At 43.3% G+C, this 121,896-nt stretch overlaps 7 protein-coding genes across 14 annotated transcripts; 2 read left to right on the top strand and 5 right to left on the bottom strand.

Moving 5' to 3' along the window:
- Nucleotides 1-4,905: 4,905 nt before the first annotated feature.
- Nucleotides 4,906-8,230, top strand: si:ch211-57i17.5 (usherin). The gene is made up of 6 exons (XM_056428694.1): nt 4,906-5,117; nt 6,092-6,231; nt 6,308-6,412; nt 6,695-6,766; nt 7,049-7,216; nt 7,454-8,230. Exons 2-6 carry the CDS (start codon nt 6,175-6,177, stop codon nt 7,541-7,543), a joined length of 492 nt encoding a protein of 163 aa, XP_056284669.1. The 5' UTR covers nt 4,906-5,117; nt 6,092-6,174; the 3' UTR covers nt 7,544-8,230.
- Nucleotides 8,231-8,614: 384 nt separating this feature from the next.
- On the bottom strand, nt 8,615-21,801 carry LOC130202772 (fasciculation and elongation protein zeta-2-like). Of its 6 annotated transcripts, XM_056428517.1 has the most exons (11): nt 21,408-21,799; nt 17,646-17,754; nt 17,257-17,373; nt 16,149-16,290; nt 14,491-14,615; nt 13,640-13,789; nt 13,357-13,437; nt 11,913-11,988; nt 11,682-11,747; nt 11,355-11,382; nt 8,615-10,829 (listed from the first exon to the last, which is right to left on the bottom strand). In XM_056428517.1, exons 1-10 carry the CDS (start codon nt 21,707-21,709, stop codon nt 11,372-11,374), a joined length of 1,179 nt encoding a protein of 392 aa, XP_056284492.1. In that variant the 5' UTR covers nt 21,710-21,799; the 3' UTR covers nt 8,615-10,829; nt 11,355-11,371. The 6 variants fall into 6 exon arrangements, with proteins under 6 accessions (XP_056284492.1, XP_056284491.1, XP_056284490.1 ...); XM_056428516.1 differs by lacking the exon at nt 11,355-11,382 and having other exon boundaries at nt 21,408-21,798; XM_056428515.1 differs by lacking the exons at nt 8,615-10,829; nt 11,355-11,382 and adding an exon at nt 11,456-11,544.
- A 3,691-nt stretch (nt 21,802-25,492) lies between these two features.
- On the bottom strand, nt 25,493-44,128 carry wdr26b (WD repeat domain 26b). Its single transcript, XM_056428009.1, has 14 exons — nt 43,383-44,128; nt 41,163-41,262; nt 39,635-39,691; nt 34,333-34,469; nt 33,128-33,225; nt 32,827-32,983; nt 32,582-32,720; nt 31,406-31,546; nt 30,580-30,699; nt 29,753-29,898; nt 29,570-29,648; nt 29,303-29,432; nt 28,148-28,342; nt 25,493-28,020 (listed from the first exon to the last, which is right to left on the bottom strand). Exons 1-14 carry the CDS (start codon nt 43,688-43,690, stop codon nt 27,995-27,997), a joined length of 1,833 nt encoding a protein of 610 aa, XP_056283984.1. The 5' UTR covers nt 43,691-44,128; the 3' UTR covers nt 25,493-27,994.
- Nucleotides 44,129-44,934: 806 nt separating this feature from the next.
- Nucleotides 44,935-56,430, bottom strand: LOC130202530 (adenylate cyclase type 3-like). The gene is made up of 20 exons (XM_056428143.1): nt 55,750-56,430; nt 54,608-54,757; nt 53,555-53,691; nt 53,323-53,434; nt 51,662-51,789; nt 51,030-51,188; nt 50,792-50,951; nt 50,203-50,304; nt 49,920-49,996; nt 49,646-49,807; nt 49,406-49,493; nt 48,742-48,858; nt 47,870-48,141; nt 47,640-47,721; nt 47,324-47,482; nt 46,341-46,487; nt 46,119-46,235; nt 45,880-46,006; nt 45,664-45,788; nt 44,935-45,517 (listed from the first exon to the last, which is right to left on the bottom strand). Exons 1-20 carry the CDS (start codon nt 56,428-56,430, stop codon nt 45,338-45,340), a joined length of 3,282 nt encoding a protein of 1,093 aa, XP_056284118.1. The 3' UTR covers nt 44,935-45,337.
- Nucleotides 56,431-57,242: 812 nt separating this feature from the next.
- On the bottom strand, nt 57,243-59,926 carry LOC130202625 (uncharacterized). Its single transcript, XM_056428314.1, has 2 exons — nt 59,856-59,926; nt 57,243-58,863 (listed from the first exon to the last, which is right to left on the bottom strand). Exons 1-2 carry the CDS (start codon nt 59,872-59,874, stop codon nt 57,479-57,481), a joined length of 1,404 nt encoding a protein of 467 aa, XP_056284289.1. The 5' UTR covers nt 59,875-59,926; the 3' UTR covers nt 57,243-57,478.
- Nucleotides 59,927-61,145: 1,219 nt separating this feature from the next.
- Nucleotides 61,146-68,831, top strand: LOC130202419 (alpha-N-acetylgalactosaminidase-like). The gene is made up of 9 exons (XM_056427949.1): nt 61,146-61,383; nt 62,704-62,859; nt 63,513-63,653; nt 65,177-65,388; nt 65,472-65,566; nt 65,698-65,859; nt 65,993-66,190; nt 66,299-66,439; nt 68,024-68,831. Exons 2-9 carry the CDS (start codon nt 62,705-62,707, stop codon nt 68,225-68,227), a joined length of 1,308 nt encoding a protein of 435 aa, XP_056283924.1. The 5' UTR covers nt 61,146-61,383; nt 62,704; the 3' UTR covers nt 68,228-68,831.
- A 22,025-nt stretch (nt 68,832-90,856) lies between these two features.
- Nucleotides 90,857-104,761, bottom strand: vegfab (vascular endothelial growth factor Ab). 3 transcript variants are annotated; one of them, XM_056427957.1, is made up of 8 exons: nt 104,071-104,761; nt 102,260-102,302; nt 101,155-101,351; nt 100,152-100,228; nt 97,934-97,966; nt 95,410-95,484; nt 93,667-93,810; nt 90,857-92,485 (listed from the first exon to the last, which is right to left on the bottom strand). In XM_056427957.1, exons 1-8 carry the CDS (start codon nt 104,122-104,124, stop codon nt 92,464-92,466), a joined length of 645 nt encoding a protein of 214 aa, XP_056283932.1. In that variant the 5' UTR covers nt 104,125-104,761; the 3' UTR covers nt 90,857-92,463. The 3 variants fall into 3 exon arrangements, with proteins under 3 accessions (XP_056283932.1, XP_056283933.1, XP_056283934.1); XM_056427958.1 differs by lacking the exon at nt 95,410-95,484 and having other exon boundaries at nt 104,071-104,760; XM_056427959.1 differs by lacking the exons at nt 90,857-92,485; nt 93,667-93,810 and having other exon boundaries at nt 94,233-95,484.
- Nucleotides 104,762-121,896: the final 17,135 nt, after the last annotated feature.

Here is a 121,896-nt window from a genome sequence, read left to right as displayed (position 1 = left end):
ACATTTAATCATATAATAGTTTGACTCTTAAGGCATCCGACTGTTTTACTTTTTTGATGGACGTACTTTATAATACATTTTTGAAAACAATGCTATGACTTCGTGAAGACATTTTTGACGATGACTTTCAATATATTTTTGTTTACTATGAAAATGACTCTTATATGATGTATTATGACTACTTCTGACATACTATAATATTTAAGACTTTTTTTATTAAGTAATAAAAAAAGTCTTAAATATCATAGTATACTATGATTTTATCCCCGACATACTTTATGTACTATATGTACATACTATACTATACTGTATGATTAATTCTTTTAGCATACTTTTTAATCACTTAAAAATCTGGTTAACATTTTTACAGACAATGCTATGACTTTGTGAAGACATTTTTTTACGAAGACTATTTCAATATTATTATTTTTTTACTTTGAAAATGACTCTTATATGATGTATTATGACTTCTTCTGACATACTATAATATTTAAGACTTTTTTTATTACTTACCATACTATGGTTTTTTTCCGACATACTATAGTATGATTAATTTTTTTAGCATACTTTTTAATCACTTAAAAATCTGGTATACATTTTTACAGACAATGCTATGACTTTGTGAAGAAATTTTTTCCGATGACTATTTCAATATTATTATTTTTTACTATGAAAATGACTCTTATATGATGTATTAATACTTCTTCTGACATACTATAATATTTAAGACATTTTTATTACGGTTTTTTTCCAACATACTATAGTATGATTAATTTTTTTTGCATACTTTTTAATGACTTTAAAAAAATAGTATGGCTGTTTTCTTTACAATGCAATGCTTTGGTCGCCATATTGTACAATTTCTGTGACTCCTTGGTATCATCATAACAGTCTTTTGAGAGTTGAGTTGAATGACATCATACTGCAGGACATAACAAGAGCAGTAATAAGGAGGCGGGGCCACTCGGTCATCGGCGTACATCACATGGTTAATGAGACTTTCCTCCATCATACATCTTTTTAGCGAGGTCATCCATACGACGATTGAAAAGAGCAGGTGACCGTATCCCACCTTGTCGCACCCCATTGGTCACTCAGAGGGGAGCAGAGATGTGACCTTTATTTTATGACGTTTTTTGATTTGGTATACGTTGACTTTTTTTCAACATACTATACAATTTGGACATTTTTAATTTTGAGATATAAACAATGACTGATGCTGAAACGTTTGTCATATCTTCTCCATGACATTTGTTATGACCTATACCAAACTAGGACTTTTTTTTCTGACACAAGTCCGCCTACAGGTCAGACTGGAGATTGACCAGCTTGTAAATTAATGCAGAAGAAACCCCCTAGTGGTCAGCGCTCCAAGTACAGTGGAGATGTTTGTGAATTTCCAGAAGAATCCATCCTCACCTCCTCCTCCTCTTCCTCCTCTTCCTCCTCCTCCACCAACTGGTCCACTGTTGCCACGGTTAAGGACAGACTGTGTCGGTAAAGGTGATTGGCTGCAATTCCTCCGCGACCCATATGTCAGATTGTGGTGGACCCCTCTCCCCCTGGACATCTCCAGGACAACCAAGTTCACATCACTCTGAAAACTGTACACTTTAAATATAGACACTGTGTAACATACATAGTTTAATGTAATATTATATAATTGTTTGTCGTTTTAAAAAACTTTTTTAGGATATGCTACAATTTTTTATAACATACTATCCTTTAACTTGACTTTTATGGTACAGTGACCTATATATATATTATTTTTTTTACATTCGACATACTAAACTTTAATTTATTCATGTAATTTTTTTACATATACTGGAACTTTTTTCACATTTTGCGACACACTGACTTTTCCCAAGATATTTTTTTACATTCTCTACCATGACTTTTGACTATGAACCTTTAAGAAATAAAATGCTAAGATTTATTTCCATGACGCTATTTTAAATACTATACTATGATATTTAAAACTACTAATTTCTACATGCATGGACAAGCAATGGCTTTTTCAATATAGCATAGATCTACTTTTTTCATACTTTTCAACATTTTCTCAATACAAAACAATTACGACATGTAAATTGCTTCACATAGTCCCTTTAAAATGCTGCAGCTGCTCCCATAAAATGAAGTGTTGCAATAAAATGTCGCGCGCCGGTATTTCTCAGAGCTCCGTTTTAGGCCCACTCGACTCAATCTGAAAATGTAATTGGAAAAAAATATAGTGCTGATGAGCAACGCTGCGCCTTTGTCAGGCTGCTGATTGAACACGCGTGTATTCTGTAGGATTACATGCTTTCTGATCGACTTTACGGTCACGCTTAGTCACGATTGGTTTCCGTGATGTGATATTGTTCGTGTAAACAAGGCGCGAAGAATAAAAACGGCTGAATAGATAGCGAGACGAATCAGAATCCAAGTGAATTTGCCCTTTATTCCCACCTCATCTGTCAGAAGAAGTTTAATAATCTCTATTATTATTTTTTCGCGGTCAAAACTCCAGCGGTGCGCCGAGGGATTTCCGAGCAGCCTGGAGATGTTTCACCACATCAGCCGTCAGTAAGTGAGTTAGTGGTCTTGAGTGATATATCCGTGTATGTCCCTCTCCTTAAATGAGTTAGTGCGTGTCTCGCGGCCGTGTCGCCCAGACACCTCGGTGATGGATGAGGCCCCCGAGGAGATGGGCTGTAAAAAAGGCTGATTCTGGCACTCAAGGGTGAGATCACTTCCTCAATAAAAAAGCATTGTTCCGAATCATCGCGGCAAGGTATGAATGCTGATTAGGGTATTAGACTGAGGAGAGCTCTTCTGTAAAATAAAATAAATCAAATGAGCAGTTAGTTAATGTGCCCCCCCCCCCTCTCTCTTCCACAGAGTGGTTATGTCTGGCTGGAGCTGCATGGCTACAGATTTAAAGAAAGTCTTAAATGATCACTTTGTTTTGGCAAAATTATGGTTTGGCGACATTGAGTTGAGACCATGAGATGACCGAATGAATGATGAATAAAACACAAGTTACAACAGGCCTCGACGAGCACACACACTCTTTTTAAAGGATCGGTCTTCTTTTTTTTTTTAAACATGCGATGATTCAGATTATTCTGATTTCCCGTCTCACTCGTGTGTTTTTGTTTCTGATTAACAGCGTACGTCATTCAGAGTGAACAACCCCCCCCCCCCCTCGCCACTGGACCTTTATCGTAAAACTGAAATCAAATCTAAATAGGAGTTAGACGTTACGCCTGGCGACTTCAACCTCGTCTCCACTGAGAGTACTTCCTCCAACATCCCAGAATTCCAATTAATAATCTCTCCTCCAGACGCCATTTAAGACCTTCATAAATTTGCTTCTTTGCTTATTGAGCCACGACCCCCCCCCCCCCCCCAGACTACCCGGTGCCACAGCTACATTATTATGCACAGTGCAGATCAAACATCCAAACGGAGTGAATAATGCACGTCAAATAAAACATCCAATGTAAATACGATGCGCAGCACGACGTAGACGAGGAGAAGAAGAGAAGAAGAACACAACTCATCCCTCCCAGGGCCCGGTTTAAAGTTTGATGTCCACGCAGGCCGGGACAGACTGTTACTGAAGCTGCTGCCTGTCGCTCTCCATCATTCCCCCTCTGCAGATGGACGACACCAACATGCTCGGTTAGAGGTCACTCGAGGACGACGCAGAGGGGAAAAGGGACTTTCCAGCACGCGGGGGGGCCTGAAGCCTGAAGCTGAAGCCTGAAGCTGAAGCATGAAGCTGAAGCGTGCTGCATTGTCCTGCTGGGGAGGACGTGGGGTTGATTTCTGAGAGCAACTGTAATAAGGTCTGGGACGGAGGGTAAGAGGCACTGCAGCTCATCGAGTTGCTCCTCTGCTGCTGCTGCGTGTTTCACGCTGGACACACAGCAGCTGCTGCTTCTCAGCGCCATCGTGTGGCTGCACGGCGCATTGCAAGGAACACCAACTGTTTGTGGTTTGAAGGTCAACATTATCTTTTTTTACAAGGTCAAATCTCATCCTGCACGGTTTTGGATAGTCACGTTAAACACAAATATGTAACTTTAAAAAAAGGCAGAAAGCAAAAATAAATAGAATTGGACATTCATGTAAACACTGACCATAAGTGACTCTTAAAGCAATTTCTGCAGGCATCCCATTAAAAAACATGATTTAAAAAAATTTATATATATATATATTGATAATATGATTTTTGACTTTTATATTTATATATATATATAATTTATATTTAACATTACTTGTATTATTGGTCTAATGTGGTATGTGATCTTGACACACTGTGGGACTAATACAGGAATATCTAATCTCATCTAATGATTACACTGGAGAAACATTACATGTTTTATCCATCTGATCATGACTTCAGATATCTGGCGCTGTGCAAATAAAATGTCCAACAGCACACACAACACATTAACTAAGACGATTAATACAGCTGCAAAATCATTGAGAAACATGAATATCCTTCTCTTAATAATATACTCTCATCAGACTCTCATTTCAACACATAATCTAAGGGCTGGAGTGAGTAACACACACCAGATCACACGCCTGGGAGTGTGTCATGTCCCATTATATTCTTTATTACATGACTTAATGCCATGTTTTGAGTGGACATAATCACATATGAGGCTTATAGGGCCATAAGAAAGTACAAACAGGGCACCTGAGGACCAAGGGGGTGGGGGGTGATATGGCTCCCGTGCCTCTTCAGGTAAACTGAAACCTGACGCCTGGCCGTTACCATGGCGCTGCTGGAAGAAAGAAAAAAGAGAAAAAGGTTGATGGGAGTTTTTGGAGCGCAAGAGGAACACACACACATGTGTGTGTGTGGGTGTGTGTGCGTGTGTGGATTATTCCAGTTCCGACCTTTTGCGCTCTAGGAAACATTCAGGAGACATGGGGACATTTTTTCTCCTCGTCCGTAAAAGTACCACGGAGTAAAATATTGATGGGGCGACAGGTGTGATCCTTAAAACACCCGGCAGGTCCTTTTTTTAAAAAAAACCCTTTTTCTGATCGATGCATCACACAGCGAGGGGCTGCCAGCACCCCCGCCGCAGGCCGAACCACGGACCTCAGTACTGGTGAGTCTCGGTAGGCCTCCCAGAGTCCAACACCGACACTTTGAAAACAAGCAGGTCTAAAGCGACCGCGTAGCCTCTGGCATCGTTTCCTGGAACCTCCTCAAAAAGGAGCAGCAGTGTTCCTAGATTCACTTTAACAGCGTGCGGTGTGCCAATTCTTCTAACGACATATTCAAGAGTCTAGACAAGAGGAATTTATTAAAAGTGTGTGACGAGGGAGCGTGGTGCTCGGCTAGGAACTAGGCCACGAGAACAAGTGAGTCTCCAGTTACAGATTATCTCTTTCACATCACGTGTGATCGTCTTTCTGTCTCACTGCGTTGACTTGTGATGTATTAAAAACACAACAGAGGTCATGATATTACTTATGACAATATACAGATTATTTTACTTATTTCTACATGTGTTGGTTGACAAAACTTTAGCTAGGGATCATTCTTCTGGAGGATATACGAGTGTAGAATCTAGAAAAAGAGTGTTGCTTATGTCATTTAAAATAAATAAATGACAGGAAACAACTCATTTATAACTGGATGGTTGTGTACATACTACAAGTTAAATACAATCAGAATGTTTCTAGTATCAAAGTACACCTAAAGTACTAACAATAAGAGTGCTCATACTGCACAGTAATATGTATTATAATAGTGTCTTATATTTATAGATATAAGCACATTTTAATGACTTTATATACTGCTGGTAGTTTATAGTTTAATTTACAATAATACATTTATTGGTGGATTATCTTTTTAATAATTTGTAAAATAGAAATGTAGAAATATAAAAAAGAATTAATTCATAAAAACCTCAAGATTATTATTACAATTATATTATTTTAAGTACAAGATTTATTAAATAAATATATATTTTATTTATTCATTTTTAGGGAGGTTATTTCGGTTGTCGTGAATGTCACTGAATAAAATGATAATTAATCACAAACCTCAGACATTAAACGCTGGCCTTCCCTCCAGATTCACCGAGCCTCCCTCCTCCTGCAGGAGGTGGAGGTCAGGGAGGTCAGCCGGTGGTCCGGGAGCTGTGGTTCATCGTGTTGATGGCGGCCATCGGCCTGCTGCTGCTCGCCATCGTGTTAGGCGTCACGCTCCATAAGGTGAGAGACACTTATTTTATACATGATGCGGCGTGACCTCTACAGCAAAAGGTCAGAATCCATCTTCCCCCTCCAGGCCCTGAACAAATCCCCCTTCACCAGGGAGAGACCCCCGCTGGTGGCCCCGCCCACCACCAAGAGGAGCCACATGGCCATCTACCCAACCAGCAACTCTCTTTTGGTGAGAGGGTGTCGGTTCACCCAAAACACTGTTCACTTCATCAAGAGACACACACACACACACAGTGGGGGGGGGGGGGGGGCTGTTTATACTTGAGCATCATTTCAGAGAGAAAACACAATAATTAGATTTTGTGGAGGAAGTTATTAATCAAAGATTAATTTCATTTGAACAAACTAATTTGTTTCTAAAACATAATTAATGTCCTGGGAACAAATATTATGACAATTTATTCTCTCACACAATATAATGACATCATTTACTCTCACACACTCCTTTCAGTTTGAAACGGTGCCCGACACGACGGGCTTCTCCAACAGCGTGACGCTGAAGGGGTTCACCATGAAGATGGAGGTAACACACACACACACACACAGCGTCACACACACAGTCACACACACAGTCACAGACAGTGTCACACACACAGTGTCAGTGTCACACACACACACACACAATACCTCTCACACACAGTGCCACACACAGTCTCTCTCTCACTCCCAGTGTCACACACACACACACACACACAGTCACTCTCTCTCACACACAAAGTCTCTCTCTCTGTGTCACACACACACACACACACACAGTCTCTCTCTCTCAGTGTCACACCCCCCCCCCCCCTCTGCTCCTCGCCAGGAGGTGCTGGGGGCTAAAGGTGAGCCCGTTGACAAGCTGCCTCCACAAGAGCTGGAGATCCTGAGCGTGAACTCTCTGCGGCGCAGCGTCAGCCAGATGATGGACGGGAAGTCGATGACGGGAGACGAAGCGTGGGACCCCAACATCTCCGGCCACGACAGCGGGATGGTGAGCGATGTTCAGACCCCCCCCCCCCCCGTCACACAGCAGTGACATCACAGATCACCTGGTGTTCCCTCCCTGGTGTTGTGCACCACACACAAATACACACACACACACACACACACACACACACACACACACACACACACACACACACACACACACACACACACACACACACACACACACACACACACACACACACACTCCCGGCTTAACAAGCTCCGTCCTTCTCCCGTTCAGTTCATGGACGACGAGGAATTCGTCGACACCGTCAAAGGGTTCAGCACGGTGAGGAAGGAGCACACCATGTTCACCGACACCAACCTGTGACCCCGAGGACGACCTTTGAACCCGACGGGGGCGCCGGGCCACGCCCTCGCACGAAGCCCCGACGCTTTACGTCTGACAGCCGAGGGGAGCGTTTCTTCTCACTCACGATGAAGAAGAAAAAGAAAAAGAAGAAGCAGCACATCTGGTGAAAAGATCACTGGAGTAACCATGGCGACTGGGAGGAGCTATAAGTGGAAATGTTACTGCTCTGACATTAAAAACACATCTGGTCCAGATACATTGAGAGTGAAGAGGAGGACGAAGAATACAGACTCTGCAGCTGTACGGTCATGTAGAAGAACATATTTAACTTTTTTTTATTTTTCTCTAGAGTACCTTTTTCCTGGTAATTTTAATAATTTTTTAGAATTTTTAAGGAGGCGTAATTCTAATTGTTTGAATTTATTTTGTAACCACCAGCTCTACATGACAGAAAACGTTTGTTATCTTATATTTTAGTCCGTTGCTGAGCAACTTTTTGCATAAAAAATGGATTAATCGCAATATTGATATGAAAACAGTAGAAATAATATACATGAAACACATTTTGATATTAATATTCAGTATCTACAGATGTAATACGTCCCTCTCAGATCCGGCCATGTTGAGAGCTGTGAGAAGCAATGGAAACGCTCCCATCCCGTGTGAAGCATAATGTCGGTTCAGATTCATGAGAAATAAAGTAAAGAAAAACGAATATGAATGTCTCTTTTCAGGGTTTTTTCAGTTATGCAAGACTTTTAACTGGTTATTATATTATGTTTAAAAAACAAATAAAGATCACATCATATTTGTCAATGTCACTGCTGTAAAAATAATGAGTCTGCACATTTGTTTCTTTTAGACAAACTGCTGGATAAAGTATTCCATCGTTCTTCAAAAGAATATCTTTTGTTAAATCATAAACATTGAAAAAATGTCATCTGAAATCGTCACAAAACTTAAAAACGCAAACCGTAGGTAATGAAAAGTTTGTGTTTGAGAGATACGTCGTTATTTTAAAAAGGACAATATGGACACGTAGCCTCAAATAAAATTGTAAGAATAATATATGTTTCACAAAAGTCATCGAATTCTTCACATATTCATTTATTTGAAATGAGTTGCAATGCATTGTGGGCATTAAAACACGTGTACCATTACAGTCCATAATATGGTTACAAAACATTTACATAATAAATTAATATACTGCAGGACCACATGAGAGAAACATAAAACCTCCAAACTGGGGAATTATATTGCATTTAAAAACAAAACGAGTCGTTTTAATGTACAAAATCTTCAAGCATTTACAAAGGCAGCCTCTTTTTTTGTCTTCTTCGGTTGCTCGTTTCGTTGTACATATATAAATATAAATCTCTAAATTGCAGTTACACTGGTATGTCTGATAACTGGAGACCAGATGAGCGGTTCTGGCTCGGTATGGGATCCACGACTGCCATTTCAGATATAAAACTAAAAAGGACCTTCTTAGCTTTTTGTAAAACGAGGATCAACTGAGGGATGATTTCTGTTTTTCACTGCCACACGCCTCCTGACATCGTCGCAGCCGGTGATCTTCAACGTCGGCCCGTGACGTGGTGCCGCGCCACCCGAGGTGTTCGGGAGACTTTGCGCGAGATGCGTTAAACAGATAGACGGAGATATTTGGACTTTTAGTGTCGAGCCCCAAAAGAAACACCCCGACCTCCGATTCCCCTAATAACTCACATCGATTGTGTCTTCTCATTTGATTCTCACATCTTTTAAACTCCACTGCCCCTGTGTTCCTAACAAAGGCTTTTGGATGTAATGTGTACCCCCCCCCCCCCTTAAGGTTGAAAGGATCATGCTCGTGACGACTAATAAAGGTGAATAGACAGATGAAGGACAACAATCCTTCATGTTGACACATTTAGGCAGCGCTAGCTGAAGCCTCATCGAACACTAATCTAGTGAGACGCAGTCTGAAGTACGTCCACCACATAATCCACGACTAGAGCACAGACGCACTAAAGTGCTGCTACAACATTTCCACAAAAGTTAAAGGGCTCACAGAGAAAACCCACAACTTAGAACAGAAGCTTAACTCAACATTTATTAAACCTAACATTATCCTAACAACAATATTTATCTTAACGACGCGACCGGGTCGCTCATTTTCTACCGATGTAAAAAAAAAAAAAAAGTGTCACGAGGTCTCGTGTAATGACGACTCGTGGGCGGCGATAAAGTTGTCGGGGGTGTACAGGTACACAGGCAACCAAATGTGTTCTCTGCATTTAACCCATCCTTAGTTATTGAGGAGCAGTGGGCTGCAGTGATGCGCCCGGGGAGCAACTGGGGGTTCAGTGCCTTGCTCATGGACACTTTGACTTGCAACGAATGGGGAGAGCGGGGATCGAACCGACGACCTTGGGGTTGCAGGACGACCCCCTTTCCCCACTGAGCTGTGTGGTCACAAAAAGATGACGACCGGCGAGTAATCTCACTAAAAACAATTATTTCTCCCAAAAAAATGCTTTACACGTTTGTTCATCCAGCTATTATTTTAAGTTTGTGTTTTTATTTTTTCAAAAAGTTAAAAGTCCAGTGCAAATTTTTGATCGTATACAAAATATTTCATTTTAAACATTCGACTCGCAGCCCAAACTGAGCGTGAACCCAAACCAACGTGCAGAAAGACGGGTTCGCCCTACGAATTTGGATTTTATAATTTTTTTTAAATACACAGGGAAGAAAACAAACCCAGGATTCATGCTCGAGACCAGACAACCACTCCAGAGATTGAGGATTTGTTTCCCCGTCAGGCATGAAATACACGATGCAAATGCATCCGATTTACAAAACGGCATTTCCCTCGCACCGGCCTGCTGATGAAGCTCGTGGAATTAAAATACACCCGACTCCTTCTCCGTTCGAGAGCCACTGACTAATCAGTGACACGCTCAGACTAATACCGATTACTGGCATTCATACGCAGGTCGTCATGCAGTCAGGGTGTAACGGGTTGTGGCACGCGGGCATTAAAAAGATAAAACATCACATGTGAAAAGAACCATCAAGACTAAGGGGTTATATCTAGAGTTAAAATGGTAGGGAAAACAAACGGAGGGAGAGGAGAACGAAAAAGAAATGCCACGAGGAAAGAAAGTCGTCGTAGTCCAAAAGAAAGGAAAAACAAAACAAAAAAAAGATTTAGATTGTGAATCCATTTCCTGGGTTCTTCCCGATTACCAGAACCCTCTTCTGATGGTCCAATGAGTGGTTCTGGCAGCAGGAAGGCTCGCCTACGTCGGGCAAAGCACTGTGGAGACAAGAACAGAAGCGCCCATGACCAAAGCTGCTCTGATGACACGAAGGAGAGCCGAGAATGATGGAAGAGCAAGTACCACGGGGGAGAGGGAGAGAGAGAGAGAGAGAGAGCGAGAGAGCGAGAGCGAGAGCGAGAGAGAGCGAGAGAGAGCGAGAGAGAGCATAAAGGTGAGAAAGCAGACACGAGTACAGCTGCTACTACGAGCTTGCAGTGAAAAGGGGAACCGTGAGGATGAGTGTGTTGGTGTGTGTGTGTGTGTGTGTATTGCGATGAGTGTGTTGGTGTGTGTGTGTAGTGCGATGAGTGTGTTGGTGTGTGTGTTGGTGTGTGTGTAGTGCAGCCACAAGCAGCGCACAGCACGACACGAGAGGCACGACAGCGAAGAGCGAGTGAGGGAAGGCTGCCTGGGGGGGGGGAGATGGTGAATCTACAAAGACGCAGTGAGAAGGAGAGACGGGGCTCTGAATGGAGGCTGGAGGTGAAGAATCTGTGTTCATGTGTCAGTGCCTCACAAACCTCCGTTTCCACTGCTCTCAAACCAGAGCTGCCCGAGGACAAAGCAGCACAGACCAAAGACAAGGAGGGGACAGGTCAACCGTGACGGGCGGCGGGGCAAAGCATCCCCCGCCACCCGTCATTCATGTTTGTGTCGAGAGCGACTTTTCTCTGTCGGATCCCGTTTATTTTGCTCCTATCGTCGGCTTCCCTGGAAATGGAGAATGTCGGACTTCCTCTTTCAAAGTCCGACTGTCAGGTGGACCCGGCAGAACACGCCTCTAAATACGCGGTCTACTCCGCTCTCTGCGATCACACACCAAGCGGCTGAAGCCGACAGACGCTTACCTTTGAGAATGTAGTCTGTGAGCAGGGCGGGGACCTTCTCACTGTCGTCCCTCATGGCGCGGAGGACTGGCGAGGAGAGAGGAGCGCGTGGATTTAAAAACAGACGTGCATTGAAAAAAAAAAGAAAGAAAGAAAATTGCTTTAAAAGTTTGAGCGCAAACAAGACGACCGTGTCCAATTGGGTCCTCAGTGTGTGTGTGTGTGTGTGTGCGTGTGTGTGGCCCCACTCACTCTTTGTGAGGATCTGGAGGTCATCTAACACTGGAGAGCCAGTTTTCTTCTCGTAAGGGATGACTGTGGTGAGGTACTGAAAATAAAGATCATGTAAGACACAAGGAAATAAGAGTTATAATAAGTAGAATATGTCTCTTCGCTAAGCCCCTCCCCTCGAAGACAGACCGGCCAATCGCAGCGGCCAGCTCCGCTCCACAGACTCATGCACTACCCTCACATCGTCAGGCCGGTTTGTGGCTGTTGTGTAATAACAATAGTCGTTACGCTGGGAGCTTGTTTCCAGTGCGATTGGCACGAGCACTTCTCGAGTAAACCGAACGCTTCCGCTTTTTAATGATCGTCACAGTAAATAAAGCTTTACAGGAACAGGGTTGTGCCTTCACTTTATTGTCTTTGGTCTCGATGGCTGGCTTTACATTAGATTTCATTTAGCCGACGCTTTTATCCAAAGCGACTTGCAACCGTACACCGTAGACTCAGCTACAGGGAGACATTCAGGGTCAAGTGTCTCGCTCAAGGACACTTCCACGAGGGCGGGGATCGGACCGCCGATCCTCTGAATGAAAGACGGACCCGCTAACCACTGACCGGCAGTCGCCAGCTGACGTGGTGGTTCACTTCTACTCTTATTACAGTGAACAGGGTTCTTACACATTTTGACCAATGGATTTCCAGGACTTTAAACCAAATTTCCATGACCAAACTGAAATCTCGGTATAAACATGAAAACTGTAGAAAATGTTGCGTATTGAGAGCTATCGCCGGCTTATATTTTGAGCGTCTTTCTTTAAAAAAATTTTGATTTATTTTAAACTCGGCGTAAATGAACACGTGATTTTAACAAATTTTCATGACTTTTCCAAAACTTTTATGATTTAAGTTTTTTCCATGACTTTTCCAGGCCTGGAAATTACCTTTTTAAAATTCCATGAGTTTTCCAGGTTTTCCATGACCGTACGAACACTAAGTAAAAGTCCATCTGGAATTGCCACATACATTTCCATTGCATTGTGATACTTCTAAAATCTTAAAACAAAAAACTTCCGTAGGTAAAAAGGTGATCAAATGTGAAAGTTGACATATGGACATACGATGCCGGTAGTTGGTTTGGTTAAGACTTAACAGAGCAAATGTTTACCGATGCCAGCAAAAGAAAGCAACGATTATGCAAAGAAAACAAAGGAAGAACAAGATGGGGTTAACAGTAAAAAGCTGCAAAATATAAGAGGCGGTCAATTAAAAGTGAAGGACAGAAATCAAACACGAGAAAAAAAGAGAAAGTAAATGATTGAACGTGTGACACCAAGCGGCAGCAGTAGCTGTGGAGAAGGAGACATGCCAGTGGTGAAAAAAGAAAAACACACACAAGAAAAGGACAGAAAATAACTGCAAAAAAGGAGGAAAAAAAGAACACGTGATCGGAAAGAAAGAGCAGGGGCACCTGTTTGTCCCCTCCTGTGCTGCCAAAAGTTTGACGGAGGCCATGTTGAATGACATTGGAGAGTCCCTCCAGAGTGAGGAGCTACAAGGAGTGAGAGGAAGGAAAGGGTGAGAGGGGGGGGAGGGAGTAAAGAGATTTCTATATTAAGAGAAAGGTGGAAAAGAAGTGTGAAAGCAGCTCTCCCACGCACACGCCGTGCACCGAGCGTATTCTCTGGAGGACTGCGTGGCTCGTATGACTTGGGGGCCGATGTTTCCTCGCCCCGCGCCGCCTCCCGACTCACCGTGCCCGGGACGTGCGTGCTGGTCGTCCGGTGGCCGTTGGGCCTGGTGGTCGTCGCGCTTCGGATTTTCTTCTTCTTGCGCAGCAGCTCGCGGTGCTCCTTCTGCCGGTTCTGCACGTCGATCAGCAGCGAGATGAAGCTGTTCTTCACCTGTTTGGTTGAGACGCGACTCCTTGACTTCCGCAGGTTTAAAAAGGATCAAACTGACATCTACTTTTGAATTCCTCCCAAAAGAAAACTATTTTTAATCTCCCGCTATAAATACGCCGTGACATTGAAGCTAATGACATTTTAGAGCTGCCGGCGGTTCGGTGGCAGCCGGCTAGAGAACCGTGAGCCGCGCATCTTCCTCAAATTATTCTTTCCAACCACACGTATACTAGATAATATTACTTAGGAGTTATCACTGATGGTGACTCTAAAATCAGGGTTCTTACACATTTTGACCAATGGATTTCCAGGACTTTTCCATGACTTTAAACCAAATGTCCATGACCAAACTGAAATCTCGGTATAAACATGAACAATTTAGAACATTTTGCGTATCGAGAACGGACGCCGGCTTATATTTTGAGCGTCTTTCTTTAAAAAAACATATTAACTTTTTTAAACTCCGCATAAATGAACATGTGATGATAACAAATTTCCATGACTTTTCCAAAACTTTTATGATTTACGTTTTTTCCAGGACTTTTCCCAAGCTTAGAAATTACCATTTTAAAATTCCATGACTTTTCCAGGTTTTCCATGACCGTACGAACCCTGAAAAATGTGACCATGTTTGGACTACTGTTTCTTTGCTTTTCCCAAGTTGCTGATGCAGTTGAAGGAGAAAAAAAAAATTAAAGTACCTCCTTTTCATAGTCCAGTTCATCCCGCAGGGCCAGAGCCTGGATCAGCTCTTCACTGTAGCGGATGGCCGTCTCCACTTCCTCCAGAGTCTTGGTCAGCTCAGACACCGACAGCTGACGCAGCCCTGAGGGCGGCGAGCGGAGAGATGAGGAAACGGCATGCGAGAGAACAGTAGATTTAACGAGTGTTCGTTACGAGACGTTGGCGGTTGTACATTAGAATGTTGAATAATCATTCACTTCTAAGTGGCTTCCAATATAACTTTGGTTAAATGTCACATGGTCAACAAACAACCTTGTAAAAACGAAAGATAAAGATTATTTTGAAGCGACAGAGTTGCGTTAACCGTTCATGGCTAACCGTTAGCGCCCAGGACCAATCGTGCACAGAACTTGGTACGGAAAGTTAAGATGTTCAGGGCGACCGACTCTCGCATCGTCTGGGGAGGACACTGACCGCACATGATACGTTACATGTTATATATCAAATGAAACCGTCAGTAAAGAAGTCTTTATTTCATCAAACAGTTTCCGTAGTGTAAACTTCCCACAGCTCCGGTTAATTGATTATTCTAAATTGCTTATCCTGACAGGATAAGCAATGAAAGATAACGGATCGATAAGTTTCCGGAGCAAATTTTACTGAAAAGTTACGGACTACGACCAAATACAAGTTGAAGTATTTTCCATGAACATTAGCGTTAACTTCTTCATGGCCGCGAGAGAAGTGGAGAGAGAGAAGGACGAATCGAATGATGCTGTAAACTTTCTTTTGGTGCAGGTAAATACATCTTAGAGCAAGTACGCGCTGAAAATAAGACTGTAATGATAAATAAAGACATTACAGTGAGGTACATAGTAAAAAGGTTTAAAAGACAAACATGAAAAGTAGAAGTAATGTGAATTTAACAAAATATATCTCAGTGTAAATACACTTAATGACAATCATTACCTTCGCATTGAAAGGGAGGTTATGTTTTGATCACCGTGTATTTATTTATATTTGTATGCGTGTTACTCGCATAACTCAAAAAGTATTAAACCGAATCGCATGAAATTTGGTGGGATTATTGGTTATTATCCGGGGACCATTTGATTAGATTTTGGGATCGATTGGGTCAAAGGTCAAGGTCATGAAAAGGTCAAAATCTTCTTTTTACCATAGCGCGGTCAATTTGTATCCAATTGGCATGCAACTAATGCCAAAATGTTCATAATTCAATGCCCAATCTTGTGATATGCGAAGGTATGCGCTCTACCGAGTGCCCATTCTAGTTAATGTCTTCTTTGATAAAAAACAGACTAGTTATTTATCAATATATGCAGATATCAGAAACTAAAGGCAATCCGGGTGCAACTTCTTAGTCTGACCCAGCGTGACACGACAAATTGTGCTCGAGCCAAATCTATGCGGTTGATGATGTAACGCGGAGGAAAACCGGAATTGCTGTCCGTTTGGATCTGTGACACATTACGTAAGAATGGTCGTGCGCATGCGTGTGGCCGTTTCTTCATGCAGTAGACGGTGCGACTCATTGCACTTCGAGTGATTTCGAAACCTGTCAAATGGCCGTAGAGTGTTGATAAAAGGCACCGTTGTCTCATATTAAAAGCTTTATCCTCTTCTCGTAGAGGTTTATAACGGCGCTGGTACTCACGGTCCTCGTAGCTGGTGTGGGAGCCGGAGCGTTTCAGGGCGTGGAGGTCCTGAGACAGCATGGACAGGTCGGACTGGGAGGGACTCGCATCGGCCTCCGGGTCTGGAGACTCCTGCATCATCTCCTCGAGCTCCTCAATCACCTAAACACACACACACACACACATATATATGTTCACACACTCGCGGTACCGCATTCGATTGTTTAAGTAAGGGTGTACGCGGATATGCAACACTGTTTTCTGTGGTAGTTTTATGGACATAGAAGAATAAAAGTTGATAATTAACAGCCGTCATTAAGGCTGTTGCAGGCCAGGAGTTCTCCTCTTTTACAGAGGTCATTTTCAGAGTGATGGAGGATGGTATGAGGCTGTGTCACACAGTAATATGTTCCTCTTCACGGACCTTTGAGCTAAAGCAAGTGCAGTCTACCATTAGAACCGTAACATAACATAACAGCCCTTTCCGATGGCAGTGTTATTTGTTTTGCTACAGGAAAATGTTACAATTATTTTCTTGTTTTTTTGGTGTTTTCTTTCGACTAGAAAACTGTTTTTCAGGTTTTCCGGGACGCTCGGGGTCCCTGTTGATGTTCGACACATGAAGAGCAGCGGGGACGGATAACGTCAAACCGAGAGTGGCCCTCCAGAACAAGAGTCTGTCGTGAGTCGTTTCATTCTTAGATGTTTAGAGATGAAACCGTTTGGACGGTCACGAGCAAACAGCGAGCAATAAATTCATTGTTCCCGGCTATTTTGAGTTCTCTTTGTTCACTCCGTTTGTAGTTTCTCGCTGTGGAAACGCTTTTAGATCTTCAGTAAATCTAAAAATGTTTTATAAAAGCTTCCCATGAACAAACATCCCAATCAGAATTTGACATTTTCGCATGTGTGTGTGTGTGTGTGTGTGAAGCAAAACATAACTGAACATGCTCTCAACATCATGACAAGCTAAAAAAAAAACACACATCAGAACTTCAGGAATATTTTTTTGAAGAAGCGCAGCTGAGGAATGGAAAGAAGGCGAGAGCGAGAAAGAGAAAGAGGGAGAGGGAGAGGAAGAAAGACATGCAGCAAAGCCGAGGCTAGTTTGCGTGTCAGAAGGCGGACCTGTTCGGCCGTGTAGAGCGGCTCGTCGCTGATGCTGGAGACGATGATGGAGTGCATGTCCATCTGCTCCCTCAGCTCCTCGTCGTCGGACAGATCCAGAGACTGGTTGTCCGACTTCTGTCCGTTGGGGAAGGAGAAGGGGGGGGGGGATGTGGGGGGATTTGAGAGGGAGACGGAAAGAGAGAGAAAGAGATACAAAAAATTGGATGAGACAACAAGCAGGTGGTGAAGCAGATTGATGGCAGAGGATCAACCAGCTTAACACGTGTGTAGCACCTCTTCTCCTACGAGGTTCAGAGGATGCCTGGAAATGTAGCCGATGCGTTTACAGCGGGATACTTGAGGACTCTGTGTGTGTGTGTGTGTGTGTGTGTGTGTGTCCGTTGTACCTCATACTCAATGATGTTGAGGGTGGGCAGGTGGAGGGAGCGAGTGTGCGACGTCTTCCAGTCCACCGGCATCACGTTGCCATAGTTATCCGTCAGAGCGTTCCACACCCTGGAGGAAAGCAAGAGGGGTTCTGGGCTTTAGTTTGGGCGGGAAAATTACAGAACGACACGAGAAACGGGAGAATGTTGTGAGCAAAGGAACAGAAGACGAGCGACGAGTTTATCCACGCGCAGTCGATGAGACGAGACCCGCTCCCTCCTCTTTTTTCACTGTGACACAGCGTTACTTGGCAGTGTCATGTTCTCGGCTCCCTCCCTCCCTTCCTTCCTCCTTCCACCCTCACCGTCTTCCTGCCGCGGCGTCCACAGCAGCCGCCTGAGCACCAGCGACGACTCCATCGCGTGGCATTTCCCCAAAATGTGTGCCGAGGGCATTAGTCATTTCCAAGTTTCCGGATCACATCGGACGATTTAGAGACGCGTCACCGTCGCCCTGACGGACTGTCGAGCGCTCGCGACGCCACGCCGCGTTACCGCCGCCGAGCAGACGGCGGCCCGCTACATAACATCAAGCACGGCGTTCAACGTGAAGTCCATCTTTCAATCACGTCGAAGGGCGGTTACAAAATGCGTGCACGTCGATCCAATGAGAAAGAAATGTCGCTCAATTAACTGTTGGTTAGTGGTTCATGCCAATTTCATGAATCCGGATTTATTGATTTGAACTTCATTGAAAAGGTTACTGCAACGGATATAAACAGGAAATGAAACCGCCCCCGTCCCACGGTGCCATGAGGAGACAAAACAACCGTCGCATCGTGCAGGTTTTAAATCACCTCGACAGAACATCGACTCTGTGGAGGATATTAAAGTCAAGTGCGCACGCAAGTCCCCGTGTTTTTATTCTGGGACCCGATAGCTGCGAGCAGAGCGAGGATGATGCTGCGAACCCACGTGTCAGAGAGGCTCTGCATCTCACACACACACACACACTTACATAACTTGCATGTTTCCCCTTAGAGTGCACATGCACAGCGTTTTGTCTTTTATCTTGAACTCACAGAATCTGCATGCGCGACGTTGCCTTAACCCTCCTGTTACCTTCACATTTACTAACATATTTTACCCTCCGGGTCAATTTGACCCCAGCAATTAAAACCTCCAGAAAATTATTAGAATTAATATTGCTTCCCAAGTTTGAGTGTGAGGTACTTTATGTTTGTTTGTTGACTACCTAAATAGCCCATTAAATATATAAAAAAGTTGATATTTCTTCTATGTTTTACAGTGAAAAACAGCCTGGGGTCAAATTGACCCCAAAGAACACCGACGTTAAACATTGAATGGGGTCAAATTGAAAGGTAACAGGAGGGTTAACACAACTCGATTGCTCCGTTCTGACGCACGCCCTCCTCGTCATCCCCGTTGTTCGTCTCATCCGTGGTCTTTCTGGAGAACTTATTAAGCGCCTATGCACGTCCTGCCCGAGTGCAGTCATCCAGAGAAGACTCCCACTGAGCTCGGCACCGCTCGTTGGGCTTTCTACCGACCGCTGTCCAGTTATTCGATTTCCTCCGTTTCTTTATCGTCGACAACCAGAGACGCTTCTCTTCCATCCTTCCTACGTGCCCTTCCTAAGCTCTCCACTTTTTTTATTTATGACTGTCAGATATGTCAGCGGCAAAGTTGCAGTTGAGTTCCACAAATCCACGTCTGAGGTCGTTTGATTCCAGACGGAGATCTGTGCAAAACCCGTTGGACGGGCATCTGATATTTTTATATTCGTTGACGAGTTCAAATGATCCCACAGCTGCAACGACCATTTGACAGAAAGAAGAGCGGCGACTATTTTTGACAACGGATAATTTGTTGAATCCCCAAAGTGCACTTCTAGTTCCAGTTCGCAGCGTTCTTGTTCAGATGTGACAGTTTTGAAAATGTCACCGTGGAAATTAGGAAAGATATATTGCACATTTTAGGGTGCAATTAATCAAGAAAATAAATCAGCATACTATATATATATATACATACACATTATATATATACACACATATATATACATATATATGTATATACATATATACAAACATATATGTATATATAGATATACATATATGTATATACACATATATATTTATACATATATATATATATAAAAAGTTTACAACAATAAACAACACATATATAGAAGCAGCAAATCCTTCTATCAGGAACTATCTGTAAATGTTTGGCATTGCTGCAGATAAATGACTGAATTGATTAATTGACTATCAAAATATTAACTTTAAACTAATACATGCATAGATAAATGTTGCTGCTCTGTAACCGACCCTAAATATAGGTAATGCATCGCAGCCCTTAAACGTTGCATATTTCAATCGTATGATATTTTAATCAACTTCTGCCATCAATATGTTTTCATCCCAGTTAATGTTACGGTTACGTAAACAACGCTCTCCATCTCAAATAGATGGTGGTCTCCATCTGACCTCGGTGATGGAATCACAAACTCAGTATTCAAATCCTAATTGGGTCAGATACAAAATTCAAACAAAAGAAACACGCGCATACATGACTAACTTCCCTTTTTATATACATAGACCACATTGAGTGATTAGATCTCACAGTTTGACAAAGCTGCAATGTGCAGAAGAAGGCAGGAGGCAGGAGGAGGGTGCTGTATGCAGCCCACACAGCCCTGCAGTCACAGTGACGTCCAGACTCTGTGTGGGCTCGCTGTGTCTGCTGCCGGGGAGCAATAACATGCTGTCATGTAAGAGTGTCGTTTGGACATTAGAGGGTCTACTGAGGCCCCCAGACTGAGACGATGAGCGCTGTTAAGGGTGAGAGAATAGATGCCGACAGTGTGCCCTTTCATACATAATGCAACGTGGCATATTAACTTATGTAATTGTGTGAAACATGACACCGTGTCTGTTTGCAGTCAGAAGGAACAGCTTCCACGTTATGGATCAGGGGTTTAATAACTAACGTAAACATATCCTGACAGCAAGCACTGGTAACGTGGCAGGAACCTCCAAACTCTTCCCCACACACACACACACACAGAGACAGACACACACACACACACACACACACACACACACACACACACACAGAGACAGACACACACACACACACACACAGAGGCAGACACACACACACAGAGGCAGACACACAAAGACAGACACACACACACAGAGACAGAGACACACACACATACACACACAGAGACAGAGAGACACACACACACAGAGACAGACACACACACACACAGAGAGACACACACACACACAGAGACAGACACACACACACAGAGACAGACACACACACACACACACACACAGAGAGACACACACACACACACACACAGAGACAGACACACACACACACACACACACACACACACACACACACACACACACACAGAGACAGACACACAGAGACACACACGCTAATACTTTGTACTTGGTATTTGTGAGACTATAATGTATTTATACGTATCGGGGTCTGAATGAAAAACTTACATTCAAGCGGTAAAGTTCACCGAGTAATGAAGAAAGGTGTCACACGCACTTTGTAATAATAAGACGGAACGTGCACGAGCTCACCGACAAACTTTGGACAGCACTGATTGCAGCTAAACTAACAGCCCCCCCACCCAGCTGTGTAACATCAACGTTAGCTTAGCTAACGTCGGCTAAGAGATTAAAAAGTTAGCGTAAATAGAAAAATTCGCGGGGAAAAAAAACTCGCACTCACTCGTCGTCCTTCAAGTAGTTGTCCTCCGTGATGGGTTTAACGGGCGCGATGTTTTCCGTCGCCGTGTTGTAGTTTCGGAAACACACCGTCAGCTTCTCGTCGAAGTCTTGGACGAGGTCCTCCATCGATTTGAAGCTGCAGATCTCACCGGAGAAACTGTTGTCCAGGTCGGAGAAATCGTCGAGGCCCGACGACGGTTCGCCCACGTTTGAGTTCAACTGGTCCAGCTGGTCGGTCGACGCCGGCTGGAACTCGTTAAAGTCCTGCCAGTCCTCGTCGAAGTGGGCTAACGGCGCCGCCATGACTGCCGTTGGAGCTCGGTTGACAGCCCGGTTAGACCCCGTCGACGGTGCTCTGTTCTCGGCTTCGAGACACTGGACGAGACCGTGGAGAGCGAGAGAGCGCGAGCGAAAGGGGGGAGTGGGCGGTCCGATGTGACGTCAGTGTGGAGGCCCCGCCCCTTCAGATGGAGCAAAACAAACCCAGCTGGATTCCGATATGGTTTCCTGTGCCGTTTATTATTCGACATATCGCTAAAGAAGAGACTGCGCTCTAGTTATATTTATATATACTTTTAGGGAAACAGACACTATTTATTGCATCTATACCCGCAGTAGGCACAAACTCACCGCTTTCCTGAGTGTCCCATTAAAAATATATGTTTTGCACCACTCAGATGGGATAAACTGCTGCAGGATTTTAAAGATGGATTCCCTTTTGTGAATGTGTGTGTGGGGGGGGGCTGATTTTCAGATGTGGAAAGTAAGTAAATACATTTAATCAAGCACTGTATGCTACATTAATAAAAAATAATATCATTAGAAAAGCATCCATCCATTATCAATATTATCTCATTAGGGGTCGGGGGGGCTGGGGGCGATCCCAGCTGACATAGACATAGGGCGGGGGGGGAGGGGGACACCAGCAGGCCCAGTCCCATGAGGGTACATAAGAGACATACAACCATTCACTTCACATTCACACCTATGGGCAATTTAGAGATCAATTAACTGCTGTCATGTGGACTGTGGAGGGGAGCCGGGAGGACCGGAACACGCTGCCTGCCACGGGGCATGCAAAACCACACACACAGGACCGGACCCTCGACCGATGAAAGCACGCCCCCTCTTGCTGTGAGGCGACAGTGCTAGCCACTACACCACCGTGCAGAAAAGCAATAGTATACATTTTAAAGTAGTATACGATGTATTTTCAGAAACCATGCTGTTATGCATAATGAGTATGTCATAATAAATGCAGAATTTTTCTTTCTAACTGAGCCTTCATTAAGTTTTATCTGCCATTTCTCAGTCCCATGTTTATCATTTTGGTGAATCGTGCGACAGACCACATTTCTATGGGAAAAAATGTGGTTTTCGACATCTATTTGCATGTACACTACCGTTCAAAAGTTTGGGGTCACTTAGAAATGTCTTTATTTTTCAAAGAAAAGCACTGTTTTTTCAATAAAGATAACATTAATCAAAAATACACTCTCTACATTGTTAATGTGGTAAATGACTATTCTAGGTGGAAACGTCTGGTTTCTAATGAAATATCTCCATAGGTGTATAGAGGCCCATTTCCATCAACTATCACTCCAGTGTTCTAATGGTACATTGTGTTTGCTAATCGCCTTAGAAGACTAATGTCTGATTAGAAAACCCTTGTGCAATTATGTTAGCACAGCTGAAAACAGTTATGCTGGTGATATAAGCTATACAACTGGCCTTCCTTTGAGCTTGAAGTTTGAAGAACAAAATTAATACTTCAAATATTAATCATTATTTCTAACCGTGTCAATGTCTTGACTATATTTTCTATTCAATTTTCAATTAATTTGATAAATAAAAGTGAGTTTTCATGGAAGACACGAAATTGTCTGGATGACCCCAAACTTTTGAACGGTAGTGTAACTACCATTTTATTCTTACATTTCACTGCTTTTGTGAAGCCAAGACCTTTGGTTAACTAATGTCAAGCCCCAAAAACAGTTTGTTCACTTGAGTAAAGTTATGTTTTCATGAGAGATATGAAGAATTTAGGGCCACATTATCTCTCTACACTTGTGCCTGAGGACAATTGTCCCTCATTATATAGATAGATGAGATTGTTCTGCAATTTTTATGTGACACACATGGCTATGTGTCATATGCAAGTGCCTTTAAAAGGTGAATTTAAGAAATGGTGTAAACTCCAGAACATGACCCCAGAGCGGTCCACTATTGATTATTGGCCTCCAAATACCTTCAACACTTTGATCTTAATGAGGTTAAGATCTTTAAGCCTTTATCCCATATTGTTTTGTTCAAGTTTCATTTATTGCTGGGTCCGTGTTCTTTTTAAAATCCTTTCACAATTTGATTTTTATATTTTACTTTAATGTTGTTGTTTTACTCAGACTTAGCAATTGACCACCAGGAAGCATAAGGAGTCTGCAGTCCTGCAGTGGTCTTTATTGAATAAATAATACATGACATACACACACAAAATGTTTAATATAACCACTATATATGAAATAATCCTGTACATTAAAAAATAAATCTCATTGTGAAATATTATTTCATTATGTATTTTATTACAATGACAGTTTACTGCAGGTCATTTTCTATTCAGTCCAGGAGTTTAAATTCCAAAAGATCAATGTTTCAAGTTCTTTTAAACTTCATAACAATATTTTATTTTTCATCACAAAGCCAATATAAGACAAAAAGTTCAGAACCAGGTGTGCTGTCTACAGAGCAATGTTAAGAAATGCATTGGATTATTTCACAATTCCATGGTTGTATTATATATTGGTCTGTATCAAGTCACATGATTATTTACTTCATATTTAATATTGAAAATCTTGGTTCTCCAAAGATATTCTCTCATTGTGTCAGCACCCATGCCCTGGACCCGCTTAAATGGCACATTTTCTACAGAAATATATGGCCAACAATAAGATTTACTCAAAAATAATGCCACTTTATTGCCAATTGTTCTCATTATTCCTAATGGCATCAAAGATAACCTTTTACCAGATGGTCTGGTGCATGAAATTGCATTATAAACAACTAAATACAAAGCAGTTTTGGCAGATATTTAATCCACTAGAGACCCTTTGCCACATGCTTTGCCCAAAGCAATGATTATGGGCCAACCTGGGTCCATCTTTGCATTGAAAGGGTGGGAGAGATGGGCTTTGAAAACATTCTCTGGGCCTTCGCAACATATTGTCCCATCAAACTCCCATTGGCCTTTTTTTATTTCATCTTTTTTTAAACCCTGAATGCTTTATTGAAAATATGCATACATGACACTTTTTCCTACACAACAATACAAAACAGTACAATCACTTTTGTAAATAACACATTGAACGCAAAGCCACACGTCAATCCCCCCCCCCTTCCCCATCCTAGCATATATCCCAAGGAATTTAGAGATGCTACAGTAAGCCCTTAGCATCCCACACCCCCACATCACCTCAGAGAGAAATAAGACACATTCTAATCAAAAACAACTCCCTTGGTAAACTGAAGACAAAAAGAAGAGCAGACACAAGGTTGCATACAGACAGCATGAGCGATGGGATTAACTGAAACTCTTGTTGGGGTTTTAATGTGTGCGATTCGCCTCGTCTTCTGACATGTTGGGTGTGGAAGAGGAAGTCCATTCTGCAGTCCAGGAGTTGAGATACAGGTTTTTAATAATCAGACCCGACACACACACACACACACACAACTCTAGTGTGTCTCAAGTGATTTGGCTTCAATAAGGGTCGGATCAATCAACAATGTCACACCAAGAGAGAGCTTTCGGTCAATTACACAGACATGCGATGAAGTAGATTTTCACATGAAGGAAACTCTTTGAAAGGCGACGGCTGTATAGGTTCAAACCTGATTTGATTGTAGGTAACACACTTCCTAGAAACTCTTCCCACTCCAATTGGCATGGGTGTGCATATTCATTTGTAATAGTAGTTGTGGATTGAACAAAATCTAACTGAATATACAAAGAAACAAAGAAAACATATATAAAATAATGATAACAGGGGTGGGGGGGGGTGGTATAAAGACTACAAAATAAATGAGGACTCCAAATGTCTGGTTATATTTTAATATGATCATACAGGGATAGAGGTCAACCAAAAAATGATATAATGTGAACAAAAAAATTGAAGTAACAAAAAAGTTCAATAAAAACAGACAGAAAAGCACTGATTTTAAACATGTTTTTACTGTATATCAGTCTGTAGCAAATAGTCATTACATACCCTGAAAAAGGGAGGAAGAAAGCTTTGAATGGCGCACTGACCACTGAATAACTTGGCTGGAGAGCAACGCTGTGTGTGGTTGGGGGGAGGGGGGGGGGTGTTAATACTTAATTATCTCTACTTCCCAAGAGTGGTATCCTTGAGACCAGGCCGCTTTGCTTTTTATGTGGCACGGTTCAGTTCTACAACGCCTACGAGATGATCAGTTACTGCTTGTGGGTGCGTAGAGGCATGGCGAGGGTTCAATTCCTTTAGCAATCTCCGGGTTAGGGGTTTGAGTCTTTGCCAACGCGACCTCTCAAGCCATCAAAGAGCAAACGAGGCGACCAGAAGAAGCTCATGGATTCATGCCGTTGCGGTAGAAGCGAGCGAGCGAAAAGACCACTCGAAGTGCAGTGGAGGGTGTGGGTTGGGGTGTGTGTGAGGGTGTGTGTGAGGGTGGTGTCATACATACTGAAGGTTTGTGTGCAACTGTATGAACAGGAAGGCAGTTTGTGTGTGTGTGTGTGTGTTTTAGGATCGTAACAACACTCCCGAACGTTGTGGGTTCAGCGTGGTTCTGGTTATTGGTGCCTCTCGTTCAGTAATTACAATCATTAACTTCTCATATGAAATGACCTTTTGCTAATAACGCAACAGTTTTACAACTTTTTTTTGGAAACATGCCTCACTCAAAACTGCTCTTTTTTTCTTCTTTTTTTCTATTTCCAAACATTCTTTTTCTTTTTTTACCCACAGGGGCGATAACTCAGTGCCGTTCGAATGCCGCGTGGCAAGGAGGAAAAAAATCCTAATGTAAAAATTAAAGCCCCGGATTAAAGAAAAGATTTGCCTTTACAAAATGTCTCTCTCTCAAGTATCGTTTGTTCCACAGATAGAGGTCCCGATGGGGTTTTGGATAACTTAGAATTGGTTTAAAATCCTCTTTACAATTTTACTATGGGATTAGGCGCACAAGGGAGGAGGAGGAGGGGCGGGGGAGGGGTGAGGGGGGTGAACCTTCTGCTGGTGTGAATTGAACACATACAAAAAAACACGCGGCAATTAAACCTGCACCCACAAATGTTAACTCACACTAATGTGTGCATGCATAATTGCGCTCTCACTCACTCTCTCACACACACACACACACACACACAGACACACAGAGAGGAGGGACAGCAGTCACCGGTGTGCAATCCTAGTTGCACTTGAACTCTTTCACATCCGAAAGCGTGTCTTTTGAGTAAGGTCACCGTATGCGCGTCCCGACGGTGGAAACCCCCCCACCGTTGATATGTGAACTGGGAATCCCTCCGTCCATCTCCTCTCAGGCAGATGTAATGGAGTTGTGCGGTAGCTAGCTCGACGGAGGGGTCGGGGGAGGGGGAGGCGGAGGGGGGGGGCTGGAGACATTACAGCGACCGTCCTTGTGAGAAGTTAAATTAAGGAATTAAAAAGTTTGTTTTTCCTAATGTCGAGAAACACAAAGTGGAATCTTCACGCTAAAGCTTTCCACGGGCACTACTTGAGCTAAGATTCACCTCTTAAATGAGAATTACGCTATGACTACTATAAAAAAAAATCCAACATTTAGCATAGCCTTTTTTTTTTCTTTGTGTGTGTGTTCGTTGTCAGCTGGTCGGTCGGTGTTTTCACGGTGGATTTTCAGCCATTGTCCCAACAGGTCGAATGCGAAGAATATAGCAAGAGAGTGGGGGAAGAGGAGAACACACATACAGATGAGTCGCCATATCCCCCCCTATGCACCGTCCTCCCCCAACAACACCCCCGCCCATGTCCACGGAGACGTTACACAGGTGACGCGAGAGACAAACGGGCAGACGGATGTGGGCCGATGGTGGACGGCTGGTCTGCGACGTCCGTCTGGAGGCGGGACCTCAGAGGTCAAGGTGGACGTGGGTTTCCTGGGAAACTCTGCGAGGACCTGGCATGGCTGGTGACCATGCAGCGAGATGGGGGGGGGGGGAGGAGGAGTTGGAGGAGGAGAACAGCCGTTCCAGCTCACCGGTGGATGGCGGTTGTATCCCGCTGGGTATTGACTGGTTTCCCTCTTGGTCAGGGGGATCAGGTTTTAGTTGAGGACCTGACATTTTCAGACGGTCCGCCATCCCCTCCGCCGTTTTTTTCTCGAGGCCAGTAAGGAGACAAATTTCTCTCACTTTTGTTTTTCTTGTTTCGTCTTGATGATTTTTTTTTTTCATTTGTTATTCGTGTCTTGCTTTTCGGTTGGCGTTGGATTTTTTGTTTTGCCCGTTTAGATTTTGTTTTCTTCTTGGATTCTTGGATTGTTGTTAAAGAGAGACGTCATCTGCTCCATAAGTGACCATCAACTGTCCATGTTACTGCAGTTTTCTGGGGAGAGCAAAAAAGAAAGAAAGAAAAGAAGAAGATGAAGTAAATTCTAGAGACACTTTGTAATTTTAGAACAAGTTTCAACATAAAGCTGTTGTTGTTATGCCGACGATGATTTGGCAGTTACCGTTGAGTCCGTCCGCGTCTTGTGAGTCGAGAAAGGGAGCAGGACCCCAGACACGCACTGTGCCGTCGTCTGAGGCGGAAGCCATGAGTCCCGGGATGGCCGGGTTCCAGCTCACACAGTTAACGGTGCGCGTGTGGCCCGTTAGCTCAGCGATGGGAAGTTCGCCCCGCCGGTGCCAGATGTACACTTTGTGGTCTGCGGAGAGAAGGGGACGGATGAGAGAAGCACAAAGCAAGTGGAAGTAAGTATTCTCAGGACAATGACGAGAGAGATATGAGAACACATGGATAATTACAGAGCAGAAATATAAAAGAGGAACAAAATATACACTCCCGTTCAAAAGTTTGGGGTCATCCAGACAATTCCGTGTCTTCCATGAAAACTCACTTTTATTTATCAAATGAATTGAAAATGTAATAGAAAATATAGTCAAGACATTGACAAGGTTAGAAATAATGATTAATATTTGAAGTATTAATTTTGTTCTTCAAACTTCAAGCTCAAAGGAAGGCCAGTTGTATAGCTTATATCACCAGCATAACTGTTTTCAGCTGTGCTAACATAATTGCACAAGGGTTTTCTAATCAGATATTAGTCTTCTAAGGCGATTAGCAAACACAATGTACCATTAGAACACTGGAGTGATAGTTGATGGAAATGGGCCTCTACACACCTCTGGAGATATTTCATTAGAAACCAGACGTTTCCACCTAGAATAGTCATTTACCACATTAACAATGTATAGTGTGGATTTTTGATTAATGTTATCTTTATTGAAAAAACAGTGCTTTTCTTTGAAAAATAAAGACATTTCTAAGTGACCCCAAACTTTTGAACGGTAGTGTATATATTCCAAATCACTGCCAAGAAAAAAAGCTATGTGAAGTGTGTTCATACGATTTAATACTACATTAATTAGCAGTGATCATATGCAACACGCTGTAACACACAGATTACACAGATCAGCTGGAAATCAGCTGAGCGAAGACTTGAAATGCGCTCTGCGTTTTGACTGAACACAAACCAAACACGGCAAGATCCTTTGACTCCCAATATCCTCACAACGAGAGTAAAAAAAAAAGGCACCAGGGCCCGTCGAAGCACTTCGCTTTCTCACAACGAGCCGTACTGTTTTCCCCGTCGACGTGTCTGTACCTTCGCTGCCACTGGCAATGAAGTCTTCGTTGTGTCCTCCAAAGCAGGAGTGGATGGTGTAGAAGCCCTGGGTCACACCTTGGTATTTCCTCACCAGCACCCGGTCCTGAAGGTCCCACAGGTGCACTCCCTGCAAAAAAAAAAAAAAGGTAGCAGGAAACTTTAACTGCTGAAACGTCCGGCATCGTGTTTCTCAAAAACAAAGTGTTCTTTAGAAGCCGATACACTCACAAGATTGAGGACAGTGGAGTTAGTCGGAAAGCTTACCTGAGTTGCTACATTTAACAAAGCTAATCTTCCGTTCTTTGAAACAGTAAAAGACATAATGGGGTGGTCCTCCTGAACTCTGTAGGGGACACGTAAACAAGACACAGGCAGTCAGGGGGGAGGGGCTTTAAATAATCAAACTCCTTTGGCTGGATGTGTTGTATTTTCATCTACTGTACTTACATGTTTCTGTCCGTAAGGTCCTCGAAGTTGTACCCCCGGATACGTTGGTGGGTGTCTGAGGCCAGCACTGCTCTGCCATCACCCAGGCACCACAGGCACTGCACTCTCACGCCCTCCCAGGAGTCCAACAAGTTACCGTCCAGGTCCTGACAACACAGACAGCACATCCTTCAGCTTTTATTCTCGACATGGACATAATATATGGGGACCGTGTAGGACCGGTCAGATGCTCTCACTTTCTGCACAGGGGCCAACACAGGGCAACAATCAAACACATTATTAAAAAGCAAAGTTTGAGGAAGATATAATGGCTTTTCTTCCACTGACAAAGTGACAGGTTTGTCACACGACACCAACGAAGCAGCGGTACATTTGGGCTTTTCTACTGAGGTTATTTCTCAGCCATTTCTGCAGCTTTTTTTTAAATGTGAGAAATAAATTCAAATATTAATTTCCAACATACACACACATCAATTATACACAGTGGTGTGAAGCACACCTAGATAAACACATTACATTAACCTCACCAAACCCTTCCTCAAATAAATGTGCTAAAAATAAAAAAAGTTCTCATTATGGTTCACCAGGTTCGTGGCTGGAGAATCAATATATAGAAAGATCCAATTATATATAAATATATATCTTCATGAACAAGGAATTTGCCTCCCACGAAGCACTTACACAGAAATATATACAATATATTCTATACAAGTCAAGTGTGCAAAGAAATAAATACTGAAAATAAAATGGACGACATAAATATCGGAGGCATTTACTGGCTCAACACATCCCATCAGAACAAAACTCTTTGGGCAAAATCCACTTACACACTGATAAAACTGTCCCCGCTGTCCTCCGGTGACGAAGCGTTTGCCATCAGGGTTCCACGCCACGCTGGTCAGACTGTCTTCATGGGACTGGGACATTTTGGTCCGCAGCTCCCCCGTCTGCTCATCAAGGGGATCGGCCGAGGCGGTTGAAAAAACACGAGGAGAAAAAAAAAAATAGGGGTGGGGGTGGGGAAGACAGCAAGAATAAACATTAAGTAAGAGTGGGGGAGGGGTGGATAAAATGACAGGAAAGGGGATGGGAGGAGAGGTCATCGAATACACACAGCCGACAGAGTATCCATGGGAGGCGTACGGCTTGTCTTCTCTTTACCGAATGAAAACAGTTCAAGTCTTTCACATCACCGATCAGATTAATTACCTTCGCATTGAAAATGCGGAAGGTTAAGTTTTGATCGCCGTGTATTTATTTATTTATTTGTATGCGTGTTCCTCGCATAACAAAAAAAGTTTTAAACCGAATCGCATGAAATTTGGTGGGATGATTGGTTATTATCCGGGGACCATTTGATTAGATTTTGGGATTGCTCGGGTCAAAGGTCAAGGTCATGAAAAGGTCAACATCTTTTTTTACCATAGCACGGTCAATTTGTATCCAATTGGCATGCAACTAATGCCAACATGTTCATAATTCAATGCCCAATCTTGTGATATGCGAAGGTATGCGCTCTACCGAGTGCCCGTTCTAGTTTTGTTCATGTTTCCATGACAAATGGGGCTGGCACATGGGAAAATGTGTCGTTTAAAAATAAATCACAAGTACGAGATTACATGCAGTGGGGTATGAAACGCGTATAAAGGTCACCTGGACGTTCCAGAGCCACAGCTCAGAGCAGTCGTCGGGGCCACAGGCGATCAGGTAGGTGTCGTCGGGACTCCAGGCTAAATAGGAAACGCCGTATGCATGACCCTCAAGGGTCCGCAGCAGCTTCAACTGGTGGCTCTCCTACACAAAGACAGGATGAAGAGGATTATGATGACATTTAATTCTCACGCACAGAGGGAGTCATTCAAAGAGATTCCTGTTGACTTGCTTTTTGACTTGGTAACTGCCAATTATAGAGCACGTAGCTTTGTTGAAGCTCTTTAACCAACAAGCTCATAATTGTCGTATTTCATGTCATGTATTGTTGACAGAACAAATTAAAATCGGCCTCTTATTATTAATGTTGAGAGCCCAGAGAATAATCAGACTTCTGGTGGTTGAATAGAATGTTTGGCCACTTAAATTACTAAAGGAACAGTGTAAGAGTCCAGAGTCCAGTCAGCACGACAAATAATGTGTCCTCATTCCATGTCAAAAGGTGCAGTTAATTCAAAAGAGTTCTTAAAAAAGCATTTATGAGGTCTGAGCCAGCACAAAAGAACCTGGAGGACGAGCTACTTCTGTGAATGGACTAAATTCTAGAACATCATTTGGCCCAGGGTTCATATTTTGTCGAGATCAAGAGGTCGGCGTTTCGATCCCCGCTCTAGTCGATGTGTCCTTGAGCAAGACACTTGACCCTAAATTTCTCCCTGTAGTTCTGTCTAGGTCAGAGGTCGGGAACCTATGGCTCGCGAGCCATATATGGCTCTTCCGGTGACGGCATATGGCTCCCAGACAATTTTAAGTTGAAAAAAAAAAAATCTCCGCCCGCCACCCTGTAATTTTCTCTATCGCGCCAGATTACAGCAGAAGTAATTTAAGGTCCCTTTACTTAAAGACGTCTTTGTTCTTTTATTAAACTAAACGTCTGTTATTGATCGTTGATAAGTTAAAAATACGATATGGCTCTCAATGAAATATATTTAGAAATATTTGGCTTTTATGGCTCTCCCAGTCAAAAAGGTTCCTAACCCCTGGTCTAGGTGTATGAATGTAATATGATTGTAAGTTGCTTAGAGTCAGATAAATGTAATATAAGAATTTTAGCTGTGCACAGACCCATTAAAAAATTATAAAGAAAAAAAGGGAGTCATTATTTTTTTCCACACTCACCGGGTCCACTTGCCAAATAATGACTGTAGTGTCTTTGGAGCCGGTGGCTAGTTTGGTGCCGTCATTTGAGAACTTGCAGAACCACACCTCGTTGCAGTGCTCCGTCAGAATCTGTTGAGTGTAACACGGGAACTGCTTCCTGTGACGCGGAAGAAGACCAAAGGGTAAAATATTAGTTGTGCAAAAATCAGCAATAGCAGCTCATATTGTCTAAATCTCAGCACGCGAGCTGTGCAGTAACCGACCTGCTGCAGACGTGATCGAGGAGGAGAGAGACCGAGTCCAGATTACTGTCCAGCTTGGTGTTGTGATAGAGGCAGCGGTCCCTCTGCAGCTCCACGGCTTGCCGCAGGAGGGTCTGCATCCGCCGCGGGGGCAGCATCACGGACGGTGGCAGGTACGCTACAGAGAGAGAAGCAGACGTATGGGTTATTCAAGTCGTTGTATTTTAGAAGTGTGTGTTGTGGTTATTGCGATGTGTGTGTGTGTGTGTGTGTGTGTGTGTGTGTGCTCTAGGGGTTTTAGTGCATGGACGTGATGCCTCACTCTGTAATTTGTCCAGCAGTCTGCAGCGTGACGCCGTGCCCTTGCCCTCCCACTCTGCCTTGGCCTTCAGGTCCTCAGAATGGCTACACATGAGGTACCTGGAGGAAGACACGGACAAATAAAACATACACAGGAAGAAATACAACAAATATAGTGAGATGTTCAGCGGCACACATTATGATCAACATAGTGATGAGCGTGCCGGAAATAACGCTTCCTGAAAGAGGATATTTTTTTGGAGGAGCGAGCCGACAGAAATACACCGACAGATCAATTCTGTCAATCGAGCGACAGTCGGTGGAGACGCGCGGGCTTGTCGCCAGCGCAGATGATTGATCGCAGGAACGCGTTTGCCGAGCGCACGGCGAACTGTGCATTGATCAGGTCGTGTGGTCGATGACCCCGTAGCTGCCGACAACCTCGGCGAGTATTTCGGCGGAACGCTCCATCGTAGGACGTGTATACTGGACGCCCGAATTATCTACAAACTGGAGATCATGGGGGAATACTGATCCGAGGAAAGTCGCTTGAAAGCAATCAAACTTACAGGCGCAGTACAGGACAAACACATAATCAGTCAGGATTCTTTCCTTTTAACCCTCCTGTTACCTTTAGGGTCAATTTGACCCCATTCAATGTTTAATGTCGGTGTTCTTTGGGGTCAATTTGACCCCAGGCTGTTTTTCACTGTCAAACATATAAGAAATATCAACTTTTTTATATATTTAAAGGGCTATTTAGGTAGTCAACAAACAAACATAAAGTACCTCACACTTAAACTTGGGAAACAATATTAATTCAAATAATTTTCTGGAGGTTTTAATTGCTGGGGTCAAATTGACCCCGAGGGTAAAATATGTTAGTAAATGTAAAGGTAACAGGAGGGTTAAACTACATGATTCATGTCAATAGTCATGCTTTCCCTCACGATAGAAGATACATACACACCTCTAACAGAAACAGGCATCCTATCGCAAAATAATTGTGCAAACTTGATAAACAGTAACTGTGTGGCAACATTGAAAAACACATATGAGCATATTATTTTCACAGTGGATTTGACTGGTTAAAACATTGCTGTATTCCATTCCAATGACTAAGCAGCCTCCAATAAAACCCTGGCTCTGTTCTTGGCTGAGAGGTGGTTGCTGTATAATTAGTGATTACAAAGGTATCTAAGTGTGTGTGTGTGTGTGGAGCCGTACCCGCTGAGTACGTGGATGCGATCCGTGTTGAACTTGAGAGGCGTCAGCTCGCCCCGCAGCACCTGCAGAGCCTCCAGGACTTTGCCATCCTCCAGATATTCGAGGTACTTCTGCTGCAGCAACAGGAACTTCATACGCTAAGGAGGAGTGAGTCATAAGAACAGAGAAGAGATTTTTTTAAAGGAAGAAAAGAATGACAAACAAGCTCATACTGCGGCGTCAAGTTTCCCTTTGTTATTGATCAGAAGCGATTTCAACAACAGCTGTTCTGCGTGACGATAGAAGGACATAAACAGCTTCAAGTTTCATGTGTTATAGCTGAACAATGCGATAATATCTAAAATCATATATCACACATATTTAAGAAAATACCCCATATGAAATTTACACATTACCAGTGTATCACGTACACTACCGTTCAAAAGTTTGGGATCACCCAGACAATTTCGTGTTTTCCATGAAAACTCACACTTTTATTTATCAAATGATTTGCAAAATGTATAGAAAATATAGTCAAGACATTGACAAGGTTAGAAATAATGATTTGTATTTGAAGTATTCATTTTTTTCTTCAAACTTTGCTTTCGTCAAAGAATGCTCCTTTTGCAGCAATTACAGCATTGCAGACCTTTGGCATTCTAGCTGTTAATTTGTTGAGGTAATCTGTTGAAATGTCACCCCACGCTTCCTGAAGCACCTGCCACAAGTTGGATTGGCTTGATGGGCACTTCTTGCGGACCATACGGTCAAGCTGCTCCCACAACAGCTCAATGGGGTTGAGATCTGGTGACTGTGCTGGCCACTCCATTACAGACAGCATACCAGCTGCCTGCTTCTTCCCTAAATAGTTCTTGCACAATGTGGAGGTGTGCTTTGGGTCATTGTCCTGTTGGAGGAGGAAATTGGCTCCAATCAAGCGCTGCCCACAGGGTATGGCATGGCGTTGCAAAATGGAGTGATAGCCTTCCTTATTTAAAATCCCTTTTACCTGGTACAAATCTCCCACTTTACCAGCACCAAAGCAGCCCCAGACCATCACATCACCTCCACCATGCTTGACAGATGGTGTCAGGCACTCTTCCAGCATCTTTTCACTTGTTCTGCGTCTCACAAATGTTCTTCTGTGTGATCCAAACACCTCAAACTTGGATTCATCTGTCCAGAACACCTTTTCCAATCTTCCACAGACCAATGCCTGTGTTCTTTTGCCCATACCAATCTTTTCTTTTTATTGGCCAGTCTCAGATATGGCTTTTTCTTTGCCACTCTGCCTAGAAGGCCAGCATCCCGGAGTCGCCTCTTCACTGTCGGCGTTGACACTGGCGTGTTGCGGGTACCATTTAAAGAAGCTGCCAGTTGAGGACCTGTGAGGGGTCTATTTCTCAAACTAGAGACTCTAATGTACTTGTCTTCTTGCCGAGTTGTGCACCGGGGCCTCCCACTTCTCTTTCTGCTCTGGTTAGAGCCCGTTTGTGCTGTTCTCTGAAGGGAGTAGTACACACCGCTGTAGGAAATGTTCAGTTTCTTTGCAATTTCTCGCATGGAATAGCCTTCATTTCTAAGAACAAGAATAGACTGGCGAGTTTCACATGAAAGTTCTTTTTTTCTGGCCATTTTGAGAGTCTTATCGAACCCACAAATGTGATGCTCCAGATAATCAACTAGCTCAAAGGAAGGCCAGTTTTATAGCTTATATCTCCATCATAACTGTTTTCAGCTGTGCTAACATAATTGCACAAGGGTTTTCAAGGGTTTTCTAATCAGACATTAGTCTTCTAAGGCGATTAGCAAACACAATGTACCATTAGAACACTGGAGTGATAGTTGATGGAAATGGGCCTCTATACACCTCTGGAGATATTTCATTAGAAACCAGACGTTTCCACCTAGAATAGTCATTTACCACATTAACAATGTATAGAGTGTATTTCTGATTGATCTAATGTTAAAATTGAAAAATTAAAAAAAAACAGTGCTTTTCTTTGAAAAATAAGGACATTTCTAAGTGATCCCAAACTTTTGAACGGTAGTGTACGTAACACCGTAGACCTGATTTTATTTTCAAAAATGAATGAATCTACAATAGAGAATAAATCACTCCCTGTTCATACATTGTTTGTTTCCATCTCTTTAAGGATAAACAACAATTATCCTATGTTTTACACTTTTTGCTATAAATATGTAGAACTAAAAGGAGTATCATCTAAAAATATGCACATGCAATGTCAATTGTCTGAAAGACATCTGTAAATGTATAATTGATGCCTACTTTCAATATAAAAGAAAAGTACAGAAAGAAAGCCCTCCGATGTGCTCAAAGAGAAACATTTGCCGGGTGGCTACAGAGATTCGATTGGACACGTGCATTAATTAAAATGTAAATGATTTTTTAAAAAAAAGTAAATTGCCCTCAAAGTACAAAAGTGTGGCGTCGTATTTTCATTCAGAACACATGTATAGACGTTGCTAAGACATGTAGCCGACTTCCTTCATACTGAAGAGCACTTGCGAGTGTTTACCAGCAGTCAGTGTTAGGACGCGTGGTATCAAGAGTCTCCGTCTCCTCTCAGGTATGCAGAAGGAGCCGTCGCCCTGACGACGGGCGCAACAGTTAACTCTAGTACACATGAACGCGTAAGAAAAAAAACACACGCAAAAGGTCTCCGAAACAAAAGCGTGCGAGAACGCGGACGTCTCTGAACTCTCCGACTCGGCCTTGCGACAGAAGCGAAGTGCCTGCAGGAACTGCGGCGAAAGCCATGTGGACGATGACGACACTGACCCGCTACAACTCGAGACCTAAGATGGCTACCCGCACTGCACTTACAGTTCAAAATCAACAGCTGCAGCCATTCTCTCAACAAGCCAACCGGAGACGGCAGTGAGACTCGTGACGGAGCGGCAGGCCTCCGAGACGCATGGGACCGCTTCTGAAGCTCGTCTCGTCCCCTAATTAGCATGCTAGCTGGGGCTAATTAGCCCCATTTCCCAAAACTGTGCAGTTCGTGTGGATTATTCTGCACATCTTCACAGGAAACCATATCGCGGCAACGTTTACATTACCGGGTGTCAAGTCTGCAAAGAGGCCTTTTTTTAATAGATGTTCTATTTAACTTTGGCGCACAGACGTTCCTGACGCCATCTTTTTATGAGCACGGTTCATTTCTCCCTGCTTTGAGTTGTTCCTTTTTTACCTTCGCATTGAAAATGCGGAAGGTTATTGTTTTGATCGCCGTGTATTTATTTATTTGTATGCGTGTTCCTCGCATAACACAAAAAGTATTAAACCGAATCGCATGAAATTTGGTGGGATGATTGGTTATTATCCGGGGACCATTTGATTAGATTTTGGGATCAATCGGGTCAAAGGTCAAGGTCATGAAAAGGTCAACATCTTCTTTTTACCATAGCACGGTCAATTTGTATCCAATTGGCATGCAACTAATGCCAACATGTTCATAATTCAATGCCCAATCTTGTGATATGCGAAGGTATGCGCTCTACCGAGTGCCCGTTCTAGTTTCAATGTGCAATACCTTTTGGGACGATAGTTTTAGGTTTATAGATCAAGAACACACTCAAAAAGGTTGGCAAGCATAGGTTAAGTTTCTGAGAAGTGATCACACTTCATTTGAGCACTTTTCACTTTGGATGCAGTAGTAAGAATGAATATGTAGTGTGGGACTGAGACACCCCAGTGTATTGGCTGATCATCCTTTCTTCAGAGATCACATCACTCCTGCACTAGCTGCTCTGCACTGGCTCCCAGTAAAATCAAGAATCACTTTTAAAATTCTTCTCTTAATGTACAAAGCCTTGATTGGTGATGCACCATCATATCTTAAGGAGCTTGTAGTACCATATTGCCCCACTAGAGAGCTACGCTCACTAAATGCGGGACTACTTGTAGTTCCTAGAGTCTTAAAAAGTAGAATGGGAGCCAGAGCCTTTAGTTATCAAGCTCCTCTTTTATGGAACCAGCTTCCACCTTCAGTCCGGGAGGCAGACACAGTCACCTCATTTAAGAGTAGACTTAAGACCTTCCTCTTTGACAGAGCTTATAGTTAGGGCTGAATCAGGTTCACCAGGTCCAGCCCCTTGATATGCTGCTATAGGCTTATAGCTGCCGGGGGACGTTTAGGATGCACTGAGCACCTCTCTCCTCTTTTCTCTCCTTAGGGATGAATTTTCATCTCTCAATCACACGTTACTAACTCTGCTTTCTCCCCGGAGTCCTTGTGACTTCACGTCTCATGGGGTCATCGGACCCTATGAGACGGCATAGATCCTATCTGCCTGATGGATCATCGAGGTCTGGGTCGTGGAATTCCTGCTCCTGACTACGCCACTGTTCTGTTGAGACTCCGCCCACTGTTGAGACTCCACCCACTCCTCCTCTCTACCTCCATCTGCCTGATGGATCGTGGAGGTCTCCATCGTGGAATACGCCTACTATGAACTATTCATACACTCTGTCATATTCATTGGATGTATTTTAACTCTAAATCTGTCCTTCTGTACACATTACATCTATTGCATCTGTCCATCCTGGAGAGGGATCCTCCTCTGTTGCTCTCCTGAAGGTTTCTTCCCTTTTTTCCCCCCTGAAGGGTTATTTGGGAGTTTTTCCTGATCCGATGTGATGTTTTGGGACAGGGATGTCTATGTGTACAGATTGTAAAGCACTCCGAGACACATTTGTAATTTGTGAAATTGGGCTATACAAATAAACTGAATTGAATTCACAAAAACATAAACATTTAAAAAAAAAAGTATTCTCTAATTAGTTATAATAGGGACAATTGTATATTATGAACTCTTTCACCATTGAAATTGAAGACCATAAACTCAGTAATCTCTAGTGGACAATGTATTTTACAGAGAACTCTAACTATTTCAAACATATTTGGGCATTTCTATACTGCAATTTTCTTGTTAGGCATCTGCTTTCATACAATATATCCTCAACACCCCGAGATCAGCCAACCAGTACGGCTCTAGATACAAGGAATACACATCATATAAATTGAATCAATCAATAACATGAAACAGGTCTATTAAATGTAATAAATCTAAGGGAAAAAACTAAAAAGGAACCATATTTGGCTTAAAATAACCAAACTATGCAATAATTCCATGACTAATGGTGTTTCCATGCCGCGGTTGTCATCCAGAACATTTTATTTAGCGCTCGGTGTTCCACAACAAGAACCCGCAGCCCTCCATTCTAACGGCACCGTTCTAGAACCTCTAGTTGTGCCTTCTAACCGACCGGCTGTCATTCAGTGTGAGGGGAGCTTACCACAATAGCATTGGGAGAATGCATCAGTGCTCTCAGCTCATTGAGATCATTCTCAGCCTGGATCAAAACAAAAGGGAGAGTGATGGAGGGGAGAGACAGAGAGAGAGAGAGAAATGGTCAGCTCAGCAGTTTCCATGTATGCACAAGAGAACACAAAACTAATCACACAAGCAGCAACACAGATCTTATGGTTGACTTCTTCTTTCTTGTTTAACCCTCCTGTTACCTTTAGGGTCAATTGGACCCCATTCAATGTTTAACATCAGTGTTCTTTGGGGTCAATTTGACCCCAGGCTATTTTTCACTGTGTCAAACATATAAGAAATATCAATTTTTTTATATATTTAAAGGGCTATTTAGGTAGTCAACAAACAAACAAAAAGTACCTCACACTTAAACTTGGGAAACAATATTAATTCTAATAATTTTCTGGAGGTTTTAATTGCTGGGGTCAAATTGACCCCGAGGGTAAAATATGTTAGTAAATGTGAAGGTAACAGGAGGGTTAAGAGGAGTACATTGAGGGTACGACAATGAGTCTGATGTCCATGTGTTGGGATTATAAAAGACAACAAAACATCTGTATGTCTCTCGTGTACCACGTTGCTAGTAGAGAAACTAGACTTTGGGAATCAAAACAGAGGTTGCTACATGCCACATCCAAAAAAGTCCCTCCATTTTGGCTTAGTGCTGGTGTTAATATGCCACCCTTTAACATAGGGTCATTATTCCAGAAGATTCACAATGTCATTTTTGATGGGAAGTGTGCTTTTTTAATAATGAGTTATTCTGCTGCAGAACAGGGTAATGGAGCGGAGACTGTTGATTTAGCCCTCACAACATCCTGCAGGAACACTCTGCTATGCTTCAGGTGTTCAGGTGTGATTGGATATTCTTTTGTAAAATTAAGGGGCATGTGCCTTATCATTTTGCTTCAGGTATAACAACAAAGAGAAGTTGTATTCAACCGTACACAGTTCCTTAATTATGGAAGACCCGTTGGCTGTCCTATTCAACCACCAGAAGTCAGATTTTTCTCTGGGCTCTCAGCATTAATAATGAGAGGCAGATTTTCATTGTTGCGTCAACAATCCGTGACATAAAATACATTAACTATGTGCTTGAGGGTTAAAGAGCTTCAACAAAAGCTGCGTGCTCTATAAGTGGCAGTTACAAAAGTCAAAAATCAAGTTAACAGTAAGACCTGTTAGTCAAGAAAACAGTTGCACTGAAATGTGTATAACACGTGTACAACACAGAACAAATATTAATATTAGCATGTGCAACTGTGGCTCAATGCAGACCACTATAAAAACACATGGCTTATGTTTTCCAAGGTGTCCTTTAACACTCTTACAGGAATAAAATGTGCTTTTGTCTATAAAATACACGACAACCCGCAAAGAGATTTGCATGGCGGTTTTCTGGACCGAGCAAACAAGCTCTACATCTTACAGTAGCGCAAGGACCCTCTTGGTCACCAATTCCCTGTCCATCAAGGTGTGTGCCGTGGTAACCCAACACTCACCTTGTCCCACTCTCCCTCCATGACATGGTTGCGGAATCTGGTAGCTGAGGAGTGTTCCAGTCGGCAGCCCGACTCCTGCATCAGCAGGTCCACCGTCTGACTGCAGGGACACAGAGAGAATAATAATATAGAAGTTAATATAGACAAAATACAAGTGAGAAAATAGCTTTAAAAAAAAAAATCTTATTTATCTTAAGAATAAAGTGCAAAGACAATAATTCAGAGTTAAATGGGATTAAGCAAATGCTGGCTCATTAGTATGATGAAACAACGTTGGCTCATCATGATTATATAAAGTGGTGTTTCTAGGCAGACTATTCAACTTTTCTCGATTATCTCATCACCTATTATATCTTTCCACTGTCACTCGGCCATGTTTCAAAGGAGAGCAAATGGGTAACCGGCAGATACGCAGCAATCATCTTAACACCGTGAATATCGAGAACGCAATTTTCTGACAATGGAATGAAGTCGGGTTCATGGCCGCCGATGTCCGGGCGGAAGCCAGCCCGAGTGGCTTTGTAACCAGAGTATTATCTGAGGACAGTAGGCGGTTCACCAACAGAGCTCCCACTGCAGATGATATCATCCTCTCAGGCTGCCAACCATGAACCATGAACCATGACCATCTGTCCGAACACACTCCACAAACGCCACCACAGACACGTCTGCTGAGATGAGTGAGAGAGAGATAATGAAAGTGGGTTGGGGATGGGGATGGTGGGTGGCTGACACCTCCAGCATGATGACATCATTCTCAGGTATCAATGGAGTGGCGCAGCAGCTGTGTTCAGCCTCTCATCCAGCTGGCTGCAACACTGATTTCTCGTGCATTTCCTCAGCTGAAGTGTAGGGGCTCTGTTTCCTACCAGCCAATGTCATGCATCTCTCCCCCCTCCCTCCCTCCCTCCCTCCCTCCTTATAAACATTGCCATGTTAAGCTGTTTTTTTTAATAATGCCCTGTAATGGCAGCTACACTTCACTGCATGTCATGGATCTGGCCACCGCGGACACGTTGCGTGCTTACGTTAGATACATTTCTCCAAAACCCCGCTACGCTATAATTAGATTCAAACACAGAGCTTCCACCTAAAAAAATAAATAAAAAAATAAACAGCTGCCAGAAAGCGCATTCTTCCGCCGCCATAAACCCAACAACAGCTTCTGTTCACCGAAGTGTCGACAGGCCACAGTATTGATCGTCGTCTTTAAATAAGTAACCCACGATAAGTGCGCGTCACCGTTTGTGACTTGGCTGTTGACACATTGCGCCGACAACAGTGACAGCGTTAAAATGTAGAAGTTTTTAATCCAGGACAAAGAAGTGATCGCGTTCAGGAGACGGCTGGATAAAAATGGTGAAGCATTTGGATAGATAAACAACTTGAGAAAATGACAGCTCCGGATGTGCAAATACAGCGAAGTCGGAATACGAAAATAACCATGTCGGTTTTCATAACCACGCTGCTTGGTTCAGTGTGGCAGAACTATTAGTGTGGCATCGACACGGCCATGTGAAAAAAATAATTTAAAAAAAGCACACACACACACAGCGAGGAAATTATGAAAAAAACAACAAACCGTCAGGGCGAAAAACCCGACATTTGCATTCCGCTCGTTAACATTTCCTCCTACAACGAAACGCAAATAAAATATAACACTACATCGCTAACTCGATAATCCTCCTTTTGCGTTTTGCCAGGAAGCCAAATCAAGTGTAAATAATCGCATGACAATAACGTTATGTTTTTATAAACCATAAAAAAAAAGACATCGTTAGATTATGTAATGGCTTTTATTTAGTGCGAAATCTATAACGTGAATAAATGCATCGCGGTTTACGAATCATCCTTTAACTTACGGATTGGATTCGTTAAAAAAAACAAAAACAGCCACACGTTAAACTGTGATTAATGCGTGTGTGAGGGGGTTTAATGTCAGGACATAACACCTCAGCAGCGAGCCTCTGTTAGCCATCAAGCCAACTGTTATTGTGCAAGATGGACCCCTTCTTTCTGCCGAGCTCTCAGGCTAACTGCCCCATCCCCCCATGTTTGTCTGTTAAGCGCACCAAACAGCGCTTTTGCCATCTGCTAATTCGTGTTTCACTCGAAACCCCAGCGAGGTGGATTCCACTTCTTAACTTTAACGTATTTATATGTGTTTTCGTACGTTAGGCCCCCCCACCCCCTACACCCCCCGAGTCTGAATAAACTTACTTCAGCCCCAGCCCGTGGAGATGTTGCCCTATTAATCGTATGACATCTTCCTCCGCCTGCGATAGTCGTTTTTTCTTCTTCAGAGAGCCGCCGACCTCCGAGCCCGAGGCCGCAGAGGAAGCCGAAGTCCCCGACACGGGGCCGGTTGAAGAGCCGTTGCTGGTGCCGACGCTGTTCCCGTTGTCTGTGCTGGAGAGCAGTCCGTTGGAGTGGCTTCCTCCGGCCGAGGATGACTCCCCGTTTTGTGCGCTGTTGAGGCAGGAGAGCTCTGTAGATTCTTGTCCCTGTCCTGCTCCGTTTGCCTGCATGCTGCTGCTGAGGTTGTTGACGACACTTCGGTTAAAGTGGATGGCAGAGGTGGCTTGAGAGTGCGGAGAGTGAGCAGCAAGTCCCAAAACAATTCCCGACAGGCCTGTTAAAACTGCTGAAGCCCCGGGCTCTCCTGCTCCCTCCGCCGCCGAGGCTCGGTGCTTCTTCCGCGGGGGCGGCGACGCTCCGCCGGTGTCCGAGTCGGAGGAGGAGGAAGCGGAGGCCAGAGTTTCCTCACCGAGAGCGGCCGTGGTTAGAAGCCGGCGGAGCTCCGGGTGGGAAATTAAGGTTACGCTTCCAGATTTGAGGCCTCGTTGTCTGGCTCAGAGCGGACTGTCACTTATGAGAGCGCTGTCAGTTAGCCCGTTTTTGTTGTTGTTTCTCTCAAATCAGCTGCAGCTCTAATGGTGTCCTGACGCCCTGACGTAACCGGAAATTCCTACACTACCAAACTTCCGGGTAGAATTATAATCCATGCGTGGCGCATGAGAACCGAGTTAGCGTTATAATTAACTGATAACAGTAACATACACATTTAAATTCATGTGAATGTCTCCAGAGACTGAAGACCGTAATATATACGACATTTAAAATGAGAATAACCCCATATTGAATTGTGCAGCTTTTACATTTTTTTTTTATTCAACCACTCATTGAAATCCTAAATCAATAAATCATGACCCAAGTTAATTAGCTCCAATAATAGGTCTAAATCGAATGTAAATAGAGGCTGTTTGATTTTTGGCTCAAAATTCAACCCATTACTTTTACAAAACACTATAGCTGTGTAATTTCACCCTGAGGATAATAGTTCATATCATCTTATCATATACCACTTTGAACACTTCCTTCAAACTCTGCAGCATTACCATACACCACCAGTGTTTTGTCATGATATGTGTAAATTAAGGAATAATAAAAGAATAACTGAATAATTAAGAAACAACTGGCAGGGACATCCATTGTATTTATAATTAGATCACTGCTCCAACACTGTTGACCTGCCTTGGCCTTGTAACGGTGCACACCTTTAGCATGGCAATATAGTAGTAACATTAGCAGACCAACATGCTAACATTTGGCATTGATCCATTCTTATTGTTATTAAACAAACACAACTAAATTAAACTGCACATATAATATGTTTATATCTATAAATGATTAGTAACATACAATTAATCATCACTGTTATTGATTTTTTAACTAATTCTTGCCTCATTAGAATAATAACAAGACAGCAAAGTAATTTCAAAAACATAGTGCAAACATGTTTTATTAAAAAAGTATAATTACAGTGTGATTCAGCTACAATATTTAACAAAACCTGAGCAAAAAAAGAAATCAAACAAAATATATTAAACAAAGTACTTTATATGTCTGTTCTAAGCTTGTTATTCTCATTGCAGGAGCTCCGGCAACTGTATTTCTGAATTATATACAACTATACAGAATCAGTTTACATGTCATTTATTTCTGTGTGAAATGGTGTTTCACAGTTGTAATGCTTATAATAATCTAATTTTCTTGTGTTGTTCTACTTCCGTATAATTGACATTGCTACAGAGCTTATGATCTATGTAAGTAACCCGTGTATATGAGAGAAAATGGTCCAGGCTTATCTTTTCCTGAACAGCTTGTGAGAATGTTCAAAGCGCATCGACTTGGTGTGGAAGCGCGGTGGTCACCGGACCATCATTGCTACTCGGTTGGTCTTTTCCTTTCATGAAGAAGGTGAGCAGCTCCCCTTTACCTTTGACAAATATGGGCCCTCTCCGGATGAAGCGGAAGCCATACTCCTTCAGGATGTCGTAGCAGTCCTCCACCACCTGAGGGCAGAGCAGGGACATCACATTTAAAAGGAGATGGATTAAAAGCAGAAATTCGAAGTTGAAAATGAGCATGAAATAAGTAAACAGAGTGATAAAAGGATACATTCAAGCATGTTATATGTGGGATTCTGTGTCTGAGCTACCTGGATGTTTCCCATCACTCCGGTGGACTCCATTCGGCTGGCTACATTGACTGTGTTGCCCCAGATATCATAGTGAGGTTTACGAGCTCCAATCACTCCAGCCAAAACTCCCCCTTTATTTAGACCTGGAAGAGATTAACATGTCATCATGAACACACACACACATACACACGGTTGCAAATGTCCTCAGACACACACACACACACACACACTAACCGATTCGGAGCATGAAGTTGTTGAAGGACTGCTTGTTGAGGTTGTTTAGGGTGATTCTCATCGCCAAGGCAAAGTCTGCCAGGTCAGCGAGGTGCTGCCAGCGCTCGATCACTGACTGGTCCTCCGGCTGTGGAGCAACAGCACAACCTTCACCGTTACGATCATCCTCACCAGTCCAGTACATCCGATTGTCATACCTGCTCCGGGGTATATTCCTAACACATAAGTTGTGTACCTACCTTGCGGTTGCTGTACTCGTTTGTGTTGCTCTCTGGGGTGAGTCCTGACGCGGCCATGTAGGTGCTGCCTATCGTCTTGATTTTCGTGATGAAGCGGAACTCATCCCTGTCTAGTAACTGGTGGAAGACGAGCGCATCAGTTAGTAGTCGGGTGTTTTAAGAGCTGAGAAGCTGCCTCTCGACGTGTCGACTACAAGCCGTACTAACGCAGCCGGGACTCACGCTGTCAAAGTCGGAGATAATCTCATTGAGGATCCTGAGGCACTCGAGGCCTCCGTTGTTGATGCTCTCTTCGGTGTAGAAGTCAGAGAAGTTGGGGATGGAAGCAAACATCACACCGGTTTCATTGTACGACTGGCTGTACAGGTCCTACAGATGACAAATGGCATGGTGTTAGTTTGCTTTGATGAAATATTGCTATATATATATATATATATACACTACCATTCAAAAGTTTGGGGTCACTTAGAAATGTCTTTATTTTTCAAAGAAAATCACTGTTTTTTCAATAAAGATAACATTAATCAAAAATACCCTCTCTACATTGTTAATGTGGTAAATGACTATTCCAGGTGGAAACGTCTGGTTTCTAATGAAATATCTCCAGAGGTGTAAAGAGGCCCATTTCCATCAACTATCACTCCAGTGTTCTAATGGTACATTGTGTTTGCTAATCGCCTTAGAAGACTAATATCTGATTAGAAAACCCTTGTGCAATTATGTTAGCACAGCTGAAAACAGTTATGCTGGTGATATAAGCTATAAAACTGGCCTTCCTTTGAGCTTGAAGTTTGAAGAACAAAATTAATACTTCAAATATTAATCATTATTTCTAACCTTGTCAATGTCTTGACTATATTTTCTATTCAATTTTCAATTCATTTGATAAATAAAAGTGAGTTTTCATGGAAGACACGAAATTGTCTGGATGACCCCAAACTTTTGAACGGTAGTGTATATATATTTTTTCTTCTTCACAGATTATAAAACCAGAGGAGAGCATTGATGTGTAATTTTGAATTACACCACAAGATGGCACTGATATGCAACACATTGCATTGTGACGGCCTTTGACCAGTATCGTGACCTTCCTCCTCCTCCTCATTCCTCATATTTCTCTCTCTCTCTCACATTTCTTTTCTTTTCCTCACTGTCACCCGCATTCCTAGATCATACTGTAACTAGGCACACGCTGTCGCATGCACCTCGTCTCTCTTTTTAGAGCCCAGGAAGTGTTTGGCCACGTGCTCCGGCAGCATGTTGGTGACCAGCGCTTCGTTGCAGCGTCTCATCTCGAACACCTTCTCCTTCTGCTCGTGAACACCCATCTTCCACAGGAACAGCTTCCTGGACTGAAGCTCCAACTGCACACACACACACACACACACACATCACAGAGGGAGGAAACGTTGTGTGATGATTGATTTGCACTATGACAGGAAGCTGTGCTGTGGTTAAAGGCTGTAGAAGACATGCAGGGGGTCAGCGGTGTCATCCAGTGAAGAGGAGACAGTGACTCACATGGCGGGCAAAGAGGTAGAAACCAATCATCATGACAATGATCATCATGGTCATGAGGTACTTGGACGGCACTATCGATGTTCTAGAAACAGGCAGGATAATGTATTAGAACTGTACTTTATAAATGACGCCAACTAGATATAGCATAATCGTTGTTTACTGGCTTGTTTATTTAAGCATTTTAAATAAAATGACATCAAAAAACACATTCTGCTTTACTTGTTTCTCACCTGTGTGAGGCAAACTGTATGTAGTCATACAGGTCATATATGTCCCGCCAGCTGTAGATATTGACAGCTCCATTCGCCGTGACGACCAGCACCATGAGGCCCAGTTTGATCAGGTGGCTGACCTGCACCAACATGGCGGTGGCGATGAGTGACATCACAGCCATGAAGCTGTAGTGCTTTGGATTCTCCGCGCAGCCTCGGTCTCCGAGGGACTCCAGCACGGGGCCCGAAGTGCTGTTGAAGACTCGAAGGGACGGTGGAACACAGCTCAGCTGCAGTATCGGGGACGAAGGGCATGAAGAGTCATGTTCACTTCAAACCTGTTTCACAGCCGCGTGTTAAAAACTAGGACAGGAAACTATGTGTTTGATGCTGGCGCATTTAGTGAACACGGTTTGAACTATCTATTCACAATAAACCTGTTACGATGGGATAAGTACGACTATTTTTTAAAAATCCCAACCATGGCAGCCGAGACTTCACTTCAGCGACCTCTATTCTTGTCAGACCGCGAAGGCGGCGGTGTGTGTGTGTACCAGGCGGCTCCCTGTGGGACCGAACAAATGAGCCAGCAGGCAGCGAGACAGACAGCTAATGGACCCCACCGGGAACATGTAGTCAGATACATGAAAGGCGGTGATGGTTTGATGAGGACAAAGCGGAGACACACACACACACACACACACTAGGTTTGGGTGAAATGACGATATATATAGTTTCTTTGCGATATAAAAATGTATTTTGCTTTTGTGTTATAAAACGTGTGAGTAAAGCATCTGTTACATACACACACACACACACACACACACACACACACACACACACATACACACACGCATGCTCACAACATATGAGAGTTATAACATTCGTACCATGTCGGCGATCACAGCCATCGTAAGAACAAATATGGCCGCCATGGCCCATGTGTTTCTGGCCCACCGCGTGCGATCAATCCACATCGAGAAAGACACCATCCTCTTGGAGAACATCTGCGACCGACAGGCATGTTTTACTTCACGTCCACGTAAACTTCGTGAGAGTCCATCATTCTCGTGTCAAATATAAAATTTTACAAATGTGTGTATGCCTTTAACCCTCCTGTTACCTTTAGGGTCAATTTGACCCCATTCAATGTTTAGAGTCGTGTTCCTTGGGGTCAATTTGACCCCAGGCTGTTTTTCACTGTCAAACATATAAGAAATATCAACTTTTTTATATATTTAAAGGGCTGTTTAGGTAGTCAACAAACAAACATAAAGTACCTCACACTTAAACTTGGGAAACAATATTAATTCTAATAATTTTCTGGAGGTTTTAATTGCTGGGGTCAAATTGACCCCGAGGGTCAAATATGTTAGTAAATGTAAAGGTAACAGGAGGGTTAAGCTACATGACAGTTTCTCTGTGTTAGTCTGGCCCCTTTTCGACCGTTTCCATCGGCATCAGAAGTGGTTAACGTTGTTGTTCTTGAGCCAAAAAAGACAAAGAAATGGACAAATTCAATTTGTAGGAATTCTGTTTCCAATCTTTCCTCACCCTGGGAAAGATGGCAGCCAGGGAGCACATTGTGAGGATGAGCAGCAACACCTCTCCTATTGCGAGAGTCACGTAGTTCACAGCCAACCTGGAACAATAACACACACCTTCAGTCCATTTCTAAGACACGATCGATCCATAAATTCACAGACATCTGAGGAGCATGTAACACGCGTGTGTGTGTGTGTGTGTGTGTATTATTATATGTAACCTGTGACAAAGTAATACACGTGAACTCACAGTGGGTCGATGAACACCTCCATGGCTGTAATGAAGAAGAGCACTATGATGCAGCAGCAGAAGGAAGCTCCGCTTCGCTTCTCCTTCTCCGAGGAGTAGTGCTCCTCCAACTTCACGTCCACAAAACGCAGCGACAGAGGGTTGATCTTGTGATCCTTCAGGCTGCGAGCAACGTGGAGGGAAGTTATCCCTTTGGAACTACATACAAAGCTATAACTTTGATATCATCGTTTTCTGCTTTTGAGATCTTTTTTTCCCCGTCTGATTTTCTTACATTTGCTGGGTTTCTCTTTCCAGCAGCTCCTGCTGCAACCGTCTGTTGATCACTTGTTCCTCGTCCATCTTATTCCTCTGATGGTGTCAACGTGGAGAGACAGATTGGGTCGGTAAGATTAACAAGGCTCTCAATTTTCAATTCATCTCTGTGCATTTAATGGAATGGAGAAATATGTCCATGTTTGTCTGTATGGGTATCAATACACTCATTTTATTAATATACTGATGAAAAGACCTGAATTTGTAGTTTACATTTAATAAAGACATTTATTATGATTTACCTCCTGTTTAGACTGAGTGGATTGGGCTGAGGCTGCTCTCCCATTGGTTGCTGTCGTGTTGATTAACTGGTTTGAATTTCTGTTGGACAACATTCCTGGTTTCTGGGTTGCAGAGAAGCACGGAAAACATATGTTAATGTAATTAAAATAACTAGAATGATCACTTCCCGGTTCAATGCCTTGGCAAACCAGTCAAGTTACAGTTTACATCCTTGTCTGCCCAACGCAATTGTCTTGATTAGCATAATTAATTATTGAGTATCAAGTTCTAAGCAGTTCATCATCGAGTAAAAGGTGCACGTTTATTCCAAATTTGAAGCAAAACACGGCCCGGATCGACAATCCCAAAACATAATGCCTCCAGCCAAGGCTATTGCCTAAAAATACAAATTAGGAGGCCTAAAAATACAAATGAAAAAAATTTGATTTCTCTATAAAAACAGAACAAAATACTATATTTAACGTAGTGTTGTGTACTTTTGATTCAAGCGACATCTGGGTTAGTGAGTTTAAAAAACGAATGATCAAAAATAAACGACGCTTTTGATGAATAAAACCCTCATTTCTTTGAAAGAAAGTCGTAGCTCACATTTCCACTGAGCCCGCTCGCCTCCGGTTTGGGCACCAGGACTAAGTAAGTGTTGATGCCTTTCTCCAGCAGGTACTCGCACCGCCCTCCTCCATCGCCCAGCTCCAACTCAAATTCCCCGCTCAGATTGTCCTTGGTGGTCTGGGAAATGTGCACCCTCCTGTGTAGCACACACACCTCTTTGAAATAAAGTGCACGAGAGAATTCGATGGCAGTGTAATAAGGCGTTCTCTCTCACCCAGGAATCCCCCCGGATTCCATCTTATTGGCCACGGTGACGTCAGTGGACCAAACGTCAAACTGCCACCTCTTCTGGCCGAGCACTCCTCCCAGCACGGTGCCCGAGTGGACGCCCACGCGCATGTCCACTTCCGTTTTAGTCTTCTCTCGCACGTACCTGCAGGAAGAGGGAAGGCGGAGGAACGCCGTGGTTTCTTCATCCGTTCATGTCTCCTCGGCTTCGTCGTTATTCAAATAGTGACGCTTGTTTTTTTCTCGCTCTTCTATTTTTACATTGTTGACTGTAGAAATATTCCCAGCCATTCTCCTAACTCTTCACTTTCTTTCCTTCATACTTTTTTTCTTGTGTAAATTTGTAAAACTTAAAAATATATTTATTTTTAATGATTCCCTTTTGTCTCATGCACAAAAAATCCAAATAAACTGACCATGATACCACCTCTACGTCATCACTATCCCTTCCCTTTACTTATTATTCAATTCATTGGACCGGATCAGCAAAATCTCCCCAAAAATAGAAAAAAAACCTTCAACGGGGAAAAAAGGGAAGAGACCTTTCCATGTCTTTGTTAAATCTCTTTTGTCATAGTTATGTTGTATTTTTTGGTTGAAAATAAAACCACTACTCACGAGATGGCGTCTACCATCGCGAGGCCCATCATTATGGAGCAGGCAGCGTGGTCATCCCTGAAGTCAGGAAGACCACAGATACAATAGTAACAGTCTCCGAGGATCTTTATCCTCAGTTGGTGATGGTCCTGCAAGAGAGCCAGAAACAAATGAAGTGTCACAAAATAAATATAGAAAACAGAATTATGATTGTAATACCATGGACAATGACATATCCACATAAAAGCTATAAAACATCTATAGCCAACACTATATTGTCTTATTCAAATCAAAGAATAGAAACAAGCACATGGAGCAAACTAGAGGACACTTCTTCCTGTTTTCTCCACTGGAAAAGCATCTTACTGGGCACAATATTCTCGTTTTTCCCCACTGTAAGGGTATCTTATAAGGCACTTCATCACGTTTTCTCCACTGGAAAATCATCCTAGAGGGAACAATATTCCTGTTTCCTCCACTGAAAGGGCATTCTAGTGGCCAATTCATCCTGTTTCCTCCACTGGAAGGGCATCCTAGTGGTCACTTCATCCTGTTTCCTCCACTGGAAGGGCATCCTAGTGGTCAATTCATCCTGTTTTCTCCACTGGAAGGGCATCCTAGGGATAACTTCATCCTGTTTTCTCCACTGTAAAGGCATCCTAGTGGTCACTTTATCCTGTTTCCTCCACTGGATGGGCATCCTAGAGGGCACTTTATCCTGTTTTCTCCACTGGAAGGGCATCCTGTCACTTTATCCTGTTTTCTCCACTGGAAGGGCATCCTAGAGGGCACTTTATCCTGTTTCCTCCACTGGAAGGGCATCCTCGTGGTCACCTTATCCTGTTTCCTCCACTGGATGGGCATCCTAGAGGGCACTTTATCCTGTTTTCTCCACTGGAAGGGCATCCTAGTGGTCACTTTATCCAGTTTTCTCCCGTGGAAGGGCATCCTAGGGACAACTTCATACTGTTTTCTCCACTGTAAAGGCATCCTGTCACTTTATCCTGTTTCCTCCACTGGAAGGGCATCCTAGTGGTCACTTTATCCGGTTTTCTCCACTGGAAGGTCATCCTAGTGGTCACTTCATCCTGTTTCCTCCACTGAAAGGGCATCCTAGTGGTCACTTTATCCAGTTTTCTCCACTGAAAGGGCATCCTAGTGGTCACTTTATCCAGTTTTCTCCACTGAAAGGGCATCCTAGTGGTCACTTTATCCGGTTTTCTCCCGTGGAAGGGCATCCTAGGGACAACTTCATACTGTTTTCTCCACTGTAAAGGCATCCTGTCACTTTACCCTGTTTCCTTCACTGGAAGGGCATCCTAGTGGTCACTTTATCCGGTTTTCTCCACTGGAAGGTCATCCTAGTGGTCACTTCATCCTGTTTCCTCCACTGAAAGGGCATCCTAGTGGTCACTTTATCCAGTTTTCTCCACTGAAAGGGCATCCTAGTGGTCACTTTATCCTGTTTCCTCCACTGTAAAGGCATCCTAGAGGGCACTTTATCCTGTTTCCTCCACTGGAAGGTCATCCTAGTGGTCACTTCATCCTGTTTTCTCCACTGGAAGGCCATCCTAGAGGGCACTATTTGCTTTATCTACAATAGGATCATCCCATTTATCTCAGCGTCTACCAGTGACATGGCGAGTACAATGAATACACGTAACTACAACAGAGTCACTCACGTCTGCCAGTTTATCGAAGCGGGCGAACAGTTCATTGAGCAGCTTTACGAGCTCCTGGGCGCTACAGGTGGAGGACAGCTGGGTGAAGCCCACGATGTCAGCAAACAGGATACTGGAACAGAAGTGAAGAGGTTGCAATGTGACATGTAACAAGCTGCACACACCTCCTGGTATCAATGAAATCATCAAAACCCCATCACAGCAAAGAAGAAGCAGATTTTGTGATCCCGACCTGACGTTTTCATGGCGGTACATGTACATGGTGTTGAACTGCTGCTGCTTGACCTCATTCTGATTGGCCTGGGTCTTCATGCCCTGCAGCATCTCATCAGCGATATGTTTGGGCAGTATGGACAGCAATAGCTCCTCCTGCATGGAGACACAGTTGAAACACGGTGACAGAAAGAATCAATGTGTCCCATGTGTGTGTGTGTGTGTGTGTGTGTGTGTGTGCATAGCATGACTGAGGCAAATATCCTGTCAACTGGTTGGCTGGGCCTGCATGTCTTCTACCAAGCCTCCACCCCCTCAGAAGGCAATTTGGGAATTATATCTATTTTCTTTTTGTCTCTCTATCCTCATCTACATATCCGTCATCATTCCCCATCTTTTCCACCGCTGTCTATAAACAACTCTCACAGGTCTGCTCTCTTTTTTCCCACAAATTGTCAACATCTCGGAAAGAGTGAGAGGTAGGTGAGAGTAAATCCAATAATAGAGCTCAATAAATATAAATAAAGGTTGGAGAAATGTACCGTTGTCAGTATATTTAAAATGTCATTGGAGCGCAAACCTTCCATCCCTGATATTTAAGAGAAACAAATGATACTACTCTACATCTAGTTTACATACTAATCAATTAAGTCAATTAAGACAATTAACACGAAAATTGACAATAAACAACCGTTTCATCAAAGAAAAGGGTAGCTGTAAAAAGGAGTAAAATAGAAAAAGCTAAACTAAAGGATGGAGGTTAATGAGATGGGAAACCAAGAGCATTAATCAAATATCATAAACATGCGTTCAAAATATCAAATCATATCTTTCCACAAATGTGGTTCAGGTTCTGTTGTCACAGAGCTCCAGCTGACCCTATGGTGTCCCTGAAACAAGTCTCTCTAATCAACGTATTAGCTCCGAGCTGAGCAAAACACACAGTAATTAGGCAGCACAGGGAGTTCGGCTGCACAAGTGTGTTTGTGTGTGTGTGTGTGTGTGTGTGTGAGTGTTTGCTCCAAATAAGGAAATTTATTATCTCATTAGGTAAGGTGTGTGTCTCACTTACCTGCTCGGTGCTCTGCTCCTCCAGCGTGAGTTTGACCCCGAGTGACTGACGGGCCTCCAGAAAAGCTGTCCTGTACTTCCTGTCCGCCATGTAGTATGACATCACGCCCACCGTGGCTGCGCACAGGTTCAGCATGCAGTTGGCGAGGAGCTGAAGAGAGGGTCAGAGGAGGTGTGTTTGTATTATACATTTCATTTTATATACACGGGGGATTGTTAGTTTTCACTGTCTGTAATTCTCCGTGGCGGCGGGAAACGACTCGCAAACTCTCGGATTTGGCACGTTATCTTTTTCTATCGGATATCGTAGTTTCTAGATTAACATGATGGACGAAGTCTCAACATATTTTCAGCTACCTGTTTGGAAAACAGTTTAAGAGATGAGACTTTTCTGAAGAAGACGGGACACAGAACAGTTCTGTTGCCTTTCTTTTCAAGATCAATTAATTTATGTGTAAATTCTCATATTTTATCAAAATTTACTTTTTTTTCTTCTTTCTCAAAATGACATTTTACTTTTGGGGCATAAAATAAATTTTAAGGAAACTGATTTGGATTAATTATAGTCAAATTAATGTTAAATCAATGAATATTGATCCAAATTCCCTTTTCTCTATATGGCGGCATTACTGTGATACATTACATTTTGGGCAACTAAGTATGGTCAAATCAAAGGGCTGCATTCCTTACAGGCAAAGTTATGAAATTGTTGTTTTGTTTGCAGTGTGACCCAAAGCCATCATCTATATCGGCTGTCTTTCACACGTCCATGCCTACTAATCATTATTCAGAATTTCTGTTGCTACTCTATAGGTCTTTTTCTGTTTTTTGGGGGGAGTTTTTCCTCATCCGATGTGAGGTCCTGGGACATTGATGTCGGATTTGTTTAAAACCCACTGAGGCAAATTTGTAATTTTTTTATCAATAAAAAAAAAAAAAGTATCTAAAAAGTGTTTCCTACCAGCTTTGTCTTGTGAACACTGCCTACAATAAAGTGTGGATACATCCAATCACACATATAGGCACACGCACGCACACACACACACACACACACACACACACGCGCACGCACACACACACCGTGGGCCTCTTTCATCCTCAGGTGCTCTGTCCCACGTCACTTTACTGAGGGGCCATATTTACCTGTCTGACCAACATGGGCCCCTGCAGGTCATCCTCGAACCTCTGCGCCACGGTCACCCCCAGCACCAGCGTGTGTATCCCACAGGAGATGGCGGAGAGCAGCAGCAGCGGCATCAGGTCCAGCGGCAGCGTCAGAAAGCTGCAGAAACTGAAAAACGCGTGCCAGCCCGCGGCGTCACTGCCCTGCGGGAAACGCTCGTAGTTCAGACCCAGGTAACACAGCACGTGGACGGTGACCATCAGCCACAGGACGTACGGCACCGCGCCGCGTAAGACGGGCGACGCGGGCAGCATCCGCCGCCAGCACAGCGCGTAGAGCGCGATGTCCGCGGCGAGCCCCACCGCGGCGACCACCACCATCGCCAGTTTGTCGCGCGTGTACACCACCGCGCACATGATGATGACGAAGCTGTTGAACAGAGCCGCGAACGCCGCCAGCACCAGCAGGTTCTCTTGTCTCTGTCGGCGAAAGTAGTTCTGGTAGATTCTCTCCAGTGATTCCGGCGCGAAGGTGAGGCGCACCGTGCGCGGCAGGCAGCGCCAGCAGCTCGACTGGAGCACGGTGACGTCTCGCGACCGACCCGCCGCGTGTTCCGCATCACTGGGAATGTGCACGCAATAGTCCTCGGAGTACTCCGTGGACGGCTCCGGGTCTGTGGCGTGGACCCGGTTCACAGACATGTTCACTTAATAAAGGCTCATGAAGTAATCCCGTCACATTAGTCCTGGAGTGCGCAACGAGGCCAGAATCCATGAAAAAGTGATGCTGCGTCCCATCTTTGTGTAACTTTTGGAGATAATTACATTAACTTACTTTGTTTACGAACTTTTATTTTTGGCAACAAAAAAAGGGAATTACATCCCACGTTGTTATCAATGACTAGTTTCACCATCCATAAACAAACAGTGCTTACCTTTTAAAAGTATTACCATGTGACAAAATTCTCATTATTAGCCTCAAAAAGTACATTAAGTAGAGCTTCTCGTGCTTGGAGCTCCCCCAGTTGTTTCAGGGAAAACACTTCTTCTTCTTCCTCGCTGCTGCTGTCATGACCCACAACACCCTGAGCCACAGGTGGATATCCATTTGAATGCAACATATCATCTCTTCAGAGAGGGTAACATAAGTTTATATAGATGGAGGGGCATCTTTTTTATGTATAAATCCATGTTTTTCTTAATAAGTAAGATCTCTGCAACATACTCGACCCTAAGATGATCTTCAAGCGACTGCTCTTTCTCTCTCTCTCTCTCCCATCCCCCTTTTTCTAAACAGCAAGTCCTCTGTTACTGTTGCTAAGATGAAACCAAAGTAACTGCCACCTTGCGATCATGTCTTGGGAATAGTGGAAATGCTGGTGCAAAGAAGTGAGGAAAAGGCATCGTCACAGCGACGGTGTTAAACAACTGCCGATGTATCTCATCCTCTATTGTTTTACAGTAATTAGTACAAAGATATTGGAAAATAGCAAATAAATACACATGCAATTGGATAACATTCATCATCCACTTTATTCATCACTGCCAGCCTTCATAATACAATTATGTGAATACTCAACATGCTTTTCATGTAAAATAGAATCTGATGCAAATGAGCTCACATTTAAAATATAAATGTTACGCCAGTGTAGACTTGCAGTAATGCAAACACGTCTGTAAACTCCACACACGCGCATGCAAAGCTGGAGTGGCCGGCCTTGGGGTTCGGACAGAGATCTAAACTCCGGCCTCAGTCGGCGTCGGTTGTCCGCGGAGGTTTCCCTATCATGCCACAAAGAGCACTTCCTAAAGCCAACACTATAGCCACCAGAATTCCCACAGTGCCCAGTCTCCCCAGAGCTGCGGTACCCAGCGCCGCAGCCCCGAGCGCCCCGGCTCCGATCGGCGCCGCTGCTGCGATGACCGTCTCCATGCCGATGCCTTTAATTAGCTCGTGCCCCGTGAGGAGGCCCGCCGGTAGATTCACCTGAGTGTTGAACGGGCTCTTCGGTGCACCCAGAACGAATGATCCGACCGCAACGAGGGCGATCGTCACGAGTTCCCATGTCGCCGGGAGTGTCGCTGTGAGCGCCACGCCGCGCGCCGCCAGAATCGCACCGAAGACCACGGCACCCAGAGCCGCCAAAGTCCAATTTCGAGTCCCGAACGCCTTCTTCGCCGCAACGCTCGCGGCTCCGAGAGACACCCCCGCAGCTGCCGCTGCTCCCAGCGTCCCCCCCAAGCTGCTCCGGGTCCCTAGAAAAGAGCTTGATTGCAGAATGGCCCTCAGGAATAGTGATGTTATGACAGCGGCCCCCACGCTGACCTTTCCAGCCACCTCGGGGCCCAGCCCGGCCGTGGCCACTGTTCCCAAGCCGGCTCCCAGCAGCCCCGCAGACAGAAAGGCCACCCAGAGGACCGACTGCAGCATCAAGACCACCTCCGCTTCGGACCCCTCCCCCGCTTCACCTGCCCCCAAGCCGACCGCAAAGCCCAGAACCCCCACGAAAACGGAGTAGAAGAATATTCTCTCCAAAAGTTGGCACTCGGTTTTAGATTTCGGTCTTTGCGTCAGCCTCTCCGTCAGAGCCTTTCGAAGGGCGCAGAGCACAGAGATGGTCAACCCCACGACAAAGAGTCCCATCATGACACCCATTCTTCCGTAAACCACGCAGAGGTAGAGAGTGGTGAAGATGATTAACAGAGCTGTGGTCATGTCGTTAATATTGGAGTACGAGTAGACCACGAGGACCAGGATGCTTTGGGCCGCGAGGTAGAGCCACGGCGGCAGGACGCCGGCGAACACTCCGGTGGTGAGAGCGCCCACGACAACGGAGGCTCCCGTCGAGGCCTCCACCAACCACGGCACCCTCACTCCAGCTCGGGTCATCATCATCAGCGTCACGGCAGCGAGGAGGAAACCGCTCCCGAGGGAGATGAGCACCGAGGTGAACGCGAGGCACGCCGCCACGACGCCGACGCCCGTGGAACCGACTCGTCCCGCGGCCAGAGTCGCGGCGTTCAGCAGGACGCCATCTGTGGTCAGCGAGGGCTCCAATGCAAATAACGCCGCTTCTCCAAATGCGAAACCTGCCGCTGCACTTTGGAGGATGGTCGTCACTGCACCAAAACCACCTGGGATACAACATAACAATAACACATATATTACAACATTAGAACAATCGCAATGTCAGTTCAGTTTTCATATTAAAAGATGTGGGCTTTCCTGGAAGGATGGTACAAGGTTGCATTCAGGTACATCTAGGATGCACCGTTTTTTGGCCTTGATCTTGCTCCATTTTATCTTTTGTTCTATTCTTCACAAATTCCTTTTGATGATTTTATTTCTTTATGCCTCCCCTTTAAAGCCCGATAATTTACACAAATAATCATTATTATTATCAAGCATAGTGAACACACAAAGTACATCTCCATTTCAGGTGTAAACATTGCACTTTTGAACTCCACAAAACACATGATCAGATGAAACAATGTGTTATGTCTCGTTATAGATAAAAATTCCCAACTACATATAAATACCCACAAATGGGGCTGAATCTCCACCGGCCGCATTAAACTGCTGCTTTTATATTAACACATTAGTAATAATCCAACAGTAATAAAGTATAGAACTTTATTAATCAATTTTGCATAAGGAGTACTCTTACTTTGAATATATTTAAGTACCGGTGTACTTTTATTTGCAATGGAGTACAATTGTATTATGGTATTGCATTGCTACTTCTCTGAATACTTCTTCTACCTCTTATAAGCAGCGTGTTCCTCTTATTGCTATAAACTGCTACTGTCCCTTTAAGAGAAAAGTGAAAGCACTTCAATGGTAAAACCAGGAAATCAGGAAACCAGGAAATCTGTCTGAACTATTAAAATACAGCAAACATTTCCATAGAACATTTCACTAACTATACACTTGTGTCAATGCTGCTGATTCTCTGCAAAAAATAAAAAATAAAATAAAAGTGATCCATGCTCTGTTTGTAAACTGCATTGAGCTTCACAGCGGCAACTCTGTGGCGTGGCTGCAGCTTTTAGATCCTGTCCAGATATCAACTTTAAAGTCTGGAAGCAGCTGTGTGGAAATCTGCATTTCTGTCGAGTTGTCTTACCCAGACTTGTTCCTGCCATGTCTCCTCGTAGATACCTTTGCACACTTTCTTCTTCTGTTGCTTTGGATGGCAGCTTCCTCAATCAGTTGCATTGCCGCCACCTGCAGTTCCTCAGTGAAACTCACCGACACACGTTTGCTTTTTTTCCTTCCCCTCCTGGCAGTGTCCAAAATGAGGTATATGATCCAGCACCAACTCAGTTAAACCCATGGTAATACATGCCAAACACTTTATTATCTATGCATGTATTTTGATGAACTCTTTCCACCTCATCTTGCCAGATTTTTACAGAGGCTTATAGCTAACAGGTCACTTATGAATCATTCACAACCACTATATAAACCAGTGGACATAGTTAAATGAATGTTTCAAGGTTTTATTTTTTTAATTATACAATCAGGTGATCATATGAAAATGGTTTATCTGATTGACATAACCTCTGCTGTGTAGCTCCTCTCTAAGAACCAAAGAAACACCAATAAAATACAACTTAGGCTACATAACAAGCACAGGAGCAGTTTTACTGCAGAACCAATACTTTTTGACAGTTATTGTCATTTTCATGCTGATCTGAAACAATTTAAGGCCAACACTTAAATAAAATTGGACCGTGAAACACAGACATGTGTTGTATTGCTTCACTGTTTACTATTAGTAGTTAAAGACGACATTGTTGTCGTCAAAATGTTTAATGGACCAAGTTTTATCAAAAGTTGCTTATTTAAAAAAGAATAAATATTACGTAGTTTTACAAAGGCGTGATCTGGACACGATTTTAAAATGACAAAACCCTCTTAAAAATAAAGCACTTTATTCATAGACAATGACATTGAAATATAAATAAAGCAGCAACTAGTATTGCCTTATTTCTGGCATCTAACCAAAATCCCATTACAAAAAATACATTATTTATTTTCCAGTTTGGCAGCCGCATCCTTTGAGACGACTTTTTGGATTGTAGGACTCATTCCTGCAACACACTTTTGCAAAGACACACATTTTCTACATGGTATAATTGTTTAAAACCACTTTATTAATGGTGTGTTATCAAATAAGGTAGGCCTACCACCATTACTTTTTTAAAGACCATAACAAACGTAAATGTTGCTCTCTGTCACTCATTGTCACTGTAATGTGAAGTTATTCACAAATAAAAAAAGGGAAAGGATTGAAAAAGAAAGGGTCCAAGGAGAGTAAAACAAAGAGGAATGGGACGCGGCGCGCGGGTCGTCCACTTCCTGCTCTGCAGTCAGCTGACTGAGCGGCGTCACGTGACTGTGGTTTACCACCGAAGCGGTTCACTTTATTTCTTTACACTCGACCGGAGAGGTCTTCTATCACGGGGTTTGTCTAAAGGTCAGAGTGGAGTTAAACGGAAGGCACCGGAGAATATAAAAAGCAGTAGCCTAGGGAGTGGAAGAAGAGAGGGAGGAAGGAGAAGAAGAAGATAGGAGCACAGATTCGGAGTTGTGCAGCGCATCCTCTTCCGTCTCTCTTCCTGTAAATAAGAGCGCACCACTGGATTTCAGTAAGTAACGGAGCATTATAACTTATATTCAGCATCAATTATATGTTCACGATGTTAAAGTGTGCCGTATGAGTGTAAATCAGCAAACTCTGTATTTGTATAGTTTGTAAAAATACTGTTTAAGTAAATGCATTATTGGATACTGTTTATTATACATTAAAGCCACAGTTATTAATAATACAATCCTTCTGCCGTGTTGAAGGACCCGGATGTCCTTTGTCATGAGTACGGGGCTCTGATTCAGTCAACTGTTTACGGCAGAAGTCACCTGGCAGGTTGTTGCATGCTTTATGTCCCAACCAGTCAGGTGACACTCAGGAGGTGTGTGTGTGCTTTGAGATGCCCGTCATGTTGACGATTGCTTCTGTCCATCCTGGAGAGGGGTCCTCCTCTCTTGCTCTCCTGAAGGCTTCTTCCCTTTTTCCCTGTGAAAGTCTTTTTTCCCAGTTTTTTTATGAGAGTTTTTCCTGATCCGATGTGAGGTCCTGGGACTGGGATGTCGTATGTGTACATATTATAAAGCCCTTTGAGGCAAATTTGTAATTTGTTATTTTGGGCGAGACAAAATAAACTGAATTTAAATGTTCATGAGGTGGTTTGATTATAAAGCAGCTTTTAAAGAAAACTGCTTTAACAAACAACACACAACTTTACACGATAACCCAACATGAATGCACGGTCAATTCAACTCACTTTATTTCATATAGCCCAATATCACAAGTTACAAATTAACCTCAAAACGACCAATGAGCAAATGTAGAGTTAAAAACTCTCCCCAAACTACTGTAATGTGATTTATATCAACACCTTTTCCATTTATTTTGTTTAGAATTTATACATTTATTGTGAATGATTAATTATCTCTATACCACAATGTTTTTTAATGCCTCTTTCAGCTCATACAACTAATTGACATTTGTGACCGTATCATTTCAGTGGTGTACATGTTCGCTCAAAACTTTGAAAATAGAAAATAGAGGGTCCCTTCGATGGGCTGGTTGGCATGGGAACGCTTATTTAATATTTATTCTTTTTTTAATAAGTACCTTTTGACAAAACTTGGTCTGTACACATACGACATCCCTGTCCCAGGACCTCACATCGGATCAGGAAAAACTCCCCCCAAAAAACAAGAAATAAAAAAACACTCACAGGAAAAAAGGGAAGAAACCTTGAGGAGAGCAACAGAGGAGAGGATCTCTCTCCAGGATGGACAGAAGCAATAGATGTCATGTGACCAGAAGGAATCATTACAGAGTTACAGAAACACATTTAACGAACACCTTTCACACGAAGCCTCGACGTCTCTCTCCTTTCCAGAATGCATTTGGCGGTGCTGCTTGTGTCCGCGCTCTCCGTGTCCGTGACCTTTGCCCTCGACAACGGAGAGATGCGGGTCCCTCCGATGGGCTGGTTGGCATGGGAACGCTTCCGCTGTGACATCGACTGTGCACACGACCCCAAGAACTGCATCAGGCGAGTCCACCGAACTTTTCTTTCAAAGCAGACGTAGTTCAATAGAGGTGTCTCGTCTCAGGGTGGATTCTGCTTTTAGAGATATTAATATTTAAGATTAAGAGTATAGATAGACAGTGAGTTCAGTTCAAACGTGAAGCTGCTTCTCCTCCACTGCCCCACTGACTTATTCAAATGGTGAAACTGCACCAGTCAAAAAAAACACTTTAAACTGGCCTTCCATGCAATGCCTCAACACCCTGTTCAGCATCTAGACATTACAAATCAGGTGTGCATACTTTTAGCAATCATTTAGAATAATCTTCCTTTTAGTGAAAGAGTTCAAAGACTCATTTGCCAAATTTTCTTTTTTTTCTTTTCACCGTTACAGTAATAATAAGCACTCTTAAACATATCACCTCATTCAACACATACCCTCATGTACTACATCAAGTAGTTAGACTGCTCTGTATGCAATGATATTTTTTAAATCAAACTTTAATGCGGAATAAGGAATATTTTTTGTATTCCAAGAACAATCTCTAAAATGACCATGTGACACTGTGAAAGCTCCCATGACCTTTTAGCCTCTTTCACCTTTAATTATCTGCTATCCACACATTTTGGCTCTTTTCCACCTCTTATTTTTTTTTACATTTCTCTCTTCCCTCCAGTGAGAATCTGTTCATCGACATGGCGGACCGGCTGTCAGAGGACGGCTGGAGGGAACTTGGCTACGTCTATGTGAACATAGACGACTGCTGGTCTTCCAAGAAGAGAGACGAGCAGGGCCGGCTGCAGGCCGACCCTAAACGGTAACGGAGCGGTATAATAAACCGACAACCCCACCCCCACGTTTACAGAGTAGAAAGGATAATCTGTATCGTCGAATAAAACAATTAAACCAGGTCATCACAATGTGACAGTCACATGACTCGCAGGAACATTCATAGTCAGTAGTTTCACCGTCTGTGGCGTATGATGCAGTGGCGGGCCGTGGGCCTGGGGCCTGGGCCTTCAGTGAGGTCCTACACAGTCCCACCCGAATTAATACACCTCTTATTACTCTCACTATGATGCCATGGCTCTAGACCAGGGCTGCTCAATACGTCGATCGCGACCTACCGGTCGATCGCGGCGGAGTATTGGTAGATCGCATGACATTAAAAAAAATTGGCCCGCCCCCGTCATTTTCTCTATAGCACGTCTTTGTTCATTTATTAAACTAAACAGCCGTCTGATGTTGATCGTATCTACACAACAGCATGTCATTTCTCTCGGCTCTCCGTCTCGCGCGCTGCAGAATGCGCGCATCGGGACGGAGAAAAAAAAGTCACTTGCACTAGTTTGTTCACTAAACAGGGCATTGTCGCACCCAAAGCAGTTTCACCGTGATGATAAAGGCACATAACTATTCACTGAAAATAAAAGAAAGAAAACAAATAATTTGCAACATAGGCTATTTGCCATTTTATTTTGTGCCAAACATACATAGGCCTACACATTTAATAAAAAATAGAATGCATTGTATGCCTCCTCACCAAAGACTGATTATTTGAACACAAAATCCATCCTTTTTTCTTTCCTCATTGTGGGTTGAAAAAACAGCTTTGTAGTCCGCGAATTAATTCCTTTTTCAAATTCAGTTTCCTAGTTCTGAGGTTTTGCATCTACCTGCCCATAGACCCCGCCTCTCAATATTGGTAATCCAATCAAAAGACGTGCACGCCCTCCGCCTGCTCGCTGCTCCTGTGCCGGTTCCGGGGCCTTCTAGAAGGCCTACAGGAGCCAACTCTAAAGCTGATTGGTTGACACAACATTGTCATTCCCATTCACTTGAAGCTACCAGCGCCCGCAATGTTGATTCTGAAGGCCTAAGGGCAGATTTTAGCCCCCTGGCAACACACGATGGCTGAATATGATTGGATAAAAGATCTAAGATAAAGACCAGCCCTCCAAATCTCAACCTGGCGCTGGCAGCAGCGCAACCAAGAGGAACGCTATGAAATTAAGAGAATAACTCTTACTCTGGGAAATAATTGAATACATATTTGTGGGAAAATATATTTAGAAAAAAATATATATTCTGATGATGTTTAGGCCAGCAGAGAAGGCCTTGCTGGCCCTGACGGCCCGCCACTGGTATGATGTTACATGCAGCATCAGCATTTGATAAAGACTGCTGGATTTTGGAGGGAAAAAGAGGAAGTCGTCATTCCAAACAAAGTACTGCAGGCTTTTCTGATTCAGAGCTTCGCTCTTTGAGTGACGTCATACCAACATATCCTGTTCATCAAGACTGTGCCCTGATTTCATGACCTCTCCGCCTCTCCGTCAGGTTCCCAGGAGGCATCCAAAAGCTGGCACGCTACATGCATGACAGGGGTCTCAAGCTGGGCCTCTACGGGGACATGGGCACGCACACCTGCGGGGGGTACCCCGGCACCACGCTGGACAAGATCGAGCTAGACGCCCAGACCTTGGCCGACTGGGAGGTGGATATGTTTAAATTCGACGGCTGTTACTCGAATGCCATAGAGCAAGCGAAGGGTAAGAACGGAGGAAGTGACTCTGACATCGTGTTTATTGAGGTGTTGCTGACTTGATTTGATTCTTGCTCCTCTCTCCGGCAGGTTACCCTCTCATGTCAAAGGCCTTAAACGCTACGGGCCGTCCCATTGGCTACTCCTGCAGTTGGCCGGCCTACCAGGGAGGCCTGCCCCCTAAGGTATGAACAGAGTGTCATCCACCTGGAGCTTTAGGCCTGACATTGAACACGCGTTTCCTCGTGGAAGTAGCCTCTGTCGCGAGGACTATGTTCTAAATACTCTAAATCCAGTTGATATGTTTGTCTTTCAGGTGAACTACACTCAGTTGGGTGAGATCTGCAACCTGTGGCGTAACTATGGCGACATCCAGGACTCCTGGGACAGTGTCCTGAACATTATCGACTGGTTCTTTGAGAACCAGGAGGTCCTGGCACATGCAGCTGGACCTGGAAAGTGGAACGACCCAGATATGGTCTGTTCAACTGACACGATATTCAGTTATTTGATGTTTACTCTTAATTATAAACACAAGTCTGTTAAAAAATGTGCAACAGGTATGCTTTCTGATGTGATCTTCCTTGATTGTGTGATTCTGACCTCCACAGCTGATTGCGGGCGACTTCGGCCTCAGCATGGACCAGTCCCGGTCTCAGATGGCTCTGTGGGCCATTATGGCTGCTCCACTTTTCATGTCCAATGACCTGCGCACCATCAGCAGCGGGGCCCGCAGCATCCTGCAGAACAAAATGGTCATCAGCATCAACCAGGATGCCATGGGCATCCAGGGAAGGCGCATTGTAAAGGTGACACACCTTTTTTCCCACATGTTTTGCAGCTTTTTAAAAGTGATCATGATGGAAAAAAATTCTATCTTCTGTCACATAATACATATCTTCCCTTCTTTCTGCCAGGAGAAGAACAACATTAATGTGTTCTGGCGTCCGCTATCAAACAATGCAAGTGCGTTGGTATTCTTCAGTCGTCGTAACGACATGCCCTACCGCTACCAGACGACCCTCGGAAAACTCAACTACACCGCTGGCAGCTACATGGTACTGTGTCTTTAAACCTTTTCCTGTCTACTCAATCGACATCTCCATCCTCCCTCGTCTGTTGTAGCAACTCATCCAGCTCTTTCTATCCCTAAAATGGTTACACTTGAATGTATTACAACCACAGGGTGTGCATCAGAAACGGGGTTCCACAGGGTCATATTCTTGGTCAATTACTATTTAACTAGAATGGGCACTCGGTAGAGCGCATACCTTCGCATATCACAAGATTGGGCATTGAATTATGAACATTTTGGCATTAGTTGCATGCCAATTGCATAGAAATTGACCGCGCTATGGTAAAAAGAAGATTTTGACCTTTTCATGACCTTGACCTTTGACCCGATAGATCCCAAAATCTAATCAAATGGTCCCCGGATAATAACCAATCATCCCACCAAATTTCATGCGATTCAAGAAGATTTTGACCGTTTCATGATCTTGAACTTGACCTTTGACCCGATCGATCCCAAAATCTAATCAAATGGTCCCCGGATAATAACCAGTCATCCCACTAAATTTCATGCGATTCGGTTTAATACTTTTTGTGTTATGCGAGTAACACGCATACAAATAAATAAATACACGGCGATCAAAACATAACCTTCCGCATTTTCAATGCGAAGGTAAATATATAACCAAGTACAGTTATTCTCCACCTTCACGTCCACTACTGCCATTACATCTATACATAGCATCAGAAATGGGGTTCCACAGGGTCATATTCTTGGTCCCTTACTATTTAAATTACATAGAAATTACAATATTCTTCACGCTCTAATATACATTTTTATGCAGATGATACAATTTCATATGGCCCAGGTTCCACCCCAACCCCGGCTCTGACTAATCTTCAGCCTTTGATGCTTTCCAATTATTCCTGCAATGCATAGACTTGTTTTAAATGCAGATACGATCAAACACATGTTATTCTCCACCTCCATCTACACGACTGCCATTACATCTATAAATAGCACCCATTGTTCTAAACCGCAAAACTATTGTTAATTTTAATGTCTGCACTGTATTTTTGTACTGTCACATTGGCAAATCATAACTTTAGCCGTTTATCCCGGCACATACAGCTTTATCACCACTCATGTATCACAAGGTTGCATGGACTTCCTGACTGAAAACAATCAATAACTAGAATGGGCACTCGGTAGAGCGCATACCTTCGCATATCACAAGATTGGGCATTGAATTATGAACATTTTGGCATTAGTTGCATGCCAATTAGATATAAATTGACCGCGCTATGGTAAAAAGAAGATGTTGACCATTTCATGACCTTGACCATGACCTTTGACCCGATCGATCCCAAAATCGAATCAAATGGTCCCCGGATAATAACCAATCATCCCACCAAATTTCATGCGATTCGGTTTAATTCTTTTTTACTTATGCGAATAACACCCATACAAATAAATAAATAAATACACGGCGATCAAAACATTACCTTCCGCATTTTCAATGCGAAGGTAATAATCATCATCTCATCATATTCGTCTATAAAGCTCCTGTGACATAATCTTCAAATAGGCCTGAGTATTGCAGATGAATCACTTTTCTTCCTTCCCTCAGATCTATGACGTCTTCACCGAGAAGACCATGACGCTGAAAGACTCCACCAGCTTCGTGGTGTCCGTGAACCCCACCGGCGTGGTCATGTGGCACGTGTCGGCGCCCGCCAAATGGAACTTTCGGCATTTCTATAAAGGTGGCCGACGCCAGGGATCTGCGTTCGGCAACGATGGCGAAAACGTCGTTCCTCCCGTCCTCCTCTGATCGCTCGCTGACGTCGTCGCATGGTATCAAACGATAGTCACATCACTGCTTCTGCCTCAGTGAAGCGTCAACTTGTGTCTCTTTTTTAAAAGACACTGTCTCAAGGGAGCAGCCATTTTGCGTCTGCATATGTCACTAATCTGAAATTGTTGATCCATTTCCTCCAATTCTACACTTGCAGTATCAATATTGATCGAGTGAAAATGTCCAATACATAGCACGACTCGATTAATGTGACAAGCATTTAGCACCCAATGTAAGTGTTTCTGTGCTTTATGAGAGCGGATGTGAATGTGTATCTCTGAGCTGAAGAACTGATCGTAGATCAGCACTAAGACTCAGAAGTCTCCGCCGCTCTGCTCTTATTGAACACTTTTAAGGAAGCAGTCTTAAGCTCTTCCATAAAGAACAAACAAGGAAAATAAAGGCAATTAATAATTTTTCTGAATGTTAAATAAAAGGGAATTGGTTTCAGCCTTCGAAGATCTGGATGTTCTATTGCTCAGGACGTTTGTGTTTAAGAAATGAAGATTTTATAAGAAATGATTCTGTGAATTATGCATTTGAAATTTTTACTAAAATAAATGATTTGGTTCCTCATGAGGCAACGGGTTGTTTTTTTCCCATCGTGTTTGTCATCATTTAGTTGAGACTTATCTCATCCGAATAAAAATGCTGCTCCGGAAATTACTTCGGGACTTAGAAATAAATCAATGTACAAACAGAGAAACACTTTGCTGCCGGAGGACTTTTAGAAAGAAGTTCTCCCATGTGAAAAAGTAAGAGTGCCACACATCAGTTTATTAGGTTGTGACCTACATGGTCTCAGTTCCTCTTTTACTGTAATAACTTCAGGTTCATAAAATGCTAACGCTAAAGTCCAGACTGTTATTCACTTTGTTATCGGAACTCAGCATAAAACAACTCCTACTTTCTGAGTTTGTTTTTACGGTTCTATGGTCGCCAACCACTGCCTCATCTTTTACGTTTATGTTACGCACTGCAACATACCGATTTATTGCAGACATGGACTCAGTTTTCATCCTCAGCCCTAAATGCCTAACACACATAGTCCAAATGCAATTTGAGGAGTGGTTGATCATTTCTTTATGTGGAAACTCATAACTAATAGCTTGTTTTGCATAATGGAGCCAACACGAACACAGGGCCACATCCACATGCAGCCAGCAGAGGTCAGCGCTGTTCTTCAGGCCCCATAGCTGTGGCCACATGGGCCACACTGCCAAAAAATGCACCTGCTGAGCAGCACAAGGACAGTCAGCCGATTCAGCTCAGTCCTTTATCTCTCTGTTATGATTTTATGCCCTCTGGCATCACCCTCTCCCGTTTTGAATTGAACAACAATGTATAAACTCTTTTAAACTCTCTCCTTTATCCACCATCTATTCGTTCTTCCCTGTATTCTGTCTACCTCCTCATCTTCATTCCTCCCTATCCCTCCTCCTCGTGTCCTTTTGCTCAATCCTGTGCGAAGCGTATCACCTCTGACCTTGGCCTTAAAGCCCCGTGTTTACACACAGTCTCGAGATAAATGAGGTTGTCACATGAGTGTGTGCACCGGCATTCATTCTACTGCGTGTGCGTATGTATGACACGAGTAAACTTGCTTTGCGGGATACACACACACACACACACACACATATTCCTTCTAGGTCATTTCAGGCAAGATCAGCTGTGTGTATGTCTGTGTGTGTGCGCGCGTGTGTGTGTGTGTGTGTGTGTGTGCGTGGGAAAGATTATCTTTGCCTTCCTGTCTTTCCCTTTCATTCGTCTCAGATATCCGTTGGCTGGCCGAATGCCACACATCGAGCACCGTCAAGGTCCCCGCCGTTTGGGAACATGACGTGGGAGAGGAGTGAGGGAGTTTTGATGGAGAAAAAAGGAGAATAATTGTGCATGCAGGATTTGAGCAAAGGAGCCAGGGGGCTGCCAGAAGTCTATTAGAAGGTAAGAATGAGCAATGGAAGGGAGCAGTGTGGGAGATGAGAGAGAGAGAGAGAGCGAGAATAAGGAAACGGGCAAGGGAGGGAAGGGGGTGTGACGAGGAAACGAGAGCGTTCCTGCCAGTGCTCACGTAGGCCCACAGCTGCAGAGGCACACAGTCGCCACTCCAGTCTCTTTGTACCCAACACCAGCACCCCGGATTCAAATCTGGGGTTGATCCTCCCCCCCCCCCCTTCTTCTGGGCCCACACACACACACACACGTCGTTGTTGTCACGCTGCTAGTCACGCTCTCTGCCTCACGCCTCTAAAATCCAACCCGGAGGAGGGGGGACCACACAGGGCTTTGCATATAGGTCAGAACATGCACACGCTCTTACGTCTCAAAGGAGGCCGCACACACTCTAAGGTGCTGCCTTACAGTGAATGAGCACACACACACACACACACACACACACACACAAACACTGCCCGTGTGCTGCTCGTCTCATCTCGGTGACATACATCACTCTCTCCTCGTGCCGCCTGCCTGGTTGATGAGTCATGACATCATAATCTCAACGTCTGATCTAAAGCAGAGTGGGTTTTATTCACTGTTCGTGTATTCAACTGTCACCATATCTTCAGGTTTGACCCCCCACATCATTTTAACCTTCAATCCGACAGCATTACATCCCCTCACATGATTCTCCGTTATATAAGGGCCGAGTTTAGTAACTCAACCTTTAATGAATACATTTAATATGTGACTAGCTCTGGCACACATCAATCATGTGAGTTCCTGGAGCCTGAAGCTGCAGAGGTTGAAGTTACTGCTGCTTTTTGCTCTATGATGTTCGTGGTGAATATGTATAAATAAGAAAAAATAAAATTGTTTTAATTATCTATGGTTGAGGCTATCTGAGTGCAGTCACTGCAATTAAACATTTCTTTGCATAATAACGTTTATATGGTTGAAAAGTATGAAAGAATATTCTGGTCCTCCACAATTAGATTTTTATTTTTTCATATTTCTTTTTCATTTAGCCTTAGCCAACATAAATGCGGGGGAGAAGGAACATGGCGACCATCCTGATGTCTCTCTTCCACGTCGCCTTTTTACTCAGGTTTGTAGTATCAAGCGTCGGTTTATTCCCGTTCGTGTAGATTTCCAGGTCCAGACCAGAGACTCATGTTTTAAATTAAGCAAACATGGAAGTTCTGTAAGGTATTATGCAACAGGGCTACGCCGGTTGCATCAATTCCGTTGCCTCTCTCAGTGCAGCATTGATGTCCTTCCCCTCCTACTTTGTACTTGCTCATGTATTATGAGGCAAAGATCAGACGCCACAACTGCTTCCATCACTTCCATCAGAGTTTCCTCTTCTGACTCTGTGGCCCATGAAGCAGAGGACAATGTCCCTGACTTGGGAGAAAAATACGAGTGATTCATACCTCCAGGTTTTTTTGACGTAGGTTTACCGGCAAACTTCCCCCTGACATGCATTTGTGGTTTTATGAATGAGTGTCTGGATGTGTCCACCAGTGGCTGCTGTTGACTCGGTAAGAACAGACGCGCCTGGTAACTGTTTCCACGTCACTGCTGCGTACGAGGCAGGCTGCACGTTGCAGAGGCGTTGGGTTCGCAGGCAGGCAGCCAGACTGTCAGCTGTCTGCTTACTGGCAGCCCGAGTGGGTCAAAGTCAATGCAGCTCGCGCTCACACTGTCTCATTCTTTCCTTTTCACTCTATAATCTGCCTTTCCTGTCTTTTCACACACACTCGTCTAATTTTCTCTATCTCTCTCATCCCCTGTACACACACACACACACACACACACACACACACACACACACACACACACACACACACACACACACACACACACACACACACACACACACACACACACACACACACACACACACACACACACACACACACACACACACACACACACACACACACACATTCTCTATATCCTGGATCCAACACAGTCACCTTCCTGCGTGCAGACGTGCTGTCTATCTGTGTGTTCTGTGTGTGTGTGTGTGTGTGTGTGTGTGGTCACCCCATTCCCTCTCTCTGTATTCCTTTGTGTTCCGCTGCATTCCCTGTCTTCTTTTTCGGTGTCAGATCCCAAAGCCTTTCTGGGCACCAGAACAACCCCACCCCCACCACCACCCCCCCCCCCCCCATCTTCCCTTTCACCAGGCCCGGAGCAGAGCACAGCACAGCCAACACAGCAGCAGGATTTGGCCTCAAGGAGAATGGTTGGAAAGGTCTGGAAAGAGCAGGTGGAGTTATTTGGCATGTGACGAGGGTCACACTGTCAAACCCTTGACTGACAACATTAGTTTGCAAAAAGGAGTCATGTGTGGCGGGGTAACCCTTAAAAATAGACATGATCGGTCGACGATGCTTTTCATAACCTTCAGTCTGGCCCATAACTATGTGCAGGATCTTCTGTGCTATTTTTGGTGTCTTATCAGCGTGACCTTTTTCATACATCTGGATTCTTCAGCTTACCGAGGCGATTGTCAGCTCTTGTCCCTCGGCTGGACAGACTGTCTGTCGATCTGTCACTGGGTCGTAGAGTCGCACCAATGTAAAGCTGCCCTGAACACTGCATGGGGTTAATGACATCTTTATTTATACCCATCAAACATCCGTGGTTCGATTTCTGCTCATGAATTTCTGCAACGCTGAACATGCTTCATTGTCAAAGTCCTGCTCAACCACATCGTGGCTTATTAACCTTGCTAGCATACAACAATATTCATGGTTCCCAGGCGATGAATCACAATGACTTTGGCGACCGCCTCTGATCGTGTCGATGAGGTCGAAATTCCAAGCGTCAAAATATTTAATTTTTGCACAAAAATTAATAAAAAAATCTTCAACCTCAGCTGTGATTTGTGTTGAGTGCTTATCAGGAAGTGTAAGCGTGTTAACACTCTATATTAGGATGTGAGCATGGTCAACATTAAATGCCAACACTATGTTGGCATTTAGATCAAAGCACTGTTGTGTGGAGCGTCACAGAGCCATATTTTGTGGGTTTAACACATTTCATATTACACTATCGTTCAAAAGTTTGGGGTCACCCAGACAATTTAGTGTTTTCCATGAAAACTCACACTTTTATTTTTTCAAATGAATTGCAAAATGAATATAACATATAACTATGACATTGACAAGGTTAGAAATAATGATTTTTATTGGAAATATAAATTTTGTTCTTCAAACTTGTCGCTCAAAGGAAGGCCAGTTTTATAGCTTCTCTCACCAGCATAACTGTTTTCAGCTGTGCTAACAAAAAATGGTTTTCAAGTGTTTTCTAACCCTCCGTTAGTCTTCTAAGGCGATAACACAATGTACCATTAGAACACTGGAGATGGGCCTCTAGACACCTATGTAGAGATTTCATTAAAAACCAGAGAACAGTCATTTACCACATTAAGTGTATTTCTGATTATTTTAATTGTTATCTTCATTGAAAAAACCCATTGCTTTACTTTGAAAAATAAGGAAATTTCTGAGTGACCTCAAACTTTTGAACAGTTTATATATCAGCTGCATTGACTACAAGATGACTGAAAAACAGATTATATTACCTGAAGAGAAAAGGTTATGTTTTTAAACCGATAACACAACATTCTGGGTTACTGTTTAATCAGCATAGTCAGTCCATTCTGCAGTGTTCCTCACGCGGGAACATCGTGTTAGTATGAATTGGAGAGAATGAATACCTTATTACTTTGCTAGGCAACACACACACACACACACACAGACACACACGCATGCACGTGCACGCCTGAATATCCGGTTCTTCTGGATATATCACAACTCAATGACCTACTTCTTCTGAGGTGATTGTGTCTCTTTTACGTAAAAACGCTGCGCCCCCCCCCCCCCCCCCACGGCCTTTTATTCGTGTCATTTGGCTCGCTGTCGGCTGGAAAAGATCAAACAGCACGTGTGGTGCTGACCTTCAGCCCAGCGTCCCCGCCGCCTGCTGCGTATATCTGCAGGCATAGTGAGTCTAAACATTAACTACGCAGCCTGGCCACAGTTTAGTCTAATGGAGTGTGTGTGTGTGTGTGTGTCTGTCTATAGGCTAAATGAGTGTGTGGCCTTAATCGACTGTTGTGCGAGTCTATCTATACGGTGACGACGCCTGAAGAGGTGTAAGGACTTTGAGTCTTTACAGCTGTGTACTGTTTGCAGTCAGAGTGACAGCATGAAGCTCTTCTGCCCGAAATCCATAATCTCGGTCATAATCACTGACTTGCAGTGTTGGTGAGAAACAGAGTTCAGGGTGCAGAAAGCACCTGCTGTCCTGACATGGCCCGACCAGAGTCCTTCTGGCACTACTGGGAACGATACGGACTTGTCCCCAGGGAGCCCACCTTTTTTTCCACCAGTCAGCAAGGTTCACACCATCTCTGAGCCGTTCCTCCAGTCCATAAAATGAGCAGCGATTAAAGATAAAAGAGCTACTTGTCGAAATGGTGACGATAAAAAAAAGGTCCCTTGCCCTGTGTCACAGTGTCAGGAGAGTCTCGGGGTCAAGTTGGAGTTATGCGTGAACGTTGACACGGGGGGCATCGTGAAGGACTCACGGGAGCACGGTTTCAGACAGGTGCGCAATACCTCGCTGTTCATTGACTGCCGCACAAACACTGATGAAAAATGTGCCAGATTGTTCCAGTTGATCCGGTCAGAACCAGCACTCTGGTACACGGTCATGAATTCCTCTCAAGGGGCTAAACAGGAACTTGACAGCACATCTCTCGGATCTTCACGGCCCTCAACATGGTGACAGCTGAGACTTAAAAACCAAGTCCAATGTCCATACCAGCTGTAACCACCCCCCCAATTAACAATTAGACCACTCGCACAACCACGCGACACAATAACTCTGCCCCGCAACCGGCTCACGGTTCAACACCGGGATGCTCAAGCACAAAAACACTCAAACCCCCGAGACACGGGACTCGGCTTCTTCTCATTCCCGTCCTGGTATCCAAGAGGAGCGATGAGGTCCAAAGGGTGGGGGGTGGGTGGGGGGGGGGGTCTCCATTTAGGTCCACAAATAGACATGAAGACAGGCTGTCTCTGCGCAACCTGTTCCGCCTCTGGAGGAATGTGTCATTTTCAGCGGAAAAACCCCCACGTCTCACGCGGTCACTATTTATATTTGCGAATAAAATGTGTTGCAGTTTGAATAATGAAACAGGCCATTGGTATATGCTTTGAAAATACATTTAAGGGACAATTGCAGGTGAGAAAATAATTGTCTTGTGGTTTTAGAGACCTCCACGAAATGTAGCTACAGGGCTCTCAAGTTTTGAAGACAGGCAAACGAAATTTTCGGATATCAGTCAGTCGCGCGCAATTCCAGGATGCTTTATTTTCATTGGTTGCTGGATTAAATCTTACCCAGATACAACAGATATGGTTTTTTTCTGATTGGCTATTGTGTAGCCCATTTCCTTTTTTTGATTGGCTGATAAGTGGCTCCTCACAGCAGAACTCCAGGGGAGCGCTTGATTCCTCCACGGTGAGGGCAGCGCGGCCAGCTCATGTTGGCGCGCTGCGGCACATTAAAACATTAAATAGCCGAGAGTTTTTTTCAGCGTGAGAAATATGATGTGTGGCGGGAGTGCGTGACTTAAGACCGAAATGCGTGAGTCTCACGCTCAATGCGTGACACTTGAGAGCCCTGTAGCTATTGGAGCTTTCAGGGGGGTAAGAAGTGTGTTGCAGGGAGGCGGCTGTTAGCTAGCGAGTGGGGCGAGCTCACATGCACTAAGAGGCATGCACAGCCGGCATAGTTATGTAAACAAGGCAGAAGAGAAGCTCTGATTACGACACACACAACGACTCCATTCTCCGCTCAGGTAGACATTACTCCTCTGTATCTGTACATAGATTATATTTGTTTGCCGCTATGTTATTGCTCCGAATGTCGAATTGAGAACTCTTCCGCAACCTCAGATTAAAAATGGCAATATCAGGCCAAGTTTTTGATAATATGATTCACAATAAAAAAATTGTCAAAAACATTCGCGACAGTATGTTTTTGTTTTGTTTTATCATATAAATTCCACTGGGTGTCGGCATTGATATGACCTCCAAGGTCATTTGCATTTCCCCCGTGACCACTGGGGGGCGGTAGGGTATTGCCTGACCCACGGCGGGGAGGGGAGAGGGGGGGGGGTGTCTGATCCCCAATAACTCGGGTGCATTCCCCTCACAACCCATGGAGATAAACCTTCACGTCAGTTTTTAGCCGACCTTGAATCCCACTGGAAACTCAACCCATCACCGCGGTAATGCAGTTTTGAGATAATTTCTTTCTCTTTGTTTTCTCTCCGCTGCGGTGATCAAAAGTGTATGGCGACTTGGTGAAACGGTGGTTTCCTGGAAAGTCCAAGCTCTGCAGGTGGGAGGTTACTTTAGGTCAAACACACTGGAACAGAGTGGCAGAAGTCACACATTTAAAAAACAGGTAGAGATTTCAAGAAGTAGAGTTTCATGAATAGATGTTCTTCCATATGAGCCCATAAATCACCAGAAGCTGACCCTCTGACCCGGTTGCAACACATGGACCTCTCTGAGACTTTATTGCTGTTCAGTCCAGCAGTAGCCACTCGAGACATTTTCCCCCCCCTCAAAGGAAATCTCTCCGATAAGCCCTAATCTCTCACCTTGATATTGTATGCAACCCAATGGCCCGTTCTCACCCCCTCGAGCACTTTGAAGTCCTGAAAAGCAGCCATTGTTAATTTCAGAGCGGGGCGGGAAATGAAATCTGCTGATCTGCCATTCATGTGAACCCAATGGAACATTTGGGACATTGTAATTTGAAGTTGAGAATGACCCGAAAAGGAATAATAGCTCGGAAATGTGCGACTACTTTCATGAATATGATTTGGTGCGGCTTAAATGGAAATATTGTCGTGGGAGGATTTATTGTGCTTGTGTGAGGAAATTTTAGAACCGGGGAATGAGAGTATGATTATGATCTGATGCATGGAGACACACACACACACACACACACACACACACACACACACACACACACACACACACACACTTAACATCAGCAACATTGGGACTACAGATGAAAAATAGCCTCTTGGCTAACTCTGGCACATTTACTGCAAAGTTTTTATTAATGTGCACTGTCCCTTATTAAATAAACCATTATAAAAAAACAAAACAAAAAACACACACACACACACACACACACACACGCACTGAATTACAATACTTCCCAGTAGACTTTAGTTTTTGCTAACTGACAACATTGCAATGTATAGTATTTCTATAAATATGAGGCATACACAAACACATACACACACACACACACACACACACACACACACACACACACACACAGAATTACAATACTTCCCAGTAGACTTTGGTTTTTGCTAACTGACAACATTGCAATGTATAGTATTTCTTCAAATATGACGTATCAAACTTTTGCATTTACACATTTCACCAACCTTTTACCAGACGGTATAGGATTAAAAAATGAACCCTATACGAATAATTGATGAAACAGATAATATAAGGTACAAAAGACCTACCAACAGCAGTTTGTTTTGTGTTACTTTCAAAGCTTTTTTAAGGGCCCAGTTACATGAAGTACCCACACAGTCAGAAGTTTTATAATTTCTGTCCACTCCTTCTGGCATTAACCTTGCTCAGTGTTACATTTAGGCAGACCCGCTACATGCCCAATGACGAGCACCGCCTCTCTTTTAACCTACATCTTAACCAATAAACCCCCAACACGTTTTCCCAGTGGGGGACCAGCTGTTTGTCCCCATAAAGTTGTCTTAATTTAACCCGAGCAATTTGCGGAAGGCACTTAAACCACATATAACATATATAACCTGCCATTACTGTAGAGAGAAGCCGACACATTACACAACAAAAAGTAACTCCCGCGCGTGACTCAATTTAATATCTGTGTCCGACATCCCACCGCCATACATCGGATTCCAGTTACCGTGACGATAACGATGACGACCACGGAACTCCGCGGCCTCAGCCGACTCCATTACGGAGACACTGGTGGATATTTCAGACAGCAGCTCTCACCACTGCAGAATGTAGATAAACACATACCATTTAAGTTCCCCGTCATAAACCCACAGTCAACAAACCGTCCCTGGCAACACTGCCCCGCCAGTTTACAATGCAAAGTCGCAATTACAGTACCCCAAATTACTGGGTTACCTCTGTGTGTCAGTGTATGCGTGTGAGTGCGCATATCTTTGTTCCTGCCTGGTCATGCCACTGTCTGCAGGAGAAAGCGGGTTGGGGATGTGGATGTGGGGTGGGGTGAGTGCAATCCCCAATGTGCAATACTTTTCCTCAAGCTATAAAAATCTAATTTCAACCAGAATGGCAGTAAACACAAAGTCCAGCTGAGGCTGATGGGAACGGTTGGCAAAATGTGGATTTGTTGAAATGTGTGGCTGGATGAAAAGTCACGAAAGGCTTCCATTGAAATGTTGTTGAGATGTTTCAAAACAACGGCATTCTCAGACATGTCGTTATGTGGCTTAAGAAACCAGACTTTTTCCGGGCCACATCCACTTGGACGCCATATTGAATCTTCGTCATCTAAAAAGGACATGAACTTAAAATAAAAGGTCGTGGGTTGAACGCTAATGGAGAGAGAGGGCTGGAGAGGTCAAGTAAAGGGCGGAGAAATTGAATTATTGCTGTGCGGTCGAGACAGATAAGGAACAGAGCAAAAGCAGAACAGTAAACAGAGAAGTCCTTGGAACAAGTGCGTTCAAGGATGGACAGAAGATCAACTCGGGGATGACTCAGACCAACAACAACAAAAAGAGGTGTTTTACTTGGTCATTAAAGAGGAAAATAAAATAATAAAGAAGGAGAGAACCAGAGTAATGGTGATGATTACATTTCATGTCCCTGCTCTCGTCTCACCTTGACCTTTTCGCTGTGTATTCCCTCTTAATGTCGCCACTCCCAGTGACATTCTGTGGCACACTCTCATGGAGCCGAAGCTATAAATCCTGTGCCTTTCTTTCTTTTTATATATCCGGCTCTTGTGCAAAAAAACTGTCTGCATCTGCAAGCGGCAGGTGTGATGTATGCCGCCCGCACATAAAACCTACAGCACAGACGTCGGCACCACGGTCGCCCGCACATACGGACCAGAGGCTGACCGCCGAGCCGTCGTCACTGCCAAAGAAACCCGAGCGGCAACATTGACATTATCAATGTGCAGAGGTGTTAGGAAGAAGTAAAAGGAGGGGGGTTAGGGTGGGGTGGGGGGGTTGTCCCGGAAAAAAAGGGGAAAAAAGTAACATCACGAGACAGCGTGCACCTGTTTGACACAGCGGCTTCCTCGAGGCACCGAGTCCTCCCCGCAGTGTCAGAGGCCTCGCGGAGGACTCTCCCTCGGTGGATCCCGGCCTGACCTTTCTAACTTCGTGGTGGTTTTGATGAACCCCTGAGAGCCGTCGCTCACCCCTAGAAATCCCCCCACCACCCCGGTGTGTGTAGTCGTGTGGTCAGCCGACGTCAAACCGCCAATTGGGAACACATGCCATTCCCGAGAACTCTGCGGGACTCGGGGATCTGGTGACAGCGGCTCTTGGCTTACAGATAGCCGATGCTAAAATGAGAGACACTTTAAGGGGGTGGGTGGGCGGGCGGAGGAGGAGGAGGAGGGGAGGAACGGGAGATTTGAGAGGGAGAGACAGTTTAATGTGTTGCTGCGATGACCGGCGAGTCGACGAGTTCATGTTCAAGCAAAGGAGGGTTCTTGCTTTTTTTAAATCCACTGCGCTGTTACCGTTTTCTCATGATATCTCCGCCCGGCATAGAAAGAGTTAAGATTAGGCTCCCGGCTTTCATCTCCACCTGATTTAACATTGTGTATACAGTCTGTGTACACACTGCAGGAAGTGAAATCCCATTAGGGCTCGCCGGAGTGTTGACAGGTTGCTTACAGGCACAGCACCTGACATAAATTATTAATGGGAGTGTGTTATCACTGAGCCTCCCCGTACTAAAGGTAAAGCATGTACATGCGTACTCCCTCAGGATAAGATGAAGAGGAGCTGACATATAGAATAGAAACTCTTAAAGAATATTGCATGAATTATACACTCTCAAGTAGGAGTATATATTTGAGGCCATGTTTCATTCCTTTCTAACGTTTCCCTGAATTTGATAAATATTTGATTTAGTTTTAGAAACCTGTGTGTGTGTGTGTGTGTGTGTGTGTGTGTACTCTTATCTGCCTGTCCTTGAGCTTGAGCCTACCAGACAGTCGTTGGCAAGCCTGCGAATATAGAGCATTATAGAAGGAGTCAAATCTGCAGGATTTTTGGGGATATGTTTCACAACGATGTGCTGCACAAGCTTTCACAATGCAGGGCGACCACAACTGTATGACAAGGGTTTCATGACACCTCACTATGCTAGTAGCCGAGATTAAACAACATCAGTTTCAAAAAGCCATCCGACAACCTCGACTGCCTGCATCTCTGGACTTTGAGGCTCTATAACCACGTCAAACCACTTCATTGATTTGCCTGTGATGGATGAGAGTCATAATTGATACGTACAGCCAGCAGAGGTCTGAGTCACATGAACATCAATTTGGGGCATTTGCTGAATAAACCGATGCTCTGAAGGTTGAAATAGTAGCCGTGCCGTGGATATTAGATAGCAAAAAGACTGCTGCAGTGACATTGCTGTTGTATTAGTATACAACAGCAATGTCACTGTCTTTTGCTAAGACTCTTGGCATTATTGGTTTGCAACATTATGTTGTAAACCAATAATGCTGTGTTTCTCTCTAACACTATGAATAGAAAAAAGAAGACAAACAAATCCTCTTCTGAAGTCCATTTAATGTTAAAATGCTTCTTTTAAAAAGTACCCAAAAGCTCTTTAAATAAGAAAAACAGAAACCAGATGGATGATGTCATAACATTAAAAAATTAACACAAGTATTACATAACTAGCATCACAGGTTAAACTATACATCTGATATAGAGACATTCTCATTGGCTGACAGGTATCACACATAGTCCCAGTTTTTAGTTCAAATTGCAGCTGTTACACTGCAGGTAACCATGGCAACCTATCTCTTTCGGGCATGCTAGGTTTCCAGTTAACTCTCGCTGGTGAACCAGGTCCACTCGCGGGTTAGCCCGAGTCGATTCCCGTGATGCAACAGTTTACTCTGGGATGCCCTCCCACCGTGATGAAACAGTCGGTCGAATGTTGCAACAGTTCACTTGGTGAAGCAGCTCAGCAGCTGGACCCGTGGTCCAGATGTTTTTGCTACGGGGGGCCTCTCATGCAGTGGCGGTCCCCGTGACGCAGGTGTGTGTGTCTCTGGAGGCAGCGGGTCGAGGAGCAGCAGAGGGCCTTCTGCGTTGGCACAGGTTTGAGTGATGGGGGCGCTTGACCGGATTTGGCAGTAGCTATCAACCCATGTATGTGGTGTAATCCTTAAGTATGGCACAGTAAAAAGATTACACCTAATCCACTTAAAGTTTAAGATTATAACCCTAATGTATATGGCAATATACTGTGTGATCAAAACATGCTAACGTAATGCGACACGGTCACACATTATGTGGGTCGAGTCTCAACAAGGTTTGGGGTGAATTGTGAATTTGAACGTCACACTTGCTGCTTTTAATTCATTTAATCTACGTTTTTATTTATTCCCATACAAGCGGGAGGAGAACATTTGTAAAGTTAGGTGTGGTGTGTTTTGTGGCGACACAGGAACCAGGAAAAAATATATCTTTATAGCTGAGGTCATCCAGCCTGTGTCCTTTGACCATGATTTAGATAAGAAAAAACCCCCAAAAGATACCTGATGGCGTAGGGTGGATCTCTCTTTTAGTGCTATAGATGTTGTGCATAAACTAATTACATAGTAAAAATACAGTGTGCACAATCAGGATGACAACATGAAACACAAATACGCACACACACACACACACACACACACGCGCACACACAGTCTTTACATTACTGGCTATCGGGGTCATAGAGACCTGGACACGATCTTCCATTGATAGAACAATGAGAACGTTACATTTCATTTTGGACATAAATCATCACTTCTACCAGACACTTGACCGCATAACTTTAACTAATCGTGTAACTTCCCCCTCTCATGCAATTTGATGGAATCGGCAAACCAGAGAAAAAAAAGTGAAACTAATCCTGTGTAAATGATTTAAGTGGTCAGAAATAGGCCGATTTCGCAGAGAACATGCAGGGAATGTCTTAATCTCACCTTTAACTGACCCCCAACCGCTAATCTCTCGGAAATATCTCCTGCTCCTGGACACCGCGTCTCGGCGCTACACATTAGCAACATTAGCCACGGCTAATTAGCAGCACCACTGGACAGCGTGGACGGTGAAACGGCGAGGCACGGCTGAGAGGCATGGCTGCTCGCTGCTGTACACATGACGGCGTCTGACATTTTTAAAAGCAGCCATTAATCACGGGTAGCTCGTGTACCAGTAGATCATTTGTTTGAAGCAGCAACCTGACTTAATGGATCATTTCGTGTTGCTAATCCCGCTACTAGCCTTCTTTTTCCACTACTCTGTGCACATGAAAAAACTATTTTAACACAATAAATATCATCGCATATGTGATGAGTTAACATGAATAAATAGTGTGTCTCTGAATATATTTAAGATTGTTACGGTTTAACTTGCTATTTTTAAACTATGTTTAGCTAACTTTTTCAACTTCTTATTACGGTAATTTGAATTGTTTATAAGTTACTGTTAGATCATATATATTTCAACCATTAATCTATTACTTTAGCTGTCTGTTTCAACTGTTTCTAAATCATCTGTAGCTAACTGTTTATCCATTACTATTTCATCCGTTTATGAATCATTTCTCACTAACTATTAATCAATTACCTTGAGCCAAAAATTCAACCATCTATTTATTTATTTGCTTATACTGTTGGCTAACTATTCCAACTGTTTTTGTTAACTTTATTCAACCTTTAATCCATAATATTCACAATTTCAACTGCTCCTTTAGCTTTTATTTATTTATTTTTTTACTGTGTTTAGAAATAACTTTTGGTTTAGCATCTTTTTGGTAAAAAGAAAGAAAAAAGAAGTGGATTATTTTATATATTTATGATAAGTTAGCTGAGGTACTGCGTAAGTAGCCTGTTCCAGTCGTCCGTCAGGTTAGAAACCACTGTGTTAACCCTATTGGTGAACTATATACCAGAACAGTGAACTATCTGTGAACTGTTATCCAGTAAGAGCAGAACGCCAGAGGCACAAGAGCGTGGTTCATCATGAGAAAACTCATGTTTATTGTCTTGGGCAGTGGATGCCAGCGAAATGTTCTGGTCAAAGTTTGTTGTGGTCTTAGAAGAAGAAGAAGAAGAAGAAGAAAGAAAAGCGTCCCTGTGTCTGCCCTGAGGGAGTGATATTCAGAGTCATATACAGAGGACAGATGAAGTGGGATGAAAATAGTAGGCTTAAAGGGAGGGTAGGCATCAACTTTGACCAAATGACTGCAGCAGACGCTCGACTCTCTTGACGTGGCCGTATCAAATGCTGTCAGACACGACGGAAAATCTGGAAAATGTAAAACCTCTTTTTTGGTTACCTTTCAAAGCAGATGGCACAGTTATGAGGGAGAAGGCAATCCGGATGACAGATAAGAGATAAACATCCCATCATTCATCACTTCTATGTTTCTACGAAGCACCTTGTGAAGGAGTCGACGCACAGGGTCAAATGTGACGGTGGGTGGGGACGTTAGATTTACAGTATATGTGGGAGAAAAGCTAAATGTTTACACCGTGGAGGAGGATGCTGTATAGAAATGGGGTGTATGTAGAAAGTACATTTTCTTAATCAAAACAAAGTCAAGCAGATTGTTATTTATAGTCATCTTCATGCTTCTTCTGAAATCAGCAATTTCTAAGAAAACGCTATGTATCCAAAGATGGAAATAAACCACATACAAAAATAAATAAATTATATAAGCCCTTCAAAATAAGAGTTTTCCCTTCATTCAATTAAATTATTTATATATATATATATATATAAATAATATATATATTATTTTTATATATAATACAAATATAATAAAAATATTTGTATATATTATAATAATGTATATATATACCTATACCTTCTTTCCTCCCCAAAAATTTAATTACACTAATGGCGACAATATAATAGCTACATTTTATAGTATTTAGAGATGAACATAAAATATCTAGATACATAGAAGAGGATGGGCGGTAGTTTGGATTCTGATAATTGGTCTCTGAAGACTTTTTGACATATAATAAATGAAGAGTGAGTACGATTGATAAGAAGCCAAACAATAACTTGCATGCACACACATGCACAGAGATGCAGTCAAAAGTCTCTTTTGGACTTTGGGATTATAAGACTCAAGTTTCACGATGAGAACATTATTTTATCAGCTAGAAGTCCTCATTTGCCGGCATCCCTGAGCCTTAAATCTTATATGGTTTGGCAGCTGTAGCTCAGTGGGGTAAGGGGGTCGTCCTGCAACACCAAGTTCGTCGGTTCGATCCCCGCTCTCCCCATTAGTTGCAAATCTAAGTGTCCATGAGCAAGTCACTGAACCCCCAGTTGCTCCCCGGGCGCATCACTGCAGCCCACTGCTCCTTAATAACTAAGGATGGGTTAAATGCAGAGAATACATTTCGTTACCTATGTACCTGTACTCTGTGCAATGTCAATAGATTGAATCCAATATTTTGGGCGAACGAAGGCATAAGATAGCGTAAATCTTTAGCTTCCACACCTTTAATTTGAGCAATTTGTGGTTGATCAGGAGTTGTATATTCCTGCCAATTCTTTTCAACACCCGAGTCCTTTTTGGATTCTCTAACAAGGCTGGGCCTGTCCGAATACAAAAGAACACAAATCCAGCTCCTTCCTGCCTGATCTGCAGTAATTCCCACAGATTCCCACTTGCTCACTCGCGGATGAACAGAAGTATTTTCAAACTACAAATCGCTTAAAAAATACTTACTACAAAACAGCTGATACAGGGCATTGCTAGTGGCTCACAATCGCATAATTTGGGTTCAAGTGAGTGCCCTGCAGGGTTTTAGAGCAAGACACGATTGTTCCTGATCCTGAGCTCGAGCACCTCACTGAGCAGAGGCAGGGTGCAAAGAGCAAGAGGGGATTGATTAAATATCACAAACTGGTCTGAGTTCCAAAAACTTCAATGACTAGTTTATAACATTTTACGGAAATACCCTTTCCTGCCCGAAAGTCATCGGAGAAGATTGATTCAAGCCCGGAGAGTTTTGAGAAGAATTACATCACATAATTACGTCATAAGAAAAAACAGAAGAAAAAAACCCACAACATGTTTTTTGTACGATTTGAAAAAATACAACGTAGGTTCTTAATTAGTGAGCTTAGAGGTGCACATACTTGTACTTTGCATTGAAGCTGAGAGGAAGACTTGAACATAGGCCAAAAAGAAAGAGAGAGAGAGACAGTAGTTGATAATTCTCTCTCGCGGCATGTAACTCTACTTTGCTCCTTTTGCGTGCTCGAGATCCTCTTAAATTCTCCGTGTACCTTGGCGGCGGCGTCTTCTCTCCGTTATCAACTCTACCCTCTCTCCTCTGTTCGCCATCTTTCATCGGATATGACATGCTTCACCAATGATTGAATTACTCACTGCCATGTATATTGGGATAATTATACCATCCTGAGTAAGAGGGGGAACATATTTGAACAAAGAGGACTTTTATGGTGTCCATAAAATTAATAATCTCGTCCATTTGCAAATACATACACACATAAATACACAAAAAAACCTAGGCACATTATTAGATGCACAGTGAATGGTAATGCTGTGGTAATGAGTGTAAGCTGGACTACACCCATGTGAGAGGTGAGTGGGTTCAGCCATTCTGGCAAAAACTGCAAATGTTTCACAGATGTTTTTGCATTTTAGGCAAATCTGCTGTTATTAAATGGATCAGGAGAAAATATGACATCCTCGTATCAGGTTCTCTCTGCACGTTGCGCTCCTTTTCTATTCATGTTATCACCAACAAACTATCCCACACATGAATGAGGGGGACCCGAATGCGAATCCCCCCTCGGCGCTCCACCTTATCCCTTCTCAATCACGCTCTCCTCCATCCCATTTTTTTTTATCCTCTTTAATTCTCCCCCTTCAGCTCAATTAGTCTCTTTTCCACCATGCTCCACTGATCCCTCTTTAAACTGATTTTAAGTCTTATACTCCCTCCTTCCCTCCCTCTCCGGTTTCCTGCCTCATGACTCATGGAGAATACTTTTCAGTGTCACTCACAATCAGTCGTAAAAACGTGGGTAAATATAGATCGGAAGCCTTTAAGACGTAGTACGTGTGAGCGAGCACATATCACGCCTGACTACACTGCGGACAGCCAACAGGGATTTTTTTTTTGCCGAGTCGTGGTTTCTATTGGGTTACACGTCAGCAGTGGGAAGTCATCTACCTGCCTGGCCGCACGTCGCCTGCCTCAGGTCTAATCACACCTGTGGCCATTGTTGTACTTTTGAACTACATCCTTCTGCTTATAATCGTTAGAAATCAAAGACAAAAATACCCCAGACCCAGATAATTAAGAAGACACACAGAAGCGGTACATTATCCCTTTCCCCCCCATTACATTTTGGATGTATGTCACAATTCTCCTGAGTTGATTGGAGGGTTATTCAGATCACCTGTTTCAGACGTGGGGGACTGGCTACTAATTAGAAATTGAGATCAGCTTGGCGCATTTCCCCTCTTGGCCAATCGGGGAGTGAGGATGCCCTTCCTTTTGGGCCGGAGAGAGGCAGAGGAATCGTACACCCTTGGCAATCCGATCCTCCGTTGATGTGATGCGGAGATCGTTTCAGCACACGGTATCAGCCAGGATCCCTCGTGACACTTCTTTGCCGTCTTCACTTTTACTAATAGATGCTGACTTTGAGTACCTTTTCCATAGGTTACCTGCATGAGAGCAGACCGTGGTGCTATTTGTGCACGAGTCTGTGTTCGCCTAACGCTGGCTTTATTTAGTTTATCGGTTTATTTGCATTAAAAGCTAATAAACTTGGTCTTATATTATTAAATGTCCAAAATCTCAAAGTACAATTATTGAAAATGTGTCACGACTTGCGTGCTTGTTTTAAACATTACACCATTGCATGTGACTGATTACATTCAACTCAACCTCGATAAGAACAGTATGATGCATCATAAATCATGTTTTCCCACCCTATTCTTTTTATTGTCTTCCACTTGTGACAACGTCCACATGGGAGTCCAAAAATTATAGGACTTAAATTGCAATTGAAAGAAAAGTAGACTTTACACACACACAAACACACCCCACCCCCCCCTCCACACACACACACACCAAAATGACATACTGCTTGCCACTGGTGATTCAATCTCTCATATGCACCATGATGGATGTCCCCCCCCCCCTCCTAAAGGGTCAGAATATGTTTTTAAAGGTAACATAATATAATGATTAATGTTCTTCTTAATTTCACTGTTCTCATGGGCTTGAAGAATCATATTGTATGTTTATACATTAGAGAAATAACAACCCCTTGAATGGCTGTTAATGTTCTGAAAGCGGGTTGGATTTCCTTTAACCATTAATTAACTACAATTAGATATATTGTATGTCTTAAAGCCTCTTTTTCAAAATATATGCTTCTTTGGTGTCATCACACAGACAAAACAAATTAATGATCACCCTCTCTTTGATGTTTTTTACATATCAATATCCTAAAACATCCAAACTGATGTTAAATCAATTTCAGTTAGCTAGCTTTGCTCGCTGGTTTCTGGGTTGCCGGTAAATAACAGATTAGACGGTTTTATGACATTCTTCGGGGTGTTTTGCCCCGTGAAGGGGGCCCCACAATTTGCAAGGATTATATGGTGTGCTTTATATTTAGGTATGCACATAAAGAGCATGAGTCAGGGAGAGCGCAGCAGAGCATTAGCGCCAAGCAGGAGCTAATCCAGCAGGAAGCAGCAAGCAAAGGGGATAAGAGGGAGCGAGTTTCAAAACAAACACGGCCAAAGATCCACAAACCTCCACTTAATCGACATTCATAAGGGTTAGACTGAGTCCAGGAGCTCAGTGTCACTGAAAAGGTCGCTAATCCCTTGCCCCGTTAGCTAAAACTGCTTTTTGTTTTCCCAGATGAACTAAAAGGGAGCAGGTGACGTGATGATCTGGTAAAGCAGAGCTGTCTTCACTCGGAGGTTACAGGTATCAAGTGTGTGGTGCAATACACACGGAAAGTGTTGAAATTCCGGCAACATTTCCCAAAAGTGAAAATTTCTTTACCAAGAAAAAAGGAACTGTGTGGGAAAGACAATCTCGTAAAGCGGCAGGTTGTGCACCCCACGTACAACTCTAGAAACGTGTTCCGGGGAAGTTTGTTTTAAGTTGATCTGTATGAGTTCCTAAAAGTTTGTGGATTCCAGGAAAAATTATTCTGCTTGTGGAAAATGGCCGACAGAGGTGGCAGCCCAATGCTGCAGTGAAACCGTAACAAGGCGAGCTGCATTGTTACCTTCGCATTGAAAATGCGGAAGGTTATGTTTTGATCGCCGTGTATTTATTTATTTATATGTATGTTTTAAACCGAATCGCATGAAATTTGGTGGGATGATTGGTTATTATCCGGGGACCATTTGATTAGATTTTGGGATTGATCGGGTCAAAGGTCAAGGTCAAGGTCATGGAAAGGTCAAAATCTTTTTTTTACCATAGCGCGGTCAATTTCTATCCAATTGGCATGAAACTAATGCCAAAATGTTTATAATTCAATGCCCAATCTTGTGATATGCGAAGGTATGCGCTCTACCGAGTGCCCGTTCTAATTTATTTATATGTATGCGTGTTATTCGTATAACACAAAAAGTATTAAACCGAATCTCATGAAATTTGGTGGGATGATTGGTTATTATCCAGGGACCATTTGATTAGATTTTGGGATCGATCGGGTCAAAGTCATGAAAAGGTCAAAATCTTCTTGAATCGCATGAAATTTGGTGGGATGATTGGTTATTATCCGGGGACCATTTGATTAGATTTCGGGATCAATCGGGTCAAAGGTCAATGTCATGAAAAGGTCAACATCTTCTTTTTACCATAGCACGGTCAATTTCTATCCAATTGGCATGCAACTAATGCCAAAATGTTCATTATTGTCAGGGCTACGTCACAGGTAGCGAGGTGCAGGAGCTCATTCGCAGAGGAATTGAGGACTTAGTGTGGATTAACACAAAGATGCTCTTTAATAAGTCAAAAGTTTCCACACAAAAAAACCCAACAAAGTCCAAAACGGGGCAGGCAGAGAATCGGGGTTCAGGGAAGGCAGGCAGGGCCGAAGCAGGCAGGGTCAGATACGACAGATGGTACGACGGAAAAAAGTCAACAATCCAGCAACAGACAAGGGAAAGAGTGGCACAATATATAGGGGGGAAAACAGGTGTACGACATGGAAACAGGTGTATGACATGAGACATTAACGAGACGAAAGTGGCTGAGGGCAGGTGCAGGGAATGACACAATCAAGGAGACAGAGGAGACACAGAGTACACACTGAACAGAACCTTACAATAATTCAATGCCCAATCTTGTGATATGCAAAGGTATGCGCTCTACCGAGTGCCCATTCTAGTTTAATAATGCAAATGTCGTGTTCTCATTCGCCACGCATGGAGATAGTTTAGCTGATGGCCACCTGCCAATCTGTGTTTTCCTAGATTTGGTTGCATCATACCTTGAGCCAGGATCAACATTTTTGCTCGAGTCCTCTGCATCAGTGGCAATATGTTCGCTGTTGTTGTTGATATTTATGTGGCTGATGATGGCACACAGGGTTTAAATTGAAGTTTGTTGAGAACCAGTTGCATCTCATGCAGACGCTATAACGTTTTGTTCTTTGCACCAGAGCAGATGTCGGTAATATAATGCCTTTATAGGTGATATCTTTAGGATTACGCAGAAATTGTCCCAACCGTATTCTTACCTTAACTTTAACCATGCCAAGGCATTACGTGAGACCAACTATCTCTTACATCAACAACAGACTGACTGTTCTGAATTTAATTTGAAGGCTTATTGGAAAACAACTTCCAATGGGTAACCAATCACAGGTACCCTGCCCATAACTGTGCAAGAACACCTTTTATTTGTTTTTTAATGCATTTTCAAAACTTTCCAAAACTACAAAAGCCTAACTGAACTCTTATAGTTCACTTTTCCTTTCATAATAGTTGTGGTTGTTTCCACCAATGCTTCTAAAAACTACAGGGTTTTTTTAACAGAGGAAATTACTGCACACTGCTCCAAAGTGCAATTTTATTCATAAGGCTGAATATCTGTCTGTCTGTCACTTAAAACATGCGGGAAGTTCTTATTTATTTCTCTTTTCTATCAGATTCCATTCTGCAGGGATTCTTAATATATATATATATGTGTGTGTGTGTGTGTGTGTGAGTGTCAGCTTGCTGCACAAAAAAACATGGACAACTCATGTTGCCTTGTTAAACCCTCTTGAAAACACAGCATTCACAACACAGCAACCTTTTCCTTATTTTATATAAAAAACAATATAATTTGAAAATAAATATGCTTTACTGTTTTACATAGACACAGAAAACATGTTAATAGTGAAGGAGAGACAAAGAGAACTAATAATGAGGGCTCTATGACAGGATGCAGATTGTTATCCAAATTCAAAACGGTGGTGTTGTCGTGGTAGTGTATGCGGAGCTGCTAGCAGTAGTTTATTCGTATATTTGCATCTTGCAGGACGGACATAACACAGGTCCGCTACCTCCATACATATGTGCGCATTGACAAATGCACGCGAACACACACATTTTCACAAACGCACAGCATGTTAAAATCCTACACAGCACCCACACCCTTAGATAAGAGGGGTTGAAACAATCCAGAGGAGACGTCATCGGTACACCAGTACAAATGATCCATTTAGGGAATGTTAACAAATCGTTTTTTGACTTGTTTTTTTTAGTTGGTTTCGTAGAAAAGCGCAGAGAGGCTCCATGCTGAGAGAAGCCATCAGTGACCTTACACATGGGGAGAGATAGGACAGCCACAGGTACATAACACTGCATATATAAATAGACCAAATTAAATATGGGTAAAAGACTGAATACTGAAAAATACTCTTTTCTATAACTTTATAAATTATCTAGAATGGACTAAGGCATAAAGGGATATTAAGTATGTACAAGTTCAGAGATGAAGATATGTAATCAATGGGTTCTGTTTTGACTTTTACAACTAACAAAACTACTTTGACAATCCCCTCTCCTGAAAAAGGAAACAAAAAAATAATTTAAGAAAGCACTCGGAAGATTTCTCAGTACATTTTTGCGAGGCACAGTTTTTTCAAATGGAATCAAACTACAGTATAGGATGTTTACAGTGGTTTTCATGTCGGACATAGCAAAACAGTAGATGCTATATCAACAACCAGTATCCCTTTAAAAGTATATGGCACGCCGGAGTCTCTTCTTCTGCAGGCTGATCACAATGGTGACATTGTGTAAGTCCACGTCAGTCCTGCATTGTCACGTAAAGACGGATTCAACTGTCCCGGTTGTCCTGCTGTTTATACTCCAAAAGCAAAAGTAGAAATCGACCAAAGAAAATCCATCCATCATTCTTGAAAGAAGAGTGCGCTCCCATGTCCTCGTCAGCCTTACTCGCTGTTTTACCAGTTAAATATATCTTAAATTGAGAGGTTTTGCAATTTTTACGACTGACACACAACCACAGTAGAGACTCATATCCAGTGAAGTAATTGCATACAATGAATTGAGAACAAGACGACACCTGCATCACAAGCCTGTTAGAAATGCAAAACCATATTTTGTCAAATGATGGGTAGTTATTTGTTTTTGTAGCAGCATAACAATTCTGTACTCTTTTTTTTCCTCTTTTTTTTCTTCTTCTTCTTTTTTTTCATGGTCTATATACACACACAGATACACGGTGGGAGGAAACTTCAGTTCAGTCTTTCTTATTGTTCGCTCTCAAGACAGTCCAAGGGGAATGCTTTCCACAGAAAAGAAGAGCTTACGGTTCAAAGGTCAAAGTGCTGTGCTGTGAAATATCTAGAATATTCCTTCATCTTGTACATCTGGTGCTGCCACCTCTCATCTCCTTGGCTTGTCACATCTAAACAAGAGGGAAAGATTAAACGCTTATCAGAACAAGAACAAATACAAGTTGTCCATAGACGTATCCTTTGGCCTCTTTCTCAAACATAAACACGCATAAACAAATAGAGAGCCAAAGTCACAATGTTACATTCATGCTAGCTGCTACAGTATCCCGCTAGCTTATATAACTTGATCACAAAACTCTGCAATTTCTTTTCTGGCCACCTGGGGCAGTAGAACTACGCAGTGTACACAACACTGATATATTATCATCGTTTAAAGTTAATACGACAAAGGTGTTCGCAATCAGTTTACTATACATCAACTAGGAGTCATGGAGCAACATTCATTTTTATTTGGAGTCATCTTTGCCTCCACCTGACAAATGTAGGTTCAATGCTCACCCCCTCATTTCGCTATGTTTTAGTCTCCAACAACTCCGGACGGAAATATCTTGCTCTTTAGCAGCTTAACGTTGCTCTATGTTCCACAGATAATTGCTATTGCCATTTGTTGCTGGGCCGGTTGCCCAAAGTGGGTGTAAAGTGTCAATAACACCGATGAGAGCCTGATGAGTCAACTAAATTAGTAAAATTACGGGCCATTAAACTAGAATAACGATTTTAAGGACATTGTGAATTTCGTAGAGCTAAGTGGAGCTGCAGAGTTGGTTGATAATGATCTTTGGGCTGGTCACTACGAGCCACGCCTCTCGCATGGAAAAATCATGTGATCTATTTCTAATATTAAGTGTAGAACATATCATGAAGCTAAATTATGTTGAACGGTCAGTTGTTTTAATATGCCTGTTATTTGGGATAATCGCGCCTAAATTATTGTCGATAAACTTGAGATGTATGACAAGGTCCACATATCCTCATACAATGGTTCTGATGATATATTACAACAAGTTACTCCTTATTTTTAATGCGTTTTCCTACGCAAGCCAGCAACATGTGTTCATTTCCCCTTTCATAGTCTTGTCAAAATTAACTTCGCAGGACACATCTTAAATCGATTGGGCAACAACAATAACTACATTAATGCCCTTAATAAATTACGCAAAATACCTAACAAATATACGGCGGAAATGAACAGCGGTTTGATGTTTTTCCAATCCCCCCGCCATATGGGTTTTGAATGAGTTTTTCCTACTTAAAATGTCCATGTGGCTCAATAATCCAAATAACAACTTACTTGCAGGTCCTCTCGTTGAGCTCGAGCTGGCGATCTTTACAGTATTCATCTGTGTGCTTGCAGGAGCACCGGCAGGTTGCTGGATCTTGCAAGAACAAGCGCTTTCTCCTCCCCGAGCAGTGATCGCAACATGGCTCACAAACACTGGACAGGAAGAGACAGACCGAGATGGGAGGGAGGGAGAGAGAGGATGATTATCACAGTGTACTATTACCAGCCATAAGAAAGGTCACCATTAGGTCAACCCTTTCGTACGCTCCAGTACGCTCTTCCAAGCCACGGCCCGACAAGTTGAACTGTGCATGTGACAGTTGGGTAGTATTGCACACGGGTTCCCACAGAGCAGGCAAATACTCAAGCAGTAAAATTACCCTCCCTCACGCCCCCCAAACACTCTCTCATTGATTGGACCGCTCACAAATGCCTTGTATGTGATAGACATAGTGAGCCAAGCTGTGGACTGATACATGCAACACGAAACAACACATATTGGCTTTGAACTGCGGGTCAATGACCTTGCTCTCACTCTTAAAAATGGAAAACTCTTGATAAAGAAGACTCAAGGCTGTGCTTGGTGCTCCGGTAAGAAACATTTCATTTTATTGAGTGAAAACTGCAGACTATGCCTCCTTCAGAGGGACATTAGATTCAGAACAGAGACGGACATTTTTTTTTTTTTTTACAGATGAAGGCTCAGATACATCTCAATGTACAAATTACAAATGAACACACAGACACATATGCTTTCACAGTATGAGCACTGAAGAAACATGAGATAATTGTTATGTTATTGTTGAATAAAATAAAATGTGCTCTTGTGTAGTTTCAGGGACAAAAGCAGGCAAAGAAACAAAACAGTCCTCGCTAAACAATTTGTTTACATATTCCCCTTAGCAAAATAAAAAAGGCAATAGATAGCCATCACTTAGATCTTTACATGACATAAAAAGTACCAGCATTATGCACATGATGGATAAACCCTGTTTGTAAAGATGAAAAGAACAAAGCGTGGAAAGGAGACGGGTACGAGACACAGCAAAGCGCCACAGACTCAACACTGAACACAGCACCGCGATTACAATCCCGATGCCAGCACAGATACCAGAACAGTTTGAAACCGTCTGCGTAGCCATGCTGGTGGAGCTGTGACCTTGAGTCAGTCAAGAAAAAGGTTCAAGTTACTGCTAACAGCTGATCTGTTTATTTTTCACGTTGTTTAAACGTCTTCATTATCAATCAGAAAACGTGGTATCTGACAAGATGTGAGAAGAAATTCTAGTTTGTACAGTTTTTTCCCGATACGCTGCTGTATCTCATCCCAACCAAGGTCCCAGTCTCCCCCGCACAGAGCGATGTTCTTCAGACAGGGAGCTGGTGAAGTTGTGGGGAGATTAGATGGGTATTTTGACGGGTGGAGATGGGTCATGGTTCATCTCTACTGATGTGGGATACGGCTCGCAAGCCTTCTGTACTTCCCCGGTTATCGCTGTTACGTAAAGGTTTTGCTAAAGCTACGTTAGCAAAACAACGTTAGCAAACAGGGCAGCGTGGACACGGATACTCTCGAGTACGTGGAACGTGACGGACGAGACAAAGTTAGGACAACACACAGAAGCGACATGCTAGTTGATGGGGTTGACGGGTGCAAATTAAAAGGGTCAAATTAGCTCCTCCCAAATTAGCTTAATGATGAGAAGCGCAACACTCAGGTGCAGGTAGGTGGAGAAGGCGGAGCTGACATACGCATCGTGAATTGTTTTGTCGCGGTTTTTCTTTCGTTTTCTCTTTTGGCCTTTACCCTTGCCTTTCCGGGATTTTCTGCAAAGAAAAAAGAGGACAACAACGCAGAGAGATGCCTGAGAGATTGAGGAGAGATGGACCGATGACTGACAGGCCAAGGCCTGACCTGAACTGACAACCAACACTGAGCAATAGCAATATTTTTATCATTTCTATTCAACAAAGAGCTAAATTATCAGTCATTCATAACAGGTTATTCCTTGATTTGATTATTTTGTGTTGATTGGCCGGTTTGGGCTGATAACTTATATCATGTTATGAGAAAGGCGTCAGACAGTGTTCACATGCGTGGGTGTGATATGTCTAAATGTTTTTCAGTGAGGGGTGACACAAAAAAAACAGCACTCTTTTGTTGAGCTGTTGAAATTAAACGACAAAAGTGTGTCCTGATTAGTAGGACGCAAGGTTTAAAGACACACGCGCAGTGTTGTAGCTTAGCGTAGCGGTTTATCAATGCGATGAATATGAAATGTTCTCTGTGAGAAATGGCTCTATTGTCCAACTTTAATAAAAAAATAAAAAAAGGATTTTGTAAAACGACACACAAAGAGATTAATAGTTTGAGGTTTGGCTCGGTCGGCTTGCCGGAAATTTTCTCAGAGGACAATGAAGGTGGACTCCACCAAAACTGCATCTTTCAAGCTATCTGGGTCAACTCTTTATGGCTGATTCAACTGGTTTCAGACCACAGTACAATGAGAACAAGCCTCTCAAGCATTCACCTGGAGATTCACCTGGATTGAAATATCAGGATGCGTGTTCAAAGACAAGCCGGGTTGCACAAGCTGTTCCCGTCTTAGATGATTACAACTACACTGAACACTTTTTAAATACTTTAAATGAATAGAAATGCAACAAAAATGTATGGTAACTGTAAATAAATTGCATTTTTAAAGCAGTAAAACTATGCAAAATAGTTGAAAAGAACATTTTTTTACCTTATCATGATTAGATTCTGGCATGTTCAGGAATATGTGCTCAACACGTCATAGAGTCAGATCTCGAAACCACAGTTTTAAAGTTTGCTGCACAGGTTGTGGAAGTACCCGGCTCAGCCTGTGGACATATTGGATTTACATGTCGACTTTGATGCAGGCAAATAGAACCCGCTACCAGATAACAGGTCACAAAATAAAAGGCTAAGAGTCATCGAGGCTGTACTTTGGCTCAGAGGTGCTCTGAACTAAATGCTAATGTCAGCATAGTTACATCGTCACGATAGTAACATGTCGATATAATATCGACCATGTTCATCCTCTTAGTTAAGCGTGTTAGTATGCTAACATTCGCCGAATAGCATCAAACACAAAGTGCAGCTGAGGCTGATGGGAATGTCATTAGTTTTGCAGGTACGTAATAATAAACCCGGACATTTGGCATAATGAAGGATCATTTATCAAATTCCATGACAATCCATCCAATGGCGCTCGTTCAGACCCAGCTGGGACTGGATGACACATATGACGCACTCTAATAAAGACAGGATGAAACTCCGGTAAATGCGTGAACTTCCTCTTTCATGTTAGGTCCGGGTTTCCCTGTGGACGTTGACAGTTACACAACCACAGCAGGAAGACTTCCAGAGACCCGTCATTACCGAGAGGTCGGCGGCTGACGTCAAAAATGAAACACGACAGTACAAAAGCAGCGGAAAAGAGAGTTGAACGACCGCGAGATCGTCGTCTTTGTAGACGCACACCACAGACGCCGGACTCGTAAACAATGAAGACAAGGTTAAAGAGGAGGCCTCAAAACTAGCACTTATCTATACGACAGATGACCTGACATAAAGCCAAAATACAAGCAGCAACCCCCCCCTGCAACAGAGAGATATTAACGACTGTTGGCAAGAAGGAGGATTTAGGAGTTTTAATGACCCTGTGCACATTGAAGGACCATAAACAGAAAAGTTTAACCGGTCTTCAAAAACACTGTTATCTTTATCAGAGCAACCAGTCACCGAAGTAACAGAAGTTAAGTGGGACGTAAACAGTAAAGAAGAGATGAGAGGAATTTGTGAGATAGAAGAGGGAGGACAGGTGTAAAGGACAGGTATAGAGAGGGCAACGGCCTCATCAAGTGTCACTCATTCACCTGAATGGACTGAGCTGGTATTCCCTGTGTTTATCACCTGAGAGCTGCATGCTAATCTCAGCGTGACATGATATCATATAGGAGCCTGTCTATTTAATGAAATGATATCGTCGTGAAGTGTCTGGGTGTGTGCATGTGAAGGAATACGGCGAGGCAGCAGATAAGGGGAATGAGAAAAAGGGGAAAAAATAAAAACAGAAGGAGCAGACGTCCGGAAGGCCCGGCAGCTGCAGAAGACTGAGAGTGAGAGTTTGTTTGCAGGGCCAAACAGGAACAAGATCAAATCTCAAGTCCCCATTGTTTCCCCCTTTGAAAGAAGAAGGGGAAAAAAACTAAACAAACTCCATGCAGGAAAAAAAAGTGCTGTACTCACTTTTCTTTCTGTTCTTTTGCTTCTTTCTTTAACCTGAAAGGCAGGAAGAAAACAACATGACATCAGATCACAGCGCACTGTTGTTGCCCGGTAAACAGATACGTGCATCCAGACCATCAGTGACCAGATGCTCATTACCGCCACGGGCAGACTTGCATCATATTTGTTTTTTAACTGTCCGACACCAGAAACCGCGAAAAAACTTTCACTTTCAATAACTTAGGAAATGAAGCAGATTTGTTCCACACCCACACCCACACACACACACACACGCGTGTTCACTGATGGAGACACACGCATTCAAACGGGATCGCAATAGTCGGGCGGCAGGCCTGTTTCACATCTCGTCCTTGTGATCAGACTTTCAATAACAGAATGTGGAGCAATAAAAATTCTGGCGAACACCAGAGATAAAGCAGTTTGCCAAAAAGCATTAAGAAATGGTTTCTTTCTTAAAAAAGGTCACGAACACACGGCCAAGTTTCTATTCGAAGCAAAAGTCGATTTTTTATTTCTCATGCGCTGCAAAAGTGCTAACATAAAAATATAACTCTTTTAAATGTTCATGAATTCGATCCGTGTTTTCGATGGGTCATGAAGGGCCTTGGTCTTTGGAGCGATCCGCATACGAGACTCAATCTAGAGTCGGTCATCTCGCTTTTGAAACAAAAATTATCGGAGGTTTTAATCGTAAACTGTTCTTGCCGCCATGCATAACAATGATGTTGTTTCCTTTTGTTGTCTATACGTATCATAAACGCTATCTGTGTCTATTGAACCTCTTCTGCTGGTGTGTTGACCCACGTTTTTTTTTTTTTACTTGTGTATGTATTGTTTTGTCTTTGTTTTATTGTTTGCATGAAACTGAAGGTACACTTGACATTTGACCTGCCAGGTTGACATCGCAGAGGAGCTTTTATCTGAACGGATTTTATCTGTTGAACTAAATGCTCAATAAAAATAAAACAGAGCGCTTTTGCATCGTTGGTGGCAGAGTCCGACATCCCTGACCTGGCATCGCCTTCCTATACACGACGAGGTTTTAGCAGGGACTTGTTCTGTTATATTATGAAGTAAAACTTCATCAACTGACAAAATAGATGGATTACAGCCTCTAAAATTGTATAAATGTGCCCTAAAAAATGATAGCTGCATCTAAATGATTTTATTTTTGAAGTATTGTGTCATCACTTTGGGGCTCTCCAGGCGGCCCGCTGCAGCCTCACTGCTCAACACATGTTTCAGATGCAGTAGCTCATAAAAAGAGAGAGAGAGAGAGGGCTTGGTCCTCGGCCAATAGTCCTCCAGAGTTTGTTTGCTTTTAATATTTGCCTTGAACATGGGGAGGATGATGCATGTGCCGCATCCGGGTTGCTGCCTCCCAGTTTCGCTATTTCACATCACACGGCTCAGATCTCACGGCCACCAATGATGATCGGATTTACCGAACATCGGGACGCGATGCGTCTCCCCCGGCTACGGTGAGGCAACGCGACGCGTTTGTTAACGATTGGCCTGACGCGATCGTCCGACGAAGATTAAACGCTTTCTTTCCTTGTTTCGCTTCATGAGAACCATCTGGTTCCGCTGTGCCAGTCGAGCTTAAGAACACACCACTAACGCCACGAGAAGTTTGCGGAACTTATCTGTTTTTTACAACAGGGCTTTAAACAGATTATATTCGCTGTCTATAATGATAATAAAAACACACGGAGCATCAAATTGATCCGTAAAATGTGGAAACCATTGTGCCGCAAGTCGAACCAGGAGAAGTCGCCGTACTGCGACTGGAGGCCACAAAAAGGACACGCGCTTATCTCGGAAGATCAACGACTAAAGCTAGAACACCTATAGGTCGCTCCGGGAGTGACCTCTGCATGCTACGACGGGGGAAACAAAGGATTAGTAGCTGCATCCACACAAAGCATCTCCTTTGCTCGAGAAATACGATGGAATGAGGGTAAAGCAAAGCAATGCGGAGGATGTTTCAACCCGCTCGGGTCCTTTTTTGAGATCGCTATCGTAAAAAGAAGCAGAGATAAGATATGAATCCACCTGATACGAGTGTTGAATGTGTCAGAGGCAAACAGACGAGACAATAACTCGACGTGACTTGTTTGGTCCAACCTCGGCTCTGCCACTCCGACGAGCAGCATTTCCTTCACGTTGTGTGTGTGTGTGTGTGTGTGTGTTTCAGTGAGAGTTTGTGGTTTCTTACCTACACTCACATGCGCTGTGTTCTGTAAAACTCATGAAAATATCATTTTGTTGCCTTTGGGGTTTTATTCTTTTTATCTGTAAAAAAAAAACAGAAATGAGAGAAAGAGAAATTGTCACAGTTTTTAATGAGAAGTGGATCTACAGTCTGAAAACTTCTTGTTTTTAAGTGTCACAATCACAGTTTTCAAGAAATAGACAAAGGCAGATGAACAAGATTTAAAAAAACTCACATAGAAAAGTCACTAAGGTTCAGATGTGATACATATTACATATACTGTATATTATTTCTGATATGAAGTCAAGTAAAAGAGGATCTAAATGTATGACACATCTTAAAGTCTTAAATTGGTTTGAATGAAAACAGGAGAGATGTAGAAGCATCAGAAGTTCCTCAAATTGATACGCAACAAACACAAATGGCAAATGTCCATCACATTGCTCATAGTTTTGGACATTTTGAGGTTTTACTTGGGTTGACGGCTTAAAGCCACCTGAGCAGAGAACCAGCAAAGTGCCCGAGTCCTGCTATGTGCATAACAGAGACAGATTAAGTTTGACTTTACTTCCTTTTTTGCTGGTTTTTTTCTGGAAATGTTGTCAAAAAAAGGTGCAATCCATCTGTGTGGAAACTTCATGAACAAAGTTCAAGAAGATCTTCACCTTTTAAAAAAAAAATAGGAATGGCCCGATGAACTTAAACAACCTGACTCCTCGTAGACCGAGAAGCACAGGGGTGAGAATTTAAAGAAAGGCTAAGAATAGGGTTGACCTTTGCCCAAAGGTCACACCTGAGCAGCCTTTGAGCGGACCGCTTTTGGCATTTACGCTGAGCGGAGGGTCACATGTCGGCCTCTGGGTCGATCTGACGGGTACTTGAAGAGCCCGCGGAAAAAAAAGAAAAGAAGGCAAAAATAAAGTCTAATTTGAGGAACACACTCCCCCCCCCCCCCAGCCCCCCTCCCCGCTACACAACACACTGAACAAAATGCGGCCCCGCTGACCTCCATGGTGACGTTGTGGGTGGACGTCGGCGTGCACTGCAGCATCTCATCGTTGCAGCAGCCGGCGCAGCGCGTCAACACCACGCAGGACGGGATGAAGATGTGCTCCACCTCCTCCGGATACTCCTGCAGAATCTCCACCAGCAGCTCCCGAGGCTGACACAAACTCTTGTTGTACACCTCCATTAAAGGGATCACTGGGGGGGGGGGGGGGAAGAGGGAAGGAGGGGGGGGGGAGAGACAAGAGTCACAGTGTACAAGGGTTATAAAATGGCCACGGAGCTTTAGTCTAACACACATCTAAAGGAGAGTACAAAAAACTTGGGGTTGGCAAAACAAACAGTGGAGGAGAACACACACACAAACATGCACACACACATTTTATTTTCTATTATTCCGTTGAGAAACAGTTGGTTCATGTGTCTACTTGTATGAACACACACATGCAATTGAGCATACCAAGTGACCTTCTCCACTGCCTCCATGTTGTATAGCGCGGCTTCTGCCCCATTCACCGACAGTTACACAACAATAACCAAGAGACTAGTTTCCCCACTTCAGCCCCCCCCCCCCTCACTCTTTGCAGGAGTTCTGCTCTTGAGAAATATATTAGCACACAGATGGCCGACACCTCCAACATATCACCAAGAGCCTAAACCAACGCCAGCCTTGACCCCCCCCCCCCCTCCCCCCTGGGGAGCCAAAGCAAACACGCAGTGCCTGAACAATATCACGGAGTTCAGCTTCTGATTGTCCAAATTCGATTGGGTAACACTCGGGGATTGTGCAAAGATGAAATCGTGGGCCAACAGGGTGAAATTCCACAACATTTCCCCCCATTTTAACCCCAAAACCCGAAGGAATGCTGAGCGGGGATGAACACGTCCAAGAGTTGAGATTTAAGGGTGAAACTGAACTCATTTACTAAAAACGGGGGGGAGTTTTGGTATAGGGGGTACATCTGGACAAGGTCAAGCTATGGAGATGTCCACCAGGAGGCGCTAATTCCTCTTTTAATGTCAAGAAGAAGCTCAAAGCAGCCTGTTTCTATCTGGCTGAGCCCAGGGCATGCTGTTTTCCCACAGTGCCCTGCGGGACACCTTACCGTCATGTGGACCTCTTTCTGTTCCCTTCGGTATGTGCGCGCTCTGCGAGGAGAGAAGAAGAAGAAAATACGAGCTGTTAGTTACAGTAGATTGTGCTTCATATATAAATATACATTTACATTCTGATATTTCTATTGGCCGATGCCCGAATATGAAAACCACATTATGTATTCGTATCTTGATCTGAACGCAATAAAGGGAGCAATGCGAGTCACACGTCTTCTATACGCCATGGAAATAAATATGAATGTATAGTTTTTGGATCTAGATTTATAGTTTAAAAAAAAATAGTTGAGCCATGAGTTATTAAAATATTTCAACATTATGAAATAAAGCCACGTGGATACCCTTTTCTTTATTAGTGGCTTTTTTCCCCTTTAATACACCACTACTTATAGCTGCTATATGTGGTGCAATATTTTATATGTCATACATATTTGACCACGACCTGCCTTGTGCCGCTGTTGAATGACTGCGACCGCTTTTGTCTCAGTGACCGACACCTCTGAGTGCCTCCGCCGCCTCTTGGCAACTGTCGCCATTAAAAACCGGTAATAATTCCAGCCTGCTACTTTCCCTCACGGGAGGTAGCTGTCACCACACCAGCAGACCACAGAACATGGGTTTTGCCAACTTTCTCTCGCTTTCACACACGCGCACCCCCCCCCCCCCCCTCTCTCTTACAGGCGCGCAACTCGCGCAACATCTCGCCAATATTGCGTGAGATCCGAGATCCTGCATGGCACTGGCTCGTATTCATCGAGTCAGTGAAACTGTTGTTCTATTCCTTTTATGAAACGTGTTTTTATAAAAGGGTCTGGCTGTGTGGGGGCCACAGTCTCCTCCCACTTCTGGTGGCGTGAGCCGGTCCAGTGTGGGCTGGGAGACCCCATGCAGCCCTGAAAAGAAACCCATACTGTCTCACTAATGGCTGGGTGTCAAGCTGCGAACAGCGGCCCCTAAAACCGACGAGAGTCCGACTGCACACGAGCAACTGAGACGGCGTTGATTTGCGGGGTTAGCTGTCATTGAATCACCCGGTTAGATAAATAAACACGTTACTGGACTTTGCATGGTGCATGGAGAGAGGGAAAGAGAGAGAGAGATTTAAAAAAGAAGGGAACAAAATTCCACTAGGAAACCTTTGTTCAAAGCCTCCCCGGACACACTGCACTCATGATTAATCATTAGGCCTGTATACGGGTGACGATTTACAGCGCTCTTAAACAGTCATTCCGCGTCAACCTGATGCGTCATGTAAAGTTGTGCTCGTCTTGACCGGAAACTATCGGTACAAGTGTGATTCCTCCTCACTGAAGAAGGCAAAACCGTGAGAATGATCTCGGTGCTTGAACCTGCTCACATGTCCTAATTCAGAATGGAGCCACTGCGCCTTTAAAGCGTCATAATATCTCCAAGGTGGGTTTTTTAGAGCAGGCCCGCGATCACACGGGCGTCAAACTTCACAATATATATTTTGTGTGTGGAAAACCATCAGTATTGGCAACACATACAACGCGCCACCTGCGAGCGTGGTGGGGGGTTACGGTTTATATAGTGTCGGCTGTGCGTAATGGCTCTTTAAATCTCCCCCAAAGCCACGAAACATGTCGGTTTGTTTGAACACGAGCGATGACCTAGCCGGAGGAAAGGCAAGGACGAGCTCCACATTAATGACCAAGCGGGGCTGCATTACGCAAATAGAGGTCGCATAATGTTTCTTCTGTTTCGTCCAGTTTGCGCTCAGGGAGGTGTGTGTGAGTGTGTGTGTGTGTGTGTGTGTGTGTGTGAGGGGAGGCACATGACTCACCTTGACAGCTGACAGCGTCAAAAATAATAGTGTCAAACTGTCAATAATGTTCATGGTGTTGGAAATCCAATCCAAAAGGCAAGGCGACGTTTTTTTTTAAAATCCAAGAAGCCAAAGTGGCGATTTGTTCTCAAGCATGAAGTTTACAACCACAACAAACAAACCAACAAAAAAAAGTGAAATAGCAACAACACAAGTGGACCGGCTAAAACTTCTCTAAATAAGGGGCAGGGAATTCTCGAGGCAAATCCATGATGGTCCCGGGGGTCGGAACATACAATCCTTCGCGCATAACTTCTTCCTTCTCAACTGTTGCCAATGATTTTCAAGATATCCAGAAAAACGAGAATCCAAGACGCAAAACGTCCCACATTGTTCCGCAACGGACCTTTATTTTCCTGCAAAAGAATAGCAATCCACATTACAAAAATAATCCCATGCTTGTCGCGCCAGCCTTCTCCAAGTGTCTGTCCATTGGAAACTTGTAGCCGACTCGTATGTGCAACTGGAGCATTGACCAGGATGACGTGAAAAAAAGAAGACCGCGCGCTAGATACTCGTCCCACACACAACTTGTCTAATTTGCCCTCTTTTTGTTGTTGTCGTGCGCGCGTGTGTGTGTCTCTGTCACTGCGCACTTTGCAGGTTGTCTGCTCTCTCAGTTCGGATAGACCGCGTCCACCTCTGTGTCTGTCTCTCCATACTGAGTCCGTGTGCGTCGCGACCACAGGCAGCTGCGCTCCCGGGTCGCGGTTGATTGGTTGGACATTAGAGCAAAGGGTGTGTCTTCCACATCCATAGAACACCCAAGTCTTTTTTCTTTTTCTTTTTCAAAAAAGTTGTAGGCCTACCTATTCAACGTCGACTCGTGTGACCGCATCACCACGAGCGGGTTTATAAAAGCTGATTTCACAAGCCTATTTTTTGTTTTATTATTATTATTATTAATTTTTTTTAAAAATTATTTTTATCCTGATCACTCGTCTGCATCGGATGAAATATCATCCACTCTTTCCATGCTTTTATTTTTATTTCATCATCTCCGCATGTCACGTGAAGGGCGTATCATGCACTCAGAGAGACACGATACTACTACCGTGTACTTTATTAAACACATTTATACACACAGACCTCGTTCAGAAGTCTTATTAAACTTATTAATCACGAGGAAATTACATGTCAACGCACACACGCTACAGACAACATGACCTTGGATTGCCCCCCCCCCCCCCCCCCACACAATTGCCCCCCATAATCAATTTCCTTCTCGATGGTATAAACTTGGCAGAGCGGGAGAGCGTGTGTGTCGGGACACGTAGCCCCTACCGCTCTGTGTCTGCGTGCGTGCGTGCGTGCGCATGGAAAGTAGGAGTCGGCTACGCGCGTCGTAGTGACTCGAGGTTCCTCCCCATCGCGCCGCGGTGACGCGCCGCTGACTGAGGACGGAAGGAGCCACCTGACCGGTCGAGGTTGACTTCTGGTCAGGAATTTTTCTTGTCTGCCGCGCGACAGCTGAAAACATCACCGCGACGAAGAGGAGGACCGCGGCAGAGAAGAAGGGCGCGTGCACATGCGGGCTCGTTTATCACGAGTGTATACCGCTGTTGATATAGTGACGACGAAGATGATGGAGATGATGACGCAGATTGTGCGATTAAGGACGTTATGCAGCTTATTTCCGATATTGCGTGATGGGCGCGTGTACACATAATTTACTGAAGTAAAAGCAGCAATCAGACTTAGACGATTATATTATTTATATATATAATTATATTATGCATTATTGTTGTTGATGCATTAGCATGGAGCAGCTGGTTGACATGGAGCTAATTTTAACTGTCAGCTGGTTCAAAACCTTCCTGACCACTTCGTGCAGGATGCGAAGGGTCCGGACTGGAGACCACCATGTCCCACTGCAACGTGCACTTCTTTCTGCATGCTACTCTCCTGATGGGGCTTGTAGTGAGGGGAAAGTAGGTTAAACCCTCATGAAATAAATAAGAATAAAGCAAAACTGACCTGACCCAAATACAGAGGACAATCATAAATATTGTAGCTCTACATGTTGCTAAATTGAAGCATTATTAGCACTTATCCCACTTAAAGGAGCCAACCCAAACTGTGCAATAGAAGGACACATATACGCTTAAGTCTTAATACAATTAAAGTTAAAGCACATTCTGACAATATGACCAATTAACATAATTCTACTGTATAATAGACATTTTAAAAGGGCATAAGACAATGTACTTTCCCAACTTAATTCAAAACAAAAAACAGGGGGAAAAGCAACATCTCTCTTTTTTTATGCAATTCATTATATGATATAACTCTAAAATATGAAACGTAACTAGATTACTTGGATACATCTATGTACCACTTAAAAAAACATGTTAAATTGATGAAAAAGGCACATCGTGTTTCCCATCTGCTTGTTGTTGCTTAAAAGCCTGAAGCCATTTTTGTTATTCTCTCCTTGAGGCATAAAGCATAACGTGACATTACTCCAGAAGGCTGATTTAAATAAGAGATAAACCCAAAAATGAAAATCACTTCAATGTTGTGTAACATGTTCAAGGTCATTCATTTCAAACAAGTGATGTTGAACATCTCCACGTCATCTAATGTTAAACGTCTCCAGGCTGAATGAAATGCTCTTTGGGTTGTTGTGTCTGTCATATTTCTAGATAATAATAATTTGCTCCCACATAGCAGTGATGCCCTCTGCTGGACCAACAGGCCTCTGCACGTCTGCTCTAATGTTGTGTCTATCTACACCTCCGGCACTCTGACAGATTGATAGACACGGAGGAAGTGGAACGAGCTGATAAGTATGTAATGACACAAGTTGGCAGCGATGTGCCTGCTTGCTACAACTCATAACACCGGGCTTTCACGAGGGAAAGAGGGAAAGAAAAAACAACCGAGAGAGACACTGATACCTTACGGTGAAGGATTGAGGTGGGATGGAGCAAGAAATCAGATTGGCAGAGTGAGTGATAGATAAGAAGAAAGAGAGCTTTTAGGAAGAGAAGGATTTGTCCGTCGTGTAACCGGAGCGGAGTCCCTGGGCTCGGTACCCGTCCGTAGTTTAATTGAAGAATAACACTTTGGGTTCATTAACGGTGTCACCGAGCTCCTATTTCTGCTGACTCAGACTGTGTGTGTGTGTTTTCCTATGTGTGTGTGTGTGTGTTTTCCTGTGCGTGTGTGTGTGTGTCTTTGCACTCAAGTGGGCAAGTTTATAGTGGACACGGTGCATGGGTGATCGAGTGCGTCCCAGTTTGTGCTGACTCCACATGTAAACACACACAGGGGCTTTAATTAAATGGCCCTTTCTTCAAAAGTACAACAAACAGCCTCCCCTGCTTGGACTTGCTCATTGACGCACGTTTTTGTGAACCTCATCATGTTACCAGGAAGTCACGGTGGTTCCTGTCTGGGCCGACGCTCCTCGGTCACAAATGAACCCGCTTTTGAGGATGCGGTGCAATAACTATCTGAGAGAAATCCATTGTGTTTCCTGTTACTGCTTCATAAAAATACCCCCCCCACCTCTACCCCCCTCCCTCCTCTGTATTCCACCTGTTGATTTGCTTTTAACGTGACCTCGCAGGCAGTAAAGGTGTGAGGAGTGTGAATGAGAGGACACCGTAACATGCTGCATCCTTTTCCGGTGAATCCCCGGTAGACACGGGAGGGCCACCGGCACTGAAGGAGCAGAAATCAGATAAAACATGGGGAAAAGATTGAAACTTCATCCTACATCATCCACATAAAAGATTTTTTGTACCATAATCTGTCTCGTGTAGGTAGAAGATTTGTATGTGAATATTTTAGTTTTTTTTTCTTTTTTTCAAGCAAGATTATGCAACACATGACTAAAAGAAAAGGCAGCATTGCAAATTGGATTTCGGAAGTATTCTTGATTTACTTTTTTATTACATTACATGTCATTTAGCAGACGCTATCCAAAGCGACTTACAATAAGTGCATTTCAACCTAGAGTATAAACTAAGAACAACAAAAATCCATCAAAATTCTCAAAGTCGAGCATTTATGAGCAAAATCAAGCACGTTGTTTTCATCCTGGACCGGAAGGAGACGTTTTCATGATATTGGATTTGCTCACTGTCAGTTATGAGGGCGCCTGGTGTTTGATAATGTACCTGACTGGTTTGATATAGCACCTGCTCAACATCCCGCTTTTAATTTATTCATCTGGTTGATGAACATGTTTTTTTTTTCCCTGGGGGAATGAAAACTCACATGTCAAACAGTAAAAAAAAATGTATCTACAAAATCTCCTTCAGGTAAGTGCTGCCTGCACTGCATTAGAAACAATAATCAAATTCAACATTCTTTAGAGGGTCATTCTGCCTATTTAGTTATTCAATTAGGCAGAATTAGCTTGTAATTGTAAAAAAACGTGATACATGCGAGGCCTCGTTTCCTGTGGCCTCTTCACTCTGACATAAGCAAGATGGATCCCGTGTAAAACGGCTTAAAAAGGAAAATCTTAAGTATTCTAAATGCTCAGATGCATTTGGGGGGGGGGGGTTCAAAAAGGGGCAGACACGCTAAGATTACAACGCGTTTTGACTTTGCAAAAACACATGTTCTGAAGGGTTTTAATTATAACAATATACATTTTCTTACACTCAAAACAAATATACAGTAGTTCTTTTCTTTGCAGAAACAGCTGTATGTGTATGTATTTATGTGTGTGTGTGTGTGTGTGTGAGTACAGTAGGATGCAAGTCACATTGTTTAAGTGTATAATGTCACAGAGGCATTCCATTACAGAAAGCTCAATGCCTGACTGCCACTTTTTTTTTTATCACCTGGCGCCAAATTACACATCCTTCTTCTCTCTTTCCTTCCCTCCTTCCCTCCTATCCTCCCTTTCTGTAAGAAGTGAGTCTTTTCCTCTCTGCCGTCTGTTCGTGAGAAGCGTAGGTGCTCTCGGACCGACTTATCCGAGTCGGCCTCTTCAACAATCTTATATAAATTATCCAGGAATTAACCTTCAACTGAGTGGCCCGATAATGTGTCACGATAACATTCACTGCTGAACGCCTTGTGACCGCGCGGCATAAGTGTGTGTGTGTGTGTGTGTGTTCACACATATTAATGATCTGCATGTGTATGCAGGTTGTTTTGGTCCCATTATGAGTGTTTGTCCTGATAAGGGTTTTTTCTTTTTTTTAAAGGAAAAGAAAAGTCGTTCCATTCCTCTCAGAGAGCGCCTGACGGGTGTTTGGACTCGATGCTGCACAGATGACTTCACTCACTCTTGATAGCGGCGGAGTATAAATCATCAGCCAATCAGTGTGGCGACCGTTGACCCTGCCCAGCTGTGTGGAGCGTGCCGCGCAGAGGCAGCACACGTCCACCCTGACCTTCCTTCCCCTTCCCACCTCCTCCTCCTCTTCTTCCATCCTGCGTTCTTATAAGTGGAAGCTTTTAAAGATGAAGTAAGAGATACAGACCGAGCGAGAAAGATGACTCTTCCTTCTCCTTCAGAGAGCGGGATATTCCACCCTCCTCCGTCACTCCTCTTCAGTTTGTCTCCCTCAGGCCGGTTCCAGTAAGCGAGTTGGTTTTTTGTCAGTTGAAAGAGTTCATAAGCCCGTTGGGTCAGCGAGGAAGACAAATGAAAGGAAAGAGCTAGAGAAAGAGAGAGAGAGAGAGAGAGAGAGAGAGAGGAGCATTTACTGTACTTCAACCCGACCAAAGTTCTGTCAACATTGATCATGGTCCAATGTGTTGGGACCGGCCCCAGAGGGACCACATGTTCAGGAAGTACCAGCCCCAGATGGGAGTTAGAGGAGAAGTAGACCAGCACACTTTATACGGGCTCAGGTCAGTCTTCACGAGTGAGAATGCATCTGTAACGGCTTGTTTACATGTAGATACATCTCAATCGGAAAATTCATGTTTCTTAAAATGTCATGTCACTAGTCGGTGGATGATTCAAGACTATTTAAACAAGTTTCCTGTTTATACAGTGAAAGAAATATAACTCAAGTGTTGGGGCTGAATCAAAATGTTAATGCTGCGATCTGTAAAATAGAAAATAATAAGATAAGACGATATAAAATATTCCTTTATTAGTCCCACAGGGGGGAAATGCAGGATGACAGCAGCGGGTTCACATTAGAGCAGTAATAAAAAATACAAATATTTTTTTGAGCTGAAAGATGCTAAAAAACAAAATGCCCTCAAATAAATCTCGCTGGAACTGTCGCTACAAATGACGCCTTTCGCCTTATACGTCATCGTCTCATTCCATTGTTCATAAACCGACGTTGATTGCTGCGGCTTTAAGACAATGTTACTTTAAAGAACTTTAATTTTTCAGTAAGTAGAGACTATTTGATACCCAGGTAAAAGTTCCTCACAGGTTTTTTTAAGGAGGTAATGGTCTTGGATACGGAGACAGGAAATAAATGTTGAGCACAAACCCAGGTCTCTATTTGTTGAGCTAAAACAGACCAATGTCATTGTTTAATATATCTTCAAAGTGCATCCGTGCGTTTGTTTCTCTCTGTCTAAAGAGGACTTAGAGGAGGGGAATTCCTCATCCAGAATATAAAGCAAGATATTTTCCAATCCTAAATGTCAAGTATTTTTCTGTGAACATTTCAGCGCTTTTATCTCTTGTGAGAACATCTCCCAGGTGTGTTTGGGAACTCTCTGTTCATGTCACTTTCCTTACGCACACACTGTCCTTATCTGTGTGTACCTTCTCATTGTGGGCCTGTCACAGCTCTCCCATCCTGACCACACAGGAATCCGCACAAACACAAACACGAGCAGACAAACAATCGCAAATCACAATCGCTGACCCGTGACCTCGGTTTTGACCTCGGGTTAATGCGTCGTGAAGCTGAGATTAATGCCGGCCGATTTAGCAACCCGAGTACACCTGGACCACTTAGGACCTCGACGTTTAGCGGACGACGGACAACAACGTGTCACTGGATACTTCGCCCCAAAGAAAAGGTCCCAATGAAAACAGTTAAAGATGTGTGCTATGGATTATCCAGATTAAAAAGGGATACTTCAGATCTGTTAGCTATGTGTCTCTGGGGAGGGCGAGTATGTCAGACCACCAGAATAATCTCAGAGGCTATCAAATGGATTACCTTGAAATGTGATATTCATGGTCCTCAGAGAATGAATTGCTTTAACTTTTATTCCCCCTGACTTCACAACTCGTGCCATCATCAGCTCAACTATTGTTAATGACCAATGACCTGCAACACTAGTGAGCTTCCCAGCAGCCTCAGCGGTACTCTGTCGGCGTTTCTCAATTCAAAGTACACTGAGTACAGACTTGTGTTCTTTTGGAGTCTGGTCTTGGGAGTCCAGACTCCGGAGGACTGGAGAACGGGAGGACGGTCTTTCTGCGATTGGAACAGCAGCTGACTTGATGACGTCACCACATCAGCTGTTCTTGCTCCTGGGTTTACTCCAATTATTCACTGTAAATTATTTTTTACAGTCAAATAAACAAAACATCCTAAAATTACATTCCGTGACTCAACAACAGTAGTATTTATAAAAAGTCAACTGTCAGTAGTTTATTTTCTCCTCCACTACGGTTTCCGGTTGCTGGTGAAATGCATTCTGGGATATATGCTGGCCAGAGTACGCACAAGTCTCCTCTGATGCATCCTCCGGAAAGTGGGAGGATCAAGTCACATCCGGGCATTTTGACCGTGCTTTGCGAGAAGCGAACTTTGAATGTGAACATGTACTCGGGCTGCGACTGATGACGTTTCACGAGTCACGAGGACACGAGTCGAGGAAAGTACGCACAAGTACGCTGATTGAGAAACGCCGTTTGTTCACTCCTAATTAGGAAGTGTCCCATGCTAACATGCTAACATGCTAAACTAAGATGGGAAACATCGGCATGTTAGAACAGCCTCACAGAGCCTCCGGCGCCGCTGTGTCGACTATTTAAATGTTTTTCCTTTTAAAAATTTTTATTTATCATTGAGGGAATGTTACAATACAGGTTTGGCGAACACATTACAGTGCAGTGTTTATGTGTTTATTACCAGCAGCCACACTCCCCAAACACACCTTGGTAGTGGATGTGTCCACAATACAGCATGTATGTACAAGTGACCATTTCACTGCCATACTTGTACACTCCTCCATGTATTTGTCCAAGGAGCATGCATATGATCAATCAAATCCCCACAATAAACACCTGCATTGCTTAATAAATATCACCGGAGGTATTTATTCATTCATGTTCTAGCCGAACACGCCCTTTAACTTTGTGTCTTGTGACTCATTTTGTGACCACGGCTACAAATCACCAATGTTGCCCTTCAGCTTACCTTTTTTTATCTAATGATTAATATACAACAAGAGTTGCCACTGTGTGTGTGTGGGTGTGTGTGTGTGTGTGTGTGGGTGTGTGTGTGTGAATGAGTTTGGGTTTTTTCCATGCGTGTAGTTCAGTGGTTCTGGAAGTATGTGTTGTTTCTATTCCCGTTATCACATCTTCCTTTCATCTGCTAATGATGCCTTTCAATCTGATTTTGTAACCATAACATTTGCCTCCTGAAAACCACACAGAGAGAACTGTAAAGCTTTGCACTCAATGAACCACAAGTGTGTATTCCCCCGACATAAAAAAGAGCCGAACCCATAAAATGCAACACGGTTCACAATTGCATCATAAAGCTCTTGATACATAAACTGGCTCTGTAAACTTCCCAGCGTTATAATGCCCCACCTGGGGGGGGACGCTGTAGGAACATGTTTACATTGGTGAGTTGAATAGGTGTGTGTGTGTGTGTGTGTGTGTGTGTGTTTTGAGTTGGAATGTCTGATAACCAAAAGCATGGAAATTAACTCGCATGGAAAAAAAGAAGGAAAAAAAAGAGGCAGGTAGAGTAAACCGCCACCTCGCTCCTCCCCCGGAGAAAAGCTATTCACTGCATTCCTGAGCACAAGAGTATGAGATTAAATACACACAATTTCAATATACAGACACACACACACACACACACACACACATCGCATGCTGACCCATATAGACATACACGGGCACCGATCCACCGCCGCAGTCCAAAGGGCAAAGCTGAAGACGATATGATCTACAGCATCGCGGCGGCCTTCACACACATCATACCTCCACGCACAACGCTGCTGCCTTAAGACTATAATGACAAATCAGCTCTGCCTCCCAGCGAGAGGTCCGGCCCTGAACCCTAATCAGCATACCCCATCCTGATGGGACCGGGTGGGTGGGTGTGGGGGGGGGGGGAGGATGGCGTTAGGCCGGGGAGAAAAAAAAACCTACACTTTTAACAATGAGCCCACCATCACACAATTTGTCTGCACATGTTCACCTGCCAAGTGTTTGATCTGCGGTTGCAGAGAAAGGGAGATCGGGCGGAGAGCTAACCGCGGTCACGTATTCGTACGGCCGCGAAACATCTGCTGGTGTCGTGACGTAAAATTCCACCCTCTGAGAAGCATTCGTTGGAAACTATTTGAAAAGGGCAGGAACTTAATACAGGCAGGAACAGAAATACTTGGCAGGTGACTAGATGAACCATCCGTCAAACAGACTCTTCCAGAAACGTGTTGGGAGGAGAACAAAAGCATATTTTACAAAGATAAAAAGACATCCTTGATGCCCAGTACTGGTTTTTAAAAAAACAACTCTCAAATGACTCTTAAATTCGTATTTTTAACTGATGTGCAATGTACAATGAACGCACCGACGGGCACAGACTGGTGTGGTGGCTTTCTGGTTGTGGGAGGATTAAAGTAAAGTAAAAAACTTGCACACACACGCACACACTTCCTTCTTAGTAGGCATGAACACGCTTCAATGGGAAGTTTGCCGGAGCAGAGAACGATTTGTAAATCAATGTCGTACAGTAACCTTCACTCGAATAGAAACACGCCGTCAATAAGAAACAAACAAAGGCGTTACGCCTATTTTATGTAACACATCAACATGGCCTGCAGGCTTTTATAGCACAGGAACATAATTGTTGACATCTGTCTGACTGCCTCAGCGTTTGTGTGTTAGATAGATAAGATATAAGATAGATAAAATAGATTAGATGGATTATATAGATAGATAGATTATATAGATAGATAAAATAGATGGATAGAAACTTTATTCATCCCCAGGGGGATATTTGGTTGTTCTGCAAAGTTACATAGTATAACAAATATTAATATTAAGTAAGACAAAAATGCAAAATATATACAATACAATAAAAAAGCTGAGCAGGAGATATTATATTTAAGAAAAATTAAATAAAGAAAATGAATATGACATTTAAGAGAGTCGTTCAAAAACAAAACACTAGCAAATATTTCCTTGTTTCTACTTCAATCCACCAGTAGAAAAATGAAGTGCTTTTGAGCTTCATGTAAACTGGAAATTCACCAAAATGTTCATGTTTTTTTCCCCTCACACATACTAGATAACCTCCGAGTCAAGATTCAGAGTAACACTTTAGGGGTTGTGAAGGTTATTTTATGTGTAACTGCCCCACGAATCAGACTTTTCCATCAGCAACACTTGTTTTCCAGAAGCTGTCCATGACAACGTGTCTGACTGTGATGTGAGTATTAAACTCACCCGATGGGAGAGGCAAGATGATGAAGCTGAGCTAAACCTTCTTACAGCAACAACAGCTGCAAGTCATACCATGTACAACTTAGGAAATATGACTTCTTCCATGTTTCTTTTCTGTAAAATCATTGGCTTCAAGAAAAATAACGATTTACCCGTAAGACACATCACCAATATTGTGTTGGGTAATTTAATAAAAAATAATTACATTTCCCCCAAAATTATAGATTTCCCCTGAGTTGAGTGAGTAATAAAGATAATGTAATGACTAATTGCTGGGAAGAGAGTAAAACACAAGGCCCAAATCCTGGAAGATGATATAATCTTCAAATTGAAAAAATAAAACATGGATCAAACTTTAAGGCTGAACCAAATGCTTCAATCTAAAACTGAAACTAGAAAGACAGTCTTGTCTTTCAGGTTACAAACGATGCTATTGTTTTATTTAATAGAGGAATTTGATCACATTTCTTGCATATATGTTTGTACTTGAGTTGCTTGATTAATAGAGGGAGGGGCTACATCCGCTGAGTTACAGTCTTATTCATTTTCTCCCGAGACAATGTTACATGACTCACAGCTGGAGTTCATCCGCAGCTTGAATTATCACGACGAAAGATAAACAACGGCGTTAGGAAATGTCTGTGCTTCTTTAATAAAAAGGTGAACGTATGAGACATAGAAACATCCAATCACCAGGGGTTACGAATCTGGTAGCCCCGACGTTACCAAGTGGTTGTTAAAGTCTTACAGTGTTGGTAAAATCTGTCATTTAAATCACTTAATTCATCAACTAGTGTTGTATTACCACTGAATGGTCGGCAACACTCGACTTGACACTTCATTTTGGTTTTCTATTCACCAAAGTGTTGGATAGTCGTGGATAGTACTTGGTACTTGAGTCCAATATGCAGTGAAAAGACATCATATTGTTGTTCCATTTAAATTCAACAATGAACTTTGCTCAGGTGTCCGACTTTGGCCATAGCATAACCCTACAGTATAGTGTAGTCATAGTACTATGACACTATAAAATGGGCATAAAAGAAAACACACATTTCCACCCAATAGCTGTCAGGAGGGCAACGTGTTCCTCACTGGCTTCCCACCAGTGAACAAACGGTCAGCAACATTAAAAAAACAGATCTCCGAGATGAATGTGTTTCACCCCCGCGTTACCTGGATGCCCTCAGTAATCACGTCATAACCCTCACATCTTTTTGGATATACTTTGACCTCCTTGTGAGGTGCTATGATGAAAGACTGCAATCTTGAAGCTGACATGTTTAGGCCCTCTTCGGGTCAGAGGTCAGGATCACCTCCCGAAACGTGCCACTGGAGCTGGAAGAGATCGCTCGAGGCCACTTGAATGGTGCAGACGCCTGCTGAGAGAGGCAACTCGAGAAACAGGATCACCCCTCACGCCTCTTCTGATGCCCCGACGACAGCACACATAGGGAGAAATATTGTCTTGTTTTACGGTTTCAAAGAAGAAAAAAGAGGTCAAAGTGAAGATTTAATTTACGACGGTATGTTTGTCCTTTTGGGATGCGTCACTTGTTCATTTACTCAACCTGACAATATAGAAAACCCATACAAACATAAGAATTTGTTCATGTTTTTTATTTTATGACTTCTGCCAATCATTCAAATGTCCTCCGGGACAACTTGTGGAAACAAGACAAATATGTGTGAATATATGTGTGTCCATGTTTTGCATTTACGAGTTAGTTTGCGTGTTAAAACAAGGTTTCCTTTGTCAAATTAGTAAAGTTTCACGCAAATGATCCAGTTTAGCAGAAGTTGCAACTTTCCGGCTCACTGTGAAAACTTTTGGACCGAAATAATGTTCAGATTGAGCTAAGAAAATACACTGACATATGTTTCATGAGGCCGTTGTTTATCTAAAGGAAATGAAATGGGAGATAGACGAAACGCATGCAGAGTACGTGTGATTGAAAGCCGGGGAACCTTGCATTATGAGTGTTCGTGTATCCTCTTTCAGGTGGTTAAATTGCCTTTGCTTTGTTTGAACGGCTTGTTCTCGCTGTGACTATCCACGGACTGGTCGTGAAACCCAACACTCACTCGGGGTGAAAAACTCTGGCTTGCTTTCTTTACGAGGTGCAGTGTCCCACTAGGTGGGCCTGCACGCTGGGGAGTCGGCAAAACCTGACACTGAACACGCCAAAATGAGCCCACGCCACTTAAAACGTACTCACAGAAATTAAGACGCGGTGTTTTTCCAGAGCAGGATGCTCTGGGTTTGAATACGCTCGATGTAAATCAAAGGGAGTGAAAAAGAGACGTGGAGAGAAAGTGGAGTGGATCAGACAAAGTTGGCCCCCGTCCTTGAGGGAGGGTTATTTATGTGAACAAGGTGAGAGATCAAGATGAGGTTATTTGGAGGCTGATTTCGGGTGTTGACAAGAAACGTTGACATTCGGCGTAAATCTAGAGTTCGCTAATGACCTCGAGTCGAACTATTTCAGAAAGTTGTGGTTTCCCCGAGTGTATTCGTTTGGCTGATGATGTGCTCAACTGATTGATGATGTGGAATCTGGATTTTCATTGTTGCAACAGTAGCATCACATTAATGTGACATGCTTTTGACAGAGCTCCTAAACTATACCCTTTCCTAATTTTAAATCTCCCTTTGACATTTCTACCTATCCCATTTCCCGCATCTTACGTCTCTTCCACACTCCATCCACCGGGAGCCCTGCGTCACCTCTGGCCTTTCACTCTCACCGTTTTCTATACGAGCGATATCACCGCTGTCCATCGGTCGAACACACCGGTTCTGTCTCTCCGTGTCCTTGTTAAATCGCAGATTGTCCTCAGTTTGTCCATCTGGCTGCCAGATATTAAACGGGATATGAACTCATGTTCTCGCTCACCCCTCGTCCTCTCGGCCCCCGAGGCTCGCGGCTGTAAATCTGAGTGAGCTGTCTTATCTGCTGTGTATATTGGCCGTTTCTGGTTTGCCCAGGCGAAGTTTTAATGGGGACACGGACACTTTCCTTAAATGGTTTATTTAATAAGGGACAGTGCACATTGATAAAAACATTGCAGTAAATGTGCCAGAGTTAGCCAAGAGGCTATTTTTCATCTGTAGACACCCTCGCTTGCTCTGCGTGGTCCGCTCGCAGACTTAACGATACGACACTGCGCTCCATAAACCTCGGGAGACCATGTGATCAGCTAGCTGCGGCGCCCGGGAGACCGTTCGGAGTGCATGCTAACTGGCTCTTGCTAACGCGGTGACGCATGTTTCTAAGTCAAGATAAAGCAGCATAAACAAGGGAGCCTCCTCTGGAGGGAAGGGAAAATTCCCTTTTTTACCAAACACTCAATTTGCATGTGAAATCCTTGAGCCTGGGTTACAAGCTGCAACGTGTTGCGAGGAGAGATTTTTTGAATGTTTCGGGTCTGATAGCTAAACGTCTTTTCTCCCCACAGCTATTCAAAGCCAACCGGCTGGAAAGACTTCTTTGGAAACAGGGTGAAAGAACCGTGGCATTCATGCCGAGAGAGCGAGAGATGTATCACCAAAGCTGGGGTTTTCTTAGAAAACACAGTAATGATGAATCATATTTCAAACTTAACAAGGATGGGAAACGCATTTGTCCATTTTTGGTCACTGTTTTTTGAGAGGAAGCATCGTCACTTGGTCAGTGAGGATTTACTCAGTAGGCTAACATCGGAGTTACGATAATGCTAGAATGGACATTTTAGGCTTCAGTTTGCTATCTACAAGGAGTTCACTGAGATGGTTGATGCAATTTTGTGTGGGTGTACTAAAACCTTGATCATACACCACATGCAGACACCACATGTGTCTACATACTATCAGAGATTTGCGTCTGCAGACATATTCCATAATAAAGGAAAATAAATAAGAAAATGTAAAATGGTGTGTGCAGCCGCAGAGGAGCAGAGTCGATATATATACACAAAACAAGCGTCCTGTTTTGACTCTTCTAACGCAAGTCGGAAGTGCACGGTTCACACGGTCTCACATTTTGAATGTGCAGATGTCGAGACGTGTCCATGTGGCCCTCACAGCCACGGGGACACGATGAAGGGGAAGTTAAAGTATCTTAACCCTTGTGTTGCCTTAGGGTCATTTTGACCCGAATCAATATTACACCCTCCCCCCGCCTTTGGGTCATTTTGACCCGATTCAATGTTTCACCCTCCCGTTACCTTTATATTTACTAACATATTTTACCCTTTGGGTTCAATTTGACGCCAGCAATTAAAACCTCCAGAAAATTATTAGAATTAATATTGTTTTCCAAGTTTAAGTGTGAGGCACTTTATGTTTGTTTGTTGACTACCGAAAGAACACCGACATTAAACATTGAATGGGGTCAAATTAATCCTAAGGCGGGGGGAGGGTGTAATATTGATTCGGGTCAAAATGACCCTAAGGCAACACAAGGGTTAACCCTCCTGTTACCTTTCGGATCAATTTGACCCCATTCAATGTTTAATGTCGGTGTTCTTTGGGGTCAATTTGACCCCAGACTGTTTTTCACTGTCAAACATATAAGAAATATCAACTTTTTTATATATTTAAAGGGCTATTTAGGTAGTCAACAAACAAACATAAAGTACCTCACACTTAAACTTGGGAAACAATATTAATTCTAATAATTTTCTGGAGGTTTTAATTGCTGGGGTCAAATTGACCCCGAGGGTAAAATATGTTAGTAAATGTGAAGGTAACAGGAGGGTTAAGCTTCTGTAAATGGGACATATTCTCCAGTGGAATGGAATATTTCAGTGGTGTACAATTACAAGAGGGATTTAAATCAACGCCTTTGCATTTGATTCTGCCGCTAAGTAGCGGGCAGGCTACAGTAGACCGGCTCCGCCAGGGACCGTTCACAAAGGAGACGGCTCACTGACACTCGGTTTACAAGTTTCTGTATCATTTGGTTTTTCACCACTGCCCCGCCCCTTTAGTAGACTAGCCGCAGGTCCTGAGTCTCTTAACTTCATTGGGAGAACGAAACCCGAGGACAGATTTTTGACCCATTATTTCATAGACACCGAAGTAAATATTGGACCCTGAACATTCTGACGCTGAAACGTCATTTTCAGACGGACGAATAAAGTGAAAATTCCATTTTTTTTCTCGAGGCCTTTCTCTGTGTCGGCGACACACTCGCGAGATCTGGCAGCTAATGTTGACAAATGACCGAGCTAAATAATTTCCGTGATGCTAAATGTGACCGTTAGCTGTCTAAATATCCGACGTTAGCAGGAGAAAAAATTAACTCGTGACGCTATCGTGTCATCATCGTCTTTCAACCAACCACACGACTTTCACAACACTTCCAAACGAGTTGGAGGAGAGGCGGACGACCACGTCCACTGAGGAGACAGGCAGTGGATACCACTTCAAAACCATTGGCGAAGCTGCGCAACGCTCATCATTCAGCTGACACCTCAACCCATTATTGCAAGAATAATTGAGAATTAAAAACCAATTAATCCACGAGAAATGTGTTAACACTTAGTGGCAAACAGTAGGCATTGCAACAATTCACTATTAAGCCGTGGTGTTGTATCATTGACAAAATAGACGCAGTAGCTCATTATAGAGGAACTCAAGTGATCTTTGAAGGAGGCAGCCTTAAGCAATAGTCTATGTATATAAAGATTGGACTGGAAAGGGAGGCTAAACACCTGCATGAATGAATTTAACACACACACACATGGTCATTATGTGTTTTGATGCAATGAAAACGTTATTTACGACCCCATTAAATTCATTTATCTGTTTTGGTGGTGGGAAAGGCTGCTAAAAGGCTCTACATGATGGTAAACTTGAATGAAAAAACATGAAGAGAATTCATGGTCAAAACCCAAGATCAGTGTTGGGTATAATAAAACACATCCACTAGTGCACGCACACACACACACACACACACACACACACACACTGAGACCTGCTTCTTTCTGACTTGTTTTAAAGTAAACTTTGAGTTTAGAAGTCTGAATAAACCGTTCACCCCCTTCGGCCTCAGCTTCCCACGTTACTTTTCCAATTGAAGCTTGAGTTCACCCTACCGTGGAAGTTGCTGATGCTTCGCGTCAAAGCCTAATACTTCAGCTTCTTTGAAGATGACCCACATTCTACACATGGCTGAGGACACAGCGGGAGCAAGGACTACTTTCTGACCTCGCACTACGCTGACCTGCGGACGACCTGAAGCGAGGAAGGGAAGGGATCCCTTCAGTGAGCACCGTCAACCAAAACACTGACCGTTAACACGTCATGCCTTCACCAATCAAAATGGTGGCCCGTGAACAAAAGGGAGTGTCAAACACATGAAATGTTTTAGTTTTTGAGATGTTTTATAATTAAGAGCCAGGGTCAAACAACCTCATCTGACCTTGCTTTGCTGATGCTAACTGATATATGTGTCTCCCACAAAGCACACAGTCACCAAAACATTCTCCGGCTCGACTATTTCTACCAACTTAAAGTAAAAAACAAACAAAAATGCTATGCTTATTGCTGTGATTAGATCTTCCTGTTTGGAAAAAGAAAATACGTTTTGGCCAGGGAAACAATGTAGGCGGAAACACCGGTGGCCTCACTCTCAGAGCTCAATATATACCCGGCAAAACCACCGGCGGTTTCGGAAGAACTCAAACACAACCGAACCAACAGCGAGGTCAGTTTGACGGATGCGTGTTTGCCCTCGGCTGAAGTCATTCAGCACACGAGGATGTTAACTTTACCACCTGCAGCACACTTACAAAAACACAGGGTTTTGTACCATCTTGGCAAACATCTGAGGCGAGCCACAAACGTTGCTCTCCTCTTGACCTCATTAAGAGTAACCGAGCGAGTGGGTGTGAAATGCCGGGCCGGCTCTTTAGGCCGCAGTTCAATACTAAGTAAACTCTAACCGCCACAGGGAGCTCTTACTCTTTCCAAAATGATAAATTGCCAATTCCACAGCGAGATCACCACTGTTAGCCAAGAGGAAAAACAATGTCATCCCCAAATATACCGGTTTAACGATTACACTTACACTGTAACACACATAATGTTCATTTATGATGATTTGCCTTGAGCCAGACATGAAGGGACAATTCCCCTTGAAAAAGTGGAAGGATTAAGAGGAGGCGGGGTTAAAGTTAAGTTATTCAGTGATAAATTGCTTCAGTTATGG

This window comes from Pseudoliparis swirei, chromosome 12, assembly GCF_029220125.1.
Source record: "Pseudoliparis swirei isolate HS2019 ecotype Mariana Trench chromosome 12, NWPU_hadal_v1, whole genome shotgun sequence".
In the NCBI taxonomy this organism is placed as follows: Eukaryota; Metazoa; Chordata; class Actinopteri; order Perciformes; family Liparidae; genus Pseudoliparis; species Pseudoliparis swirei.
Note: the sequence above shows the minus strand (reverse complement) of the source record. Positions and strands in the feature narration are given on the sequence as shown.

Coding starts and splice junctions, on each gene's coding strand:
- wdr26b (XM_056428009.1), bottom strand. CDS start 43,690: ATGCAGGCAAACGGAGCAGGACAGGGACAAGAATCTACAGAGCTCTCC. Junction 32,721..32,826: donor CTCGATCACGTCTGCAGCAG/GTCGGTTACTGC, acceptor TCCGCGTCACAG/GAAGCAGTTCCCGTGTTACA. Junction 29,433..29,569: donor TGTTAAATGTAGCAACTCAG/GTAAGCTTTCCG, acceptor TTTTTTTTGCAG/GGAGTGCACCTGTGGGACCT.
- LOC130202772 (XM_056428515.1), bottom strand. CDS start 21,709: ATGGCGGCGCCGTTAGCCCACTTCGACGAGGACTGGCAGGACTTTAAC. Junction 17,755..21,407: donor AACTACTTGAAGGACGACGA/GTGAGTGCGAGT, acceptor GCTTTCCTCCAG/GGTGTGGAACGCTCTGACGG. Junction 11,748..11,912: donor CCTCCAGATCCTCACAAAGA/GTGAGTGGGGCC, acceptor TCTCCTCGCCAG/TCCTCCGCGCCATGAGGGAC.
- si:ch211-57i17.5 (XM_056428694.1), top strand. CDS start 6,175: ATGGCGGCCATCGGCCTGCTGCTGCTCGCCATCGTGTTAGGCGTCACG. Junction 6,232..6,307: donor TAGGCGTCACGCTCCATAAG/GTGAGAGACACT, acceptor TTCCCCCTCCAG/GCCCTGAACAAATCCCCCTT. Junction 6,413..6,694: donor CAACCAGCAACTCTCTTTTG/GTGAGAGGGTGT, acceptor CACTCCTTTCAG/TTTGAAACGGTGCCCGACAC.
- vegfab (XM_056427957.1), bottom strand. CDS start 104,124: ATGAACATTATTGACAGTTTGACACTATTATTTTTGACGCTGTCAGCT. Junction 97,967..100,151: donor CACAGCGCATGTGAGTGTAG/GTAAGAAACCAC, acceptor CCTGCCTTTCAG/GTTAAAGAAAGAAGCAAAAG. Junction 95,485..97,933: donor GCAAAAGAACAGAAAGAAAA/GTGAGTACAGCA, acceptor TTTTCTTTGCAG/AAAATCCCGGAAAGGCAAGG.
- LOC130202419 (XM_056427949.1), top strand. CDS start 62,705: ATGCATTTGGCGGTGCTGCTTGTGTCCGCGCTCTCCGTGTCCGTGACC. Junction 65,389..65,471: donor TGCCATAGAGCAAGCGAAGG/GTAAGAACGGAG, acceptor TCTCTCCGGCAG/GTTACCCTCTCATGTCAAAG. Junction 65,567..65,697: donor AGGGAGGCCTGCCCCCTAAG/GTATGAACAGAG, acceptor TTTGTCTTTCAG/GTGAACTACACTCAGTTGGG.
- LOC130202530 (XM_056428143.1), bottom strand. CDS start 56,430: ATGTCTGTGAACCGGGTCCACGCCACAGACCCGGAGCCGTCCACGGAG. Junction 50,952..51,029: donor GAATCCGGGGGGATTCCTGG/GTGAGAGAGAAC, acceptor TGTGCTACACAG/GAGGGTGCACATTTCCCAGA. Junction 48,859..49,405: donor TGGCTGCCATCTTTCCCAGG/GTGAGGAAAGAT, acceptor TGTCGGTCGCAG/ATGTTCTCCAAGAGGATGGT.